This window comes from Phaenicophaeus curvirostris, chromosome Z (genome assembly GCF_032191515.1).
Source record: "Phaenicophaeus curvirostris isolate KB17595 chromosome Z, BPBGC_Pcur_1.0, whole genome shotgun sequence".
Lineage (NCBI taxonomy): Eukaryota > Metazoa > Chordata > Aves > Cuculiformes > Cuculidae > Phaenicophaeus > Phaenicophaeus curvirostris.
This window is the reverse complement of record NC_091431.1, coordinates 76,187,720-76,309,615: the sequence shown is the minus strand read 5'-3', so window position 1 is coordinate 76,309,615 and position 121,896 is coordinate 76,187,720. Positions and strand designations below refer to the sequence as shown.

The following is a 121,896-nucleotide window of genomic DNA, read 5'->3' as shown; positions in this document are numbered from 1 at the left end:
AATCGCAACTACACATTTTGTGAATTATTTATTTCTGAAGAGCCCGCAAGTAGTTTGGGTACCACCTTAGTGAGTACCATTTATTAACAAAAAAAAGTAGCTGACTTTTGGGCTGTTGTGTGGTGGGTGGGTGTGCTGTCAGCACCCAAGGCTGCACAGGTACAAAGGCACAATGCAATGGTACCTGTCCTACTGGAGTGAGTGGTTTTGTGTTCTGATCTTTTCAGTAGATGACATTTAGCAACCTTTTTTCTTTCACATGTAGCTTCAGGAGCTCCAGCAGGACTCCTGGATGCAAAATCTGGGATCCAGCTTACGATCTTGGTGACCGTTGCTCTGCACAGCCGAGGCCACCCCTGAGCCTCACCACTTACGACAGACCTGAAAGGAATGCCCTGGGTTTTGTCACAGCACAGAAGATCTTAACTAACTTCTTTGGGCATGTCTGCCCCAGGGTTTGGCCATCAGCGTGGCCACCAGCCCCGGCATGCGAGTTGTGTGGGCACAGCATGTGTCAGCAGGGGCTCATGGCCCTGCAGCTACTGTGATGCTACAGGATAATGAATTACCTGTAACAAAAGCTTTGGGTGCAAAGAGACTGTGCCAAGCGTTTCCCCTCAGTCAATCTGACGCGGAGCCTGGCTGGCTCTGGATCGTTCACCACTGCACAAGGATGGGGCCGTTTGCATCCCCAGGGCCAGGAGCTGCTGTGCGTCTGTACAGGCAAAGCACTGTGAGGTGTCCCAGCAGAGTCGCTGACTCGGGGAGCGCAAGGCAAAGAGCTGGCTTGCTCCCACCTTCACCGGGGCTGTTGGGAATAACCTCCAGGGCGTTCTGATAGAAGGGAAGCCTGCTTGGAGAGCTGTGCAGGACACTGTGTGGTAGCATGCAGCTCAGGAGAGAGTGGTGCCTGCAGCGCCTGGGACCAGAGCAGGTACTCAGCTGTTTGCATTAACTGCAAGAAAGCCAAAATAGCACAAATTTCAGCATGAGCTGCCCGAGTCCCTCCATGCATTGCTCAAGCTGCCACTCCAGCATTCCATGTTTTCTTAAAAATAATTGCAGCCCCTAAGCCTCAGGAGTTTTTAAGGTTCTGACATCTGGCCCTGGACGCGAACAGAGCCTCCAGCCACACCAGAAACCCTCCTGGCTAAGGCAAGGCAGGACACCAGGTTTGGAGCACACTTCCTGATGGGACCCCATGTCGTGGCCAAAGGCACACGGCATCCTGCGGGACAGTGGCAAAACCTGCATTCACCTCATCCTCTCCCCCTTCCCACAGCTCACCACAGGTTCCCCTGCCTACCTGGGTGCTGTGTGCTTTTGTGTTCCTGCTTGCTGATCACATGGAAAAGGTCAGACTGGAATGGCAGGAACCGTAACAGAAAATGGATCCTAATCCGTGTTCAAACCACAGTGACCTCCATCGTGCGTCCCTTCCTAGCCCAGCACCACTTGCAGAGCCCCACCAGCAGTCAGGCTGCTCTGGACAGGGCACAGCAGCTCCTTGGGACAGGGGAGGGGAGGGGAAGGGCTCCACAGGGCAAAATCTTGTGTGGCCTGAGGCAGCATCTTGCTTCATAAGCATTACATGCGTTCCTGGGAAAGAGCCTCTCCTCAGGTAAGTGTGTGGGGAAAACTGCAGGCCAGGCTGAAGGCCTCAAACCTGCTCCGGTTGTGCTGTAACCAGTCACTGCAGTGGATCCAATGCAAATGGGTCACTTTTAATCCATCACAAAGGAGATGCAACTCCGACATCATAGTTTAGGCATGCAACATGTCATAGGTAACAAAACCGATTAGATAGATAGCAGTGTATATTAAATAAACCTTTGTGATTAAGTAAAAAATCAATCCCAAAACAGCGCTGAGGAGCATGGCTGCAGGCTCAGCTCTGCTTCTCTGGGTTCTTTTGTACATCAGCAGCAGCCAGTTCATAACAGAGTGAGAGAGATTGCACCAGAAGGGTGTGCGGTGAGGAACAACCACATTGCGTGTGATACAACCAGATACGACTCCCCTGGGTTACATAAAGTGCCTTCAGAGTCGGTGCAGTCAGAAACGACCCCCCCGGTTGTTTTGATCATGTCAGCAAACTCATACAAACAGGAGACACGCAGACCTGTTTCGCAGTGCCAGGTTCCAGTCAGCACCTCTGTGGCAGACGGTGGAGAAGGAGGGACAATAAAAGAATCGCTGTACAAAGACAGAGAGGGTTAAGCATCTCTTCCTTACAGGAGTAATGCCAGCCTCCTGAATGCTTTCGTCCTTGGAAATGTTACCAGCAGCGAGGCAGCGGCTTTGCTCAACACGGGTTCTGGCATGCAGGTGGGTTGCCGTGACTGGGACCCAGTCTAGTGTTTGTACAAAACACCACATCCAGTCCGTGCTGTGGGAGCAGAGAAATTGCAGTGTGCATGAGGGAAAGGGCTGCTCTCAATACGCAGCCCCCGTCGAGAAAACTTCCAGCATCGCTTCCTCCTACATTTGTAGCAGGCTTAAAGTGTGCTTTGGAAAAACAACACTGGCATCAAGGCTGGTAGGAATTAAGGAAAATGCTCATTTTTCCAAGTATTTGATATTTAATTGTAATGAAATAAAATCTGAAAGCGTCTAAATCAATTAGAAAGAGAACAGGAGGGGTAACACTCTACCTGTAAATGATTAATCCCATTCCTTGCCATTAGGAATTATGGAAAATATTTATTAAGGGCTTTGCCTACAGAGGCACAACATAAATAGTGAGTCCTGCTGAAATGTGATCCAAGCGCCTGGGCAGCAGCAGGCAACCTGCTGGGATGCGGCGAGAGGCCACCTGCCGCTCGCTCTCCAAACATCTCAGTGCGGGCAACTGTGCCGCCCGAGGGTCTGCTCCGAGAGCCAGCGCTGTGCAGCTGTGCCGCCACAGTCCCTCGGGCCCCAGGCAGTCAGGAAGGTGCAAGTGGAACTTGCTGGAAGGGGAAACAGCGATGGTTTAATCCACTCCTTCAAACCCTTGGGCGTTCTCAACTGCCATGAGGAGCTTCTCTCGCAAATCCTCAAAGGATTCGTACAGAGGTAAGTCCAGGCGGTTAAAGCTGCAATTCAGAGGGGAAGAATCACTTATCCATTGCAAAATACAGATAATTTTAATGACAGAAAGTATTAGATAATTTGGGATACAACTTATTGTCTGACTGGGGGGCGGGCAATCTCTGCAGCATCCTTGGCAAACAGAACTAATCCTGAACCAGCCTCCCACTTCCCAGCCAGCAGGAGGTGTCGGAAAGAACTCAGTGCCTGCTCTCTGGTCAGAGCTCCAAGTGGGGAGCTATTAAAAACCTCTTAGGAAAGGGGAAAAAAACCCAAGCCCAGAACCGCTCCAGTATCTTCAGCTGATTGAAATAATTTCCTCTCTGTCTCACGGCTGCTTTCCTAGGGCTCGGCAAAGAGGTTCTGGAGTAACAGCAGAGTTGCTACATGCTGGGGGAGAATGAGAAGGTGGTCTAGAAAAGCTCCTGTAAAACACAGCAGAAGAGGCCAGGCTGGTTTTGGCTGCATGTAGAGCTCTGTGGTGGTTTGGTTTTCATAAATAAATCTTTTTATTCCACAGAGTGCTGCTCTCTATGGAAAGGTCACTGTTCTGAACTGATGTTCTAAAAAATCAGTTCTCCTATACAGCATGACTTCCATTACCATCAAAGAGCCGTGTTCTTGATACACAACAGAGCCAAAGGCCTGCACTGAACGCCCACAACACTTGCACGTTCTATAGGTTGGGACTAAATCAAGCCAGCTGGATTGTGATTCACATTTCTAGTGAGTCCACCAACTTGCGCCTTTATGGCACTCGGCCTTCTGTGGTGATGTTCTGCTGTCATTCTGTGCCCACTCACCAGGGCGAGGGAAAATAAAATGGTGGGAAACAAGAAAGGGGAAACAATGGTGACAGTAAGAGCTGCCACCATGGGGTACAGGTGGGTGCAGGATCACAGCACCCAAGGAAAGCAGCATTGACACTGTACAAATAGCAGCTGTGCTTCCCCAGCTCGTGGGTATCCTTCATTTCTTAGTGTTCCGGCAGGAAGAAGGAAAATGCAGAGGATCCCTAGGACACAGGGAAGGTGGCAGTGAACAGCACTGGCCTTACGAGGGGAGGGGCTGCTTTCCCTTCCACTGTGCCTGGTAGCTCATGTTACCCTTTCATCAGTCTCCCTCAAACAGGGATAAGCTGTCCTCTCTAAGGCACAGCGTAACAGGCAAGCAGTTACTAGAAGCCCCAAGCAGCAAAGCTGACTTGGAGTACAGCAGTACAGCATTAAAAAGTCTTTATCAGCAAGGCCATGCTGGAAAGAGTTTGTGTTGGAGTTGGTCACCTGCATTTCTCACAGAACACCTACCCCTACCTGCTCCATCCATGCAACCCCTCACAAGCAGCAAAACGAGCAGCGTGTACAGATCGTGGGCAGCAACGGTATGGCCCTGAATTGAGCCTTCAGGATTCTGCATGTTACATTCTGCAGCTGCATGTCAGCATTTGCTAACAGTTCCTTGCCTTTTGGCACACACCTACACACAGGAACACACCTACATGGATGGAGACCTGTTTGTGTGTTCCAGGGTCCTGTTTTACAGGAAGCTCTGTGATCCAGAGCTCAACTATGTCAGAGAGAAGCACAGGCTCTGTTTCCCCTATCTGTGGTAGCACAGCAGCACAGAGATGTGAGAGAACAGTGAGCTTTTATGGCTGACTTACCATGTGTGAGCTCTGGGCAGCTTGTCAGGAGTCCCCCATTGCTCTATTGTAAACAGCTGAGGACCGTTTGAACCTGGGGAAAATAAGAATCATAGAAATATAAATTGCTGGACACGACAGAGACTCCCTAAATGCCATTTGCAGCATTAAATGTTTGCATGAAGCTCAGGCTCAATTTCTCAGTCAGAACAAAACACCCAGTACCAACACCCTTATTGAAAACCACACTGAAGCAAAGAGGAAGGTGGTTGGTTCTGTCCAAGTCCCGCTGCCTCGTTATGTTTATCCAGCTACCTTTGTGTAGCGGATGTACAACTCAAAAGACACGAGCTCAGACATTAACATTGCAAACTTAAAGTGTGTGGTTAAACACGTGCTCTCCTCACACGATACCATTATTCCTGTTGGCAGCTGCAGTTTTTCCTCTGGGCACTAGGAGTGTGTCCACATTGTACCCACAGTGTAAGGAACTTCACTGCTCCTCCCAGAGCCCCCATGTTCTCCAGTGCTTGTGGCATCCAGAAGGAGAATCCTTACTCAGGGCACAGGGTGACTTTCAGTGGTGCCCAGGTTTCCTCCTTCCTGTTCCTAAGCGGGCAGTGCGCCCTGCGGCCAGGCTACCGGAGCGCAACCTGCTGGAAGGGAGCTCACCATAGAGTTCAGCAAATCCGTTCATAGGCACGCGTGATGTCCCGGTGACAAACTGCAGCAGCCGAATCCGCTTCTCGGCGTCCATCAGCAGCACGGCCTGTGGACAGACAGAGACAGCTTTGCACTCCACCGCTGCAGCCCTCATCGTTAAAACCCAAACCAACAACTGAGGGTGGGATCTATTTGTGCGAGACTAACGGACGCAGAACTGTGAAGACGTGACACAGGTCATGTGTCTGGTTTTCTCTTATGAAATAGGAGCACCCTTTTCAGTGGGCCCTGGGCCACAGCTATGAGATTGCTCTGGGGCAGTTGGGAGCCGCAGCTCACCTGGGCTTGGCTTTGGGTAGGAATCTGACCTGCCCGCAGGTGTGGGGTGCAGCAGGCACAGCGCGGCTGTAAAGTGCCCGAGATGGGAGGGGAGAAATGGGTGACAGGGAGTGTTTTACTTCAAAGTCTGCCAGACTTTGGTAAGGCCAAAGGCCCAACATCCTGTACTGGGTCTCTTTCTGGTCATCTCCGCTGTGGCTCCCACACAGACAGGGCTGCCCAAACAAAGGAGGGTTTCATAACCAACTTCGCAGAACAATACTGAACTTTGGGGCAGCTGCGGCACGAGCACGTTACCTTCCAGAACCACTGGATGACAGGGTGGTTTGGGCAGTAGCCGTTCTTGTAGATCGTGTGCTGTCTCCAGTCATTGACATCCACATCGCCGAGGCCGCACATCAGCAACTGCGCGGGGAGGAGACAGTGAGGGTGTTAATGGCAGGTGGTGCCGCGTCACCTGGCCTGCTCCGCCTCTGTGTTCCGAACTTTTAAAACAGCTCAGCAATGCAAACAGAAATGCAAATGGAAACGAGAGCTGAGCTCCTTCAGGAGAGTTTCCTTTGACCAGAGAAACACTGAACACCATGTGTGTGCATTGTGTGGCAGAGGCACAGTTGCATGGGTTCAGCAATCTACTGACGTGCCTTCTGTATGCATGTACTCAGCTATCTCACTGACTCACAGGTTTTTGCATTAATTAGAGAGCAGCCTCACTTATCAATAAAGCATTTTTTTCTGCAGATTCCCTTTCGGTGCATCAGCGCTGAACGCTGAGCCCAGAACACAGCACATCCTTTTACAATGGGCGTCACTGACCTGCTGTGTCTGGATGTTGGTAAAACAATCTCACCTCCAATTCATTTTCATCAAAGATTTTGATCAGATCAATAGGAAGGAGTTCTGTGAATCCCTAAAAGAGAGCAAAGCAAAGTTAGAATTCTCATACCATGTGAAATTAAGTTTTTCTCTCACACGATCTTTAGCTTCTGGGAACCTAAGGTAATGACAGAGGATGGAGAAGGTTCTCAGAAATGCAGTAGAGAGTACGTGGGAGTCCCTAATTTAAAAACATAATCAATGAGTTATTTCAAGCTCCAATAATTTAAACTTGAAAGAGAACAACCTTGTTCTCATCAGGACAAGATTATATGTTCTTACACAAGGTGAAACTGTGAAAAGTAAACATGAACAATCAGAACCTGTGTGACCAGACAGAGCTCCTACCCCCTCCAAACAGACCTCGGGGTGCAAGGGGCCTGCGCCAAAACCAAATCCCTGGGGAAGAAAAGGCAGCTGAAGAGCCTTACCTCCAAAAACGCGTTCATTTGCTTTTGGACTCTGTTTACAAACCTCCACTGGATGACCAGGCTGCAGAGAAACAAAGCCACCTGAGCACACTCATTACAGGAGCACAAACCAAATGTTTATAGAGATTTTAGCACCCCCGGCAGCTTTGGTTTCTCCGTTAGGATGTCAACCCCCTCCCAGTGTACACTGAGGGGTGGAAGCCGAGCAGCTTCATGTTTATGGTTCAACTTCATCTTATGTGGCTGATGGAAACCTCAGAAATGGTCAGTAGCTGTGACCAAGCTACAGCAGGAGCATTTCCACCTTTGCATGCAATACAAACTCTGCCCACACGCTCCCGCATTTGATAGGCCTGACTTAATGTAACACTACCGACCGAGGTGGCATTGTCCTTTCTGTTCCTGTGGGATTAGCTCCAGGCTAAGCACAGCAAAAGGCTGTCTGGAGGTTGGAGTGGCCTACACGAACCTCACCAGGCTTCATTGCTTCCTAACGGAGGCTGTGCTCTGGACTGCACAGCATGTGGTTACTGTCAGCACGTGGCACCAAAACAACTGGACGCTTCTACAGCTCCGAGTAACCTACAGTTCCTAACAAAGCCTACAAAATGCAGGGATGGCTGGAATTGCCTGTAACGGCCTGCCTATAAATAAGCAGGTGAAGAACACCTGCAATACCAAAGGAAAAGGCTTCAGTGAGAACCACCAGCAGAAATGCCTCCTGGGTTCTGGAGCAGGGCTTTGGAAATCCCATCTCTTTCCCTCTGAATCCCGCCCCATCCCTAATTTGCAGGCAAACAGCAATTACCAGGTTTTCTCCCCTCTGGAGAGGCATTAATTGATCATTTTACACTGTGGTGGGTAGGGAAACAGTGGAAGCTGAAAATTAAGTGGGAACTGCCCACTGAGCTTTGGCCGGCTCCAATAGCAACGCGGTTCTGCCATCGCGGCTCTGCCTGTGCATGAGCAGAGCAGGGCAGCGGGCGGTGGCCACGACAGGGAGTGCTCCCTGGGTCGCTTAACTGCGGTGCCCCATGGAGGGACCTTCCCCTGGGCAGGAATTGCAGGAACAGCAAGGGATTACTGAATTCCCTCTGGTTTTGTTCTGGCGCTGGCCAGTGTTACACAACCTGAACTGTCAAAGCAGGCACCAAGCACCAGACACTGCCCATTCCAGAGTTCCCAGGGTGGCTTTCTCCTAACGCTTGAAGAAACAACACTGACCTGTGATTAGCAGCTCTTTAGCTGGTTTAGGTGTTTGCTCTCTTCTCGACAATAAATATTATTTAATAAAAGAAGCAAACTGTCCAATTCTCTATTAGACAGTGACTCTCCACCAGCAACACCAAACTCCATAAGCACCACGGCCACACAAGAACCCATCCTTTGGTTGTTAAGACATAGAGGCAAAAGTAAAATGACATTTCTGACTACACCTGTGCTCTGGTGGGGTCTTTGTTGCTGTTTTTCAAGTGTAACACTAGAACAGCTGCAGCCTAATGGAATCCTGGGGAAAATACTGGAACAATTTTAAATTGCATTGATCACTTCCAGCTGAGAGCACCCAAGCACTGACTCTCAATCCTGACACCAGCCCAGAAGGGATTCTCTGGATGCAAACCTAAATTGGTCTGAAGCCTGGCCCTCACGTTTCCAGACAGCTTCTCTATTCTGCACTGTACTGAGGTGATGGAGGCAAACAGAGTTACGGTGCCTAATACCAATTTTGCATCTGAAGAAAAAAAAAGACCAATGTGAACAATTAAAGAGCTGACGGCAAATATATAAACCACAGATTGAGGGGAAAATCATAAAAGCTTCACACTGCAGCCAAACCTGGTAACAACACCACAAATGGGAGTAACGAGCGAGCACAAAGTTCGTGCTTAAGCATTTACAGAGTGCCTGAGCCTTCGTGGGATGACGACCGCAACGGCAAGTGAATATGAACTCAATAAACCATACAGAGATCCTGTTCTCATTCACTTTTCTGGATCTGATTCAGTGCTCAGGTCTGCACTTGCTCTTGATATGCCATGTCCCCTAGCAGCGCATCAGGAGTAGCTGCACAGCCCAGGGTGGAAGGTCCTCTCTGCTCTGGGGATCTACAAGCAGAACTCAGCCACCAGGGGTGCTCAGGCAAGGGGCAGACATGAAACTGAGCCTAACATAGTAAGGACTGTGTCTGAGAGGTGCCGTCTCTTCTTCGACCACTTGCCATGCAGATCTATCATCCAGAGCCATCCCAGCCCTTCTGGGATGTCCCCAGGGCCTCCCATCATGTGAACCGTTTCCCAGATCAGTGTAACTCACGTAACAGACAAGGTTAAATTCAGTCTTTCTAGGGATTTGGCTATAAACGCATGGCATGAACAGCAAGCTTCTCTTTTGGAATGGTGGCTGATGACTCTGTTGCAGCACAAACTGCGGCAGGGGGTGAGTGCTGGGCTAAGCACAACTGCGCTGTCTTACACTGGGAGTGAATTCCAGAAACGTGTACGTACTCAATATATTCCCGTTTGTTCTCATTTGTCACCATGATTTCGGACCCATTCGGCTTCAGGTCGACTTGATATGTCTGCATTTCAAAAGAAAACACATAAAACAACATGACATCATTGTAGGAGGTACTTCCCACCAAAGCCTCTCTCTCTGAGCAGCAAAATTAGTCTAAGAGCTAATGAGCCATCAACATTCCACACTTGAAGTGGCATCATTGGGAACAAAGTGTGCTGCAATTGCTTCTAAGAATGAATTCTTAATCACGTTCATTAGCAAAGGAGCAAACCCTTCCCCAGCAAACTTTTAGTCCTGACCAGCAGGTTGTTTGGGTAAAGAAATATTTTAGTAAGAGTAGAAAATGCCTTCTAATGTTTCAAAGTGCTTGAAAATAAATTATTACTTAAAATCCAGAGAAAAAAGGCCAAAAAGGTAAAGTAGAACACCAGGTTAGAGGCACAGGTGTGCTAAGGATAGAGTCACTGGAGTGTGAGATTGGAACCCCAAGATTCCTCACAGCTCACAGGAAAGCCCAGCAAGTCCCTGTAATGGATTTATTCTCACGAACAGTGATCCATCGGTAGGAGGCGTCCTTTGAGGACACTTGCAGCTGATGAAACCGGGACTCCCAAGCCGGGACTGTTTTCTCGGATGGATGGTGCAACACCTTTAATTACTCCTTACTGCCAGTGTTTTATAGTTGTCACAGAGACGTCACAAGAGCATCATCTCCTTTGGCATCCCCAGCCCCAGAACTTGGGAGGAGAGGGCTCTGCCTGTTCCATCAGTAACACCCAATGCTCCTGACAGAGCTCACAGCCAGGAGATGCTGCTCCGTATTCAAACACCTTTCAGCAAGAACCAATAAGATGGAACCAGGCATAACATCTACTCACCTGTCCGAAGTTCTCCTCATCTATGCAGAACATGAGATCCAGCTCAGTAGGGTCATTTTCCAGGATCCACTTCAGGGAGTTGTAGTACTCGCTATCCTGCAGCAGAGTGCAATGAAACAGGGTTTGAAAAGGGAACATTACATGTATGGTTTCCCTTCAAACTGAACAAATGAAACCCAGAACTCCAAAGGGACCAAGAAGTCAGAACTCAGTTATTCGCACAGCTACTGCAAAGCCCTGCCAAAAGCCTGTTGCCTGTGAGACAGCGAGAGCTGGGGCAGAGATTAAGCAGGCGAGCCAGCGTTCGTGTCAGCAACTGCAAGGCTGTAAAACTAAACCATCAAAAAACATAAACTGTGTTCATTCTTCTCGTCTTCAGTGCACTTGGACAAGACCGAGGAAAGCTATTGCAGAGCTAGGAGTACAAGGAAAGGGTTTCCCAGTTCCGTGTAATAATACAAAAGCTTGACCCTCCTCGGAAGGACCTGGATACATATCTCATGAACCTGGTTTTAAACTTGTCCTCGAGCTCAAGCCATCTCATCCTCTGAAGAAAATCTCTGTGCCAGGCTAGAGCTGCTGACTTTGCTGCTGGAGGCAGCCTTAGGAACATGCCGGTGGGGAGTGGCCAGGCTCACCACTGCGTCCTGCCCTGCAGGGGGAACCTAGAGGAGTCCTACCAGACACACTGTGCTGTGTAGTGGGGAATGGAGGGAAGCATCAGAAAGGGACAAATGTCAGCTCCAGGTTCTCCAAAGTCCGCAGCAGTGAAAGCTGGACAGCCCACAAAAGGTTAAAAAGACAAACCAAAGTACCATCCAGCTAACTCAGTGGGAACCTGTCTGTATTCAGGTATTGCACAGGCCTGAAAGGTGCTGTGCGTCACTACGGGTACAGCATGGCTAGACCGGGCTCCCATGGATCCAATTCCCCGTTGTCCTTCACAATACAAAAGTAGAGGTTACCAACTTGGAAAACAATTCGTACCAGTTGTGCCAGCCACAAAGCACCTGACTGCAATCAGCACTGAGGGTGTGAAGGCAGAGAAGTGGCAGTTAACAAAACCAAAATGGACCTAAGGGCATAAACTGTGCTGTGTGCATCAAGTGTCTTTTGGAGAAGGCTGTTTGGGAACGCTTTCACCTTCCAACACTGTGGCACCCATGATTCTGGGTCAGAGCTAAGCCCTCGTGCCCTCTCCTGCTCTACAGCATGACGGGACAGCTGTGGGGCTTGGTGGTGGAGCTCCTGTGACAGGGAGAAAGTGGACCCAGGGGAATTAGATTTCTTTCCAAAGTTGTTGCAGCTGGGACCTCGTGATGTCCCCCATGCAGGTTGCTGCAATTGTCAGCTCTCAGAGATTTCCCTGAGGAAAACTACTCAATTGCTAACGCCGCTGCGGCTGAAGTGCTCTCTTACCACAGACTCCATGTCCTTCAGGGTTATCGGCTTCCCCAGCATCATCTTGTAGAACGGTCTGATGAAGAAGCCTAGAAGAGGGAAGAAGGGCAGAACATTACCTCCACTGCTCTGCACTCTTCCCTGACACACAGATGGGACCGCTTGAGGATAAGGAACAGGGACATCTCCTAGAGTGCGAGCAAGGGACAACCCTCCTGCAAGCCATCGTGCTGTAACTCTCGATTATCACAGCGGGTTCTGGTTTTATCTGGGCACAGAAAGCCAAATTTTTCAATTACCAGAATTATGCCATTAATTATCAGATACCATCCAACCCCGTAACATACTGGCAGAGACACAGATGGGAACTGAGCTCCAGGCACTCTTGTCCCATTAAAATTACCATTCTTCTACCAAAGACGACGCTAGAGAAACAGGATGGTGAGCGTCCTCTCTAAAGGGCTGCACGGTTTTTAAATGAAACATCACCAGTCTACAGTGTTTGCTCGCTGATTAGGGGATTTCAAAATTTGGCAGAACTTGTCATTTCTCGTTAAATCATTTTACAGATGCAAACGTGCTGCGCTGACACTCCTGCAGCTGCTCTGACTGCAGGTCTGCGTGGAAACAGCCAATAGAAATGCAGCTGTTTTCCTTTGGGGCCAATGATTATTTAGTAATGATGAGTCTGTAAATTGACCACAACAAGAGGAGCAGAACTGTCTACGAAACACACCTGTTGAGTAAGACACTGTAACTTTTGAATCCCCGTTCACATCAGAAATACAATTTCCAGTAGCTCGGTTCCTGCACTTCCTCTCAGGCCTGGTCCCCAGAATCACTGCCCTCCAAAGCACATCAGTTGCTGGAGCGATTCATCGCACACAGCGCAAACACAGTTTCAGCAGCACAGTGCAACGACTCACCGTCCAACAGCTTCCCGTGATAGACCGCCAGGCCAGCCACCCGCCCAATGAAGGTGAAGTATGACAGATGATCCTCATTACACAGACCTGAGTTAGGATTAATCTGCAGAGTGTAGTTGTCCCTTGTTTGGGAAAAGAAAAAAACGTTTAATAACCAGCCTTTCCAAGACATGGACATTCGGATGGATTAATGAATACTCCACGCTGGAGGCCACCTCCTGTTTGTCCCTGCCAGGGGTAGTGATGTCATTTCTCCCCATGCTCCCACCAGCAGGATCTGACCATCTAGGGTGGGCTGCCCTGATCCAACTGCCTCGCTCTGCCATAATGATCATTTGACAAAGCTAACTACAGCTCCTGCTGGTGGGCAACGGGGTTCCTCCTGCGGCAAGGACAAAAGGCATCACTGAGAACAGTAACATTCTGCCATCAGCTTCAGCGAACAAGACTCCAGGCTAAGAGCTCTCTCCTGCCTTCCACTGCTCTTGATTATTCTTCCAGCCAAATTTCAGGGCTTATAATTGTAGGATTCTCTTTCACTGTGGTTGTGTTTGGTGGCTGAAACATCTGAAGGCCCTGAGGAGGAACCCAGTACAGGCCCTGGACAGAGAACACCTTCTCTGCAGCATCTAACAACCCACAGCCTAGAGAACGCCTGAGACACGCGCAACCCCCAGGATACCAGCAGAGCCACCAGAAGACTGACAGCTTTGAGCCAGGTGACAATGCAGTAAGACTCGTGTGGAGCTGGCTGTCACAATGAGGCATTGGTGTAAATGCAGCAGGTTTAATCTGCAGTACGTCCTTCATCTGTGACTAAAGATGGGGGGTTTAAGTAGATTTTTTTGCTTAGTTCTTCAAATAGCAAGTTAGATTTCTGAACTTGAAACGAAACATTATAGTTGAAGTCTCTGCAGTGATCTCTATCCCGTAAGTGGGACTATTCCCACCCAAGGTTCATCCTGGGCGTGCCGTTCACAGACAGGCATTCTGCCCTGGTCAACGCTGAGGTTGTGTTCCCCTCCAGCAGCTGAACGCGTCTTTCCTGTGACTCGAATGGGAGTGGGGGGGCGGGGATGGGAATTCTCATTGTGGACTCATTTGCTCCCCTGTTTACAGCCCATTCACCACTCCTTAGAGAAAGGAGACAGCTTGATAACTTGGCACTGAGCCACTAAGGCTCCCGCCCACCCTAAAGCCCATCCTTACTGTTGCAAATACACAGTGTGGAATTACAGCACGTTAAACCAAAGTACTTCAGGCAGAGCCTCGTTCTCCCATTACACTTGATTGCTCAAAGGTTTTTAAACTGGACAAAACCAGATCTAAACTTTGGTAAAAGAGTCTTTGACATCCCTCCTTTCCCTAGTGCTGACCTCAAAAATCACAGCTTTGCTGTGTGCAAGTCACCATGGAACATTGTCTGAATAATGGCAATGTTTATGGGATCCCAATGACCATTCAAAAGGTTCTCTGACAAGCATGGAAGAAATTGTAGCAGAGCACAGAGAGATCTGGCTGACAGGAGTGCGTGCTGATGCTCTGTAGAGGATGATCTAAGGGCTTTCTCGTGTCACTTCACCTCTCATACGAAGCTAATGTGCATCCCTTATGAAAAGAAAGATTTCAAAGGACACTTACGTTGCGGAATATTCAAAGAGACCATAATAAGGGTTAAACATCTCCTTGGACAAGAGGAAAAACCACTCTCTGGCCACACCTCCATAGTCCAGTCCTTTTTCTGACTCAAACTCAATCCAGAGCCTGGCTTTTAGCACATCAGGTCTCTTCACAGACATGATTCTTCTGTAGGACTCCTCGAAAATGTTATTTCTGTGGAGCTTCATCTCAAATCGGTTCGGTATGTCAGCCTGTGTGACAGGAGGGTATGTTAGACTCGTTAGCCTCAGTAAATAACTCTTCAGGCAAGTCTCTACCCAGCGGTAACAACTCAAGGACAGATTAGACCCCTGATGGATAAAGTCTCCCCTTGGTATTGTTTTCCAGCGCTCTCTAAGTGCATGGATTGACAGCATGTGCTGACCAGGTAAGTTCCAGAAAGTGGTTCGAGATTTCTTATGGCATTGGACAAAACACTGAAAGCAACAAGAAAAGTGAGAAAAGGATAACTACCGTGCTCTATTTGATAGTGGCATTATCCATGCTCCATTTTAAGGGCATTTTTGCTTAAAGCAGTACCAAATGCACAAGATTTATCAACCACTTTCCTTGCTTTGTCTATGCAGGCCAGATCGGCTTCACAGCGAGAGCACTGCACCACCATGCACGCCCCAGAACCAAATTGCAGAGCTGCAGACCACAGAGAACCGGGTTCCCCATGCTCTCTCTAAACAGGAGGAAGTGAAGGCCTGCTGTGCTTTAGCCCAGGGAGCTAAACTGTGGAGAGACAGCAGAGAACAGCGTTAAGCACTGGTGGAAAGTGACTGTCTGAGCTGATGAACGGGACTGTTGCAGCTGGTCCTGATGGAACGGACTCAAAGCCACTGCTTCAGGAGGTTTGTCTTTTCCTGAAAACCACAGTGCTTATTGTGTGCCATCATCGGCCAAACTCCAGGTGAGAATACAGGGAGCTACCAATGAACAGGCAAAGCCATGGGCTTTTTTTTTGTTTTGGTTCCCACTCAACCCTGTTAGAAGCAGCACAATCAAGAGAAACTGGCAAGCGTGTTATAGCAAGATCCACTGCCGTCTCGTGTCCATGCATGGGACAGCCCAGAGTTTGTCCCAGATACAACATCGCTGAGCCCAGCCCAAAGCAGCGCATTTCTACTCACTGGTTTCTTTAGCTTCTTGCGGAAGTAGTCATACTTCTGTTTGAACTCCCTGGAGTATGGCACGGCCTGTTGGAGAGGGAACCAGACACAAGTTACTTCAGCTGTTTAGCAGTTTGATATTCCAACACCATGTAAACACACAAGAAATCCAAAGCCATGCTATCTCCACTTGTATGCCAAAGGCCATGGGATGGAATCACCATACATGAGGTACAGAAGCCAAAGCGTTCCCATTGCTCCATGTGGAATTTGGGTTAAACGGTAGAAAAACTTCTATCTGGTGCTCCTGTTTAGCAGCACCTTACCCTCAGTTTTTTCTTCTTTAAGGAACAGAAAAGAGCAAACCCCATTTTTAACACAGACAAGAAGATATGGATTGCACTGCTCCATCCATGAGGAAATAACATGCATGCTGTATGATCGCAGATTTAAAAAATTCCCTGTGTTACCCTAGAACAAGGATTTTTACACAGGTCAAAAGATGCAAAATCCAAAGACCCTTGAAAATGAACCCAAGAACAAGCTATGGGGCTCCAGTGAAGCTCTGACATCACCACCAAATGCCGCTTGCCCTCCAGAAGTCTGGGGACACAGCACACACCTACACTGCAGCGCTAGCGAGGCAGGGGAACGGCCATGTCCAGGAAGGAACTTCTCATCCCAGATAAATGAACCTGATTCCTAGTAGTTACCAAACAATCATCAAACCAGATCAAACCTATTTTGTAAATGACTTCTACGAAGGTGTATATTTTCATTAATGTCTTTAATCCAGAACCTGGAAGCAATTAATAATCAAGAAAACTGTTCTTTTGAACCAAGCACCTGTCCCTGTGCAGTATTGTAACTGAATACTCAGTGTGGCTGCCCGTGAGCAGGACCACGTTCTTCACTACCAGCAGCCTAACAGGTTTAAACTGTGCTGCACCACAGACAAAGCCGTGAGGGCACCGGCCCCCATGCAGGAGCACAGGTAGGAGCCAGCCACATGCACTTTTTTTCCCTCTGCTGTTCCTTCAAGGAGAAAGAGCAGACCTAGTAAAGATGGCAGAGCCTGCCCTGAGCTGTGGCCCCGTAATGGCTCCTGCCTCTACCAGCGTGCAGAGTGACGGCACATAACGGAAAACCCACAGCTGTACTTACTGGTCCAGTAATCGCTGGGTTCTGCAGCCGGGGATCTTCCCACTGCGTGATTTTATTATCTGTAAACATCAAAAGAAATTACATCATCACTTCTCTGTGGCCCCACTGTGAATTCCTGTTGTTTTATCTCCCTATGCCTGTTTTCCCTACCATTCCCACACCTCAGGATGCCAGGGTTAGAAGAGGCTGCGTTCCCCAGCCCCCCCAGCCCCCACCACACTGTTTAGTTGAAAATATTCAGAGATGCAGAATGACAACAGAACCCAGTGTGTCCATACTGCTTTATTTCAGCATCTGTAGTAGGAAACCTGTTTGGTTTGAACAGGGTCTCGGACTCGACTCCCATTAGGAACACAGCCCCCATGCCTGTGTGGTAACGGATCCCCAGGCTCTGTCAAGTGACAGGTTAAATTTTCTGTATGAAATCTTTGCAGAGAGCAGCCAAACTGTAAGGCTTCTAAAAGAGTCTGGATTTAAATTTGGAGGGAATTACATCTCTTTGAATAAAAAAGCCCCATGCACTGATCTAATGCCAAGGTGGTAGGACCACTATCAAAATCATGCAATTATGGAGTAAGAGCTCATTCGGCTCTGATCAAAGGTGACTTCGGCAGCCACGTGCCAGAGCCTGGCTCTGCTCATCTGCGGTTTTACAGTGCACTGGGAGGGCGATGCGATTATACAGGACCACAGTGAAACTCCCTGCCTCAGACAACTGCTCCTCATGAGCTCCAGAACACAACAGAATCACAACAGAATGATGATGTTGCAACAAGAAGACAATGCTCCAGAAACCAAACTGGGTGCCACCAGCAACGGCAAGGCTGAAGTCACCATTCCCTATGCTGAAAGGGTAACAATAACACATCTGTGTGTCTGAGTTATGAACTGAATGCTAGGAGAGGAGCCCAGATTTTAGCTTTTGTCATCGCTAGGTTTGGGAATCAACACACTAAGTTTCAAGAAAACTGTTTTTATGGCTCCTATAAGCAAAGAACCAAACCCACTTATAATAAACCACAAGGGCTCTCCACGTCTCTGCAGCTGGAAAAGCCCTGAGCATCCCAGGGGACGGGGATTTGTCAGGGTATGTTCACTGAGTGTGAACTGAAGAGAATCCAAAACGTTCACAAGCACATTTCGAGACATTTGATCTATCGGTTATTTTAACATGAAAATACGTTATTTCTCCTTATGCATGAAGTCTATGTTGTGTTTACCAAAGCTACAGAGGAGGCTGTAAGCCAGACAGCTCCAGAAACCATGAGATCCACAGAGCAGCACCTGCCTTTCTTAGAGCAGCACCCCATGCTTCCTCTGAGGTGTTTCCCTGCTGTTTCCCTCTGGCTCCTCTCCATAAGGCTTCATGTGCTGCAGTGAAGCCAGCAGGGCTCAGAGCCACAAACCCCAGACACCAGAACTGGAAACAACTCCAAGTTTGCCACTTTTTTCTTGCTGCCCTGCACACTTCAGAGTGGACGATGCCCCTGTGTCTAATTCTCTTTTCCGAGTGTTACAAGGACAGGGACATCGCATGATAAATGCTATTCCTGGGCTTACAGGACCCAGCAGTTAGAGGGGGCTGCCCTGAACCCCTCTCCTGCAGCTCAATTCCCTGCCCTTTCCAAAGGGATAACAAATTCATTCCTTGTGCAGCCCGTTTTCTGAACTCTACCACCTCTCTGAAGCCTTCACACAAACCCAACACTCTGCCTTTCCTTACTAATGGGCCTTTGAGAATCCCCTTTCATGGTCCCTCTGGGCCCTTTGCAGGTGTTCCCTGTTTTGTTGAAGCTCAGGACCCTGTGCTGGATGCAGCGTTACACAGCAGCTGTTACCAGTGCTGAGGAGATCAGGATTACGCTCTTGCCAATACATCACGGGAGGAGTTTGCTCATTCAAGTGATGGTATTTTTCAGGCCCTTTTCAACCCAAATTCTGCTAACTATTCCCATTCTGAGTATTACTTGGCAATTTTAAGCATCTTCTCACCTTATACCTGGCTCTCCTACCCTCTTGTTTCCTGCTGAACTAACAAGCACGCTCCCCTCATTCACTGCTCATGCCACTAATGAATACTGAAGGACAGGGGATCCAAGATCAGCTTTGAGAACTCACACAAGAATCCCACCCCACTGACAGCTCTCTGCAATATGGAGGGAAAGCCTTTGTGTTTTCCTTCATGAGGCCTCCCCAGCAGGTAGAATCATAGAATGCTTTGGGTTAGAAGGGACCTTTACTGAATCCAACCGCCCTGTGGGAGCAGGGGCATCTTTAAGCAGATCAGGTTCTCCTATTAAGGCTCCAAGGAAATGCAGAACCATCCACACAGTAGGATGAAGAGAGACTGCTATTTTATTCCTGGATGGTAAATAGCTTTGCTACCTAAGGACCAATTATGGAGAACTAGAGTGTATTTTTGTTGATTGCTGCAGGATTTAGAACTGCTCACAGTTAAAACCTAAAAATATCCTATTTTCAGGCTGCTATGATACAAGCAATACCTGAATTACTTTAACAGTGCTTCGCTTTACCAGTTTATGGAGCACACTTGGTAGCATTAGCACTGCTCCAGAGAGGAGGCTCCTGCATGCGGGCATGAGGCTGTCATACAGTTCCACTCTGGGGTGAGACAAACATTTCAAACCAGGCCGCCAGCACTGGGCAGCTGTGTCCAGCTGCCACTACTCCCAGCATTTATCCTGTATCTGATAATGACACTGACCACATTTGTTGCGTCTTTGCTAATGACTTTAGCAGGAAATGACTGAACTGATGGCTGGTTTTAGCACGGTAACGGTCAACGAGACCTACACATTGTGGGTGAGCGCAGCCAGTTGCACCCACGCTCAATTGCAGCGTGTGTTCTCAAGGTGGCTGTGAAACAAAAGAGTTGGCAGGCTGTCCCCAACCCATCACTGTGGGCAAGTGTCACTGCATGTCTACAGCAATACTGGGAGAACAAACCCTGCTGCTGAAATTGCTTGAACAACCACCGAGTGCCACGTGCTGTGTGCAGCTGTTCCCCAAACACTGCGCACAGCCCTATGGAACAGAACGGCCCCGGCGGGCACCTCCTGTGCTCCCAGAGCCCTATGACTGCAGGGGCGGCACCGCACCCAGAGCAAAGGGTTTGCTGGGAACACGCAGCATCATGGTTAGAAACAGCCTTTTAATAATGACAATGTCATATCTACAACTGCAGATAAGCATTGGAGTTGGTGTTGCTGATACTGAAAACAACACTGTCAGATATGTATACTGGATTTTAATTAAGTTTTGTGCAGCTTAGGTACCCTTGACTAATGGTGTGGTGAGTTATCTATTTCTGAGCAGACTGTGACATCGGTAGAAACATCTCTTTTCAAAGCCCAGGGAATGAACCCAGCCTTTCTGGGCTGCTTCCTTTCCAAACAAAACAACCACTCACACAGCCGTTCTGCGATGCTGTAGTAAGACAGGTCTACATGAAACATCACTTACACTAGAACTCCACTAACAGAACTGAGGATATTAACAGGCTGAGTGCAGGTTGACATGCTGTAAATAGGAAATAAGATCAGAATCAGCGCTGCCACAAGGCCTTCTCAAAGGAGAGGAAAGAACATGCATCATGGTGGCTTCTCCATCACCTGTATGTGGAACTGTGGCTACAGGAGCTCTTCTCATCTTATTTTCTATTCCTAGTGTAGATTTTAATTTATTAAGTGCAAATAAGCCATGGGATTGTCAACAACACCAACAACGAATCTAAAATATCAACGAGAACAAAAGAAACCACAGAGAAGGAATGTTAATGCTTCACAAGTCAGAGAGGGACACAGCTGGATGAGCCAATTAAAAGCAAGCTTCCAGTGAATATACAGTACCGTACGAGGGCACTAAGTCTCTGGTATCAATGTCGCCACATATCAACACCTGGCTTCCTAAATGAAGAGTAAAATTATAAAGCTTTCACTTCGATAGTCATTACCTCCCTCTGCCTATTGCTGCAGTACCCGAGTGCTCACTTACTGTGGTCAATGTAAAACGTCCTGCCGTCCAGGTGGATCCGCTCCTCCCAGCCGGGCTGCAGTCAGGAAAGAGAGAGAGTAAACAGGTTAAAACACAACCACTCACATGCCGCTGGAAGCAGTGCATTATCCACACCCACTGGAATGGCCTGGTAGGTGTCTGCGAGGCAGAAAACACCAAATGACCACAGATGTGTTACAGCAAGGCCCGGAATCCAGGAAGATTCCTAGAACAGGCTGTTGGTATGGTAACTGCATCCAGCACAGCTGATATGTTTGTAAAGCATGGATGTGGAAACTCCTTGCACCAGAGTTTATACCCATCTCCTGCTCCTACGAAACAATCACAGACTGCCCATCCTCAATTTGGTTTGAGAGCTTCTGCTTCTACTGCTGAAATACATGTGGATTATTTACTGTAGAGATGTTCCTGGTGGAACAAGAACACATACCCAATTCCTCAACTCTTCCTTTTACCCATTCTCTTTCCTCATCTGCCAAATTGTTACTGTGCAGAAAGGAGAATAAATGCGCGTCGCTAGTATGTGCAGCGCTGCTCCTTCTGCCTGCATGCTCTACAGGAGCTTCGGCGAGATAAGGATGAGAAACAGTTTCATTGAGTTCTTTTTTGAGAACTTGTTAAGTTCTGTAGTCACTCTCACCTCACTCAAACATGGATTGTTTAACAAGAGTTTAAATTTGTTTCTAGTTATGTATTTCTAGTGACAGATATCAGGCTGTCCTGTTTCACTGCACATTTCACCTCCTGCCATGCACGGAACTGACTGTAAACGGTCCCTTCGTTACTCCGTTGAAGCACCTCCTGATCAAGCAATATCCTCCAAGACTCATCCGTGCCCAATGTTGCTGAAGAACTGCAAACAACAGCTACTTCCACACTATTTTCTTACAAACCATGCTGTGGCTGTGTTGTACCCAGGAAACACAGCCTAGTCAATGTGTTCCCCTGTACATGCTTCTCACGAGCGCACTCAGCAGAAGTGAGGCTATGAGCTGAATTAACACTGCAATACAGAGCTCAGCACCTCAGCAAAAGCGCTGGCTTTCATGGTCTCAGCTCTGCTGTGCAGGGTGCAGGTTTTAAAACCAAAGCAAAGCTCTGTACGTGACAGGGCTGTGCATCCATGTACTTTGGTCACAAGCACGGCAAAACCTCTGATGTTACAATGGCCACTTTCTCTGCAGAATATGGAAACATCATTAAAAAAATCAACACTTATTTAGGTTTCTGAGTGCCAACATGTGCTGGTACATGGAGAGAGCTCGCTCTGACCAGCCTGCTCCGTTCTTCTCTAAGGCAACAGGCAATGAGCCAAAAGCACACAGTCAGAGATAACACCAAGGTTAAGTGTCTTCAAAGCTTGAAGGTTCAGACCTGCAACCACTTCAGAAATATTATGGGCTGGCTGCAAAGAACCTAACTCACGGATCGCAATAAAGCATTTTGGTGCTAAAGAAACATAGCTGGAATATCTTGACGGCAGTGATGACAGCAGCACACGTGCCCACACACAGTACTGGGTCAGGTCACATAAGATAGCATGTATGTGTTAAAACAGATACACGTTGTCGCTTACAGGAAGAGGGCCCAGATCATTGGGGTTCAGAGACGCTTTTGTCCTCAAATGCACTGGGAATTTCAGCCGCGGATCCTCCTGTAACAGAAATATGGAGCTGTCAACCCAGCAGACCAGGTCCAGTTGACAGATAATGCTAAGTCAAACACAGAGTCATCTGGAAAAGAGCCCTCCCTACAATACAGTTACTCTTTTATTCCTTTTTTTGAGAATAAACCAAACCATATCAAATGGAAAGAGCAGCAACATAAGCCATCCCGTCACTAAAAGTCTCAAAAAGGATGGAAATTAGCTCCTTGCATTTTTAATAATGCCCAGGTAATATTACATCAATGTCCAAATAAGGCAAAGTAGGGCAAGTAAAATAGGTTACAGAAGACAAACCCAGACGAACAACGCTGAGTGGAAGATCTGGAAGATTCCCACAGTGGTTTTATGAAAAATTTGGCTTTAGCTAAGGCAAATGCCATAATCAAGTCATACACTCATGGCATTGTCGAGATTGGCAAAGTCATAGAATCATAGAATAACCAGGTTGGAAGAGACCCACCGGATCATCGAGTCCAGCCATCGAGTTTCTATGGCCAGCTTAATCTCAGAATAGCTTTCTAGGACTGGACCCAGCACTGAGCCCTGGGGGACACCACTTGTGACACCACTTGTGACCAGCCTCCAGCTGGAGTCCTCTCAGTTCATCCAGGCCAACTATCAGCTCAACCCCACTGTGCCTGCTAAACCCCGTTCCCAAGTGCCATGACCACATGGCTTTTGGCGGGTTTATAGGCAGGAAAACAGACATGGAAACATCCAAAAGACGGCAACTGATTTAAAAGTGGTTCTCTGGAATTCCTCGTACCCAGGTGGTGGTTTTCGTATTGTGGTCAATGAAGAAGGGCCGGCCGTTGGGCGCTATTCGCATCTCCCAGCCAGGAGGGAGGAAGCTCTGTGCAACTTTGTGCTGTGGTTTGGGCGAGTTGTAAGGAGAGGGCTGAGGAGACTGGGGGTTGGACAGGGTGTCCTTCACTGCTCGGCGCACCGGCGAGTCCTTCATACCCTGGGAGAGAGACAGAGAGAAAGATTTGTCATGTGTCACTCATTATAGCAAAACAAACAATACTTGCCTTCAGGGCAAATAGTTTTTTGTTCCAGATGTCATAAGTACTAGAATTAAACGCTGGCAGTAATTTCCAAGAACTTATTTAGCTAAATTCTGCTCCTTGTAACACGTTGAGCTTTTAGCTATGAAGGAGACAGTCTTTTACCACTTCCCTCTGCAATGATAACACCCACACTACTTGCCTTTGATTTCACTTTTCACTGCAGCTGCCCTGTACGTGTCAGTATTTCGTTTGTTTTCAAGGGAAAAAAATAAAAGCATAGCTCTGTGCTTCCTGGTGCAATAAACCTCACTTCCTGACAGAAGAGCATCCTAATGGTGAGGTGACGTTAGCCTCTTTTCAATGCATTTCTCAACTATCACTTCAGACAAACCAGTTAAATATGGACTTAAAACAAGCTAATTACCCTACATTTACTCACTCATTTTTGAGTAATTTTAGAGGGTGTGGAGGTATTATTCAATGACCATAAAAAGTGAAATAGATCAATGCAATGTATTAAAACAGTTAAGAAGTAGAATATACAGATCCAGAAGGAAAATTGCTTAAGAAAACAGCAATATATAATGGCAAAATCAATAGCAGGGAAAAGCGGCTGTGTTGCGTAACTAGAAAGGAAACAAAATACTAGAAGTACCACAAGGAATTAAAGGTGAGGCGCAAGTGACCTTTCTTGGCAGCACATTTCTCACCTCTAGCGGAGCAGACAAAGTCACTGTGGGGGAACTGAGGCTACGGGGCCGTCTTATCTGGGGCTCGCTTAAGTGGTTGCTGCTGTTCGCTGCTGAACCGACCATGCCATCTTCTGCCAGCTGTGTTGGAAGCAAAGCCAGGTTTAGCAAAGTGTCAGAAATGCCGCTCAACCAGAGCCAGGGCACTTAGAAATTATTGTATTATAAGTTAAATATTAAATATACTTTCTTAAAGATCAAGTTTGTCATTTAATCCCATTAAAATCCCATTTATTAACAGATCAACACAACTTTCAGATCCAATCCTAAGAGCGCACCTTTAATTCATTCATATGTCCATTCCTTCCACTGCCGCAATCAACGTAATCAATACTTTGACACAGATAACAGGAGTAACCAAAAACCCCAGTCATGGCAGTTTTTATGGTTATCCTGAGTTGTCATGACAATGCTCAGGATTTTATTTTAACGTTTCAGAGTTCCAAGGAGCTGCTTCATCTGCAATTCCCCCCACTACAGGAGAAGTATTTGCTGGTTTTACATTACAGCGCTAGAACACATCTCTGCACCTGCATAATGGGCCGCGTCCATGTTGTGGTTCGGTTGTTGTGGTTGACGTAGTAGGTGCGGCCTTTTGCATCCTTCCTCTCCTCCCAGCCCGAGGGCAAGCCCGGCGTGGTGTGCACGTAGGCTACGGACGGCTGCATGATTGAGAAAGGATTCATCATTATTTTATAATGGCTAAAAACCCATTCCATAAGCCTTTTGTTCAAACAAAAGCACCTTGTGAGCTCACAACACAACCAACACAAAGAAAAATGTTTTTTCTGAGTTCATTTCATATTAGCTCCTCTTCATGTCCCTCCCAGTTACCTCACTTTTTCTCCCCAGAGGACTTCTGATTTGCTTTTGCCCAGACTCGGGGTGTCTTGTTCAGGAACATCTACGCTTGCACACCTCAAACTCCAAACTGGTAGATTATGCACAATGACAAAAAGGACCCTGGTGTTTTAATAATTTTTCACTCAAAGGTGTGTGTCTTTCCCTTTATTAATGACCACATGGTTAAGTCAAGATGTCCCAGGCTCTGTTTGTTTTTTTTACCACAGGGTGTCTCGGATCAGCTGCAAGAAACTACAATGGGTTTAAAAACTGCCCTTGTACCATCTTATTACATAAGTGCTGCAGTCTAGGTGAGGTGGCCTGGAGGCACCAGATTCACTCCAAAGTGGAGACCCAACTGCAGAAAGAAAAGATTCTTCTTACTAAATGTTCCACAAGGCAGACACTGTTCTAACAAAAAAACATGGGTAATGGTGCCAAAGGTGATAATTGTCACTAAGGTGGTGATGCCACTACTCAGCACAGTAACGATGTCGTCGTGGAGTGCTGATGTTGTCTTGCAGACTTTCTGCAAGGAAAACACTAAATGTTTAAACTGACTGGGCACTTTTTTTTCTGGGACATAGAGAGGAGAAACCAAAAAACACATTGCAGCACAAACAGCAAAGCTTCTTGATTAACACTAGCCTGGAGATAATCCCTAACACTGCCGCAACTCACCCGGATGCATATGTCAGAAGGGGAGGCTGCCCACGCAGTCTGTTTTTCACCCAAGCACTCATCACTCTACTGGCTCATGAAGCTTTGTTGCTCCCTATGTGGAACTCCTCCACTGCTAAGACACCACTTACTTGTACAAGGGACTGAGACCAAGTGTCCTGTCTGTCAGCAAAGCAAACATGAACATCAGGACGCCCAGGACAGGCAGTTTGCCCAGGTAACCGGTGTAAATACTCGGAACTAGAAAATACAGGAACTTCTGCCACTCACAGGAGACAGAACAAACCACTCAGAGCTCTGCAGGTCAGTGTTTGTTCTCCCATGTAGTAATAACTGCATCAAAGCCTTGTCACGTGCAAGGGGCTTCTCAGTATCTATATCTAGATCTTTGGGTCAATTATTAGCTTAACCAGGTTAAAATATCCATTCATACATCAATTATCAGGAGATTACAATACTAGAGGCTGCTTCACTCTCTCAAAACACCTGCCTTGAGAACAGAGGGATGATTAAATCCAAAGGTCTTCACCACATGAGAGAGTAACAAACAGGGCCTTACCTGCCTGGTTGTACCAATTAGTGCAGTGCTTTAATTCATCATCAATAACATCAATTCCTTGAGAGACAGGCAGTTTCTTAGCACTAAGAAAATGAACCCAAACACCTTCACTTAGCAGCCTGCTTTTATCACAGCTTCCGCTGAACAGGCTTTACATGGCACTTTTCTCATGGATGTGAAATGTGAACTTGATGGTCCTTAAAGAATTCCACGTCAAGCTGCTGACATGTACAACAGCAAGGCAGCGCAGCAGACAGAGGCAACCCTGGCACTTGGACTGCTAAACTCCTGGTGCTCGCTGTACCTCAACAGCACGTTTCCTGCAGCACTGCAAGTTCTTGAGCTGATGTAACGGTTGATGCAAGGTTCAGATCAGGAAGGAATGGTTCCAACATCTAAGCTAGAGAAAGGACTTGTATCCATGTCTGAGATGCTGAAAGCATCTTGCCACCTGAGATGCTGCCCTTGCCTTCCCAACAATCTGCTACTCACAAGGAGATTTATGAACTCTTTCAGACTCTCAGAAAGAGAAGATGTTTTTTACACCTTCCTGAACAAAGCAGGCTGCTGCATTTGAAACACATTTTGAAGGAGGAATGACTGGAAACCGAAGTCTGACACCAGTGACTGCACATGGCAAGGGCAGGAAGGTAAGAAACACAGGAATGCTACGGTATGTCCCTTGCTCTGAAGGTCAAATTACTCCAATGCTCATTTATCCAATTCACCTCGCAGGGGCTAAGAGGTGGTAAGCCCCAAATGGCAAGAATTCCGATTTAGAGTCATGTTTTCCTTCTGCTCTTTCCCAGAAAACACACTATCACGTACTGGATGCACCGCTTCTGCCATTCTGGGGCATCTCGCAGGGAAGATGCACAGCTGTAACAGACATAGGTGAACCTGAGAACACACACCAGAGCTCTGTGCAGAACATCAGGCCTTTTATGTTACTGCATGGGCAGTCTTTGCTTGTTCTGTTAATAACAGGAGTAACTAACTGCTCAGAGACAACTCCAGGTCAGGATGCCAGTATGCATACATCACCAGGCACCAACAGTACGATTTGAGCATCAGTCCCAAGGTTTTATTAAAGGCATGAAATCATTGCTGGAAGAGCTGCCCACAGCAGAGACTTGGCGAGAGGGATGTCTCGGCCTCACATCAGAGCGGATCAGCCAGTGAATGAGGGAAGGACTGGGGTTTTAATTTCATCCACCCTTTGGGTGCCCAAGTTAAACCCCTGCAGGCAGAGACACGTGTGTACACAACGATACACATACTCCCTATTCCTCAGAGCCTGCAGCTGATGCTCTGAACCACCACATGGCTCACGAACACAGGAAGCACTAAGCCATGCTGGAGGCTGCCTGGAGAGCAGCCTCTGCCTTGAGGTCTTCAGCTTCATCCCCACATGAACCACAAAGCAAGCAGTGAAGTTACCCTTTTCTCGTCCTTATCAATGACCGTTTGTATGTTCTGACCACTCCACCAAAAAATACATATACAGCGGAAAACTACTGCCCAGAGACAGACAGTGTGCACTGCACAGCACAACAGGATGTGGTAACTTTCCTCAGACCTCTAAGGGCTTAGCCTTAGAAACTGTGGAAACTGAGGATGCAGTCTTTTTCTATGCTCTACGTTCTTTCTCCAGCAAAGGCATTCACTGTAATTCTTGTTCCTGCTTCGTGTTCTTCAGGGTACCTGCCTGAGTCAGGATATCAGCTCTTTAGAGGACAGCACAGGTAACAGGATAAACTGCGGAACTGCCCAGGCAACCAGAAATGGAAACCGAAGGGGTCAGAAGGTTGATTACCACAGTGCGAGACAGAAACCAGAGGAAAACAGATGAGGAGACTAAGTAATGCCACTGAACCGAGTTATGAGGTGGATTTATTTCCTTCCTGAACAGGCCAGTGCTGGGAATTCAATGCTGGTTTTCCACTCATCCTACCTCACAGAGCTGGCGGACAGTGATAAGAAGACTGCCTTTCCCAAGACTGCTCCAATGCTTTCCAAACCATCGGTGGTCTGAGAACAGTACATAGATGATGTTGAATTTAAACAATTGATAATTAAAGTATCTGACAAGATACCTGGGGAAACTGAGAGGGCTGGCAGTGACTCACAGACTGTCTGGCCCAGTGGTGACTGCTACACAACCTCACGTTTGCTCTGCTCAGGCTCCTGATACTGCTGCAGCAGAGCCAACACAAGGTGTGGGTCATTTGGGGATTTTAAACTGAACCACAGAATCATTTAGCTGTAGTAACACACAATCTTCACTGTGTTATCAGCTTTAACTGGGAGGACACAGGAACCCAAGACAGATGCTCCAATTACGCCACCTGAGCTTCCCCTCCTCTTTACACTCTCATGCAAGCAAACCTGGCAATCAGCAGCTGTTCTCCTTATAATGGTGTTTGCCCTTCCACTTCCTTTCCCTGTGTTGGGTACCACTGTAAAAGCTATTGAACCACAGAGGTATTGAACCACTTGGGAGATGGATCAAGAGCCTTTTACCCAGAACCTGGACGCTGTTCAACAACTGCCTTCAATTAACAGTGGGAAAGGAAAGTATAGTGGTAAAGGACAAAATACCACAAGGACGGAGATGCTGGGACACACAATGCGCTACCTTACGCTTTGCTTAGAAAGATTTCACACTGTGCCTGCACAGAGGGACACCAATGGTCACTGGGGACTTAACAATAAATACATCCTGAGAAGCAAAGTGGTTAACAACCACAGACATTTACCCAAACAAGCATTTCCTCTGTGCTGTCAACACCTCCTTCATTACAGGTACTCAAATAACGAGTTTACTCCTCTGCTGTGACTGGCCAATGTCATATCGGCCGCGCTGAACCTAGGGCAGATGAGACACCTTTACGGTTCCACACAACATTTAGTACATCCATGTACTATGAGCTATCCAAATGCTCAGACTCAGACCCATGGGAGGAAATCAAGTAGCAATGGTGTGGTTAAACATGCTCTTTAACAGCCTACTCAGGCCCCAAAGTTGGCTGGACCAACTGCAAACCATCAGAGACCGCTTCCCACCTCAGTCGTGCACCAAAACAGACAGGGTGGGGCCACTGGTTTCACACAAACCAACAGTAATTAAAGCAATCCATCAGGACACGCCATCCCGGAGTTTAAGTGCTGGTCCCGGCCCAGCGAGGGGGCTATAGGAACTCTGAAAGCAAAGCTGAAGTGACCCAAAACTGTTCCTGCCGACATACTGTGTGTCTGCAAACTGCAGGTGCCTGAAACACAGAGAGAACAGCAGCCTTGGAAGATGATGTGTTGGGATTTGAATGCACAAATCCTTCTGAAGCCCTAAGTCCTCTCCAGATTTGTGTTTCAGAGTACCAATGCAGGTTGAAGACAACGGGCCCATCAGCAACTGCAATATAATAAGGTAAAACATCTATGATACGACTGTACTAATCATGAGTCACTGAAGACTGAATTCAATTATTTGCAGAAAAATAGTAATGTTTTGCTCCAAAAAGTGTAATTGGGACGAGATGCTCTGCCAACAGAGACCTGTGCATCACAGTTCTATACAGCAGGCATCAGCAAGTCAGGCAGGTCTGGCAGAGAAACAAAAACGTGCTATTTGCAGGAACAAACACAAGTCTGTTCCGCTGGGTCTAAGCTTCAAACCCAGTAAATATACGCAGAATATACACAACACCTAAATCGATCTCTGACATTGCCACATACAAACAGGTAACACATTGAGCTCAAATTACAGTTCTTTCCCTGAACCTAATTATCTAGGAGCGTAGATATTCCCAAAAGCTAATTATGACAGTTGCTGTAAAGTCATTTCTATGAAATCACTTGCTCCAGGCTGACATTTATGCAGGTTAAAAAAGAATGGGATGTTTTCAAGGAAGTTGAATACAAATCTAAACTGTTTTCCTGGTATTACACTTCAAAAAGCACCTCCAGAATCTTACTGGGTGGTCAACATAAAATTCAGTCTTGTATTGCTGAGCAGCTGCTAGAACATGGAAAAGGGCATTAGACAAGGCTGTTAGGAGCTGCATTTACATAACAGGTTGCCCAGAGAAGCCATGGCTACCCCATCCCTGGAGGTGTTCAAGGCCAGGTTGGATGGGGCTTGGAACTGGATGGGTTTGAGGTCCCTCCCAGCCCAAACCATTCTGTGATTCTAAATGATAGATCACTGCATCTCCACTTTAGATCTCAAATTAAGACCAGCTCTAAGAATTAAAGCGCATTGGTCTAACAGAGCAAGGGAGGGCAGACGCAAGCTGGAAAAACAGCTACATGTACACTGAACTGTACCAGTACCAGTTTTCAGAGTAAGGTGTTGTATCTTTCAACAGGACCCAAATCCACCCCCTTTTTATGCAGATATAGTGCTTGATAAAGAGTATCATTACCGTTGGCTCCTCACCACCTGTGACAGTTGAAGAACGTGCTCTCCTAGCAGGACTGCTCTGCTGTTAAATGATATTAATGTTACAGGTAAGTACATTTGGTGATGAAGGTCAAAGATCACTCTCACATCTTTAGGAATAAGGAATCATAAACACTTGATTTTATTGGAAGAGAGCAATTAGATGGAAATACTATTTAAGACAATAGGAAACACCCTGAGGCATCACTCACTGATAGCCAAATCAGAGTTCCATACAAAAAACACCAAGTGGACTAATTCCAGGAGCTCTCATATCCAATTCTATATGCTTACTATTGTTAGTAAGAGCAATGAGAACGTTTACAGTAAATGTAATGGATTTTTTTTTTAATCCTATCAAATTTTGCATGTTCTGCCCATGAACACAGGATTTAAAAGCAAAACGGTTCCACTCTGGTCATCAGTGAGTACACAGAAAGAGTCAGATGGGAAGGACAGAACCGGCATTTTCAGTTTCCAGTATGCGTTGGAACAGACCAGTACTGTATTTAGAGAGAAAGGATGTATTTTGCTGCTAGATGATAAACCATCATTAGCTTAGTAAGGATTAAATATGGTTGAGATCAGGTAACGCATCCTTGGTTTAGAGCAAAGCTTTCAGTTCTGCTGACTGGAATATCTGCAACTGAAATGAGTGTTCTACAATGTACAGGGAAAGGCACCGCACCAAACTCAGCCCAACCGAACCAGACAAAGACACCCAGCACCAGCAAGAGATATTAAACAAAGCTTTCAGAGCCAGTTTTGTCTAGCAGAGTGAGAAGGCAGCAAAGGAGCAACTGTACTGGAACCCACACCACTGTTCACCCAGGAGAGAAGGCAAAGAGCCAGGTAAGACTTGAGAAGTCGTTCTTTGAAAGAGATAAATACTGTGGTTATGGTAAATGGCTGCCTAACAACAACAGAAAGAACGAGCAAAGGAGAGACGACAGCTTTAGCCACAAACTAAGTGATATCCTCCACTCACTCAATGTTCCCATAAAAGATACCCAAACAGAGCTATTTGTAGATTCATGTCAAGTATTTCTAATAAAAATAAGGGAAACAATCCCAGAAAAGTGTCATTTTTCAAAAATACTGAATTCCTTTGAAAACAGGAGCAGTTTCATCCAAAAGCATGCTGCGCAATCCCTGTTCCAGCAGTCTCTCCACTGCTTACCACCTCTGCAACCCTCGTACTCGGCTGTAGGACAGAACATGCAGGACATTCTCTCAATCACAAAGGTGTGCAGAGTTACGATGTGAGAGAGAATCTTTTTATAAACCACCTTTTTTATCTTTCCCTGTCCTAAGCAATTTCTTCAGTAAAATGGCAGAAACTGCTGCTTTCCCGTATCTCTCTGATTAAAGAACTACCCCAAGCGCAGCTCTATCGCTTAGAGGGCTGTCCCAAAAAGGCTCCTTTGAACTACAACTGGGTAACACACCAGTCCTTCACACTGCACAGGTTTGTATATCCCAACTGAAGCCAATTCATGGGACACAAACCCAGAGCCGATGGAGTGTCCTGTGGCTGCGACAGCTCCCCAGGCAGATGGTGCTCCTGCCTGCTCCAACCCTGCGGCAAACAACCCTCAGAGGATCGTTTCTCTCCACTGACCGTGCATCTCTGGTTTAGTACCCTCAGGCTCTCTTGATAACTGAAGCCAGTGTGACTCTGCTCTCAGTTGCCAAACGATTTCTCTCTCATGAACGCCCTTCTATCAGCTGCTGACTGTGATGATATGGATTTGGTATCCGTTACTACTGGGGATCACCCACACTGCTTACTGATCTGTACTGGCCAGAACTGCCCGAACAGAAGACATGATGCAGAATGAGATGTGCAGACAAAAGCAAGAAACAGCAGGGAGCTCTGGTTTACCAATGATAGCTGAGACTGTTCTGCAACGGTGTCTGTCACACTGCAGGACCTCAACCTTGAAGAAGGATCTCTTTGCTGGAAAAGACAAAGAAAAGAGAGATGTCCGTAAGTTAAGATGGCTTCAGACATGGGGGTGTATTCAGTAATTTTACTTTCCTCACATGCAACCCAAACCCCTAAAAGTTAATATTTCTCTTTCAGCATCTTCAGTTTCTGCCAAAACACAGCAAGCACAATTTAAAACAGAAACCCTCAGCATTCCATTCTGGACTGTTTCCAATTAACTGAGACAAGGAAAGTACCTGGATCCAGGTTACAATGCTTTACTGACCTAATCTAGGAGAGGAGGAGAGGCCACCCGACGTGGGAAGGCAGGCAGGGCAAAGAACAGTTGTGGGACCAGCGGCAAAGAGAAGATTAACAGGATATACGGATGTAGGCCCGCTGCTGGGGAAATGCCGCTGCATGGGCTTCCAAGTTCAGCCTGCAGCCCGCAGCTCCCGGCCAGCTTCATGGAAAGCCAGTCTAGAGCTGCTGGGTTGGGACAAGCCCGAGGTCCAGTCTTCCTGCAGGCAAAGTCACGAAGCTGATCTCCCAAGGATCCAGAGGAAATGTCACGTGGGCAAACCTGAGCACATGGATTATGGCTTGTGTTCAGCTGGGAGTGCTAAACCTTTCCTGCCTGCCTGGCTCAATCCAAACAAAGCTCTTGGAGGTCTCTACGCTGTGCTTGGCAACCTCCCACACAGGAGCATTTGTTAGTCCAGGGCAAGCACTGCTCACCCACAGCATTGACTGAGGTGCTGGGTCTGGCCCCAAGTGCTCACAGAGTCCTGAGCTGTGGGAAGTGCAGCGCAGACACGATCAGCCTTGACAGATCTGTGGGGCTGAACACTCCTGAGCTGCTCTGTCTCCATGTGCAGGCTTCAGTGTACTCAGACAGGCACCTTCATGGAGTTTCGCTGCCTGCTTTTCCCGTTCCTTTCAGTATCTCAACACCCTTACACAGGGTAACGAACAGTAACAGAAATTCGAAATGCTCTGACAATGTCTCACTCTGCTAGTGTGGGCTGAGTCTAATTGCTATTGCACTGATAAGAATGATGCTATCACTCCATGGCTCACCAAAGAGCTAGCTTGTACAGGAATATAATTATTTAATTATTTTAATGAAGGTAACTTTGCAGCTATACCATTTATTGATTCTTCTTAGTGTAAAAGAAGAGTAGGCCCTGATCTTGATGGGGAAATGACTTGATGTACTCCCTGCTCTCCATGCTGAACCCACAGGTCTCTGCCAGAGCACAGGTGATTCTCCATGCAGATAGTTTGCCAGCAGAGCCGGAACAGGCTGACCCCTAGTAACATTCACATGGTTGTGAGACACCTACTACCTAGGCTCTTTGTACTTTGGATCAATCTGCACCTCATCAAAATCCTATTTAAACAGAAGAAGAGTAAATACAGTGTCTTATCTCTTGAACCTCATGGATGAAATACTGAATACATCACAGCATGTTCTGTTTAACACTTACAATTACTTTTTTATCTAACATAAGACTTCCCTCTGCTTGCACCTCTATTATCTTATCCTTTGTGGCATTGCCAGTCTGACAAACCAATGCTAACACAAATACAGAGAACACTGTTTGGTTTTACCTCAAGTAAAGTCTTACAGCGAGAGACACATTGTTTCCACACTAGCCATTTACAAACTCATGGAGGATTTCACCAAAACTATCTACTGTCAATTCTAATTCCTAGTTGGCCTTGTAACAGTCGCTCCAGTGAACTGTGGGGTTTACAAAATCCTAACGTAAGCAAGCATATGCTTTCACACAAACATGTACAGTCAAAATACTGCATTTAAGAAAAATTATCAGGCAGTAAAATGGGTGATGACTGACAGAGTATTAGCAGCTTCTCCTCGTTCCTTTGGAAATTCTCAGCTCAAACCTCTCTATATCAGGTACCGTGTTTCCCTCAAGCTGTTGCAGCAGCAGAGCCTGCGGTCAAACTCTCACAGAGAAAACATTAAATCCAAACTGAGGAATCCTGCTATCTGTCTGCTCTATGGTTGAAACTATGATGCATTTTTGGAAGCTAATTTTAACTGTCAGCTCAGGTTTTCCAGCAATTCCTACCCATTCACATAAATGATTCAGATGCCAGCCAACAGAAGATTGCAGTAACAGAGGCTCAGACAGAGAGAGCAGCACATCACGTACAATCAAAGAGGTGACTTGTTCCCCATTGGAGTCAGGAGTGACCTGAAGCCTTCTGCTCAGCTCCTCAGACAGCTCTTGAGGACTGGTCCGGGACACGGGAGACGCAGGAGGCGGTGGCAACGACAAGCTCAGGGAATCACCACTTGCACTCGCCTCCTCTGAAATGGTTTCCCAAGGCTGGCAAATGAGAAGAAACTATGTTAAGGGTTTATAGAGACCAACTAAGCCTTCTTCCTCCTTGCCTTTATGTGACAACCTCATCACAGCAAATAGCTCTGATAATCGGCCTTAATCATTAACAAAATAATCCAGCCCCCAGAATACACAAACTTTGCTCAGCATGAAGAAGTCACAGGGGAAAATGGGTTTCATGTTGGCTTCAAAGCAGTCTTCATGTTGCGATGACAATGTTTTACAATTCAACGCCAAAAAAGATGTGCTAAAAAGAGCTCTCAGTACATAAATTCTATTTGAAATTTTGCTCAAAACCTAAGTAATCCTGCACTCTTACTAAAAACCTGCAATAAACAACTGCTAATTTTAATTCAAAATAAAATGCATAACAGAAAGAACTTATTAGCATCTGCAAATCAAATACCAAGGTGACGGAGTGCAACAGCAGTTCCAGCAATCGATCTGTTGCTCTGAATAACATTTAGCGAACTCAAAGTAGCTTTCATGAAGAATTTTGTCTCTGATTCACATTAAATAAAATATTCCTTAAAGCTGAATGGAATTAGAGCTTGGCACAAACTCCCCCTTAGGCCAAGGAATATCTACTCCATCTAATTGGTCTAGTCTAGCTAGAAATTAAACAAACACTTACCTCTTTAATAAGATCTCAAATTCTAACTAAACCCAAGTAAGTCCAGGAAAAAAAAACCAGCTTCTCTTTCCTCTAAATCAATACACTTGAGAAAACCAAGGTACACGGCAGTTCCAGGCAGTACATTTCCCTTATTTTTACAACTTACTCCCCTGTTACTCAAAGTAGAATGTTCGCAGTGTTTCTGTCAATATAACAAACAATGCTTGGAACTGTATTTCTCCCAGGCTTTGCACAATAGTTCATATTGGGCTCCCACAGATGAAGGGGACCTGGAAAGCAGAGCTCTGTTCAGGCTTTTTATTGTGTCACTGGTATTTCCACACCACAGGTAAATGCATTATAGTGCCTGCTGTGCATTCACAAGCTCACTAACGAGAAACACATCAGCTTGAAGTGTAGTTATCTTGTTAAACCCCAGACCCTTACACACCTCAGGAATGTCTCCACTCTCCATAGGTTCCGGTTCCAAATCCTCACTAATGTGCCTCCGAGAACGGAACCGCCTATGGGCTGCTTCTTGGTTTATCTGTCTGATATTGTTGTCGGAATCGGATCCCACATCACTGGAGAGCAGCGAAGCGGAAGCATGGAAGGAGAGAAGAACAAGAAAATGCTGAATTGACACATCTACTTTGTCTGCTGCTTTCAACACATCAGCAACACTGTTGGTTGTAGAATTCATTATTCTTGCACGTGCCAGGCTTCACAACATAGAAGACCATTCAATCCCTCAATCCAAAGTGTCACAAGCCTTGTGCAACACTGGAAATTGGCACTATTTACACATTAGAGTTGGCTGAGCAGATGGAAGCCCCTGCTCACATACACACCCCACTGTTACTCGTCCTCTCCATCCAGAACCATTGCTGAGCCAGAGACTTTACCTCTGCCTCTGTCTTCACGTCAACGTGTTTTCCTTGCTGTGACAGCGAAAGCAAACCAAACAGCTGTGGCATGGATGCCTTTCTGAACCGGCTGCAACGCTAGCTCAGCTCCCACCAGCTGTGATGGAAATGGAAACAACCCAGTTTCCCTGATGGAGACCTGCCTGGCTTGTGGGGCTTCTCCGTGTGCCCAGCTAGAGAGACACCCCTATTACAGCTCTCAAAGGGCCAATGTGGTCAGAAGGCAGTACAGGATCTGAATCTCTCCTACAGACACCTATTGACCCTTACCAATCATAACGATAGCAGCTGATGAGATTGATCGACCAAACACACAGTGCTTAGTGAACAGCTCAAGTAAATAGCTCCAAACATACAGAACAAAACGTAACTGGATTCTAACTATGATAAAGGCACTAGACAAGAACAACCAATAGTGCCTTAAATAAGAACACATTTGCATTATTTAGCTCTGATTATGAATATTAAGAAAGAATAACCGCTACTGTTGTGATGAGTGACACAATGGAGGCCTGAACAGACTCCCCACTGGCACCATCTGTGCACACAGTTAACATTGTCTCTACACTGAAAAAACAATCAGTGTCTCCTCCAAGTAATCAGTTTAACTTCATTAGAACTGAATAGAGTTGACCTTTTTCCCTTAACCTTTTTAACAGTCTCTACAGAAGAAAGCAATTTATTCCTGTTATATTACTTACTGACAAATTCCACATCTGTCTCCCGGTTTTCAAGGGTGTTGTTAGTGCAATGCTTCCCCCTCCCACCCCTCTGGATTCCCTGCACCTTCCCAGGACACCCGTGTGTACGTGATTGGCTGCAGGTGGGGATGGCTCTTTGGTTCTTAGAAAAAAAGCTGTTTTCTTTTTACCTGAACGTACCTGGACTTTGGTTCTCGATTCACTGGCACATTCATGAATAAAGCATCTTTTCAAACATGCAGCTCTGCACCAAACCCATGATTAATCCATCACCAAAACCAATAGCATGCCTTTATAAAACCGTTTCCTAAAATTCTTGCTTAGTGCTTTTTCCAGCCTTGAATTTGTAAACTCAAAATAATTTGCTGGAAAAAAAATCACTTATTGATGCTTTTACACACATCCACAAAGCATGGCAGCATGCTGCCACTTACATCAAACTTGGTCGATGCCACTGGGTTGTCCTGTTGTTATGGTTGACATAGTAAGTACGCCCCAGGTTGTCCACCTTTTCTTCCCACCCAGGAGGCAGTGGTGGAGGTGGCAGCTCCTCCTGACGTTGAGATGCAGCGTCATTGGGATCAATCACATCCCACCCATGCTAAGGGGTGGAGAGAAAAAAAAAATATTGTTTACAAAGCTGGAAAGGAGGTTGTGGTGAGGCAGCTGCTTGAGGAAACGGCCTCAAGTTGCCCCAGAGAGATTTAGATTGCATATTGGGAAAATTTCTACACAAAAAGGGTTGTCAAGCACTGGCAAAGGCTGCCCAGGGCAGCGGTGGAGTCCCCAACCCTGGTGGGGTTCAAACCTTGTGGATGTGGTGCTTAGGAATAGGGTTTAGTGGTGGAGTTGAATTATTGAAATGGCTGCTGGCTGATAAGAGTGCTGAGAAGTCTTTAAATGTGCTGTGCCTGCATGAGCTTTATTCTCTGCAGAGTCAATGCTGCCAAGGAATAAAGGAAATGAGATAACAGCCCTTTTGAAATGACCGCTGAAGAAGAGGCACCCAATACAGGCCCTTATGTTTATAAATTATCAGAAAAAACTTTCTAAATTCTGCCCCTTGGCACTGCTTCTACTTCCTCACAAACTGAGTCAGACAGACTTCAGATTCCATTGTGGCATAGGAAATACTTTGAAATACTTAAAATGGCTGAGAAAACACTGAGTTAATGGAAAAAACAACCAGTGTGTGTGTCGGGGAGAGAATAAGGTGCCACCAGCACGGCTCCCAGGGTTTGCTCTCTCAAGTTACAACTCCCACAATTGTCCTTGGATCTCAGTGCTTCCACAGGCATTAAGCCTTACCTCAGATTCATCCCGTTGATCGTTTTCTTCCTCTTGGCCACCGTTTTTAGGCATGTAAGCCATCTTCAGCCTCAAGAACCCCTTTACACGAGACTTGTGGCTAGAAGACAAGCAGGTACATTCCATTCAACAGCCCTCAAACAGCTGCAAATAACGCGCCTCAAAGTAAGAAATGTTTCACAATACAAAGGTCCCCCTCTTACCTTCTTGGTCTGAGGAGGAAATCCTTAAAAGTGTACGGCCTTTCCATCGTTGGGTCTTCAGTCTATAAAAACATCAAAGAAAATGGCAGGTTAAAGGGTCTGCCCACAGCGCAGAGCCATACAAAGAACGTTCTCATCACAGAGGCAGCAGCAACGCTGGGGAAGACGTTAAATAATGAGGTCAGGGCATGGAGAGGTCCCAGGAGACAGACAGTTGCTGAGGCAGCCCACTAGATGCCACTGCAAACAGCAGAGACAGGCAGAAACAGGCCACCTTCCTCAGGGTAGGCAACACTCATGGGCCAGGAAGAAGAGGTGGGAAAGACCAACCAGGCAACCTCCTTCCACCTTTTTCCAGTCCCCCCACAGCAGTGTCCAAAAAGGCTGCATCCATTCCAAAAAAAAAGGTAACGTTATCAGGCTGACGGATTGTATCTGCTGATCTCCATTTAACTCTAAGTTTCATGGAGCCTTAAACCTCGGAAACTTTCTACGACCTGAGAATCTCAGCTTTCTATCAAACAAGGTGCATCCTTCCTGCCAGTGAGAACATGGATGCTATAGGTACAGAGCCAGGGATTTAGGAATTACGTGGTAAAGAACCCGACAAGATGCACACACGCTGAAACTGCTAACTGTTGGGTACTTTGTTCTATCAGTCATAGGGTTTGGGCTGACAAAACTGGATGCAGAACTGTGCTACACTAAAGTGCAGGCACACTGCTGTACAAGCTCTGGTACGATCAGAGCCCTGGTGTCTCCCATGAACACCACAGCAAGCAGGCAAATTCGGGTGCAGACAGCAACAGCCACGCTAAAGCCAACGCCTTCTTTTGAAGTGAACATTTTCAGTGGCTTTCACCATTCCCCCATTCATGCATTCAAATATAAAAACCCCTCAAGTTCACAGAACAAGGAAGATTCACACCACACTGGTTCAGAACTATCAGAACAGCATCCAATGTCCGTCACCCAAAGCATCCTGTAAGATCAGAAACCACTCAGACCATACGTAAGCCAATAACTGTATAAATATACACATACACGTGCAGACATGTAAAGTGTTCTAGTAATCTCTGTGAGGCAGAAAGCGTGCTTCTTACTTATTTACAAAGAAGATGAAAACCAACTGCAGTGCCTCTCACACTTTGGGGCCCTGGGAGCTTCTAACTTCAGTTCCTTTGGCAGGGATTAATTCCACTTTGAAGCACACAGTAAAGTAAAATACGAATTTAAAAAGCAAAATAAATGCTCTTTTAGCAAATATATTTTCTGTTAAGTGATAAAAAAGAAAGACCCCCACAGCACTACTGCAATCTGACACTGAAGCTGATCTGCCCATGAAACAGAGAGTTCATGTTTGTTTACCTTTGACAATCGTTTTGGCTGTGGCTTTTGCAGTCTGTGGGCCTCTCACAGGAAAAAAAAAATCTATCTATACACGCACAGAGGTTGTAAGTGTAGAAGTTGTATGTATGCACATTAAAAGCTGTAATGTATGTGCTGACAACATCACAGCTTGTGTAATTGTCATCATCACTAATGCCTAATGTCAACATCTAACGAATGCCATTGCACACATGAGCAGCCCAATAGGAGCCCTCCAGGTAAAGTCACTTTCAGTCAGGAATAAATACAATAATTTTACTCAAATCTACTACCAAGGTCAGTAATTTTATAACATTTTAAGGACTTTTGTAACTCCTTAAGCTCCTGCCATGCTGGTTCTGCAGCCTCTCTGGTTCCAGCCTGCAGCTGTTGGCTTTAGGAGGTTTGGAAGTAAGAGTAAAATGTTGGGAATGCTTGCTTGAAAACAATTTAGTTGGACTGCTTAAGGAAATAAATTGTATGGAACACGAGGGTTCTTCACATCTGGTGATGACAAAAAGGAGCCCGCCGAGCTGAAAGCACTGCTTACCGGGAGGTGGCTGAGTGGCACATCCACTTGCCCCAGGAAGTCGTCTCTGGTCTGTGGGATACAAGGAGAAGGCAGAAAAAGGAGAGACGTTACCTCTAAGGCCATCGTTACACCCAACAAGCAAAGCAAAACATCAATCCAGCCACAGCGGAGCAGAAAGAAAGGCTCTTGAGCACATTATTACAGCAGTTACTGGTTCATACACCATTTCCGTTGCACGTAATTTGTTGTGATTGCCTACCTGCTTCAGCAGAGCTTTTCCTGGGGCAGTCCCACATGGTTCCCAAGCCCACAGCGCATACGGAAGGACTGACGGAATTCCCTCTCCTCCGACAGCCTCGGCATCATTCACAACACAAAGTAACTGTCTACCCCTGCCATGAATCCACGTCTGCATGCATTGAAAACCAGAGCGAAATTACTGTTCACCGTGGCGTGGATGTTCACATCAAACTTTGGTGACCGTTTCTTTTCCAGAGATGCCATCTCCCACAAAAGCAGCCACCGCCAAGCAGCTATGGGACCTGGTCTCCATCTAACGACACCTTTATGAGTGGGTATTGGGAGCACGATTCCTAACTCCACCAGATACATCCCATGCCAATTTCACAGCTAGGAAGGTGGACAGGATACAGGGAGCCCTTCAAGTTCAAGGTTCTCTCTGATATGGGCAACGCTCCATGATTCCCGAGGAGGCTCAGGCTGGACTGCAGACAGTGGCCTGATCCCCTGTTCACACCAAATGCTCTAAAGACACAACCTCATACAGTGCCTCAGTGCACTGTCACCAGCCACTTACAAGGGCAGAGAAGAAAAGGGACATGAAATAGCAGAGGTAACAAACTGATCCCACAGCACGGGCACCACCGGCAGGGCCGTGTCCCCCAGCTCACCGAGATTTGAATTCTCATCGTAAAGCCTACTGCATCCATCAGTAACCAGCTGGCTGTCAGAGCAACCCTGTTCTCTGGGTCCTGTTTGCGACACCAGATCTCAGCCCCAGTGATTCCCAAACAACCTGCTGCATATTTATAACTGGCTACGCACAGAATTCCAGGAAGCGCAGGCTGCTGCTCCAAAGCCAAGTTTACATAGCTCTCATAGCGAAGCATTAAGTTTAATATCAAAATCCATATTTTGTATGGCAACACCATCAGAATCCTGTTTCTGCTCTGCTCCAAAGACAGCACCAAGTTCCGGTATCCCCAAAGCAGGAATATATCCTTCTGTGCTGCATCCCCACGGAATGACACAAAGTGAGTATCTGCACCAAGCGGCCTGTGTTTTTTCCATGTTGAAGCGAAAACAGCAAATAAATTTTTCATTACAGATTTTTGGCTATTCATCTTTGTGGCAACCACTGGAAAACCTGGGAGCCTGCTAAGTCCCCTTGGGGTATTTCTCACCAGACACACACACAGGTGACGTACGTACAAGTACTGAGCCTAAGACAGCTGATCTATTCCACAAGAGCACCACCTATTCATCTGATCTTAACACCTCTATGGACTGGGGAAACCGCTGCATCTATGCTGAATAACAGATTTTAACTGGTATTCCTAGATACTCTGCAGCCACAACAGAAAATGGGGCTCTAAGAACTGTGCACGTTCCAGACTGATGGGGAAAGCCTTCACTTCTACAAGTTTTCAGGAGTAAAAAGTAAAGCCAGCCTTAAAAGCAGCCAAACCAACTCAAACTGGTTGTCTGGAGTTCTGAGTGGCGCTGGAAAACCTTACACCATCCCCTCCTTGGCTGTTCCTAGTGTGGCTCTGGCCAACGGCGCCAGTACGGAGGGGCTGTGCAAGGAAGCCCTTCTGCAGCACCGGCCTGTGCACACACTCGTGAGAAAATGGTATGTTTGCTTCCAAAGAGAAGTCAGCGAAAAGACAAACCAGGTTGTTGGGCAAAAAAGAGATGCTCAGAAACCTTTATTCTCATTTTGCATGTGACATCCAAAACTGGCAAGCACTCTTCACCATCTGTGTTAGCGCAGAATCAAAGGAGGACAAAAGCCTACATTTAGAATAATGACATTTGAAAGAAACCACACAGCTCCTGGCTACTGGAGTTGGTAAAGGAGCATCGTCTATAAAATCTCCTACTTATTCAGTTTTACCAACGCTGTAAAATGGCATTCCTTCAGATGCTGTCTTCTCCTCTCAGACAAAAGGTGATCGCGCATGGTGTTTGGCAGAGTCATAAACACACCCTGCCTGTCCAGCAAACCCAAGCTGTCCAGCCACTAAGTTTATTCACACAATAACTTTTGGAAAAGCGGTGCTGATGCAGGAATCCTTTCACTGCTCTTTGCATGCTCAAACACACTGGGTGTTCCAAACACTGAATTCTCTTGAGTGTGAGTGCTACCCATCCCACCAACACTAACATCACAACTAAACTTGGTCACTGTCACTAAACCCCACAGACAGCATGTTACAACGGGAAAAGGAGGCTTAGCCTGTGGAGGAGCATGGAACCCATCCGGCACAACACATTTGTTTTAAGCGATATCCAATGTAAGGAAAATAAAGGGAGATGGTCCTGCTTCAACACTCGCATGAGCCAATTTCTCACTGAAATAGAATCTAATGTTAAACATTTTGGCTAATCTGCTAGTGCAACCCATCACTGAGGATCATTTACCTCGGAAAACACCACCAGAAGCCTAGGAAGCCAGGCAGCTGCTGAAATGGTCAGGAGCAAATTTAACAACCCCACTGCTGGCTAAACCCTGTCCCCAGGTGCCATGGCCACATAGTTTCTGAACCTCTGCAGGGATGGGGACCACCCCTGCCCTGGGCAGCCTGTGCCAGGGCTTCCCCATTCTGACAATGAAGGAATTGTTCCTAATATCCAATCTAAACCTCCCTGGTGCAACTTGAGGCCATTTACCCTCGTCCTATCACTTGTCACTTGGGAGAAGAGACCAGCACCCACCTCCCCATGCTCCAAAAACATTCAAGATTTTTATAAAAGCTAAGGATGTTCCATTAATTCTCTCTAGAAAGCAAAATATTTTAGAAAACACATTTAACATCACAAGCTTCGGTTTTGTTGTGGAATGTATAATTTTTTTTTGGACTTGGCATTTTCTGTGTTTAATCCATCATTACAAACAGCTCAGCTGACAGAGGCTCCTCCATCCATGAATGATGCTAACGACGAGGTACAGCACATCTGGTTCCCAGCACAGGAAGCCCACTTGTGTGCCCTGGTTCCAACTTGCCATCTCCGACAAGAAGACAACGTGCCACAAGTGGACAGAGGGGCCTCACCAATTCCACCAGAGAGAAAAGGCATCACCATCAGGTTGCTGTTCTGCAAACGAGGCAGTAGCACTCCAAAGCCATCACAGCTGGGTGATAGCAGCCCATTTCGTAGAAGCACAGGCAACCCCCATGCCTTGGTCCTTACTTAAATGGACAAGCCGCAGCAGATAAGCAGAACCGATTTAAACTCTAAAACACCTCTCCCGCACTGCCACCGCTTATTTAAACACACTGGAAAATATTGGGCACTGATGCCAAGATCTGGCACATTCCTGAAACATGAGTAACATCAAAAAAAAAAACCCTGGGCAATGTCCAGGACAAGATAGCAGTTAAAGATTGATTCCATTCATTAGGATGAAATGGCTACCTAGTTACTTCCTGGGCAGAATTAAGCATCTGACACACTGGCTGCTATTCCCTTGCTCTAACGTGGGTCGCAGTTAGAAGTGGCTGCATCAGTGAAGGACGAGAACAGTGAATTCCTGCTATTCTTAGTAGGGCTGCATCAGGAATGGCTCAGAAAAGAGGAGAATCCTGTTTTCCTCAGCTGCTGAACAGCCTCAGTGGGGAATAAGTAAGAGAGCAGCCCTGGGAGGAGGAGGGAGTTGATGCCCAAGAGATCCCTACACAGAACAGAATCATTGTGCATAAGTGAACGAATGGAAGTTCAGAACACATTCAACATGTGAGGACACTTATGTCCCTTGTTCCATAAGAAATGAAGGAATTGTTGACAAAAAAAATAAATCTCAGAATCAATATGATAGCTTTTCACGAAAACACAGCGAGGGATGGCAGGAAAGCATGGAAAGTCCATCGGCAATGAACTGTCCATGAGACATGAAAGTCCATCTGCAATGGACTGCCGATCCATAACAGGACATCACTACGTTCCCAAATGTTGTGCCTGAGATGCTTTCACTTGCAAACCAAGGGCTGAAATCACACTAGTGATTAAAATGAACGAGTAAAGCCATAAACTCCCTGAAATTCGGATGGGAATCACCACACAGAAGGACTCATTACTGGAACACTAGGGCCGGGAGGGCGATCCATTCCTGACGGCAGAAACTCATCTGCAATTGCACAATGGAAGACAAAACCATTGCAATCTTACCAGTAAGCATCTACAGCCTTATTCAAGTATTGATTTGAAGTCAGCTTTTGTTTTGTTTCTGTCCTTCTCTACTCCTGGAGGAAACGCTCGTGGCAAGATGCAACATGTTCACCACCAAGAGTCCCGCTGACCAACCACGGCACCATTATGGACACACTTAACCCCTTAGCTGCAGTTTTTACTTTAACCTCAGTTTTCTTGACTGATAAAAGGCGGTTTAAGTGTCTCCTCACCTTCCAGCAGCTGCCAAAGCAAAGGAGCAACAACAGCTGAATGCTGGTGGGGCAGCTTTGGGCAACAATCTGCTCTACAGCACAACAGCAAAGCCTGACCTGGCCAACCTTTATCGATGACCTCAGTCCCTGATACCTGAAGAACAACACCGTAATAGTGAGGCACCAAGGAAGGAGCACAGAACTAAGGAAATCTCCACTCTGTCCAGACCATGAGCTGTGTTTCAGAGAACTCCATCTGAAATCCTTTTTTCCTGACATATGTGAAGTACCTCCAAACGACACAAAGTACAGCGCCAGGGGAAGTTTAGGCTGGACATTAGGAAAAAAATTTTCATGGAAAGGGTCATTGGGCACTGGAACTGGTTGCCCAAGGAGGTGGTTGAGTCACCTTCCCTGGAGGTGTTTAAGGGACGGGTGGACGAGGTGCTGAGGGGCATGGTTTAGTGTTTGATAGGAATGGCTGGACTCTATGATCCCGTGGGTCTTTTCCAACCTGGTGATTCTGTGATTCTTACACCTAACATAGATGACAACTGACTTTAACTCAAGGCATCTACATCTGCCCACTGCAGGGGAATTGGAACTGGATGATCTTTAAGATCCCTTCCAACCCAAACAATACTATGATACTATGATGCGCAAAGCTCACTACGGCACACAGTAGCTGGGAGCTGACCCATCAACCCTGAGACTTGTGTCACAAAACAGGCAACGCAGGTTGGGAGCGACCTTGAGACACTGAGTTCATACTGCAGAGAAACGGTGATAAATCGACACAGCGTGGGACAGGGAGCACTAAACACCTTTTCTTTGGTTGTCATCCCAGCAAAAAGATGCAGCCCAGTTGGATGAAAGTCTACTCAGATGTCCAATGATGGACAAAAGCCTCCAGCAACTGCAATTCTCAGCAAGGTGCTTGAGGGTGGCTGCCGTGAATGCAGGACCTTTGACTCACAACCCTGACCTTCCTCACAGAAGTGCCTATTTTATTTAAACTCACCCCTTGTGTATCAGCAGACAGACACACTATTTCCTTCCGGAATCCTTCCCCACAATGTAGCGCAGCTCACCAAGCTCACAAACCCAGTCACTCACAAACTCTAGCGAAAGGATTCCTACAGTGAACCGTAACTGCAGGTGGCAGCTATTTCAGCACACACAGGACAGCATGCGAGACAGGCTTGGGAAACTCTGCTGTGGAATGCAGTATTAAGACAATTAAAAGGAGGATAATTAGCTGGCAGATTGTTTACTAATACTGTCTTGTGTACCATTTCTTCCTTTCCCCTCTTCACTACTTACTCTACCTTTTTCACTTGCTGACAGAGATGGCCTGCTTTTCCTCTTTCACTCATCAACCGCAGCCCAGCCTTTTATTCGGACTTCCAGACTTCACCACACATCTGTCACAACCAGGTTTTTTTTTATCTGTATGCACTTTCTTGGCAGAAAGCAATTAAGAAAGAGAATACTCAGAATAAGCCAAGTACTGTAAGAGTATGAGAGCTCTGGCGTGCCACAGGATTTATATTCCCTCTAAAGCTATCCCAAAGCTTATAAATGATCCTGGAGAACTGCAGCAACAGAGATTGAAAGGTCTAAGAGCTCAAGGGGCAGAACACACAATTCTTGCTGAAAGATTACCAGTAGGAGAGCAAAATAAGTCACAAATGGACATCACGATCTCTTAAAATGCTAACTTCTGCCTCCTGCTGCTCCTTGAAGGCAGCAGCAGTCTTGTCCGATGTTGTCTTCACCATACACTGAGATCTGATGGGGGAAATTACAGCAAGGTTCAGAGCCTGTTAGAATGCAGCTGCCTTTGAAAAATGCTGACTGTGGCTCCCATAGGAACTGGAGGCATAGACAAAACTAGAAAAATCCAGAACCCATAATTTCTTTCTCCTAAATCAGTCCAAAACGGAACTGCTATTTTAACACAGAGCTCAGAAAATAGAGGGCTCATTGGAGCATCTCTTCCATAAGGCATGATCATGGAATCACAGAATGGTCAGGGTCAGAATGGATCCCAAAGCCCATCCAGTTCCAGCCCCTGCCATGGGCAGGGACACCTCCCATTGGATCAGGTTGCTCCAAGCCCCATCCAACCTGGCCTTGAACACCTCCAGGTTCAGTCCAGCTATGACTTCTCTGGGAAACTTGGGCCAGGGCCTTCCCACTTGCACAAGACTCAAGACAAATCAAGCCTCCCCATTTTCCCATTCAGCACACAGCCTGGCTTCTGCTGTTTCCTACTCCCCTGAACACGCTGTACCCTGGGGCGTAAGCACTACCAGCAGCTCAGGGCAGCCTGAAAGACCAGTAATCCCAGTGCTCCGAAACACACAGTTGCTTGACCACACAACACAACCTACTCAAATGTCCAGAGACAGCTCTGAAAGCCACTGAATGTTTATTTAGCACCTTGTGAACTACTAAGGAAGTCTTTGGCTCTACAGGCAGGCAAACAACAGCAAAGGTTTAGATAAGCTGCAATTCCCACTGTGCGCCTGTCGGTCACGTCCAGCTGCCAGAGCTACAGTTCCTTTGCCTCAAAGCTGCATGCTCCCTTCGGCTGGAGAACCTGAAGGCACATCTTGATAAGCAGGATTCCATAAACATGAAATTTCAGTCAGTCCCAGTGAAAATCTAGGCTCAGCCTCTTGTTGGAGCTCCTGCAGGACTTTGGAAATTAAGTGTGAGCTAATCCATTACCCGGGATGAAAGGGAGCAGAAGTCACATTAAACCTTCTCCAAGTAGGAGGAGTTACGTATTAGGACCCACCAGCAGGTTTATCTGGGCCAGTGACACAGTACTCCAAGTATGTGGCACAGGACAAAGTCATAGATGAAACTTATATAAGAGAACAGTGACATTAAAAAAGCTGTGGAAGTATCAGGAGGCAGAGAAATAAGATGGCAGGAAGGGAATCGGAGAAAGCATGCTGACATTTATACAGACAAGGTTTTCCAAAGGTACCAAGTACGTTCTTTTGGCTGCTTAATCCAAGTAGCAGTTGTGTTTGAGAAGGCACTAGACTTCATAGAATCATGGAATGACTTGGATTAGAAGGGACCTCAAAGCCCATCCAGTTCCACGTCCTGCCATGGGCAGGGACACCTCCCACTGGATCAGGGTGCTCAGAGCCTCATCCAACCTGACTTTGAACTTGGTAATATCTGATGCAACGCTTCTGCATTAATGATTTTCCTACGGTCAAGGAAAACCCCCAAACATGCTATAAGAACGATACATGACAAATTCAGACACAAGAATGCATTACAGCCACTAGCGATCAGAACACTGAGGGGAAATGTGGCCATGTCCTGGCCAAGGAAACAGAGAACCCTGTCATGTTGAGGCCACAAAAAAACCAAGTTAGAGTAACATGAATTTTTTTAAATTAATTATTCAATGCTCATGTAGATCAGTCAATAACATGTACTGCAAGGTCTTCATAGTTGGGAATTATTAATTTCAACTTTAAAACTGTAACTGGCAACATAATGTCCTGGAGTGAAAAATCAAGAGCATGGGGGAAACCCTTGACAACTTTGTTCCATGCTGTGCAGGTTTGTTTAATATCAGCCTCCAATTTATTTTGTTCATATCCTTTAAGTCTGCACAGCAAGAGTATGGTTTTGTATTTAAAATTCAATTGCAACAAAGAGCAGGAAGGCCACAACTCCAGAACTGTTTGCTCCGAAACGCCAATCCCCATGAAATCAGGAATGTAACAGGCGGTGAGGCAGAGCTCCTTCCAGCTCCAAGCTCCCACAAACACACTGGAGAGGCTGCATTTGAAGGGAACACAGCCCAGGAAAACACCCATGGCCCCATGGAGAACAGAGCTGGTGCTTCAGACCAACCATGCCAAGTTCTTCTCTCCCTCTCTCCCCACATCTGTCTTGGCTGGCATCCGACTCAAGAGATCCGACTGTGGCCCCTGCCCAGGCCAGTGCTGCGGTTAACGCCCTGCTCCAAAGACCGAGCCAAGATGCGGCCAGCAGTGTGGGGAGAGGTGAGGCAGCCAAAGCCAAGCCGGCACAGCACAAACCCACCCAGAATACTCCCACTGTCCGCTCTCGTTCCACAGGGAGCAGTGCCTGGGCAGAAGAGCTGTGCTGACCAGCGAGCTTTCCTAAAGGCACCTGGACAATGCCGTGCTTTGAAGGCATAGTGTTCCAGCCAAGGAAAGGAACAGTGTTCCCAAGGGCCCGCCTCCACTCATCCTGACTGAAAGGATTGTCTATTTACTGCTGTGCCTGGAATTGCTGCACAGTGGTTACGGTTTAGGCTTTGTCCTGCACTCTGGCAGGTACACGGAATCACTAAGATTGAAAAAGACCCCATCCAGTCCAATCGCCAGCCCAACCCACCATCCCTATTAAACCACGTGAAACATGCCTACACATGCTGATGGTGAGAATGACCTCCAAGAGCTGGTCTGAGCAATTCCATTTGCCTTGGAAGAGCTGTTACGTGAAGCTGGAGCCTTTGGCACTGCTATGGACACGGACATATGCAAGGACACAGGAGCAGAAGGAAGTTTATGACTGCAGCATTAATCCTACCAAAGCTGATGGCAGAATTCCTAACAACTCCAGACTGGTCAAGGTTTTAGCAACAAGCCTCCAGATAGTCCAAATCAATGCAACCTTGTATCGCTGCCTGAATGTCCAATACACAGTGAGCCGTGCACAAGGGAGCCAGACCTCCAAGGAGATCAGGCACAGACACCTTTGCCAAACCCACGTAATGATTTGTTCACAGTGGCTGGGATCAGCCCTCTACAGGGAGCAATTCCCATCCCTCTTTAGTTCCTAGCTCACTACTTATCTGTGCTTGGCAGGTTTTAACTCAGCCCACAGGAACCAGAAGCCTGCTCCTCTGCTGACAGCGAGTCCACAGCAGCACTGAGTACTCCTGACATCAGAACAGACCTGGTCTGACACCAGAGCAGACACACTCTGACACCAGAATGCATGTTGCAGGACTGGAAGTGAATCGAGCACACAAATAACGTCACAAGTCCTGTAAACCGTATAAATAAAGGAAATCTTACAGAGGTGCTGTGTAGCTTGATTTGTGGGCCTTGCAGAGTGTTTCCTGCAATCCTGCCCCTGAAAATACCAAATGCTGAGACCCCTACGTGAATTCTCGCAGGGCTGGAAGCCCACACCATCGATTGCTGCACTCTCCAGTGCTGGATGTGGTACACACTGTTACAGTACAGCAAGCTGCCTCACCGAGTGTCCTGCGGGCACTTCCTGACAAGTAGAGCTCACCACAGTGATGATAATTCCATGTGCTGCAAGCACTGTGATAAAGCAGCTACAAATACTGAGGTGTCAGCAATACAGCAACACAGACTCACTGTCCAGCACCCGGGAGGGCTCCTGGGGTTGCGCTTGAGCAGATTGAGCTCTCCTTGGCTTCTCAGCAGGAAAGCTTTGCTCCATGTTAATGGAGTTGGAAGCAAATAAATGTCCTGTGGTAACACGATCTGTGAGCAAACCCATGCTGGAGGCAGGTTACAAACAGTGAAACAGTCAGGATATTTGTAATGTAAAGTCATTACAACACCAAGCACTAAACAATAAATATATTACTGCTGAAATGCACACAATTTAAATTACAGGAGAGAATCCTTAGCTTTGATAACAGTGCTTTAAATTTTTTTAGCAATATGAAAATATTTTAATTCATTATGAATTAACATGATCCCTAAAATAACGCTGTTCTTCCCACAACCTGATCTGCTGGAGGTTTATTTACAGGAGAAAGGGGAGAAGTAATTGTAAAGGCAGGAAAACCACTGGGTTGCGAATTACATGAACTGTGGTAACGCTCACTTGAGGTAAAATTCAGGCTGTAACTCTGCCTAGGAGGGTCGTTGAAATGATCTGCACTCCTTGCTGAATACCTTTTTTTATTTTAAAGCTGCTTCCTTTTGATAATTAAACCATTTAAGATGCCACACTCCAGAGTTTCACACTTGTGTGTGTGAACACTAACACTAATGCTGAATAAGGGGACTCCTGTGGCCTTATTTATTATAAACAGTGACTATGTATTATTATTTGCCTTAAAACGCCTCTTTCCATAGCAGGACTAAGACAAGACTTCAACAAGGATCTGGGAAGGCGCCAGGCAGGTCGTAGAAACCCACAGCTGAATTGCCCTTTTGTCAACAATGAAAATATATATAACAAACATATACATTTTTTAAATTGAAATAGATATGAAAATATACATCATGATTTTGATATAACTGAGTTTATAATCCCTTATTCTTTGCTGGCACATATAACACACAGCCCCCAGATGCCAGGCACCAGGTGGTCGTTCTTTCCAACCCCAGCTGCCTACAGGAACACTGCAGCGACCGCAAGTTTACGGTACGCAGCACTATTCTGGATGCTGTCGCACAGCCCACCCCACGGGAAGCAACCGTTCCTTTCAACATTCCCTTCCCACTCCCTGCAGCCCCAGACCCAGGGCTGAGGGCTCAGCACCCATGGACCTGCAAACCAAAAGGTGCTTCAGTAATGCCAGCGCTGGAATTTGCTTTTCCCACACATAAGGCACAGCCTGGCATTTCAGCGGGTTTCTGTCACCAGGGATTTCCAGTAGAGCTAAAGGGAGGTTTCTCCTTTTATTTATTCTCTCTCTGGATCCAGAAGCTGATTGTAGGAGTGCATTTATGTGTAAACAACTGCTGACTTCTGGAGCTGCCGGTGCCCCCCGTGAGATGAACAGACAGAAGCACCAGATTCTGGATGAGTGTGTGCAGTGAGATATTTGACAAACAGATTTAATTTGGACAAAAAGTAAATGGGATCGATTAGGATTTAGAACAGCTTTTTGAAACAGAACAGCCATGAACCAGCCACATCCCTAAATTCTGCATTACCCAACAGCTCTTCCAGAAAGGCACACAGTCACTCAGCACAAAAGCCACCAAGACTCTGTCTTGTTTGTTCTCTGTGATTTCTGGGGCTTGATCTGTCCCAAAGCTGTGCTGCCTGGCACCTTCGGCATTCGGACTACATCAGTATTTCCATCATGAACCGCATGCGCTATAAACCCAGCATTACTGGGATTACCATGCGCTGCAGCTCTGCATACAATGTTTCCAGGCCAGAGCAAATGGTTTATTACTGCTATTGAAAAAGTGCTGTTATTGCCAGCTCCTCTGCTCAGAGTTTTATCCTGGTTTCTTTACAGAGTAACACCAACAGAGACAGCTTGCAGGGAGAAACAGCAAAATGCCTGAAGATGAAGCCTAATAAAATCCAGAATCGCTTCCAAGGGAACCCAAGATAATGGGGAGGGCCAGGGGAAAGCCAGCCCTGCTAAAAAACACCTATGAATTTGTGATTCGATGAGCTGACTTGCACTCCCTGCAACGGCAATTTGTCCTCCCCTCACATGGGAAGCAGAACAAAGGAAAGAACAAACCCAAACCAGCCTACTCCACGATACTGTCCTGCACCCCTGAGGATGCTGTTCCATACCTGGTGACTGCTCCCGAGATTGAAGGTGCAGCATCAGCACAGTTCCACTAGCAGCATCACACATGGGCACCAAAGAGTGACAACACCTGGTTTTACCTTCCTGCACAGGAAATGGCACTACACCTGCACGGATGGATGGACAGATGGATGGAATGTCTCTAAGGCCAGGTGCATGCTCGCTCTGCGTGTCAGATCCCAGTGGAGCAGGATTCCAATACACTTCAGCATCCCATGGAAACCAGAGTGGCAGACAGTTACACACACGTTCCTCAGGAACAGGGTTTATCACATTTCTGACTTGTCATCCTTTGGACCTCTCGGACATTTAGACTTGGCTCAGGAACTGTAAGAGAAGCAATCGCACCTCTTTTCCAACTGAAAAGCATCACTGCTTCCCACACCCACCTAAGCCCTGAGGATCTGTCAGCATAGGGGATGATGTTAAAGACAACCAAAACACGTCTCTCATGCTGCAAGTCACACTGGTACAGATGCTGGCCCCTGTTGCTCTTCTGCCATCCTCCATCACTGCCACACAGCCACAGTTGCTGGACCAGCCGAGGCCTGGCACTGGGCAAGTGAGGCCCACGGCCACTTGTTCCATAAGGACAAGCCAGGACACAGCACAGAATTGCTTGTTATGAATTCCCTTCCAACCCACAGGATCCCACACAGACTGGAAACGTGAAACAATCGAACAAGGAAACAAAATCCTGTGGTAGAAACATGGCTTAAGGACATGGCACATATAAGCATCTACCATCTTCAAAGGACTGCAATGACTGACATTTCCCTTGCTTTCACTTCTTGCAAGGCTCAGCTTAATAACGACTTGGGGTGGGGGGGTGGGTGTTCTTCCGCGACTACACTGCACACAGGGACCTCTCTCCAGTGACAAGAGCAGCAATCCACGATCCCAAGAGTGGCTCCCATGAGCCCACGGTGTACAGCGATATAAAGGCAGCACAGTGACACCAAGGCTGACGCTCACTACTGAGAACACAGTTTGTGCGACTGTCACTGACTAAATACCCAAGCTAAAAAAGCAGGATCTGACACCCCTCAGCTTGCTTTTTTATTATTTAAACGCAATACATTTTTCCAGTGTGTATAACCATACTTCCCTAACCTGATTTTTTTCCAGCCATAAAACCCCATCCCGGGATTTCCTTGCCCTATGCTGGGCACGTCTGGGAGCACACTGTGTCAGGAGCCCCAAACCAAAATCATAATGGTAAACGCCAGTCTCTAAGGCAAGTTCATGGGCATGGTAGGTATGATATAGCATGTGACAATCACACCCCTTTCCTGACAAACAATGGCACAGCTGTATCTGCTTTTCTGCATGGAGGATCTGATGCATATCTGAACAAACGCTCCTATCCATCTGGTATTGATCCACAGCCCAAGTAAGGTACAAAAGTTGTGGCAGGGCTTCGCTAAGGAAGGTCGATGCAAGCAGTGAATTCTCTGAATATACATTTCTAACCCTAGGCAGAGCAGAAATACCTATCTTTTAGATGCTATTTTAGTAACACTGTTGAACACTAGAGACTTGTCATCAGCAGTTCCCCTGAATCCGTCCCCAACCCCACCAACTGCCTTCTCTTCAGCCAAACCCACAAACAAATAATCCCCACTGCAATTACACAAAACCGACCCATAGCTCTCCCAGTGGGATGCAAGAGAGGATGGCTCAAGGTTTTTCACTTCCCTAGCAGCAGCAATTCTCTGAGTGGCTTGCTGTCTGCTCACCGCAAAGTTCCAACCTCGCAGGGATCTATTGCGAAGCCCAGGAGGTCACCGAGGTAAGAAGGTGCTCCCGGCACCCTTCTGATGCTGAAAAGGCATCGCTGAAACACAGACGAAGAGTGAGTGGAACCAAAGAGCCAAGACAGTATTCAGGCCCTCTAGAAATAATAAACTGTCAAAATATGCTGTGCTATGTGTCCATTAATAACACATTAAAATACAGTACTGTACAACTCTGGATAAGGCTAAGCTTTCTCTTCACCAGCACTGCTGCCAGCAGCTCATTACTAGGTGTGTACAAGGACTCTAGCAAATAGTTCTGTCTTTCCTGATCCAATTCCCTGACTACCCCTCATCTGACACAAAGCCCGCACTGATGCCCCTGCAGCCATCACCCCAACAACATGCAGAGGTCTCCCATGAACACATTTCCATTAAAACAATGGAAGTGCTATCCTTCCCCACCAAAACTTGAAGTCAACAGGAGCAGCATGTGGAACAACCTGTGACACGGGGCCGAGGAAGGCAGGGAAGTGGACGTTGCAGCCATCAGGAGTTCCTTTATCCCAGAGTTCCACCTTCTTCAGAACAACTGTTTAACCACTTCCCACTGAGTCCATAGGAAAATATTCCATGGGTCACTCGATCCTGATGCCATTTTCCCACTACGGGAACTCTGCCAAGGATGCTGTCTCAGCTGGAGCTGAGGTGCTTGACCATGGGTTGCCCCACGGCACCAGCCTGAAGGAGGCGCATGTTGCAGGTGCCCACATTTAGGTCTTCTGGGCCCTGTGCAACACAGGATTTTGGCCCTCTGTGCTTGTGTTTGGTTTACTCCAATCCCAGCCAGTCTCTCAGGATTACACTCTCTGCTTTCACAACCATTTTCCTAGCATTATCTCTAAGGAAGGACCACAAAAGCCAAGCTATGAGAAGGACACAGCTACCTTTTCTGTTTGCTAACCAAACAGAATTCAACGCCACTGCCCCAACATCTCATTGGGGTGCTCTGTCTTGACCCCAACAAAGACACTTCTGTCTGGCCCTCCAGCAGTTGTCCAATAGCTGAGATTTCTGAAGCGTTTCCCACAAAACAGCCCAGCACTCACAGGCCACAAGGATGAACAATGAGGTGTTTGTTGTGTGCTGCAGCGATGCACACACAGCAGTGATTGCATTACACAGGCAATACCACAGCAGCCAGAAGAATGTGTAATGAGGCACCCAAACAAAACTGCTCACAACTGGACACGAGCTCAGACTTTACTGAACGTTTTCGAGTGCCTTGTAATAAAACACATCCTGCCTACCCCCACCACTCCTGCCTCGAGCAGAGATATCCGAAAGGTCATAAACACTCGGGAGCAGCAGGACTGCAGACGCCCGCCTGCGTGTTTGCGCACAAGATAAATCAGGCTGTGGCAGCTGCTGCACTCAGCCCCGTGCCCGGACTCTGGGTCAATCAAACGCATCCAAACCTCTCCTGCTGGAGGAGCCCAGAATTTAGTTTTTATACACTAAGCAACTCTAGAACCTGGCCACTTTTCCCCTCAGCTCAAAAAACCAAATACTTCAGGCACCCCCTCACTTGGCATCACAGCTGAGTGTCCCTGGGATGACTACAAACAGGAGAAAACCCCACCATAAAGGTTTAAGTTTCCATAAATTCCTTGGTTTTGCTCTAAGGACACCAGCATACGTGGGTTGAGTGCCACTGGGACAGCCATGCTCCACAGCTGACCACACCCATTTCCCACGGTATGGAGAAGCAGCGCACAGAGGAACAATCTCAGAACTCTGCTCTGGAAACACAGAGGTGCCTCTGTGGTACGTGCTATGGTGAAGAGTAGCAAAATGACTCACAGGGCAGATCCTTTAGGAAAAGGAGAATGGCAGAGCCCCTGACGGCCAGCTCTGCAGGCTGCACTGCTCCGCAACCCTCGGCTGCTTTGGTCCAAGGGCTGACACACTGCAGCTCCTTATATAACACAGTGGGTATCCCTCAGCAGCTGTTATTGGAAAGGAGGGAGGGAGGGTGAACAGGAAAGGGAAAACTAGACATACATTTTCCGTTTCATTTTTAGTATGAAGTTTAGATTCGAGTATGAGAATGCTTAATGTACTGTACTGCCTACACACCAGTCAAACGAAGAAGAAAATCAGTGGAGCTTCGGCGTTCCAAGTTTTCCTGCTGAGATGTTCTGAGGCTGGCAGCAAAGGCACTGTGTTCTGCTCACCAAAATTAGTAGTGCAGAGCAGCCAAAATGAGACCTGTTCTGGCCAGGGACTACCTTTCAATTCTACTTTAAAACAGAAGCTTAGTGTGACTTTGTGATTCCCACTCCCACCCTGAAGCCCAAAAGCAGAGCACACTGGACTACTTGGAGCCTGTTGGCCTTTTCCAGGAAAGCTGCAGTGCCATTGCAGGGCCCTGCTGCAGCTCTGTGTGCTGCGTTCCACCAAAGGACAGCACAGGAGAAGGGGAACACACGAGCAAGTAGGAGTGGAGCCTCTCCCAGTGCTGGGCTTTCACAGCTGGAGGCCAATGCTATATACAGCATTGCCGAGCCATGCAGCGCGAGCGCAGGGTTGGATTGCATGGCAAAGCTATTTCAGCAAATGACTAATCTAAACCCTTGCGTTCACTCCTACTTTGGCCCTTTAAAAGCAGCTCAACCCCATAAACCATCATCCTCCTCCTTGTAACAAAGGAATACCAGACAATAATTTGTCATCTTAAAGCAAAACCGAGGCAGATACAAAAAAGCCGACAGATTACGAAGCTGTGCCAAGGTGTCCATATGGTTGTTGGACTGGGACTTGTACTGCACAAAAACTACGATGTGGTTTCAACTGCCAAAAGGCCAAAGAAAAACAAAAATGTATATTACTTTAAAAAAGATTTTCGTCCTAATTTCTTGGTACCCCCTCTAAGTCGATATCATGATTGGCATTATCATTAGCCCCAGCCACTATCACACTGTAACACGTTTGAAACGGAGTGTACAAGTACAGACATGCATACGTTACACTCAGAGGGTAGCAAAGCATTTTTCAAAGCAGAGGCCATGCAGAACCCTTCCTGCAGTGCGGTCCCCGCCAGTGGAACAAACACCAATGCTTCGTTTGCCATGTGAATGCTGTGCTTTTTAACAATCTTTCCAGCTGACGTAACACAGAGTTAAAGAACCCGTGTGACACCAGGATCTCAAAATACAACACTGGCTGTAACCACAACTGAGAGCACAGCAAGGTTAGGTTAGGAACAGAGTAGTCACGGCTCGCTCTAGAGAAGGCAGAACGTTCTAGTACAGACAAAGGAAGCACTGCCTCCAGCCTTGGAGTCTGTGCAGGGCAACCCCATCTTCCATGTGCACAGCATCGTACTTACCACGGGGCCGGCTGCTGCAGGACCGGGGCTACCAGCACCCTCCGCGCCACCAGCCTGGCTTTGTTCCTCAGGACCCCGGGTGACGAGGATCCTGAAGTGCTGCTGCCTCGTGCCCTGATCTGGTCGGATTTTAAACAGACAGCCCTGCCCTTGAGGAATCCTCTCTACCGAATTGCTTCGAGAGATTTCTGCCCCACTTCTGACATTTCCATGTGGTTCTGAATCCAATCCATCACCTGTGGGGCTGGTTTCTTCTGCCGGCGGCTGGACAGGGTAGGAAGTGCTCCTTTCTAGCCGGATCCGAGGATACCTGACCAGCCGGTCCCCTTTCGTGCCAGTGAAACCAAAGTTGTATTCGCCACCCGTGCCACTTGCCTGTGGCTGATGTAACTGGAGCACAAAGAGCTTCTTCCCTGAATTTGCTGACATATCCGGCACGTGCTGCAAAGACCAGCGCCGGGGCTCAGGAGTGGGAGTGTTATTTGGAGCCTCGGATCCAAAGGGCAGTAGAGTCACCTGCGGTATGTCTGTGCTCGATGCCCGATGCTGGATCCTCACTCCGCTTATGTTTAAACCTGAGGCCGCTTCACTCCCCTCAGCCTCCTGGGCAGGTGACGGAGCATCCTCACTCTGCATGCTAGAAGGAATATTGCAAACCACCCTACGGTTACAGCAAACAGTTCCGTTTATCTGCTGCCCTGACTCTCCCATCAGCCTGGGGGTGGAATTTTCAGGAGTGCCCCCTGGACTGCTCAGAGAAGAAGAATGGTTTTCCACAGGGGGTGCATAGTGCTCCCTGAAGTCAGAGAACTTACAAGGCAGCGTTGCCTCCGGAGATTCCAGGGTTGCGCACTCATCCACGCAGCCGTTCCCAACTTTGCGCTGGAGAGAGATCTGCATGGACGAGCTTCTGGTGGGATGCACATCCATGCTGCTCAGCAGGTGGGGAATAAACATGGATGTACTCCTCTTTAAGGAGCCTACTTCTTGCAAATCCTCACCGCTGCCGTAATCTGCTCCGTGTCGGGCAAAAGCATGAGGACTGCTTCTCCTCGGCAAAGTGTGGAATGCCATGAAAAAGTCATCTTCTCTCTCCCGGTCGAGAATCTCCGATTCTGGGGCTGTGTTGCTTCGCCCAGAGCCAAAATGAAACCGCAGCCGATGGGCCATGTTTTAACAGAGGGAAGGGAGGGAGAGGGAGAACGGCAACAGTTCAAGCACTGCCAGAAGTTAAAAACCAGAGGCATAAACTCCGAGAAAACGCGTCCCATCTGCCAATCCGTTAGCACTGCAGCCCTGCGAGCGACAGATAGCAGAAATAGCCCAAGTGGCAAGCTGCATTCCAGGCATGATTGGGTAGGAGCGCTGGGCGCTCTGACAGCCCATGACATGGGGTAGGACGGCAGGAGTCACGTGGGCCGGCTCCCCCTTGCCATCCATGCTCCAGGGGAGTTTGTTTTCCCTTTTTTTTTTTTTTCTTCCCTTTTAATGCCAGCAAGAGCCTGAAGCAGCACCTTCCCAGCTGCTGCTTTTCCATCAGAGCAGGGCGCCCCAGCGGGAGAGCTGGCGCAGCTGCCTGCGGTGTGGCTGTAAATCTGACCCACGCCAGCCCTGCAGGGTACAGAGCGCAAATATTTCACTGCCACAAATCCACCTCCACTGAGCGTTAAATGCTTCCGTCAGCTCCCCAGGCAAAATTATTGCAGGGTTCACGGTTTGGGGTGCATTACAGCATGGCAGCACGTGAATAAACACAGCCTTGCTCTGCTTTCAATCTTAACTGAGCGCAGACCGTGAGCAAGCAGCAAACTTCTTCCTTTATGAAGTCCCAACTCCCATCCCTGCAAATGCCCTCTAACCCACGCTGCCCTGCGCCATCCCTTTTAGCCATTAAACATTGCACCAAACAAAGCAATGAGACATACAGCAAAGACTCCTCACACAATCAGAGCAGGAGAAATGTGCGGGAAGGCAGGAGACAACGTTTCTTTTTCAGTTTTCCCAGGCAGCGCAGGAGCGGAAACTGGAGACGGGTGCTGCACATCGGTTCGGACCGATTTGTCTTCAGCTCTGCATAGAAACTCTGCCCGCTGCTGGCTGGCCTCCAGCGGGAGCGTTAGCAACACTACCCTGAGCATGGCTGCCAGCAGGGACTACACTTACGTTCTCTGGGAGCCAGAGGGCCTCAAGATTAAGAGCGGGCAGACAGGACCCCACACCATGAGCCACACACCCCATATCAGCTCTGCAATGCAGAAACACAGTGGCCTAGGGATGCTCACATCTGACTGTGCTCATAACAGTGCTCAGTATGAAAGAAACACCGGTTAGAAACACAAGGCTTCCTCTCACTGCACGCACAGTGACTCCCTAGGAGAACTCCAGAGCACAGGCTCTGGCAACAGCTCTGAGAACTTGCAGGTGGAGAGTCGATGCTCCGGCTGGACACTGAAACCCCTATTGGCAAGCAGCCTGTTCTCAAAAGTCAGAACATGACCAATCGCTGCAGGAATGGGAGCTGGAACTGACGCAGCCGCCAGCAGACGGCACAATCCCCTATTGTGTGAAGTGGCCCATGAGCCAGCAAGGAGGAAAACACGAGCGGCTTTGGCCCAGCACTGGTGCTGTTTATCACAGAACGATGGGATGGTTTGGGTTGGAAGGGACTTCAAAGCCCACCCAGTTCCACCCCCTGCCATGGGCAGGAACACCTCGCACTGGATCATGGCGCTCAAAGCCCCACCCAAAGGCACTGAACAAAAAGAGACAGCGTTACGACTTTCGGAAGACAAACCTCCAGAATCTGGCTCACACCCCCTATGCCATCCTTGGGAACAACACCATTGCTGGTTCCACCTACAGCTGCACGGAGACTTTCCTTCCTCAACCACAACTGAGCAAGAAGCAGTTGGATGTTGCAAGGCTTCTCTGGAAGAGACATCACATCACGCCAAACCCACTAATGATGCGCTGGGCATCACAAGTCAGAGGACCAAAAACCTAACAGGGAGTATTATTTTGCCATCCGTTAACCTTCCTGCAGCCACATATATATACACAAGGTGCAGCTCTGGTGACCACAGCCCTAAGGATGCAGAAGGATTAAAAGGTGCAAGAAAAGGATCAGGGCACGAGGCAGTTGCTTCCTTAGTGACTGGAAAGGCTGGAACAATCGGTTGGCAGCAGAGAAGCCTAAGGACAAACATGACGAGGTTTCCACTGTCCAAGCAGGGAGGTAAGGAGAATAGCCAGCAGGGTATGACCTGCATGTGTAACGCTGTTAGTCCCCAAAACAGGCACTTTATTAATCTTCTCCCTGCATTTCCTAGCACAGTGACTGCAACACCGTGCAACAACATGGAGCCCTGCGATGGGTAAAACACAACCAAGACAGGCACTCACCAGTCTGTTCTCATCAAACACTTCAAACAGGAGGCGATGGTTTGTTGGGTTTACCTATGAGAAAATACAAATAGGGTCATGTTAGGTTCATTACCTTAAGGATAACACACATGGGTACCAGGTCACATAAACCCAGGCAAACCAAAAAGGACTTATGTAAATCAATAGTTTGACTTTAAGTGGAGCACAGGAACACGTTGTTTCTGAACCCTACTACAACTGGAAGCATCCAGCAATCAGCATCCAAAGCTCCACTCACTGTGTTCACTGCAAGACAGGGATGCACATGGCTGGGAAGAACCCAGAGGGGACAACCTTGGGGTTCCAGTCAGACACACGGCCCAAAGAAACCTGGAGGGGCCATCCTTGGGGTTCCAGGCAGCCACATGGCTCAGCATTGGAAGGGAACTCAAAGCATACTGGATCAGGTTGCTCAAAGCACCACGCCACCTGGCCTTAAGCGCCTCCAGTGATGGGGCTGCTGGGACTTCTCTGGGGAACCTGTTCTAAACAACACTGTGAGGAATAACAGGAAGCCAGTGAGAATTCAGTACCAAGACAGTTCCTATGGACTCTGTGTTCTTCAAAAAAGTCCAAGTCTATATTTTCCTGGCGGAGTGCATTACACATATCCAAATATTTCAGTAGCTAATGCTGATGTAAGAGATCTGATCTATTACCCAGCAGCAACACCTAGAAAAGCTGTTTGGTACGTGTTTAGAAATAAAAATTCCACTTCAACCTCAAACCCTACGCATTAACAGTCACGTTGGTGGGAAGGATCTACCTGAGACACCCCACAGCCAACTACTAGGCTACAGACACCATTCATGCAATGCCTGTGTTTAGCAGCTTACAAAGATGCCTTGCCTCCAGTAGCTCTAAAAGGTTGGACTGTCAAACCTGCTGAAATTCTACCTGCCTTCTGCTGGGGAAGCCACAGCTGCACTAAAAATAAGTCGTTCTTCCTCTGAAAAATATTTCAGGGCAACTAAATAGCAAAATTGTTATTGCCCTTCTCATTTATAGTATGTTGGGTTTGATAAGCACTATTTGAATCCCTCCTTTAACACTTTCATATAGTTAAGGTTGTTTTTTTTCTGATAAAACTCACTCACTTTTAGTTTTAACTTGGTTTTCATTTTAAGCAAGATCCAGAAAACTTTAAACTAACTATAAAAAAAGCTTACTTTGACCTTTTTGCCAAGGAGCAGAAAGGCCAAGAGTAATCATTTTCTCTGTCTTCCTTCTCTACATTTGTATTTCATTATTTCTTCCCACAATGGCTTAAATTTCACACAGCTCCTGGCAATAACTCTGATTATTTGCCACTGCATTAGCATAGTAAACCCACAGCAAATGTGCTCTGCTAAAAATGCACTTTCAAGTAACAGGAATTTTTTTATTTGCCAGCTGAATCAACCCAAACCATAGCCTAAATGAACCCTTAAACTGTGGAACAGCCCTTCTCTGGGTTAACCCCACACCAGTCTCTGCTGGTCACTGCAGCACAACAGAAGTGGAAGAGCAAATCCATTAGGTCAAGCATTTTGTTATGAAAACATATAAAAAACAAATACAAAATAAGTATCTTCCTAACCCAAGAAAATACCACGTAGGGTGTAGGTATTATTATACATCTTATTTTATTGTATTATAGTATAGTACATATTATATTACTGTACATGTTATAATGCTGATTGCAAGTAAAGAGAAACTTACTCTAAAATAAAATTCTTCATTCCATTTTGGATTCAAAGTCTGTAAAAGAAAGAAACATATTTAATACTAACATTTCTTTTGGGTTACCGTGTTTCAGTCATCACAATGTGCGTGCTAGTGACAATTTTCTAGGGGATGTGGGGGGGAAAGGAGAAAAGACCATGTCACAAGAATATTGCCATTGAATTCTTTAGTGATTCTCTCCGTAGTGAACTGCAGGTGGGAGGATGAGTCGGATGCTCCTGAAATAGCTGCCCATTATAAATAGGATTCTATGAGCAAAAGGTGAATCACCGAGAACCTACAGAAATAAAACCTGAAGACATTTTGTTCTCAAGATGCATTGAAACCCTGACAGATAAAAAGGTATTTTTTAAAACAGCAGGCCAACTTTAGGGCTACAAACCCGCAACAGCTTTGTCCTAGGAGGTAAACAGCAAAAGAGAAAAGCTCAACAGGAAAGGAGATCTCTCTGCACAGGCCCGACGCTCTCCCTGACTGCCCACAGAGGGTTTCATAGAGTCACACAGAATCATCAGGTTGGAAAAGACCTCTTGGATCATCGAGTCCAACCATTCCCATCTGCCACTAAACCATGTCCCTGAGCACCTCGTCAGTCCATCTTTTAAATACCTCCAGGCGTGGTGACTCAACTACCTTCCTGGGCAGCCTGTTCCAGTGCCCGATGACCCTTTGTGAAAAACTGCTCCTCACCAGAGGACCAACTGGCTCCAATCCCCCAAAACCGTGTTAGAGCAAAGCAGGAGAATCTCTGCTGTTGACCTTAACTCCCTGACACAGAGATAACAGAGTCTTTAAACCAAGGACGCAGAGGCTCACCGCACTGCACTTCCCTATGACACAGAAACCAAAGAGTCAGATTGTAGCTCAACACACTCCAGGGTTATCTCATCATCCCAATCACTGCCCAGCCTCTTCCCCTTGGGCTGAGGCTGGATCTCAGCCCACAGACAGGTCCTTAATTACAAAGGGAAGAAGATACTGCCATGAAAGCCCTTCTCTAGCAAATGCAGGGGAAAAAGGAGGACAAAAGAAGTGATGCCACTAAGATTGAACTCTGAACCTGTATAAATGGCTACGCAGGCAGCTAACAGTCGTACCTGCCCAAAACTATCCCCTTCCAGAGAAAGGGAACAGAGCTGGGGAAGGGTCTGGAGCGCAGGGGTTCTTGGAGCGGCTGAGGGACCTCAGGCTGTTTAGTCTGGAAAAGGAGGCTGAGGGGAGACCTCATCACTCTCTACAGCTCCCCAAAAGGAGGTTGTGGGGAGGTGGATGCTGGGCTCTGCCTCCCAAGTGACAAAGGAAATGGCCTCTGGTTGCAACTGGGGAGGTTTTGAATAAATATTAGGAAATATTCCTTCACAGAAGGGGTTGTCAAGCCCTGGCACAGGCTGCTCAGGGCAGCAGTGGAGTCCCAATCCCTTGAGGGGTTTCAAAGCTGTGTGGCTGTAGTGTTTAGGGACAGGGTTCAGGTGTGGAGTTGGCAGTGCTGGGTTTATAGTCAGGCTAAATGATCTTAAAGGTCTTTACCATCAAAATTATTCTGGGATTCTGTAACTAGTCTTATGGCAGAGCAGGATAATATCTCCTGAAAGATAAGACCACTGAAAAGATGGGAAGATGAACAGAATAAAATGAGAGTAGGAACAGGGGTTGGGGGCAGAGAGGAACCTTCAGCTTTTTTGCCTTAAGAAGCACAAGTCTGTTCAGTTAAAAAAAATAAAGCAACAAGAAAATCACAGAATCCAAATGTTGTGTATATATTAAACGCACCCATTAACGACAAGAGAGGTTCCATGTCACTTAACAGATGAAGTGCAGTCTCATACTAAATGTGAGGGCGCTACTGCCAGCCTGTAATGCATTAACTGTGAATGGTGCTTACCTACAAACACCAGTTTCAGGCAATATTTGACGTATGGGGCAGCACAACTGTTGGTCAATGCCCCAACAGAAATCTTTTGCACCCTCATAAGTCAAACAATGAGCAGGTCAAGCCAGAAAGCACAAACACTAGATCAAAGTAGCAAAGGAGAAATCCACTGGGAGACAAAGGTTCCTGAAACAACCTCCTGAATAACCTCAGCAAGGGTGTTCGCACGGAAACAACACAAAAAGGGCTCATCAGCAAACAGAGCTGCTTCCTAAATAGGGCAAGGATCGCACAGATAAGGAGCTGCCAGGAGTCACGCTGTGCTAGATCTTCCAGAGGACATCAAAACCGACATAGCAAATGGTTTCAACCCTATAAATAAAGCAGGAACACAGGAAGCAAGGTTGCTCCTGAGCAATGGAGCTCCATGGGGGAACGAAGTATGTCTTGAACAGCTCTGGGAAGCAATGTTTAACACCACACATTAGGAAAGCAGAACAGCTAAGAGGGGTTGGTGCTGTCACAACTGATGGAGAAGTGAAGTCTGCAGAGCTGAGCACAGCCACAGTGCAGAACTGGGATGGTCTTTATCCAGTCTTGTGAACAAATCCACAGATGGAATCAGAAGCCCAGCAGCAAGAATTTTAACAAAGCATCGTACAAGATCGTAAGACAGCAAACAGCAGATGCAGCCTTTTCTACTGCGGAAGAGGAGGGGAGCATTTCTAGCAGGCCACTCAGAATAGCGCCAAAGAGAACACAAAGAATAATCCCATTTTACAGTCAGAATAACTGCACGTGTGGAGAGAGGTGAATCAAAACAGAGTGCGTCAGCAATTCAGCAGAGCTTGATCACATCAGATGTACCCGAAACATTCCCATGAATTACTTTAGAGTGAGGAAGCAACACGGATCCCATCCCTGTGGCTGTAGCTCAACCCTGCAGGAAGCTTGGCACAGTGGATACCCATCAGGCACAGCACGGAGCACTTGTCATGAAAGGAGAAAACTGCCATTCCTGGTGCCTTCTCCAAGTCACCCACTGAGCCAGGGAAGGCAGAAGCGGGTAGAAGACTGAAAACCAGTGAAGGGTCAGAGGTCATCATGTTAGAAGAAGGATTTGAAGCTGAAAGAAAGCATCAGCAGTGCCTGTGAGAACTGCTCCCGAGTTCTACCCTGCTCAGCATTTTTTGTTCATGATTTTAACTCAAAGTCAAGGCACACTAACAATATTTGGTACGTATGGAATAAAGGGAGATCGCAAGCTGCTGAGGCAGAATAAGGCACCGAGGGCAAAAGTCTTGAGATGCAATGTAACAACTGAAACCAGAAACAACCAGCTGGGACTTTCCCATAGATGAATTCACGTAACCACAATGGAAGCAATGGAGGAAGGCCAGCTATAACTGACAGAAGAAAAGGTGAAGAGAAGCAGATGCAATCCCAGGATACATCATCATCACCCTCCATCTACAGCTGAGTGTGCAAACGTCATCCTTCACCTCCTCCTTCCTAAGAGCCAGGAGTTCATCTCTTCCTTGACACCACCCATCCAATCCTTTCACATCTTTACTGCTTTTTATTATTTATGGTGGTCTCAGCAGCTTGCTTCTCCTCCATTCCCATGGATCTAAAGCTGGTAAAGCCTGCAGTGATGTTACACCCTGACCTCCAATCTCATGCCATCACTGCAGCCTCTCCTGACCCTTTGCTCTACGGCCGTGACATCTCAAATACACAGGAGACAAATACACCATCTCTTTAGCAATCACATTTTTACACCAGCAGCACCCTTCAGATTAGGGCGCTGTTACTGTAATAGGAGCAACCAACATTAACCAGGAAATCTTCTAAAAATCACTTTCACTCTCCAACATCAAAGATGCCCCAGGTCCTGTGGAAGGTTCCACTTCAGCCTTCCATTCTTCCAGGACTTCTCAACAAATGGAGCGATCTGATCCCAGAAGAGCAGTGCTCTATTTTGTGTTTGCAATAACAACATTTTCCTCACCGTTCCATTGTGCAATGATAGTTTCAGCAGAATCAACGTTGATTTTAAATATTGCCATAAAAACAATTTGCTATTTTCCCTTACTTTTCCCACAGGTTATGGCTTTATTCATCCCCGCCATCACTGCCAGAAAATTCAAAACAAATAAATCAACCGATCAATTCTTAGGGCCCTGTAATGACAAGTACTGCCTGGTGGAACGTGTGTTTGCATGCAATGAAATTAAGAAATTAAAGAAAACTTAATGTCGGTTCTAATTAAAACTGAAATTATTTTCCGTGCATTTCTCCCCTTCCTTCCAGCACATCTTCTGACACTGAAGATGCACACGCTTGTTTTCTTATTGTGGTTTAAAAAAGAAGTATATTATTCTGTTGCTATACAGGTACACAACAATTTAAGTAAGCACTGGATTACATTATAGAATTGCTTTCTAGTATTAGCATTTCCAAACTGACGGAATAACAAGAGAGCAGATACATACCTTCTTAATAGTCTTTGTCTGCACCAGAGCGAGTTCTCTGTTTTCATCTGCTACATACAACGAGAGTTTCACGTACGGGTCGCTGCAAGAGAAGATGCCACACTTAATGGGAAGATAAGTTTACAGTAAGATAGAATTTCAGTATAAATCTGTCATTGAATTGGACAACAACAGCAGCTCTAACTGCTCCCAGGGGAAGTGTTTTCACTGGTGACCGTAATAAGGTACTGAAACAGTTAAAATAGATGTTTGAATGTGTGCAGTGAAATACCAACCACAGCGTTAAAGCTAATTTAACTCAGCTCTGGCCCACTGCTACAGACAAGCACCACTTGCTCACGCATGCCAAATACAACACTCACTGCGCCCAACAGCCAGCACCCAGACTGCAAGTAGCCACCTCGCTCCAGCCGCTGGCACTGAGCCCCTGCCCTGCATCCTGGATAACGTGAACGAAGCAGATGCCTGCCTCCGCACCCCTTTCCATTTGGAACAGCACACTGACCCTGCTCACTTTGCATTCCCTTCTCATTACTAGCTTGCTGAAGATGACACCCTCTCACAAAGGTTTGCAGAAATGCCTCAGCCTCCATTCAAATCAAATGTCAAGATCAACGAATCAGAGGGAACATCACATTTGCAGCTGCGGGGTAGAATAACCGGTACCTCCAGCTCCACGGAGCGTTAAGGGGAACCACCATGATAGGTCTTTTCTATCGGAGTTTGCGTGCACTCAGGGCAAGCCTTGCCTACTGTGCCAGGACCAGACAAGCAGAGACAGATCTGCCCTGAGATCTTCCTCTTTGCAGGAGGAAAAGGAAGTAGAGCTATTCCATGGACCACACAGTGCTCTATGTCAGTGATACAAAACATGCAACTAAAAGAGGCCACTGTTTTCACCCAAAATCCAGTTGTGTAGCACTGCCGCCATGCTGTAGGTTTCTGCTTCCGCATCCGCATACTTCCTGTTCCTTTCTGCAGGAGATAGTAGCTACTAGGAAGAGGTGTTCTGGAAAGCTCCATGACACCACTATGGGACGGCAGTCTGCTGGGTCCTTCTCAGCACCAGCAGCCGTGTACTGCACCCACTGGGAGGGCTAAACACGACAGGACTCCCTGGGTCTTAAGAAGGGAATTAACAGGATTGCTGGAGAGAGACTTCACCAGGGCCTGCAGTGACAAGGGGTGAAAACATTTTTAAACTCAAGGCAGGTGGGTTTAGGTTGGACATCAAGAGCGAATGTTTTCCTGTGAAGGTAGCGAGGCAATGGCCCAGGCTGCCCAGAGAAGTTGTGGCTGCCCCATCACCAGAGGTGTTGAAGGCCAGGTTGGATGAAGCCTGGAGCAACCTGAACCAGTGGAAGGTGTCCCTGCCCATGGCAGGGTGTTGGAACTGGATGGGCTTTGAAGTCCCTTCCAACCCAAACCACCCTTCTATGTTGAAAGGGCCCAACCAGGAGAAAACCACCCTGCAGAAACAGCAACTTCGTACAGATTGAATGCCAGAAAGTGGAACTGGAGCAGAGCCTGTGCCTGAAGAGAGGAACAGGGCGGTAGAGTAATACCAGGACACCGAACGGCTCCGCAGCTTCTCTTTCAGGACAGTAGCACAACCAACAGGATTCCAGGCTAAGGCTTCCTGAAGGAAGGACAGACAGCAGACACTCAGACCACCAACCAGTTCACCCAAATTCAGACACTCCCAAACACCTTTCTCTGACGCTTTTTAAACTCAAAACACAATTTTGTGACAGCATCGCTACAGAACAAGCAGTAGCTGAGTATTCGTCATAACAGATGCTTAATTGACTTGGAAAATGAAACAGTAAGGTGAAAATGAAGTCAGAGTAAACAAGACCTCATGCCGGACTAATCAGTGCATCAGCAGATGCACATCAACACATTCACTTAAACTGCAATTAAATCCACCATTAAGCATGGAGGCTTAAAAGGAAACAAAGTATCATTGTGATTAAAAGAAGTGCTGATACTGCTTTGAACTGCTTAATGGACTGTGCTGCCTGACAGATACTGGCAAAACAGACAATTCCACGCAGTAAAAGAAACCAGAGACTTGGTGAGGCCCCCAGTTTGGGGCAGAATCAGTCATAGCCGTTCTGACACAGGGCGACAGGGAAGCAAGAAGCATGTATGGAGAAAGGGGATACAAAGGCACAATTAATCACAGAACCACTGTGATTCACTCAGGTTGGAAAAGCCCTCTAAAGCTCATCCAGTCCAACCCCACTGTGCCTGCTAAACCCTGTCCCCAGGTTCCATGGCCACATGGCTTCTGAACTCCTGCAGGGATAGGGACTCCCCCAGTGCTCTGGGCAGCCTCTGCCAGGTCTTCACCACTCTTCCAGTGAAGGACATTCCAGAGCTGAGAAAAAGATCTCTTAACCCCAATAGTGCTCCACATGACAAAGGTCACACGCCTGCAAACTTCACATTCCGAAATCGCTGCCTTGTTTCAAAGGAAACAAGTCTCGCGCAAGCCGATCATTTTGCTTCTGCAAGAAAAGCAGTCGTGTTCCCCTTGTATTGTCCCCTTCCCACCTCTGTCCCACATACATGGAAGGAGCACATCCACAACTCAGCAATTCTGTCTAGGGAAACACCAATACCCTCAGACATGAGGGCAGAGGCCTTTTCTTGCATTGATGGCCAAATCCAGCTCTTTCCATGCTCTTGAGGGGAGCTCTATCTCCTTATCGGACAACTTCATCCAGCACCCTCTCCCACCCACTTGGTCCCACCAAGCCCACCACTCTCTCTTCTGTGCTCAGTGCCAGGGGGCACCATAAAGTCCTTCTTGGCCCCTCAGGCACGTACCCTCCGCTATTCTCGAGCAACATTAAATGAATGTTTGAACATTCCCCAAAACTACTAACCCCAGATTTATGTCAGATACGTTTGCAGACCTCAGGTCATCTACTTCTTGTGGAAGCAGGAAGACTGGGGACTCTGGGTCTGTCCCATTCAGAGAGAAGGGGGCTGAGGGGAGACCTCGTCAACCCCTGCAGCTTCCTGAGAAGGGGACGTGGAGAGAGAGGTAGTGAGCTCTTCTCCCTGGGATCCAGGGTCAGGATGCCTAGAAATGGCTCAAAGCTGGGCCGGCGAGGCTCCGATGAGACATGAAGAAGCATTTCTGTACTGAGAGGGTGGTCAAACCCTGGAAGAAGCTTCCTGGAGAGGCAGGCGGTGCCCCAGGCCTGTCAAGGTTTGAGAGGTGCTTGGGCACTGCCCTTAACAACATTGTTTAACTTTTGGTCAGCCCTGAAGTGGTCTGGCAGCTGGACCAGAAGGTCCCTGTAGCTCCCTTCCAACTGAATTAGTCTATGCTATTCCATAGCAGTGACTCCTTCATGTCCAGTTCTAACAATCCATATGCAGAAGACTGATCTGTTAGTTTTGAATTTGAAGCCTTGGAAAAAGGTTTATTCTCAATACTTGGCAGAGAGAAGGGAGGGACCACCCCCCTCCCTGCCTGCAGCCTGGAGCTGGCCTCTCTCAGCTCCACAGCGGACACATACTGCAGCCCTGGTGTTCCCCAGCCACACTGGACCCTCACTGGAGCAGACTGGGACAGACTGAATTCCAGTGTCTTAACTTAACCTCCATTCAACTGGAAGGAAAGAGAACAAGCAGAGGCGTTTGAAATTCCCATGGTCTTACTCTCCTGCACTGAAACCGGGGGAACACTGTATTGTTTGCCAGTGCTCATCCCCTCCTTACCTGGAAGGCCAGCAGCACACCAGCCAGCACAGTCCAGGCATGACAGACTGAATATGGGAGAAGTAAAAGGTACAGGGAAAGAGACATCAGCTCAGGTAAATCTGCCAGAACTCACTTCCCAGATTTAATCTCCCAGGCCACAGGGAGGCAGAGTGCCAAGGCAGTACTGGCCAGAGGCTCAGGAGCTTTTCTTCCAACCCGCTCTTCTAAACTAAAAGGGCTCCTCGCTTCTAAACCTTTGCCAAGTAGAATGCTGCAATGCGAAGGACCATGCACACTGCTAGGTAGCAGCATCCAGAGCAGCCCCGTGCTACAGAACAGGGTCGAGCTCTGCCCACTGCAGCCGAACACCTTGTGGGAGCGCACTCGGCTAAGCTTGCAGGCTACCATCCACAGGCACTATCACAGATGCACTCTTACAGGCAACTCACATACGCTGTCCTCAAACCTACTCATCAAAACGAGTCTCAGAAAATCATGGGAGCCCTGTGAACAGAGGTCACTGTCAGGGCCGAAGCTGATCACCCCTGGCAAGAGGAAGCTCCTTGGACTTGAAAATGATTTGCAGAGTCATACAAACATATTAACAGACAGCTCTGTGTACACATGCACTCAGCAGAGCTTAAGAAGTCCATACCCCATAAAATGCAAGATCATAGAATCACCAGGTTGGAAAAGACCCCTTGGATCATCGAGTCCAACCATTCCTATCTGCCACTAAACCATGTCCCTGAGCACCTCGTCTACCTGTCTTTTAAACACCTCCAGGGATGGTGACTCAACCACCTTCCCTGGGCAGCTTGTTCCAGTGCGCGATGACCCTCTGAAAAATTTCTTTCTGATATCTAGTCTGAACCTCCCCTGGCATAGCTTAAGGCCATTCCCCCTTGTTCTGTCCCCTGTCACTTGGGAAAAGAGGCCAGCACCCTCCTCTCTACAACATCCTCTCAGGTAGTTGTAGAGAGCAATAAGGTCACCACTCAGCCTCCTCTTATCAAGGCTAAGATGAGTACTTCTAAAAGAGAAACAAGATCCTGCCTGCACTGTCACAAAAGTCTCATGTGCTGTGGCTAAAGCAAGGCCCAGAGTGACTAACCATACTAGAATAAAGGAACCAAAGAAAGAAACCTTACCTTCCCCTTCCTGGAAAAGTCAAACTTGCAGTCCATCGTGTCTAAGCATCCCAAATCTCACCTCTCCACCCAAAATCCCAGCGCCCTTTCACAGCCCTCACGTTTTCCTGTAGGTTTTTATTTCCCAAAGCAAAGCTAACACCTCCTCTGGCACCACAAGCAATGTAGCAAGGCTCGGTTCAGGAGCTGCTGAGGATAATGACTCATGGCACAGGCAGCTGCAAAGCAGCACCCGTGGCTCAAAGAGGGCGTCAAAAATTAGATATCAAACTCCACCTCCAGCATCTCCACCTTCCCAGGCTGTGTCCTAGTGAGGAGTGACAAAACCAGATTCCTCCTGCAGTTTTCCTCTGTTAAAAAACTCCCAGAGCATGACAAAAAGCTCAGTTTGCTAAATGTGTCTCCAAATAAATATATAAGGAACATGGTATTCTTTCATTTTCCTTGAAGCCACCTCTTGTGAGCATCTTCAAGGACCTAACGGAGCACTTCTGCTAGAAGCTGGCTCACCTCACCACATGCTCCTGTCCCTGTCCCCACGTTTGCCCCTCTTCTGTCAACGCTCTGCATCTCACACATGGGGAAAGGGCCCTGTGATAAGCCTGCCTGCCTTTCACCCCAGACTGCCACAAACCCAGGCAAGGTCCTTCATCTAGCCTGCTGCAAAGCCTCAGGAGTGCTTGTGCAGGTTGGTAGGAGGCGAGACAAGCAGCTAAGGACAAGGACAGTGGGATTGTCCCTGCCACACGACAAGCCAGGCTGGGGAGGCTCTCGGACAGAACAGCAGTGGTCTTACCCTCCTGTCTCAAAGAGTCCCCACTACTCCCACCGCTTTTGTGTCAGCCAGGACAAAGTGAGCCAACTCACAGCAGGAAGGGACAACTCTCTATGGGAAGCCATCAGAGTAAGGCTTAGGGTTAGACTTGTCCCGGGGAGAGTTGTTCCCACAGATACAGTTATCCCCGACTCTTCCACAGGCCCAAAGATGAACGTCAGCTACTGTTGCTGGGTTTCCTGCTTGGCAAAGGGAAGAGTGGTACGAGCACGACTCCAGTAACACAGATTTCACAGGTGTGAAGTGCCATCTCCCCTAGAAAAGCCCAGCTCAACTCCAAGCCGCTCACCATAACCCCAACTACAGGTGACACAAGCTCCGACATCCTCGGCTGCTGCAGGTGGGTGCAGGAATCCCAGCACAGGAGCAGAATGGGATTGGACAATAGTAAAAGGCAGAAAGCAAAGGAAGCATATAATTAATCCATGGAATTCACTGTGGTTAGGGAATTATCCAGGTTCAAAAGGGAAAACCTTGGTCATGTGCATAAGAAGAGCAATCTGCTAATTACATTAAACACTTTGGAATCCTCCCGCCTGAAGCCTGATGTTAATCTTAGGTTACTGAGGTAAAGCTGAACCCAACAAGCAGCACCTTATTTTCTTGCTCATATTGGACGAGTTAGCTGGTAGAGCTTGCTGCAAAGGCCAGACCTTCAACATCCACAGGTTGAAAAACCCTGAATTAAGACTTAAAAGGAAAATGTAACTCAGGACAGCCGGCTAAGTAGGAGGTTTCTCAGTGCCAAACAAGGAGCTGGCTATCTTTCATATAAATATATGCACTAGGAAAGAAAATCACACCCTAGCCAGCAGAGAGGAGGGTTATTTTTCCAGTAACTTCATCCTCTTCCCACATGAAGTCTTTATCAAGAGCAACCAGGTTTCATGGAGACTCCTCTTTTTCAGCAACAAACAGAGAGGCCTAACAGCCTCTCTTCCACAGATATCTACCTTAACAATATTGTAATTCTTAGGGATGATAAAGTCACATGAAACAGGCAAATAAAGACCTCCTCACCTTTTATCAATAGATAAATATACTTAGCAGATCCCAAATAACTCTAAATTTAGTGTTCCAAGCTGTCTCAGTCAAAGCCTTGAAAACTGTCTCTCTGAAACGGTTCAGATGAGACCTTGGACAAAAATGTTTTCCTATGAGGGTGGGGAGGCCCTGACCCAGATTGCCCAGAGAAGTGGTAGCTGCCCCATCCCTGGAGGTGTTCAGGGCCAGGTTGGATGGGGCTCTGAGCACCCTGATCTGGTGGGAGGTGTCCCTGCCATGGGCAGGGTGGAACTGGAAGGACTTTGAAGTCCCTTCCAACCCAAACCGTCCCATGATTCTATGATCATGTCAAGTGCAACTGTAAATGCCCTACAAAAGCAGTCACTGTATTTCACACTGTTACCCTCAGCATTAACAAAATAAACCAAGATGTGTCAGCTGCTAAAAGCACATGTAGCACTAAAACCAACAATGCCACCCTGTTTCTAACAACTAAAGACTGGCTCTTTAGCTATTTCTGAATAAACCCCACATGCCAAATGCCCAGAAATCAGTGTAGATTTCTAACCAGAAAAGCATAGTTTAGCATTACCAGCCTGAAAGAGTGAGCTCTTACAGTCATCAGCCACAGAAAGTCTATATAGAATCAAGTCAAGTGCAAGGCCCAGGCAAAAGAAACTGGAATGCCATGCAGTGACTCCCACCCTACCTCGCTTCACCTCTGTCCTTAGGCTGATCCACAACTCTCCCCTCCATCCTCCTCCCAGTAGATGCACCAAACTGATTTTCGGGTAAGAAAAACAATTGTTTTCATTCCAGAGCGTGGTTCTGTGTGTAGGACAGTCACCATGAAAAGATGAAGAGTGCTGAACTGATGATCAGATTGGACACACCAGTCCTCGGTGTCCAACGAAACACACATTAAATCCTACAAGAGCAAGGCTGAAGCTGAACGATTAGCAGGGGAAATAGGGTAAAATACTCATAACAATCCATGGAGACAAACTACTGGTAAGTTAGGGATGATCGAGTGTAGGACGACAAACAGTGGGACAAATGATAGAAGAACGCAGCTAAGAATGAAGAACTGATTATTTACTTTGCACTACACGTAACATCTTTTAAACCTTGACTTTCAACAGCCACAGAGGACAGAGGTGGAGATGCAAACTAAAAACTCAGAAAGTAATGAATGACATTTCTCTTATGTTTAAACTTTAAGGAAAGAAGGAGCAGGGAAAGCTTCTTGGTACTTATCCCAGATACAGAAGACAGCAAGTCCATACAAGAGCACTGCCATGGAGAGACCTGAGGCATGGGCCTTTACAACAAGAACAAGAGTAACTGACATAACCATCATTTCAGAGGTTAAGAAAAGGCATGGCTGTCATCAAATACCACCTTAGAACTGGTTACCCAAAAGTCATGGCTGACCCATCCCTGGAGGTGTTTAAAGCCAGGCTGGATGGGGCTTGGAGCAACCTGATCCAGTAGGAGGTATCCCTGCCCACGGCAGGGGGTTGGAACTGGATGGACTTTAAGTTCCCTCCCAACCCAAATCATTCCATGACCCTATGATTCTATAATACCCATTCCCCATGGGTGCATTAGAAGGCATTTAAAGGATGAACTAAGTGAAATCTTGAGCACAGCAGGCACCTTTACTAACAGAAACATCACCGTTACTAACAGAAACGCACTTAACAGCAACATTATGTATGCCAGAACAGGAGGAAAAAACAAATGGAGCCAAGAAAATTCTTCCTTATTTTAGAGATGATCGAAAATCTGCCATGAGTCATCACCTAAGATAAAGCCCTTAGTTACAGAGACAGTTCTTTGTCATGAGCATGTGTTTATTAAGCTGGATTTAAGAAAAGCTTGTGTGCGCAGGGTTGGTGGGTGCCTGCCAAAGCTCTGCAGCTACAGCTGTAAGGAGAAGGCAGCTGCTTTCAAATAAGGCAAGGGAGGCTGCAGACATGAATTACCGCAGAGAACAGCTCCAGGGACTCTGATCAGAAACCGCTGAGAGAGGGAGCTCAGCTTTGTTCTGGTGTGCTGCTTTGCAATGAGGTTCTGATGCGATTCACCATCACGCCTCCCATCTTATCACATTGCTCCTTCTGGCAAAGGAGGTACCAGGGAAGAAATAAGTGCAGGATGAGCGATTCCCCCATGAGACAGTTTCACACCAGTCTACACTCAGGATATAAACCTCCTCCAGTGCTAAAATTAAGAAGTGATCTTTTAAAATGGTTCATTTTCCAATTCTGGTCATATTGGTCAACACAACCTCTCAAACGCAGGACTCCTGAACAAGCCCCACGCTCCATTTTATATCTGCTCCCTGTAGGTACTTACAAAATCCGTATAAATTTATGAAACTTTCACACGCAACCCGGCACATTACAAGTCACACAGTTTGCAGTGTCAATAACAGGAACTGGGGAGAGAAATGAGTGACCAAGCAGCATTCTAATTGCACCCACACAAGGCACACGTGAACATCAAAAACATGAGGTAGAAGGAGGACGAACACCTGTTGCTCTGAGCCCACCAGAATGCAAACAAACTGATGGTCAATGCAGAAATCCCTCTAACTGCTCAGACAGCATGTGACGAACAGCCCTGGGGTCCTGGTGGCCAGTGATGCCACATCCAGAGCACTATGTCCAGTTCCAGGCTCCTTGGTGTGAGAGGGACATGGGAAGAATGGAGAGAGTCCAGCAAAGCCCCCCAGGGATGACTGAGGGACAGTCATGCCACGACAGAGAGAAATCTGGGACTGTTCATCAGAAGAGGAAGCTTTGGGGGACCTCAGCCATAGAACCTGGGGGCATGAAGATGAGGGAGCCAGACTCTCCTCCATAGTGCCCAGTGGCAGGAAGAGAAAAGGCAATGGCACGAACTGGAACACATGAAATCCCATCTCAACACAAGAAATCTGTTTCACTGTGAGGGTCTGCAACTAGACTGAACAGAAGGGTTTAGCAGCCTCTGGCATCAGAGAGCTCAGTTCTACCCCTTGGAGCTGAGAACCCCCTCACAGCACTGCTAGAAACTGCAGTTTTCAGAGAAATTAGCCTTTTTTCTGGGACCCTATCCAATGGCAAAGCCATTAAATATGTGATTACTCCGTACCATCAAATTGGAATCGGATCCTGAAAACCGACCTCGGTCTTGGGTTTCTATTAGGGAAAACAAACCTGTAAATTAATCAAAAACTTTAAAACTGCAAGAAAATTCTCACAATGCAGATATGCTGGAAGCCAAGCATTAAATCTGTGCTCATTCCTATCATACAAGCACAGATCAAAGATATTATATGTTACTAGAATAACATTTATATCTACTGATTATTTGTAAACAATAGTGCAGTAGTTTAATGGCATCACAGGCTTAAAAAAAAAGTTACATCTAATTGCATTATATTCTTTATTGATCTATTTCTGCATCAATTTATTCCCATTCATTTTCAATTAAAATAGAATACTAATGTATTCACAAGCTAATAGCACTAGAGCAGCACTTCCCTCTCTCTGCTCCAAAGCTAGTTACAAAGAAGCCCAAAACCTGCAATGCTCTACAGACTGTTTAGAAGAGCAAGGAAAAAGAACAGAAGAGCCAAACCTTGGTCACCCACCCACAGTCTTTCACTTGTGCCACCTGGCTGAAGATTTAGCCCTATGTTTCCTGATAGGTGCTAATGAACTATCTTCCAATTAACCTTTTGTTGGTGAAACACTTCAAAAGCATTATTATATTGACTGCTCCAAACAAGAATCCCAGCATCTGGGTTTTCCATAGTCCAGAAAAGAGCAACCTGACAGTACAGCTGCTTCGTAGAGAAGTAACCAACATCAGACCCAGATACCTTTCCTTTAGTCAGGGCAGGGAAAAGCAAAAAGGAGACGGGGGGGGTTTCCCTGTCATTTTGCTTGCATGCTCCCTGTGGTTCTAAGCCTACTAAAAAAGGGAACCACAAGTCAAGCCTGCCACCCTGTCCCAAACTCACCCGGTGCTGCTCCCACAGCAAGGCCCTTGGAATACAGACCGACTGACTGCTTCTTGGCAACACGTCCAAAGCAAAGCTGAACGTGTCCCTCGCTGTCCTCCTCCCCAGCAGGGGAACAGTATTTATGGAGTAGCAGGGCATGGGACAGGCACCAAGCAGGCTTTAAAGCACGACAAGGTGGCAGCCATGCAGTCACACCAGCAATAGCTGCACAGGTCCACCAACACTCAGAAACAGAGTATGGTTACTTGGGCTAACGGAGTCCGGGCACACACATTTCTGCAGGACAGTGCGTTGTGGTCCCAGCAGTGAGTACAGTCCTGCCAGCCTCCCGGAGCAGTGACGCTGCTCCTCAGCAGGACTCTGGCCTTGGTGGAAAGGGAAGCAACCTTCCTGACCTGTTTACCAGCACACTCTACTCTCAACACCCCAATGTCCCACCACAAGAAGAGGGTAAGCCAAGGACTGGCTTGGGCACCTCAGCACCACAGGATCCAGCCCAGAAGTCTTCCAAGCAGGAGTGGTTTCAACATCCTGGTTACCTTTGCACCAAAAAATTCAATCTAGAGGGCTAATCCACAATTTATCAGGTCCTAAAACATGGACAGAGGCAGCAAGGTTGATTCTTTTCCTTCTCTTGGGTAGCATCAGCAGGCATGAAACAATAAATTGAATAGCCACTATATTCAAGCCCCTTGAGATATTATTTTAAAAACTATTTTAAAAGTGGAGCTCACAAGTTGGTGCCGGCTGAGGTTCATTCATATCCTGCTCTTCATGCCCATAAAGAGTAACTGGGACACACGAAACCTGCCAGATAAACTCCTCTTGACTGAAATCTATGCTCTGCAAATATCAAACCTACATCAGGATTTCCATTGGCAGAAGCAAGGAGGGAAACAACCCAGTTCTTCAGTTCACTTACAAAGACAATTCCATGTAGAATCCATTTTCTTTCAATGCCCATCAGAAGCACTTACAGCAACAGAAACTACTAAGTTCCCTCACAAGATGCTTTAGGATTTCCTTCTCATCAGGCAATCATTTCTGTCTTCCTTTCACACAGCCCCAGAGCAGCATATGACTATGAGACAAGGGGTTTTTTAAAAATGAAATGCTTGCCCTCACATCATGTCTTTGATAAAAATTGAATTTACTATGCCTTAAAACCAGGATTTTTTTCCTTTCTGAAAGGAAACACCGAATTGTGATAGATTATTCAGAATTTAGAGGACTGAAGTTTCATCAGGACTTAGTGAAAAGCTGGCAGAGCTGTAAAGCATGTTCAGCTCCTCTGGGTGACCTCCAGAAGTTTAAGAGGCATCAACACAAGCACTAACACTCATTAAACAAGGATTGCAAACAGCGTAAGAACCACTTGAGATCTAAAGGGACAGAGATCCTTCAACGTATACACACAATCCCAGGCTTGAAAATTTGGGACAGAAATACTGCACTCACAAAGGAGAAACTCCACCACAGAAAGCTTCCCTGGACTCGATGGATCACTGTACAAGCATCTCACCTGCAGACGTCGAATGAGCTGCTGGGCTCCTGGAATAAAACATGCCCTGTGGCACGATCTTTCCAAAACTACAGGAGGAAAACAGCGTTACAGGCTCACCCTGCTGAACAACGTGTGTGTTCCTTTATCAGAAGGGAGAACATAATTATGCTGGGACTGCCAATTAGTTCAGACGAAGAAGGAATAAATCTACACTGCATTCTGGGACACTGTTGGACGCAGGCAACCCCTTGTCGCTGAGGGGTGGACGTCAGGCAGGTCAGAAGGAAAAATCACAACACAATGAGAAGGAGCTGCTGATCATCTCAATCCATTTTGCTCAGTGATTTCACACGAGCGGTAGAAGAGGAAGAAAAGAAAGTTCTGCCTCAGATACCCCAGACGAGGAGGTTTCCCTGGAAGGTGCTGTCCCGGCGCCCCTTTTCCAACGGGGAGACCAGAGAACCGGCGGGTGGGAGCGGCTGACGCTGCAGCCCACGCGCGTGTCCTAGACAGGAGCGGTTCTTAAGAGAATTACCTGAGGGAAGCAGCTTTTCGCCAGGACGGGCTCAGCGGTCGCAACGAGCCCCTCGACGCGCCCTGAGGAGCGCGGACCCCGCCGGGGAGCCCTGGCGCCCCCTGCCGGCCCCCGCGAGGCAGCGCGAGGCGGAGGGCGCGAGGGCGGGCGGGGCGCGCGGCTCCAGCGCGAGGCGGAGAGCGGGAAGGGCGCGAGGCGGAGAGCGGGAAGGGCGCGAGGCGGAGAGCGGGAAGGGCGCGAGGCGGAGAGCGGGAAGGGCGCGAGGCGGAGAGCGGGAAGGGCGCGAGGCGGAGAGCGGGAAGGGCGCGAGGGGCCTTGAACGCTCCAGGGACGGGGCAGCCACCACTGCTCTGGGCAACGTGGGCCAGGGCCTCCCCACCCTCCTAGGAGAACATTTCTCCCCCGGATCTCATCTTAATCTCTCCTCTCTCTGGTGGTGCAGCTACCACCAGGTTCTCTCCATTTATTAACAGAGGACGCACCATAACACACATTGGACTAGAAATAGGGACAATGGGCTTAAATGAACAGCATGAAAGCTGGCATCTGCTCCCCGTGCCATCTGCAAGGTGTATTCCCAATCACACGTGCTTTCTCTTCCCACTGCCAGTAACAGTACCTAGGAATTACAGAATTCAACCTTACTCCGAGCAGCCTTGCTCTCCACGCTCGTGCATGGTACAACCTGACATCCCACCAGAGGCCTGGCACCTGCGCGACCCAGCACCCACACCGCTTCTGCTACCTCACTGATCCCCAACACAGAAACCAGAGCAGATAAGGCTGCAGGCTGGTCAGAGAGGAGTAGGTACGAGGAATAAAAGCAGAGGCAACTCATAATAAGCTGTCACATCCATAGAAGGGCAGCTTCCTGCTAACAGGCAGCATCCATAACTTCAGCTGCCCAACCTCCCAACAGCCACAACTTCCCCTGACTTTATGAAGGCAGAGCAAGCACTGAGGATTCCCACCGGGCACATCGTGACAGCGCACACCACCCTCACTCTCCAGCCAAACAGAGACCTTGAACCAGAACATCCACACATGACAGAAGATGCCTGGCAAACAGACTGAGTTGTGAGAGAAGCGGTTCTACTTAGATTTTAGCAAGAGGTACTCAGGTGAGGAAACTCCCAGGTTGTCCAGGCAGCCGCTGTGTTTGCGTGCAGTGACTTGTGCAGTGCAGCCTCAGCCATGACATGCTCAGAGCATCATTTCTAATGCCTAAAGAAAATAATACAGTAACTATAACTGTTTGGCATCTTGCGTCACTAAGATTAATTGCAATGGAATCTGCATTACTCCATTACATCTAAGAATATGAAGACCGTCTGAACTCATTAAGACAGACTTAAGAGGCTGAGAAAGAATCATGAGGGAATAAATGTAAAGCAGTAACGTATGAATTCTCACACAGTCTCTGTTGGGTGGTAACTGTGTGTGCACCCGGCACCAGCAAGGTTGTTGGGCTCTTTCAGAGTCAAGCACGCAAATCCACAAAATGCCCCTTTGCAACACCTATTACTCATCAGGATATAGCAAAGATTTGTCATGTTACATGGCAGAACATAAACCAGGCTATAACAACCCCTTATATCTAATGCCAACCAGCCACCTAACTCCCACCTCAACTACAAGGATGTGGATGAAACCCATCTCAGCTGACCATTACCTCGGGTTGCTCAGAGCTACCATTTCATTCCATGTTCTAACAGACTCAGTGCAGTGGCAACCATAATTCTATACTTTTTCAGTTCTCATACCTCATTACTTACTATTGAATCATTTCACACGCAAAACTACTTCATAAAAGCAAAACTGAAAGCATTGTTGTTATTGTCTTCAGGAGCAACACTAGTTTCTCCAGCATCCCCAGAGACTTCCCTTGGATTTAATTGGGCAAGAAACAGCTTTTAGATGCTGCAAGCCGGGCTTTATAATGAAGAAGTTGATTAAAACCAGTAAGGAAAACCCACTGAGACGCAAGCACAGTGTGTGCCTGCAGCTCCCCCTTCCCAGTCAGACATAGCTCCCTATCCCATCCTGAGGTCAGCCCTGCGTGACCACCACACCGAGGCACATCGGCAGCTGGGGCCATGACTCTACACGTTGACTGTGGTCAAACGGCTTTGGATTACCCCGTACTAAATGTATGACTATCCAAACTATTTAGTGGCCACTTAAATACATCAAGGAAACCAAATTTCTGTGATGGCATGAATAGGCCAAATTCACTGAGATGTAGAAGTAGCAAAGTCAGCATACAAATATGGTAGTTTGGCAGTTCCAGGGGCAGTACTCGCAACAGAAACCTTGTTTTCTCTGGGCCCCAGTCCTACTTCTCTCGAATTTGCTCCTCTCTCTGATTTTGGCCTTGCAGCACCTCAGCACTCTCACAGGCAGTAGAGGTGATGCTGCAAGTGAGCAGCAGCACTCCCACGGCGTGGCCCATGACACCACCACCTTGGAGCACCTCGGCCAGCACTATGGGCCCAGCTGTGGCTACACAGAAGCTGCTGCTGTTGCTTACAGTCAGCAACAAAAGCTGCTCTTCAAAACAGTCAGTTTGAGGAAAGAGAAGAAAAGCTTTGTCTCATTATATCCTGCCCAGCGCTACAGAAGGAATGTTTGAAGCAGAGTTCACAACAAATATAAAAGTTGATTAAACTTCTAATTGCTGTTTTCATGTAGTTTAAAACTGGATACACAATCATAGAATCATTAAAAGCCCTTACAGCTCATCCAGTCCCACTGTCAGCCCAACCCCACCGTATCCACTAAACCCTGTCCCCAGGTGCCATGGCCACAAGTTTTTTGAGCCCCTCCAGGGATGGAGGCTCCAGCATACACAAGCTATGAAGAAGCAATGAACATTTGTAAGCAGCACTAAAATACAGGAAAAACCACAGGGAGGCTCATTTATACATTAAGAAACGTGTCATTGCAGTAACAGCTAAATCAGATCCTGCTAATTCCAAATGGATAAAAACCTACTAACCGCAGTAAAGAACCTGCTCACACTTAGGCCTGTGACAGCAAGAGTGTCAAATTGGAACTAATCTTTGGGAAAATAAGTTAATGCTCTCTGGTTGGTTGTGGCTTCAGAACCAGCCTCCACGCCAGTTTTCCTTGGTTTGGTTCTTAAAGTCACTGCCCTGCAAGCCCAGACTTGGAGAAAAGCTGCTCCTACAGCCACGACTGATTCTTCCAAAACAAAGACCTGAGACCATATTGAGTGACTGTATCTGTATTTTTCCACTAGGCCAGTTAAACCCAGTCTTCCTCTTTGACAATTACTATTCTGGCCAAAGAGCAGCACAAACCCTGGTCTGTTTGCCTCATCTTTGGATACAGGGATGAACAGGGAAGCAATTGCATGAAGACTGCCTTATGCACTCCAAAATCTCTTTTCCCTCTCAAGTTCCCTGTTTAAAACTCGAGGTGGTTCAGGGCTCAACAGGAGTTAAAACCTGGCCTTGCCACAGCTTTAAGCCAGCACAGTTCACCAAACTATTTTTTAAATCAGTGCTTTCTGCCAGCCATTGGCTGACCAGGAGAGAAGGCTTTCATTGCCTTCCTCTCTAAAAGGAGGACTCCATAACCCTTAGCGGTCCCTTCCAGCTTGAGATGTGCTACGATTCTAAGGCATCATCCTTAGGGAGTGCAACAGCGGCACCTGGATGCGTCTGAGACCAAGACAAATCACAGACTGGCTACTGACACTGGAGAGACTGGCACTGACAGCCAGGAGGAAAGCAGAGCATCCTCAACAGCAGACAGAGGATTCTGCTGGCGTTTGGTCCTTCCTGCGCGATGTGGGGCACATGGGGAGATGGCTGGGAGTCATTTCAAGTCTTGCCAAATTTGCCAGAGCTGGAGCTGTTCTTGACGCTCACAGAGCTACAGCAGGCTGAGAACTCAGGAACAGCTTCCTGTAGTGGGAAGAGCCCCGGCGATGGCTTTCCTGCCACCACACAGCCCATCATTTGCATCGGTTGTGATCAAGAAACAGGATCTCTCATCACATTTATGAACAATCAGTTCGAAAGCATCCTCGCTCTGGTGAGTTTAAAAGCATAAACCAGCCAATGCGGGATACCTACCTGGCTCCGAAAATGTCTTTTTTCGCCAGGTCAATGCCAGAAACCACCTTCACTCTGAGGATGCGAGACTCTTCCTGCCAACAAAAGAGAAAACAGGTTTAATGTTTATTCTGTCACTCATTTTGAGGATCAACAGCTTGCAAGAATGGATGACCTCTCAACCTTTGGGTAGCAGGAGTCTTTCCTAGGCAGGATTCTGAAGGGAAAAACTTCTCGGAAGGAGTGACACTATCTGCTAAGGAACAGCCTGAATCCAAAATGAGGAGAGCCTGACTACAGTCAGAGCTGTTAAAGAGTTAAATACGGGGAGAATAAGATAAGAGAACAGTGATAAAGTGACAGTAACAATAATAGTGAAAAAAATGAAGAGAATTTGCTGTGCAGGGCCATTTCAAAGCCTAAATGGTCTGTCCCCCACAGAAATCCATTCTGCTTCAGCTCTAAAGCTGTGTCTTCAAACACACGGGTAAATGTACGTAACATTTTTGTCTGATAGTGCTCATCCCTCTTGGTATGGCATCCTCAAAATCCCACTGGTTAAACCTCTCTCACGACCTTGGTACCTACAGCCCTCAAATCCAATGCATTTTATTAGGACACCAACCTGATGTTCACTTCATCACTTCAGTACTTGACACTCATGAGGAACACTAGTATAAATGGCATTTTCCCTTTATTTTTTTGACCAGTTTATTTTTGCTACACGGAGGCCACCAAAGTGAAACCTGGACAGGATCCCACTGAGCAGGTTCTGCAGTCACCTGTGTTGGTGATTCCTTCTCCTCCTCCGATTAGGCTCCCAGAGCTGCAAGAGGTGGGATCCAGTTACAGTAATCAGAGACTCCCTTCCTCACAGCCTGTTCGGAAAACAACACCCCTTTCCCACAGGTTTGCCCTGGCATAACCACACTGCACTCGCTCTGTTTACTTCAGGCAGCTTGAAGCGAGACACAGAGTTGTTGGTTGTATTGGAGATTTCAGAGATTATCAGGAACCCTGTTCCCCTCCAGTCTAATCCCAACCCTTCAGAAGGAGTCAGATCTGTTAGATCACTTCCAAGAACCAGAAGCCTCGTTGAACCCAACTCACAGGGTTCATCCCTACACTGTAGCATTTGTGGGAAGAGAAGCTCCAGGATTCCACATGTTCACTTTTCCAACCTGTGAGCATTTGCACCATGCGCCTGGTCTTCTAAAGAGGCTCCAACAGACAAAAGACTGCACAACGTGACCAAGAAAGTTCCTTCATTCAAAGAAGATAGCACAGGATGGCCAGCAGGTCGAGGGAGGGGATTCTGCCCCTCTATTCCTCTCTTGTGAGACCTCATCTGGAGTACTGTGTCCAGTTCTGGAATCCTCAATGTAAGAAGGATGTGGAGCTGTTGGAACGGGTCCAGAGGAGGCTACAAGGATGATGCGAGGGCTGGAGCACCGCCCACACAAGGACAGGCTTAGAGAGTTGGGGTTGTTCAGCCCGGAGAAGAGAAGGCCCCAAGGAGATCTTATAGCAACCTTCTAGTATCTGAAGGGGCTACCAGAAAGCTGGGGAGGGTCTTTACAAAGGCTTGTGGTGACAGGAGGAGAGGGAACGGGTATAAACTGGAGAAGGGCAGATTTTGACTAGACCTTAGGACGTATTTCTTCACCATGAGAGTGGTGAGACATTGGAAGAGGTTGCCCAGGGAAGTTGTGGATGCCCCATGGCCAGGGTGGATGGGGCTATGGGTAATCTGATCTAGTGGGATGTCCCTGCCCATGGCAGGGGGTTGGAACTGGATGATCTTTGAGGTCCCTTCCAACCCTAACTATTCTATGATTCTATGACATCTACCTCTGCGACGTTTGTGTTCCACTGAATCCCGCTCATTTGTAAAGCACATCTCCTGAGCTTCTTTTTGACAGGCAGTTTGAAAAGCAGCTCAGCTCACCCCACAGAGGAATTTCTCAATCACTTTAAAGCCTTGCCCGTACTGTATGCGGCCTGGAAGTGTCTCTTGAAAATGCCCAGCGCTACCACTCCCTTGTCCACTCAGAGCAGCAGCTGAGCAACCAGCAGCTCCTGCACTCTCCTCTGCTGCACCACCACCAGCTCTGGCATCGCAACTGCATTCCTCCACTGACTGTTTTTTCGTTACAACATAGAACACATCTCAGAATTTAAACCTATCATGTTGAGTGTACTTTGATTAATACATGCGGCAGCGCTGCTGCTGGAAATCCAGTCAGAACGGGGCTGCTGGCTGGCTGCGAGCGGCTCAGAAGTGAAACATGAACACTGGTGAAGCCTCCCTTCCCAAAGTTCTTCATGCCTGCACCCTTCTTTCTCACCCTGCCCCACTAACTGCAGCCTGGTTAGGAATTAACATGGTGTGCCTCCACTAACCACCCTCATTCCTGCCACAGCTCCCAGTCATTAACATGAGGTTTGGGTATTGCTGCCTCCCTAGAAAATGTCAGAGGTCACAAAGGTTTCTCCTTCGCTGAAGGATCACCTGTAAACTGATCATGTTTTCTGATCTGTAATTTGGTGCTGTTTTAGACGACAGAGCTGGTTTAGGTGGAACCAAGCTAAGAAACAAGCAAACCAAGCAGCAAAGCCCAGACCTCACTGAAAGCAAGCAGAGCCCAACTCAGAATACAGCCAGGAGAATCCAGACAGGCTTATGAACTCAGGAGACCTCAGTACGTACCTTTCTGGGCAGGATTCATATTTTTTAAATTCACTTTTAAACGAACAGAACCTTTGCCTTCTCTAGGTACTCTAAAAAGCAAAGTAATTTCTGATGCCTATTAAAGCATCCATGTGAAGAAAATATATTCAAAAGTCCCCCTGCCCTCATCTTAATGAAACATCCTAGAGCTGGGAGCTCATGGAAGAGTTATGGAAACAACACGGGAAGAAGGCAAGCAGAATGCAGTGCCCCGAGCCGTGCGCTTCTTCCCCACTAGCGAGGACATAAGAGCACCACTCAGTGTCGCCCTTCAAGGAATAATCCAGGAGAGGCAGCTGAGCCCACACCATCTGAAGCAAAGCAGACCTGCCATAAAAACCAACCGGAACACGTTCTGCAATACACATCCCTATGTGCTAAATGCCATAAGGAGAAACGCACAGCACTCCACAGCCCTGTGCAAGGAAAGTGGCAGACGTCTGCTTCCTACAGGACAGAAGACCCCGTGGCACACTGAGAGTACACGTTCGGAGAGGAGCGCTCAGATAACGATCGATGTGGGTATAAAATTAGAAGCTTGGCTTATTTAAATTAACAGGCAACTGTGAACGGCACCACAGTGGGATCAATGCACACCAATTTTGGAACAGAGGCCACTCAGACCTGAGCAGATTAAGCATTTAATGTGTTCTGCCCAGCCACCAAAAGCTACATAAAACCATCCATAAGGCAAATCCCACAGTATTTCCTATTTTCTAAGCCGCACACAACCCCAACAGCCTCTGTCACACAGCATCAGGGACACGGAAGAGGCAGTCGCCTGATCACCAGGCACGCGCCCCAATCTCACGCCATGCTCTGCACCAACAGCCAAACTTACCAAGTAACACCCAGCCGCTGCAGTGCCAGGCCCCACGCTGGCCCCGGAGTTTGTCACAGCCACGAAGCCAGGTACTGCTGCGCTTCGGAGGGGCTGGCAGCACCAGCCCAAGACGGAAGTCTTGCTGACAGAGGCGATAAACGTCCCTCACCACAGCAACCAGGTGAAAGGACGCAGATATAGGGTTTCACCTGCAGAGAGCTGTGCAGGAACCAGTGGGAACACCGGCCTGGGGCAGGGCTGGGTTTTTTCTTCTCTCTGTGCAGAGAACATTTTGATTTCCAACCAAGATAGGCGCCAATGAGGTAAATTTCCACTGAGTGGTTAGAGAGAAACCAGACCCCACTGGAAAGTTACCTGTGCAGAGACTCTGCGAATCCAGTTTCGCCCACTAAGCACCGCCTCTCTGTTTTTAGTATACCTGAAAGTTTGCAAAACACAATCTAAAAGAAAAGGCAACAGATCTTTAACTCATTGTTTTGGTTGCAAACCACATGAGAATGGAAAAGACAACAAATCTTTAACCCAGCGTTTCTACAGTTGGAATTTTTTTTGTCATGAGAAATGAAAATAGCCACAGAGGGCCTGGTGTGCTGGGCATGAAACCATACAGGCATCCCAAGCGTGAAAATCATGCTATCCCGTTAGCACGAAAATCAACTCAGATTTGCAGCTCCCAAACAAAACAGAGTATTTCAAGGCCAGATTGGATCAGGCTTTGAGCACCCTGATCCAGTGGGAGGTTTCCCTGCCCACAGCAAGGGGTGGAACTGGATGGGCTTTAAGGTGCCTTCCCACACAAACCATTCCATGATTCTGCGATTCTATCTGTCCTCTATTCTATTACTCAAAAAAAGAAGCGGAAGTGTTTTTGACAGCCTAAAAAGGCTACTCTTGAATCTTTTAGCAACCGAAAACACAGCAGACAAGTTAGACTGCAGAAGAGTCATGCAGATTCTTACTTCAATTTGTAGGCAGATTAAACCAACCCATGCTGTGGCGAGTGAAAAAAAAAATCATAGAACAGTTTGGGTTGGAAGGGACCTTAAAGCTCATCCAGTTCCAAATCCTGCCACAGGCAGGGACATCTCCCACTGGAGCAGGGGACTCCAAGCCCCATCCAATTCGGCCTTTAACACCTCCAGGGATGGGGCAGCCACCACTTCTTGGGCAACCTGGGACAGGGCCTCCCCACCTTCACAGGCACAGGAAAACAATTCTCCACAAGGTCTCGTCTCAATCTCCCCTCTTTCAGCTTAAAACCGCTCCCCCTTGCCCTACGCCTGCACTCCCTGATCAAGAGCCCCTCCCCAGCTTCCCTGGAGCCCCTTCCTGTACTGGAAGCTGCTCTAAGGTGTTCCTGCAGCCTTCTCCAGGCTGAACGACCCTAACTCCCTCAACCTGTCCTCCTACAGGAGGTGCTCCAGACCTCGGATTATTTTCATGGCCCCCTGGACTCGAGAAAATGTGCTTCAGGAAGCTACCAGTACCTCACAGTACCTCACCTGGACTATTGCCAAGCGAGACTGCGCAACACCAAACTGTGTGGGTGACCCAAGAGCAGGGACCGAAGCAGGATGACCCAGCCATGACAAACTGAGCAAGCCAAGGAACGCTCACCTCCAGAACAGACGCTTGGGAAGTGACAGCCACCAGCTCGTTCAAGTTGTTCCTGCATCCAAAGCAGTGAGGTGAGACCAAGCACTCACCTCATCCCTGCCAGAAGGCTTCTGCCCAAACTGCAGTGACCTGATGCCACAGCCCCAGACAGGCTCCACTCCCATGTGAAAACCTCTGTGTATATAAATTCAACAAAACCCCACAAAAGCAACTGCAGTTTGCAAGAAGTGCCATGTGCCAAGCATAGCCAACATACTTCACAGTGCTGCCCTCGGTGTCTCCAACAGCACAGGCAGTCAGAGTGGGAAGAAGTTGGTTTTCTTTCTGAAGACACAGAGAGAAGAGACACATCCAAAGCGAACAGCTCAACCTCTGGGGACAGCAGGGTGGTTCTCTGACGGCCACAGGAACAGCACAGGGTAAGTCACAGAGTAACTCTTGTGATATCTTAACGATCTTGGTATTTGTCAGTGGCAATTTTGCCAACAGTGTTTGATAAAATCTAAGTTCTGCAATGAAAACACAACCGGGCACCTAGGGCACCAACCACACTCCTCTGCCAAGGAAAACAAACTCAGAGTATAGGTCACCAGGCTAAATCCACCCACTTCCCCGTCCGGAGCATGGAAATGAAAACCTCATTTCAGGTGGCTTCACCACCAGCAACCTGGACACCCAGCTGAGCTCTTCCTCCCATACCAAGGCCCAGGCTCAGGCTGAATCCAATTGTGCTTGTTCTTCCCTGCAGAATTCCGAGCCCTCGCTGCATGATGCAACATTTTAAAAAATCCTATTTTTTGCCCAAGGCAAATCTCAAAACTGGAGCAATTAAGCCTAGGAGCTTTTGCAGGAAGTGACGCTACGAAGTTTGGTTCAGAATGTTCCCTGATGGCTACACAGAGCTGGTTGATTCAGAGTGCTCAGAGCACATCTGCAGGCTGAGGTGAGGATGTCCCATCCCACACAGCACAGCAGCAAAACCTGACGCAAACCCAAGACCTGAGGAAACCCGGGCTCTGCTGCCAAGCTAAACCTGCCTGCTTGTCTCCAGGTGACGATGGCCCACATGAAGAAGGCCCATCAACTCTTCTTAGATGTGTGCGTCCATCAGCTCCCTGTGCTGGTGCGGGAAGCTTTGGGAGCACGCTCTTTCTGCGGGTGAGGCTGCAGAGCTGGCAGACAGGATGAGGGATTTCAGCTCCTGGTCATATGAAAACAAGTTTCTCGGACTACACTTAAAAGGCTTCAATTATCCTACAATGCACCAAGATCTGCTTATTTGTGTGTACCATCCTATCACACCAGAACCATCATGTCAACAGACTAAGCAAACACCCGTAAGCATTAAGAGAGCTGCAGAGTTCAGAGAACTGTGAAAATCCTCATCTTGTACCATGGCAGGGGGGGTGGAATTGTGTGGGCTTTAAGGTCCCTTCCAACCCAACCCATTCCATGATTCCATACAACAGAAAAATATTACATTTTTTTACAATAATTATTCAAGTCCTACTTCTATGACTTCAGACCTCTTAGAAGAGGCACCACACTCATGCTTTCCCTGGCTAGACTGGCACAGTCACACTGGGGAAACACCAGGTAAAATTCCAGAGAGGCACAGAGCAAGTCACACTCGAAGTCAAACACACACACATATGAAAATCTGCTCACAAAGTACTTTTCCCACATGTTTAAAAAACAACAACTGTTCAAGTGTTGCAGGTGGATAGCGATCTATTTTTACAAAATCTCATTGATCTCCATGCAGCCAGAGGTACTGAAGCAAATCAGGTCACCTGTGGTCTTCAGAAACACCTAAGAGAATGCAAAAGAACTTTAAATGAAGGGAGTTGCCACACTGCACAAGGCTTTATTCTCATTTAATGTTCAGACCTATTTATATCACTCGCTAAAGGAGTTCATCCCACTGCCACGTTGTTTTCTGCATGCTGAATCCAACCGTCTCACGCAGGCTGAGCACACCCTTCTAAACCCAGCTGGGCCAGTGAAGTCCTTATCCAGCCACCTCCTTACTGGGTTTTAATGAGGACAGAGGTGACCACCTCCCACTCTGGCCGACAGCAGAGATCAGGACAACTGACACAAGTCAGGGTGGTACCATCAGATGGCTTCAAGCTCACAGGTGTTCAGACCAGTGGGGGGGAGGACAGATAAGCTCTGTCAAAGGGTCTGAGGCTCCACACTGGTTTCCCTTCACTTAGGCTCAGACCTGGTGGTTACCCAGGTTTGCGTCTTCTTGGCTTTTCCATCTCGAGACCTACTCCTGTCATTCTTCACAAACGGTGACCCTTCAGGAGCGTGCAACAGCAACACGCCTGCCATGAGAGCGCATATCTGAATCATCTGGATACACCATAAACTCATGGAATGGGAAGTCCTCCTGAAGGAAACTTCAACCTGCTTTTCTCTGGCGAAGCCAAAAACAGTGTTTAAACTTTGGCAGCAGCAAAGAAACAAGAAAAGCATTTGGTCCCTCTTGCTGTCAAAAACAGGAACCGAGCTGGGACTGGGAATTACTGGTGCATCTGCAGAAGGCTGTGACCTTAAAGAGACTCTCCTACACTGACACAGGAAAAGAGATCAGCACCGAGCTCATCTGTACCCAAACTAAATGATGCGCTGCAAGTTTGAACAGAAAATTCATCAAGGGAAATCTGACAGTGCTTTCTCCTACCCTTAGAGAAATGTGGCCGAAGCATTAAACCCTCAGGCTCTTATTTGAAAAAATATCTACCTTTCTAGCATGCAAAAATAATATAAACTACTGTAAAGGAACAACGTTTCCCTGGGTAGGATGAGAGAGGTAGGAAAACATTAAGCTGAGGTTTTATTTGTAGGCAATGTCATGTGCACGGCTCCACAGAGATCAATGTTGTGCTGTGGGACAAAGGGCAAATTCTATCTGTCCGCAGCCAAGAGCTGTTCTGAAGGAGGACAGCTCTTCCTACGGCCAGGAACACCCACCCTGTGATGTCTGCATCAGCCTTCACAAACATTGCTGCCATTATAACCAGGAAAAAACCCTCTTACTGTGATTCTTCTGGAATTGGCTACGGGAGATTGGAATGAGTGTCTTGGGATGTACCACAACAATAGAACTCCCAGCGCATCTTCAGGCGAGCCAGTGTTCAGAACCCTCTGGACGCCGGGCAGAGCCGGGGCACGTGCAGAGCAGCACCACACAATCACAAGCCATCGGGTCTGAAGGTTAACTACAAGTAGTTACTAATTCAATTAGCTACTCACTACTTCAATCCCTTTTTTTTGTTTCCTGTTTCCAGGCTCAGACAGGCAGACATCCATCCTTCCGCCATTTGATGGCAGGTGGTAAGTCTTTAGGTCACACTGCCCGTGCCTATACCTGCAGGCCGAGCTCTGCCGCCTGCCCCACAGTCCCAGCACAGCCTTGGCTCTAGCAATAGCTCACTCCCAAAGAGTGTCCAAGTATGGTGCAGGAGGCAGCACAGGACAGGGACTATGCCCTGACACGGTCCATGCGTGGCCAGCACGCTCGGACAGCAGAGATCTCAGAGACATGCACACAGACCTTTCCATGCACATGGGCCCCAAGATAACAGCACAGCCTTGAATTTACTGGGATACACACAGGGAATGAGTGCAGCTCACACCACAGATGTACACAATAACCAGCTCTAAGAGATGGGAGCTTTCTCTGCATATAGGAATACATCATTACAGAAACAAAAATGCATGGAATTACATTATTTTTGCACATGGGAATCATTTGCCATCAACAAAATTTAATTTATTTTTGGAATTTGACAACACTGAAGACTTGTGCACTTTGTTTGCAAGACAAATATGCCAACAACAAAACAAGAGTACAGAAACAGGAGTGGTATTTTACTGTTCAAGAGAAGATGAGCAATGTGCTTATGAGATGTGTTACCATTTTGTTAGACACCTACAGGTGCGTTAGGGGTTGGTTTTTAGGGTTCGGGGCCTGTTATGTCGTTGTTTTTTCTCTTCACATTCACTGGGTCTGAAGATCATAACCCTCTATTTCACCAGCTCACAAGAAAAGGCTCATAGACAGCTTTTCACAGTGGAAGAGCAGCAAAAATTCAAATTCAGCAGCAAAATCAGTCTGATTAATAATACTCTGAAATACCTGCAGGAGAAGGACCAGAATCTGAGCTGCATCTACAGTTCCAAACCCATCCCATGTGCATCCTGACCAGCAATTAACACCACCAACCTAACTGAAGAGGCCCTGTCTGAGCTGCACATGAGGTATCATGCTGGCTCTGGCATCACACACATGCTCATGCCACTCAACTGCTGGACGCGGCAGAGTTTAGAGTGGCAGACAGACGTGCTGCATATCAGCTGGTGAGAAGCAGAAAGGGATTACAGCTTTCCTTCCAACCACGGCATGAAGGCATTCCCTCAAACACACACACGAGTAATAACCAGTGCTGGAACTCCCAACATCTCACGAAGAGTGGGACTAATGGTCAGATTAATAAATTTTAAGAGCCTCTGCAATGGCCAACTGCTCACTTGGGAAGATGCAGCACATGGTTTAGTAGGCACAGTAGGGTTGTGCTGACAGTTGGATAGGATGAGGGCTTTACCAACTTCGATGATTCCATGACTCTATGAAGTTAAGAACAGGCTATGTTTTATCTAAGCAGAAAAAGCCAACAAGCATCATAAAGCCCATTCATCTCACATTCTCAATTTGTGCTTCATTCCTGTCACTTCACATGCTTGAAATGCAACTTTGAAGCTTCTCCGATTTCACACAATAGCTTGAAAGTGAGCCTTGGGTAACGATTTTTTACTTTCCCAGCAGGGAGGGCGGGGGATTCTGCCCCTCTGCTCAGTTGAGACCCCACATGGAGTCCTGCATCGAGTTCCGGAGGCCTCAGCACAGAAAGGACATGGAGCTGTTGGAGTGAGTCCAAAAGAGGCCACGGAGATGATGCGAGGGATGGAGCACCTCCTGTATGAGCACAGCCTGGATAATCCTTAAGTCCCTTCCCAACCAAACCACTCAATGACTGTATAATGATTCTATGATTTGTTTAAAGCAATTACCACAAAAATTCTGTTTTCTTCATTTAAACGCTGAGGACATTGACAGCTGTGATTAAAGAAACACAGTCGGTGTTGGTTACCATCATGCCATTGACCGCTATTCACCCTTCCTTAGCGAAGAGCCTAGGAAGCAGGTACAGAAAACCAAAAGTCCTGGCATCTACAGCTCAATGCACAGAAAACTGAAACTCACAGTTCTGGTGCTGGTCAACAGCTTCAGTCTTTGCACTGACTTTCAAAGTTATGCAAATCTAAACACCCACAGAGCTCTTTATCATTTTCGATCATGCACACACAATGTCCAACAGCAGATCCTGCACCAAGGGGAGGGCTCAGTTGTACTTCACTCCAGCAGCCCCATTAGTTGCCAACTGACCCCACAAGCACATTGATGTAACCACCATCTACATTCTTGTTAGATATTTAACGATTTGAGACCATAAACAGTCAGCTTTATCACAGTTGCACTGCTTAATGACCAAATGTGCATTCAATAAACATGTAACCCAGCAATAAACAGAGATTGGAGCCTTATTTCCAGCCTGGGGTAACTCCAATAAACAGCACACACCCATGGACCAACGCAGCCCCTATTGCTCACACCCAGAGAGCGACCTGCAGAGCAGGGAAGGACTGGACATGGAATTTCTTACATAGGCTGTGCCTGAAAAACTTCCACTGACTGACAGGAGGGAGGCTCTAAGTACCTTTGAAAGGAGAGGTTCTTATTGCAGCCCTTCGGCCTCCAAACACTCTGGCACCAGGCACATTTCAGGAATTTTAACAGGTACCAGTCCTTTGAGGTCCTGCTGCTCTGGAGAGCCAGCACTGCTTCAGCAGAGGGCAAGGCCCATTTTCTCTGGGTCCAATGGAATGCATAATTTAAAATTCTCATCTTCAAAAGTTTTTTGTGGAGATGCACAAGCAAAATGCTGCAGAGATGGATGAGCCTGACTCATATCATGCACAGCTGGCATCAAGTGAAGGGAGAAACTTCTTGAATACTGAACAAAATTTGGAAAATAGCAAAATGTAAAGACAGTTTCAAGCTTATCTCTATAAAATAATTTGATTTTTCTTTTCTGTTAAAACTACAGATCAAGTGTGACTGTATCATCAATAATTACACCTTCCAATCATAGTGTATCAGTCTTGCATTATGGCACTTACTGTAACTCATCACAGCGCATTCTGCAGTGGTAACTTTAAGCACAGCAAGAGAACAGAGCTGCAGCAGATTCCTGCTTAAGTACGTGTTGGGTATAATGCAGTGTATTCCTATTCATCCTGGTTAGAGTTATGCAGGAAAGGCAAGTAAAGAAGTCAAAAAAAGCAATTTTAGACAGATTAGTGAAAATGGAGCTGGGAAAGGGTCTGGAGTGCAAGGGTTCTCAGAGCAGCTAAGGGACCTGGGGCTGTTTAGTCTGGGCAAGAGGAGGCTGAAGGGAGACCTCACTGCTCCCTGCAGCTCCTGGAAATGAGGTTGTGCGGAGGTGGCTGCTGAGCTCTGCTTCCCAAAGCATGGGACCAGAGAAAATGGCCTCAGGTTGCACCAGGGGAGGTTTAGATTGGATATTAGGAACTATTCCTTCACAGAAAGGGTTATCAAGTCCTGGCAGAGGCTGCCCAAGGCAGTGGTGGAGTCCCCATCCCTGGAGGGGTTCAAACCTTGTAGCTCCAGGCATTCCTACAGGTCCCCTTCACCAACTGAATCCGGCAGCAACTGCAGCGGAGGGTCTGCAGCACAGCCCGCAGCATCCGATACCCACAGAGGTTACAACAGACTGCTTCAGGACCATACACACTAGTGACTCCCAATTCCTCACCAATACAGGCACACAGAGAGGAAAGGGGGCTGGGACAGACATTCCCACTCTCTGCAAGGCCTGTTGGAGCACCAGGAGCTGCTGTGCGGTGACTCAGCGAGCTGCAGATCACAGATCAGCTTCCCCTTGTCCCCATGAGGGACAAGCACCTGACAGACAGCAGCGATACAGGCCTAGCTCGGTGGTGATGCCAGCCGGTGACAGTCCCACGTTGTGCCTCGGTTTCCCCAGTGAGAGGCACACAGCTCATGAGCCTGCTGGGGCCAACACTGAAAAAGAGTGGCAGAGCCAGAGGCCGAAGGCAGAGCCCAGACCTCCAGAGACACCGACAGCGTGGTTGGTGTCTGCAGGGAATCCAGCCTGCACATCCCACCTATTTGTAGCTGCTACTTTTAACTAATAGCTAAACCGCAGCAGACTCCACCTCAGAGCAGAACTCGGGAATGTCAGTTTTCAAACACTCCATCTGCTGACCCAATTTGTTTTCTTGCATGAATCATCCTATCGTCCAACCAGAAAAGGAATTGGGTCTTTCAGCTCTCAACCAAAGTTAATAATTCATGTCTCCAGTCTTCCGTGTTGAGGAAACTCTCTCAACCACATTAACATTCCAAACAACGTCAGCTCCTCTCCTCACACAGTACCTCTCTTCCATCAAGGCCAACCCATCCCCAGGCTCTGTTCCCCAAGGACTTCTAGGAACCGCTTCCAGGACAGCCTCTGCCCAGGTCAGGGAAGGAAAGCCAGTGCCTGAGCCAAGCCAGTGGAGACAGGATCCATTCCCACCATAATAGTTCAGTGCTCAGGCATTTATATTCCAGTTGTATTCTTGCTGTTTCCAACTCTTCTGCACTCTGTGTTCCACCTTGTTCTCCTTGCTTTCTTTCCCACTCACTTTCCAAACCCAGCAGCCTTTGACAGTGATGTGACATGCTTTGTTCCCAAAGAGTGGCCGTCACTTACACGCAGGCTCTCGGGTGAGCGAGCTCTCACAGCTCAACACTACAGTGCGTCTTCATCAGAGAGGGGGAAAACTGTGCTGGCTGTGACTCAGGCTTAGCTGAGCAGGTTTGGGAAGGGAAGCAGTGAACACACACAGACCCTCTGGGCTGGAAGGACAGCAATTCCTGCAATGGAAGCCAGCTGTTTCCTTCCCCCTGCACCCACGGACATACAGGGATATATTATTAACTTCTGTCCACATCTCTGGATGTTCAAGTATTGTGAAAACAGCAATAATTAAAAAAAAAAAATCCAATTAACAAGAACCACAACCAAGGCAGGAGACTAAATTTATTTCCTACGCACACATGCAATTTAGACACTTTCAGGAGGAAAAAAAGAAGTAACTGCCTTTTGTTTAATTTAAGGACATATGCTAACCACTCAAAATCACCAAAGGTACACCGAGTTAATATAGAGCCAAAACACTCCATCACGGCGAGAGCATCACTACCAGATCAATGACGCTGGGTAAAAACCACATCGCTTCAGCCTGGAGGAGAAGTACTTGTCAGACAGATAACAAAGGCTTTACCATGGGGTTCTAAATTAAATTATCCAAGTGCAGCGCATGCCAGCATTCACTGGTCCGTACACTCCTCAGCAAGGGGTAGCACGTTTAGAGCCAGGTACCAGGACCCACCGGCAGCTCTGTTTAAACACAGAAACGATGTTCATATCCAAGGCTTTTTTTTTTTCTTTTTTCCTTTAATGGAATCTGCTCATCTTTTTCACATCGGAAAGAGAGACCCACATGAAAAAAAATACAGTGATACAAAGAACTTTTCTGTTTGTTTACACAGTAATTCCTGCACACATAGCAAGGGTGGGATGCCTGGGGGAGGTTAGGTTTGAGAGGTTTAGTTTGGTTTGGTTTTTTAGTTAATTGCTCAGAGGGAACTCGTGCATAATTTCTGAGACCCCATAAATGAAGGGATTGTTGCTGGCCCATGCTCAGAGGTCAGCTCAGCCACTTGTCCCCTAAACAGCACTAGATGAGATGGAGAAACGCTCATTAAAATCTTCAACACTCATTATAGAACAAAGGATGGACTTTGTGTTCTGCCAGGCACTCGGGATGTGAACCACAGCTCGACAAAAGCCACATTCAAAACCACTGTGTGGCAGAAGATCTGTACTAAGGTCAGACATTCATTCTGCCAGAGCAGGACCTCGGCCCAAGAAGCGCAGATGTGTGTTCTTGCAAGAACCTGAAAGAGATGGGAGCAGAGGGCACGGCAATTCAGAATTCCCTGAGTCACAAGGCAGCTGAACAGCTTCTGCTCCATCCACAGCGGAGGCTGCCCCATCCCTGGAAGTGTTCAAGGCCAGATTGCACAGGGCTTGGAGAAGCCTGATCCAGTGGGAGGTGCCCCTGCCCATGGCAGGGGGTTGGAACTGGACCGGCTTTGAGGTCCCTCCCTCATACTTCCTAGTACTGTGGCACTCACAGCAATTCCTTCACTACAACTGGTTGCAGTCCTCAAACTATGCAACCCATATAAAGGTTTCAAGACTCAAGGTTTCAGCTTGGTTTCCTCAGCCAGAACAACCTCAGCCACTTGCAATCCCAAACACAAGCCATCTTCGTAACCATTAATATCTTGGCTCATCGGTTTAGATGCAGCAGTGTCAGACTAACCCTGACCTTGTCCCGGAGCATAGGACCTTTCTCCCAGAGCTCACCAGCCAGATGGCACGGGGAGCTGAGCCAGAGCTGGTGGCAAAGGGCATGCTGCTCATACCACGAAGCCCTTTCCTGTTAGAGGGCTCAGGCAGAAACATCAAGAATCAAGGAGGGGAGATTTTTTCCAAGACAACAAACAAATGTGATAGTCAATGGTGTACAGCAACAGAAACTCTCAGGAGAACACAAATTTAAAATCCATATACAGCTTCAGACAGAATCACGGAATCATTTAGATTGGGAAAGACCTTTAAAATCACTGAGTCCAACCAGGAACCCAACAGTGCCTGCACCACCACTAAACCCTGTCCCTCAGGGTCACATCTCCATTTTATGTGACTTTATTTGGCCTGTACCAAACTTGATATCACAGCTGTTCATATCGAACAAAGCAAAATCCCCCCAGAGGATGAGGTAAGAGCTCCAGAAAACACTGGTCAGGAACTTTTGACACCAAGCCAAGTGCTAAATCAGTCAGTAGGGAGCATCAGGCAAAGCTGACGAGCACCAGCAGTGCCACAAGGCACACCACATAAACCCATCCCTCCATCTCTTCTCTCCCCCCACCACGCTTACTCAAATCTAACTAAAAGCAGCTGTAAGTTCCGGCCCAAAGGAATGGGCAGCAACAAACCCACGGCCTTAGATTAAACCTGGAGCTATCGGTACAGAAGGGAATGTGGCTGTAGCACATTCAGAGATGCCACCACGAAGGACTGTGAAGACAGTACCAAGTCAAAGCCCATTTACAAAGCCTTCTGGGCTCAGCTCTCCTGCAGGCGCCACAGGGAACATTACTGAATGCTGTGTGCTCACTCAAAATGCCCTCTCTCTGCCTGCAAGATTTCCAACAACACGTACAGCTCACAGCAACCGCCGAAGTTCAGCCAAGGAAATATCTGAACATCATGTCAAACGTTTGGCTTTTTCACAAAACCCCCACAAACATGAGGAAATTCAGCTGAGGCTGTGTTTTGCAGGCAGTATTTCAAAAGACAAATGAACTTTGAACGCTGAAAGAAGAGAAGAGGCAGTGTTTTACCCTGTGTGTTCAGTCACGAGGGAGCTCCATGGATGGATTGGCTAACGCAACACAGAGAGATGGGTGACAACACAGCTTGGGCTTGCTCAGCCTGGAGACGAGAAGAGTCTGGGGAGACCTTGAGCAGCTTCGAGTATACAAAGGGGCTCCAGGGAAGCTGGGGAGGGGCTCTTGATCTGGGAGTGCAGGGATAGGGCAAGGGGAAACAGTTTTAAGCTGAAATAGGGGAGATTGAGATGAGATCTTGGGAAGAAATGTTTTCCTGTGAGGCTGGGGAGGCCCTGGCCCAGGTTACTCAGAATAGTTGTGGCTGCCTCATCCCTGGAAGTGTTCCAGGCCAGGCTGGACAGGGCTTGGAGCACCCTGATCTCGTGGGATCACAGAATCACTAGGTTGGAAAAGACCCACTGGATCATCAAGTCCAACCGTTCCCATCAATCACTAAACCCTCCTAAGGCAGTTGCCCAGTGCAGGTCACTACTGGCATCCATGCCTCTGTTTGACTGGAAGACTCTTGCTTGTTCAAAGAGAACAAGCTTCGGAGTCAGAACAGCGAGTACATTTCAGTCTAAGGACTGACTGACATTAATGGGCAGCTTAACAGTGGAGAAGGGCTCCAGCCTTTCCCGAGAAGCACAATGGATACCACCTTTAAACAAGAAGACAAAGAGCACGGATTGCAACTGGAGACCAGACACGAAGTCCCAATGTCAAGCACTGCACCTGCCCTTAGCAGCACAGACACACTCCCTCTTCCCGCCTTGTTTGTAACTCCGTATTGAACACCAGGCCCCAGTGACACGGAGCAGAGAAGTGCAGCTGGTTACTCTCACAGGTAATAGGAATGTGATACCTGTCGGGAAGAAAAACAGGCAATGTCTCGAACTGAGGAAGGCTGCTGCTAGGCAAACACAAGACCTGCACAAACGCCCTAGCAACTAAAAAACAGGGAGACCAGGTGAAAGCTGTGGACAGCTGGTTCCACACAGAGGTCCGGGACTTTCAGGAGTACCACACTTACAGGGAATAGAACAACAACTCGCACGTGTTCCTTGTGGTTGATTCTTCCCCACACGACCAGTCCTCACCAAGGCAGCCAGGGCCACTGTTGGAGAAGGGCGCTGCAGGGCAAGAAGGAGCTCCCTAGCCAGCGACCTCTGCTGGCCCCATGCCACCCAGAGGCACAGGGCGAAGGCCCCAGCCCTGGGATAGCCCCAGGAACTGGAGAAGGCACTATGGAGAGCAAAGCCAGCCCCAGAACACATCCAGAGACCATCTGGCCTCTTGACAGGAGCTCCCTCGGGTCAGACTCAGCAGCAGTGGTGTAACAGCCCCGATGCCAACCAGCCCCAGCACACAACTCCATGCCGGCAGAGTGCAGCCGCAGTACTGCCTCACCTCCCTGATAAACATCAGGATGCCGAGCCTTACACACACTGAAACCAACCACTGCTAAAGCCAGGTTTCCACAGCAACACCAGCCATGACACACAGTGCATTCCTGCGTTATCAAACTATCGGCATGGGTGTTCCAGCCTGCAGAGTTCCACCGCTCTGAGATCCCTAATTCCATTTTCCAAATGCTGCAGACCTGGTGTTTGCAGGACAGAGCCCACGGTGCCAAACCCAAGGGTGGGCATGGTGCCTAAGGACGTCCCTCATGCACTGGAGCTTGCAGCCCCCACCTCAGTACTGCCCTCCGAGCTCCCTCTCACCCAGGGTTGGGCACAGGTCAGTGGTTTTGCCTCTTATGCAAGTCTTAGGAATCTGAAACAGCAACTCGGGCCCTCGCAGGGCATGGACGTGTCAGGGCACGCCACGCACTGCGGCTGGGCCAGCAGCACAGAACACACTCACACGGTTATGGTACCTGCACTGAGTGATGTTTCATTTAGATTTTGCTAAATCAATCCAAGTGTCAGAAGTGTTTCTTTAATAACAAACCAAAACACAGGACTCAAGTGCTGTAAAATACACACCAGTTCCAACATCAATTTTAGAAAATATTCTAAAGAAAAAGGTGACATAGGTAGGCACATGGTATCAGAACATCTCCACAAGACCCGAAAACACCTCAGTTACAACATTCGCCATTGTAACTCTGAGAATTTGAGGCTGTTCATTAGCTGTTAGGAAGGACCCATGGCTCTGACAGCTTCCAGAAGGGGCTCTTCCCAGGATCCTGCACACTGGTACCTGGTGGCAAGTGACCTCACCTTGTAATCCGCACCCAGCTGGGAACCACTTCCCAACTGTCTAGCTCCCACTGGATTTTTAACCTACAACAGAAACTGCTATGACAAAACCAAACCCTGACTGCATAGCCTCACTCCGTGTGACCACAGACACCACTGCAGGACGTCCCCAGAAGACAGTGATCCATCCTCATCTCCAGACAGACCCAGCAAGACCGGTACGCACAGGAGAAGGAGGTCTGCTTGGTCCTCTCTACACCCACCTCTCCCTTCCCAGGGGTCAGGAAAAGCACAGCCACCACCCTGGTGGGGGCAGCCAGGCTTTGAACTGAATTAGGTACAAAAGGAATTGCATCCTCAAATCAGGAGAGAAAACATGAGCTTAGATTTTACTTAGAAATGTTTTCCTGTGAGGGTGGGGAGGCCCTGGCCCAGGTTGCCCAGAGGAGTTGAAGCTGCAGCATCCCTGGAGGTGTTCCAGGTCGGGCTGAATGGGGCATAGAGCAATCTGATCCAATGCGTGGTGTTCCTGCCAGTGGTAAGGGGGTGGAACTGGATGGATTTAAGGTCCCTTCCAACTCAAACTGTTCTATGACTACTGATAAGTTAACACCTGGTTATAGTCACAAGCAGAGAGAGGCTTGTAAGGAAGGAGAAAAGCCCATGGTTCATCAGGCCACCGATACCCTAGGGATACGTAGTTCTCAATGGGAATGCTCTTGGACTCGTCCCTGATGACCCTCTTACCAACCGCTACTGTTTGAAGAGGACTGGTACCAGAACTGTGGGCATGAGCTAGCATGAGGACCAGCCCAGGAGATGACAGCACAGCAGGAGACAGTCCGCCTGCTGAGTAGGAGGAGGTTGAGAGGCAGGGAGGTGCCAGTGGAGAAGACAGAAACAAAGACTCATCCTCCTTACTGTGCTAACAATCCACTGCTAAGTGAGTGCCAGTACATCACCATGAAGGACATGATCAGGACACAGGCGTGTCACAAGATGGAGACCAACCCACCTTATTGGGGAAGAGGAAATCGCAACGCTCCCTTGTGTAGGGAACAGGAAGAGGAAGTGCCTGCTCAGACCAAGGCTGCAGGAGCAGGCATTATCCATCCAGAATCCAGCTGAACCGGTGCAGGAATTTGCAGTGTTGTGTTTATTGTTGCCTACCTGACCTCCATGAGTGAGCTATTCTTCTATAGAGCCCGGAAACGAGGAATAAAATATTAAGTGATAAGACCTGACCAGATGGAACCAAAACAAAGCACAGAGCAAGGGAAAAAATAGAAGTCCTTTTGACACCCTTCCCATCACACACCTCCGCCCCTTATCCAGGACAACCTCAGGACTGCATAGTGGGCAAATTTAACCCACAGGAATGGCACAAAGCCAACCTGTCCTAAACCAGAAACGATTTCCAATACTCTGTGGCTGAACTGTATCCATTCACTTTGCTACCAGCAGGATGCCAGCACAATGAGCAGGGTGGGATCACAGCTGAAGCCAAGGAAGGGATGAGGGGAAGGGAAGGCAAAGCCACCCAGCCTCCCCACTTCAGTTGTACGAGGTGTTCATTTTGCTCAGCTACAGAGTAAATCACATCTTGAGAGCAACCATTTTGTGACAGCTAGTGAACTCTCCTAAGAAGGAGAAAGAGGTGACTGTTGAGCTGGCAACTTGAAATCCCAGAAGTTTCCACAGGTTTATAAAAGCAATTCCACCTCCCCAATGCCTAGAGGGTTCCTGCCTGGTTTAAATGTATTTGCAGCTACTAAAACGGTACAATTCCCTACTCCGTACAACATAACGGACAGTGCTGACATCCTCCTTAAAAACACGTACACAATGCTTCATTTCTGTCGCTCCAATAAGAAAAACTATGAACACTTGGAAAGCCACCCCAAAATCTCTAGACGCTAAGAACTTGGAGTGTTTTAAGGTTTTCCTTGTGCTAGGGGTGGCACTTGGTAGAGCTGCCCGTGCAGATCTGCAGTCGGCACAGCAGAGATTCTCCCCCACTATGGTACACACGGCAGGCACTCAGCTTCTCTGCTCACCACGCCCTGCCCTCCTCAGCCAGCATTCCAGGGACAGTGGGGAAGGTTACCATCACTTAGGTGTCCACCTGTGGAGCCACTTATGTGTTAGCTTCAGCACTGACTGCATTTCAAACAGTGCCCAGGAGGAGAGCCCAATGACACAAAGACTTCTGTCCACACTCTGTGCGTCCCTCTCACCACAACTCCAGAAACCTTCCTCCTCCCCACTCACTTTTGCTAGCAAATCCAGCCCTTTCATGTTTCCAAAAAGTTCCAGGTAAGCTGTTTGTAGATAGACTTACCACAGATTCCACTGGGGTCAGGATCCCAACCAAAGCTTGGGATTTGTGGGATGCAAACAGCTGACTCAATAGTTCATGGCCACCAAACAGCCCTGGCCTCCCTTCACATGCCCACTGCCCCAGCAGCTCCTCCATATCCTTCTGCCCCTCACGACTAGTAGGCAGCTTCTGCAACTCAACAGCCCAAAGAGATTGGCAGCTGCCTGCAATCAGCAATCAGCAGCTCAGGGAAGGTTCCAGAAGCCAAAGCAGCACCTCCCTTCCAGCAGCACAAATCCACTGGATGAGTATCAGCTGCACAAGGAGCCATCACCAGGCACCTGCAGCCCCTCAACACAGGGGCACAGCCCCTGATGCTCAGCCACCTAGCAGGTCAGGACTCACAGGTGGTGAGGAGATGAGCACCTCCTGGAGCTCCACAGCCCACCGAGCCTCCCGAGCTGCACCAGGAAACCAGGGCGATGGCGGAGGCACAGTGGGCAATCCACTGGATCTTACCAAAGCCTTGAATCCAGATTTCAGTTCCTTTTAGTACCCTGGGCGAAAACCTCTTACAGAAGCAGCCAGTCCAGCTTTATTTCCAGATACCTAGGCTACCTCCATCACTGACAGCCACCGCCTGGTCTCCTCCTTTCCCCCACAATGCCTGACACCTCCCTTCTGCACCAGAGCCTGTGAAGACTGCGTCCTTCTGCACTAGGCACAGAGCTACGATACTGGGCCACAAGGATGATCCGAGGGCTGGAGCACCTCCCATACGAAGACAGGCAGAGAGAGACAGTGCAAGAAGAGAAGGCTCAGGGGTCACCTTATAGAACCCTTCCAGTACTGAAAGGGTCTCCAGGAAAGCTGGGGAGGGGCCCTTGATCAAGGAGTGCAGGGATAGGACAAACAGGAGCGGTTTTAAGCTGAAAGAAGGGAGGACTGAGATGAGATCTTGGGAAGGAATGTCTTCGTGTGAGGTTGGGTGAGGCACTGGCACAGGCTGCCCAGGAAAGTGGTGGCTGCCCCATCCCTGGAGGTGTTAAAGGCCAGGCTGAATGGGGCTTTGAGCCCCCTGCTCCAGTGGGAGATGTCCCTGACCATGGCAGGGGGGTTGGAACTGGATGGACTTTGAGGTACCTTCCAACCCAAACCATTCTACAATTTTTCAAAGATCTCCTGCAAGGCCACATGTGGAAACCTCGCAAGAAGCACCACACACATCTCCAAGCACTGTGGTTTTCTGAGCAGCTGACCAACAACAGCAGCTTTCCAGCAATCCCAATCAAAAGCTGCCGAGCTAACCCAGCTCTGCTTGGCAGACGGCAGAGCAGCAGCACCCAGGGAAACCACCTGCTCACCTTGTTACAGAGCAGACCTAGGCCCACCATTCACGTCCGAGGTCAAGCCAAGAACAGCCTGCCGCTTCCATGGCCTCAGGGACAGACACTGCCATGCTGTTACTGAGCCAGACGATCTGCTGGCCTTTCCCAATGGAAGTTCCAGAGATCTGTGTTACTTAAGGGAGTGTACATACAGATATGGAGAACCAAAGGAGATCAAAAGGCATCCTTTGACTCATAGGTGTAGGAACACCAGTCAAAAGTACAGCTGGACAAGCAAATGGCTCCCCATACTGATTAAAAGCAAGCTCTGAGGAGAAAATGATGTAGGCAAACACCTGCAACATCCAAACAGTGTCACCTCCTGGGTTCTGGGGCCTTTGGGCTCAGGAACCTCTCAAGAGGCAGAACCAGAATGCAAAACCAAGACAACAAGGCATCTGTTTATAACAGAAAGGCACTCTTTCATTTTCATTTGGGGTTTTTCAGTTACTGTGATTTCTTTTCGTACACTGCAGAGTCAGGACCCAATGACTGCAAGACGACAGTTTCCATGACGCGCTGCCCAGAACATCTTCTCACTACCTGGGGGCAAAACTTATAAAACCAGCCAAGAATTTTTTGAAAAAAATAAATAGTCATTGACTAAGTTTGTTCAAACAGACAACAAGGTCAGGCCTCTGCTGTCATTTAGCAGAAGTGAATCATGGAATCATTAAAGTTGGAAAAGCCCTCTGGGCTCACCCAGTCCAACTGCCAACCCAACCCCACAGTGCCTGCTAAATCATGTCCCCAAGTGAAGCAAGACTCCACACAGACACTCCAACAGCTCAAGAGGCCTGGCGGATGCTCAGCGAGAAAAATCACTTACTGGGAATGTGAAGCAACATCTCTGTTGTGATCCCTCAATTATTAAAAAGTTAAATACTGTGGTTGATTTATTTCAGGAGCCAATGACACCTTACGCAAGTTACTCCCTGGCACAAGGGAGACCTGATACCCTCTCTTCTCTGAGAAGCGCAGTAAATCGATAGAGGAGGACTGCAAACAAGCACAAAACCAAAACAATTACTTCGGCTGTCCCCCCTCCAACCCAAAACCTCTCCTCCTCAAAACCTTCTCTCTTGCTATTAAGTTTATCTTTCAGATCGCTTTATTCCTTGAAGACCAAATGCTTCTTTATCTGCCACAGACCTCAAACGCAACACAACTGGCCCCCTGGGCACAGGGGAGTGGAAGAGTAAAGCACCACCGGAGCAGTGATGACCACCTTACAGGCACACAGATACCAACCAAAGATTTCAGTGCTCAACAACTCACATCTGGTCACACCAGGAAGAGGCTGGAAGCCGAGTTTTCCCTACCACGCCAGTTACCAAACAGACAGCCGATGAGAAATTCATTCCGGGATGCCATCTACTGAGTTACTTATTGCTCCCATCTCTCCCAAACCCTGCCATGGACACTGTGTGATCACCTACATGAAGAGCCTTAAAAAGAAGATGACTTCGAACTACTTTCAATTACAGACACACACAGCAAAGCACGGATTACATGAACAGACTTCCACCTTCAAGCCAGAATTAATCCAGACTAGGAACTGCCAAAGATGAGAGGACAGCATCACTGCATACTGTTCCGAAGAATTCTGCTCTTCTCCAGCAGAGAGACTACATTAAAACCAGAAAACCTGTCTTGCGTTGGCATGACTCCAATAGATAAAGCAACATGAATCCAGGCAGTTAGGCACAAAAAAGTTTCACTGCAAAGCATGGCTCATTCACAGATCCATGGAATCAGGAAGGTTGGAAAAGCCTTCTAAACTCCTCCAGTCCAACCATCAGCCCAACTCCCTCCTGCTGACTATGCCCCCAAGCGCCACGGCCACACATATATAACGTCATAGTCACTCCTCAGATCCTGCAGCGTTGTCAGAGTTCCAGATCTCCATTTTAATTACAGGCAAGGTTCGAAATTCCCAGAAATCAGTATTCTGAAGTATCTACACCCTGTCAGCACACGGGAGTTCAGGTGAAAAGAAGAGAGGGCAGAAAAAGTGAATAATTACAAATATCCATGTTAAGTTTGCTGCCCAGCCAAGACCTCACCTGCAAGACAGACATTTTATACTTCAAGAATCCAGTCTATGGATTTGTTTTGTTGAGGTGTCGGGTTCTTTTAGTGGGGTTTCTAAAACTATTTTAACTGCAGTGAGCTTCCAGGCCTGTGCAACTCAACCATATCTCCAGTTTAAACTGAATTACTTATTAACTGCTGCTTTGCCGAAAGCAATTCTTTTTCAAGGTTTTGTTTTTCTTCCTCCTTTATGGGAGGGGAGAAGAAAAGACAGGGAGCAGGGGAAGGGAGCACTCTAGCATTAGGACCTTCGCAATGAAAGAGCCTCACAGAGTGGCAGTGGGTTAAACACTTCTGAGGGTGACAGTGCTGCTGCAGCCATAAGGCGAAATGCCTGGCAGGTTTCAATAATGAAATGGCAGTAGCTGAGCAGGGCAGCAGTAAAACCACATTCCTTTCTCCCAGGGAGAAGTTGCCCAACTGGCCGCTGCCTTTTCACAAAACGGTAATAAGAGTGTTTACAAGGTTCCACACCATTTCTCTCTCAAAGCGGGCAGAGCTGGCCGCTACTTCTCCTGGTCTTATTCACCGCAATTAAACCCAACATTGGAGAGGAAGGAGCTCTGAAAGCAAAAGATGGAAAAGTTCATGAGCATTAGTGAGATTTTCTCTGTTCACTGACACCAGAACTGACAAAGCCGTAATAAACCAACCCACTCCTGCAGGTTGTACCGCATCCATGATGTTTTATTGACTGGAGCTGTCAGGTAATCCACCCCTCACCACTACCAGAAGGCCTCGAGGTTTCCAGCCCAGTTTCTATGCCACAGAGTTTAATAAAGCAAGAGGTCTTGGCCCCATCTAATCCCCTGGGACTAAGAGAATGCCTGTTCAGCCTGCTCCGGTTGAAAGCAGTGAGCTGCCAAGCAGCAGCATCTCCATTCAATCCTGCAGCATGAACACAGCCACCACATGGAGCCCCCCAGCAGATGCCTTGTTTCGGCCTCATCCAGCATCACTCACAAGTGTGAGATGAACAAAGAGAACAGCACGAGTCCCACAGCCTCTGATGGGGCCTCAGGATCCCACAGCACCGTGGAGATCGTCCATCATGCATAACAAGCAGTATTTTGTTTAGAAGGATAAATCTTCTAACCCTTCAAACCTCTCCTTGACTGAAGGCACAGCTCCAACCTGGAAGCTGCAGCAGCACACTCTTCCTTCCCACAGCATCCCGAGGTAGGGATGTTATTCCCTCCTAAAAGGTAAGCTCATTTGGCACTCCTATCACACCTGGATATGCTTTCAAAGAAGAGCATAAAGCCCCTTTTGGAGGCTGATGAACCATAACTCCTGAGGAACCTATGTTCCGAGGCTGAGAAGGTGGCTGTGGCAGTGGAATGAACTGGCTCAGGAGCTGTGGGGCTCCTGGTCCACGTTTATGTCCCAGGAAAATGGGATCTCTGCTAAAAGAGCTGATGATCTGCAGTTCCTATTTACCATCACACAGTGCCCTCCAATGGCCAGCCCATAACAGGGAGCCTGAAAACACAAAACCCAACAGGACGTCACCGTCCCTTCCCAGCAGTTTGGAAGCAACAGAAGCAACAGCTGAGCCACCTGCAGCCCTGCCTTTCATGGGATGTAAACCCACCTTTGTGCCTCACAAGAGAGACAGAGCTCTCACTGAACGAGGGCACAGGGAGAACTAAAGTTTCCTCATTCCCTCAAACCCACAGTTTAACACAAATCATCTACAGCTCCCTGTAAGGAGGTTGTGGTGAGGTGGTGCTTGGACTCTTCTCCCAAGGAAGCAGCGACAGGATGAGAGGAAATGGCATCAAGTTGCACCAGCGGAGGTTCAGATTGGACATTAGGAACAATTCTTCCATTGACAGACCGGTGAAGCCCTGGCAGAGGCTGCCCAGAGCAGTGGGGGAGTCGCCATCTGCGGAGGGGTTCAAAAACTACACAGCCGTGGCACTTGAGGACAGGGTTTTGCAGGAACGATGGGGTTGGGCTGACAGTTGGACTGGATGAGCTGAAAGGGCTTTTCTAACCTCAATGGTTCCATGACTCTATGATTAAATGTCTTTACATTAATTTTACATTAAAACCAAAACTTACTTAGTACTAGTATTAGTGGCCCCAATATGCTGGCAACTCAAATAAAAGCAGGTTTAAAATGCAAGCTTTCATAAAAATCTATTGAACTGCTGAGAACCACAGCCTCTTCATTTTGTACAAGTAGCCACACAAGCCCTTTCACTTATGAAAGGCTTCCTTAGCAGGACTTCCTCATTATCACTAAGTTTTACGCACTGCCCCTGGGAAGGCAATGCACTTTGACTCTATAAAACCCATTCAGATATTGTTTCTCCATTTAAAAAGTCAATAAAAAGTGACTATTTCATATTGCCCATCGCTGAGATATCGCATGGTATCTGTGGCCAAGGGAGGCCCTGCTCGGATGCCAACCAGAGTTGTGCTTTTACGTAACCAGGGGATTCAGCGCAGAAACAAACTGTGTTCACTTTTAAAGAGCCTGTGCTCACAACGCAGCTCACAAGTACTCAGGAGCTCCAGGTAGTTTCTACATAAAAGTCTCATCAGCAGCGGACTGAGCCAGAGGTGGCAGATGCACCTGGAGGTCGAAGATGCACCCAGAGGCAGGCTGGCCCCTGGTGCTGCTCTGCCCGCTTTCCCTCACAGCCAAGCCCAGGCAGAATTTGACAAGGAACCAGACTGCCCACCAGCTGCTCCTCCAGCACACCAACCGCAGCACTGCCACGGTCACACAGCTGGCACTCCTCTGGTGCCACAGCTCCCTGCACCAGGAATAAATTCACGAGGGGACCTGGCTTCTCCTGCAGCGCACCAAGAGACAGTTTTACCACCAGGCAACAAATCAGGAAACACTGCCTTAGTTAACTACAAACAACTAGAGCACAGACGCCTCCCCAACAGTTCACCATCACATTTGCTTTGAAAACTGATGGTTGGCTTCAAATGGCAAGTGGAGAAATGCGATGGCAAACTCTGCTACGTCACTGCTTTGTCATTCAGTCAAGGAGGGGAGGACAAACCAGAGCCCCAGTCAGCAATAAATCAATTTAACGGGGAAGTGGGGTGATACCATGTTCCTTTGGAAGCCTTCACAGCCCGATCTCACGGACAGCATCAACTCAGGTGAGCTTCACTAGCGCAACATTCAAGTACAGGGAACCATATACTCCCAGAGGAGATCATTCCAGATCAAAAAATCCATCAGGAACATGTAAACCAAAAAGCCAACTCCCATACACCCCAGTTTGAACAGAAACATTCAGTTTATCCAAAACATCATAGCTATATTCCCCACCACCTCCTGGTCAAGCTGTACTTCACCCTGACATCACCACAGCAGATCTGGTTTCTATTCCTTACCCTGGTGTTCAGCTGAGCCTGTGCTGTACAGGGATCCATCCCATCTGCAGGTACCATTTCCATCACACAGGAAAATTGGATTTGCTTGTATTTACCAAAAGAGCAAACCAGTACAAGTGGAGTGTGAGAGGCTCTTCAGGTCCTGAATCCTTCAGGATTCATTCCCACAAACAAGCTTCGCCCAGCACACAACAGCTAGGAGGAAAACAAAAGGCTAAGCTGCAGTAACTCTATCCAGAGCTATTTATTTTAAGGCACAGGCAATTATCTCGCATGCACCAAGATATTTTCATGAACATGAGTTCCTTTTTGACAATTCCTAATGCCTGACAAAATGTCACCGCAGTGGGAAGCCGGTCATTTCAGTTTATTCAGTCACCGCTCACAGAGGCTGAACAGAACTTGAAAGAAAAAGAATGCTGGAATTGAAGAGCACAGTTCCACACACCAACCTCTTTTTTGCCTATGCTTTAAAATATAGAAGGATACTTTTTCTTCCAAGGTCTCTCTCTGAAGACATGTGATTTATTCAACCAAATGAATACAAGAAGCTTCAAGTCTTCCTTCCACCCAAGCACATGAAGAAAGGGAAGGGTAAAGGTGGAAACTGGAGCCACATTCAACTCCATGACTCTTAACTGAAACGAATGAGAGCTGCACTGCACCAAAGGAGATATCATCTCCTTTCTTCTCCAAGGAAAAATAAATAATGACTAAAATGTAATTTAAACTTATGAGATTACTGCAGTCATCTCGAGAAACCACTAATCCCAGTGCATTTGATGGTTCAGGAGGTCCCTGAACAAAAGAATGCTGGAAGATGGGGGAACGCTTTGTATCAGGTTTGTTCCTGGTCTCTCCACTCCCGAGGCCAGCACTGGAGACCCATCACTGTCAGCAGCAGGAACATTCAATAACAGCTGGCTCACACACCTTCACACAGCTTCAGTTGGGAGGAAAGGTGCCCTACATAGGAGCAAAGCCATTTTAAGCTACTAAGACGTATGAGTTTTTAAATACACTGGTGTCCAAAGGTTGCACGAAAGCACTCAGGCTTTCATCAGTGAGAAAGCCCCAGGAAGTGACTTTGATTTACAGCTGATTTTAACTAATACATTAAACCAGTTTTTTTTTACAGCTCATATTTACAGAGAGGCTGATTTATGGAAGCAACATCTGAGGAGTAGCGCAGCCGGTAAGTGGCTACGCACAATGCAGTTGGCTTCTTCTCTGTGACTCAGTGCATCCCTGCACTACCCAGTGTTTCGGCACCTATCAGAGTGCTGGAACAGAATCCCAACAGATGTCCAGAGCTAAGATACCTGCTGGGAATTACAGCCAGTTACAGAGATTAATGCAGACACAAACCCTGCCACATTTAAGCACGTGCCTCATTTCAGACATGAAGCAGGCCTGCTGGCACTTACATCTAAGCCTGTGCTCAAATATGCTTAAGAGATATTGCTGTTTTCATGGAAAGCTATTACAAGTCCAACTACCTTTAAACAACAGCTTTTTCTAATCAGCACACGTGCAAGTACAGGCAGTCCTATATGAGACCTATCTAACGCCGTGCATAAGAACACAAGGAACACAACAGAAAGCTAAACTACTTAAAACTGAGGGAGCAGCAAAGAAAAATTAACAGCCTGCATGTGCCCAAATAGCTGATCTGGCCTCTTCAGACCAGCAAGGAGATTCTGCTTTGCAGAACACAGCCAAGTCAAGCCCAAGTCAATGCTAGTGGGAAGGCATCTTCCAGCATGCAGCGAAACTGTAAACACCCCAGCCTTTCTCAGCTGCTCTTTGGATTCACCTTTAGTGCAGCTCACTTAACAGCCACTCTCTCTCAGGAGATTCTCTTCCTTCCATGCCCTCCTTGGCCCACACGTTTACCAGATTCAGCAACAGTGAAGGCCGTTGGTGTACTTAGACGCCAGCCCACCCAGCTGCGTAATACTGCCTGTGTTCTCCTCTGTGCCCTTCCCCACCCTGTCACTTTTCCCTTGTAGCCTCCTGTCTTATTTTCAGACAATCACCAACCTGTTCTGCCAAGCTGTCTGCTCAGGGCAGTGGTGGAGTCCCCTTCCCAGGAGGGTTTTAAAAGCCATGTGGATGTGGTGCTGAGGGACATGGTTTAGCAATGGAGTTGGCAATGTTGGGTTTACAGTTGGACTCGACAGTCATAAAGGTCTTCTCACCTAGACCACGACAGCCAGGACAGGTCGCTGGCACCGCTGTGGATGTGAGCGCCACTGCAGCAATCATCCTTCCCTCAAGATCCTCGCCACCACATAATCTTCCCATACAGAACCACCACCCTCCCAGTGTTTCGGGGGGCCTCTGCTGGACCCACACACTTTGCTGGCCCAGCCATTCCCTCCTCCAGCCCTCTGGGAGCAGGCAAGATCACTCCAGACAGCTCAGCAGTGGCACATGTTACCCGAAGGGCTGGGCGACAGAGAAGCGTTCCTGGAGATGGGAGTGGCCAGAGTGAGCTGCTTGGGGTCTCCTGCAACCTCGGCTGCTGTCAGCTCCCTTCATCCTCACACAAAGGCTCAGGAAACCAACCCAAGGAAAAAAGGATCCTCCCCGGATTCTGTGCTCGCTGCCTCAGGCTCTTGCAAGGTGCTCTTCTCTCACCTACCTTCACAGACAGCATTTTAAATCATACAGTGCTCACTGCTTTATAACCCAACACAGGCAGAAAACTGCTTACTGCAAGGGTGTGAAGGCCCTGATCCAGGTTGCCCAGAGCAGTGGACAGGGCTTGGAGCAACCTGATCCAGTGGGAGGTGTCCCTGCCTATGCTGTGGCAACGGGCTGGAACTGGATGGGCTCTGAGGTCCCTTCTAACCCGAACCACTCCACGATTCTACGACTTATCCCCTCCTTGATAAACGCACCCGCTCCAGGCAAAGAACCTGCGTTCCCAGTGGAATGAAGCGGTACCGCCGTCCCGAGTGGTGCCACTCGGATGGAATAGGACAGGGAATCGCCTGGCAGCGCCCACAGCCGGATTTTCCGCGCCGGTTTGTTCTGTACAAGAAAGCCTGACGGACAGTCCCTCGCGTTTAGTCCCATAAACGCGATGTAAGCGCGTTATAACTATCATTATCATTATTCACGCCTGTAAAATTCCACCCGGGAAGCAAGGCGCCCGCGGCCGCTATCCCGCCGTCCCGCAGCGGAGCGCGGCCCCTCCTGGCGGCAGCGCCCACGGGCCGGGGGCGGCCGTGCCTCCCGGGGATCGCGCCCCGCCCGCCGCTTTGTTCGCCTGGGAAGAGGGGAACCTACCGGGGCCGCCGCCCGCCCCGGCCCTCGCCCTCCGCCCGGGGCCGCCGCACCCACCTCCTCCTCGGAGAGCCCGTACACCGGCTCCGCCGCCGCCATGGGGCCGGGGCCGCCGGGGCCGGGGAGCCGCCGCCTCCTGCTGCCGGTGCCGCCGCCGCTGCCCCGCAGGAAGGGCCGGGGGCGGCACCGCCCTCCCCTCCGCTCCCCTCCCCGCGCGGGGCGGCCCGAGGGCGGGCGGGGCGCGGGGCTTCGCTGCCGCCCGGGGCCGCCGCGAGGGGCGAGCGGGGAGCGGCACAAAGCGGGGGCGGTGGCTCCCCCAGCACCACCCCCACCCCGCCCCGCCCGCCCCTCGCGGCGGCAGCGCGCGCCCCCCCGCGGGCGGGAGCGGCAACGCCGCACGGAGAGGGGCGAGCCCCCAGCACCTCGGCCCCTCAGTCCCTCGGCCCCCTCAATCCCTCAGCCCCTCGGGCCCTCAGTCCCCTCAACCATAGAATCATAGAATCACAGAATAACCAGGTTGGAAGGGACCCACCGGATCATCGAGTCCAACCATTCCTACCAAACACTAAACCATGTCCCTCAGCACCTCGTCCACCTGTCCTTTAAACCTCTCCAGGGAAGGGGACTCAACCACCTCCCTGGGCAGCCTCTGCCAGTGCCCAATGACCCTTTCTGTGAAAAATTTTTTCCTAATGTCCAGCCTAAATCTCCCCTGGCGGAACTTGAGGCCATTCGCTCTCGTCCTGTCCCCTGTCACTTGGGAGAAGAGCCCAGCACCCTCCTCTCTACAACCTCCTTTCAGGTAGTTGTAGAGAGCAATGAGGTGTCCCCTCAGCCTCCTCTTCTCAAGGCTAAACAACCCCAGCTCTGTCAGCCGTCCCTCAGTCCCTCGGCCCCTCAGTCCCCTCAATCCCTCAGTCCCCTCAATCCCTCGGCCCCTCATGCCCCTCAGTCCCTCAGCCCCTCGGCCCCTCAGTCTCTCAGTCCCCTCAATCCCTCGGCCCCTCAGTCCCTCAATTCCTCAGCCCCTCTTTCTCTCATCCCCTTAGTCCCCTCGCTCCCTCGGTCCCCTCGATCAGTGCCAAGTTCCCACCCAAACCATTCCATGATACTATGGAAAGGTGCCCTCTGGAACAGCATTTGGCCCGTTTCTGCTGTGTGCCATTGCATTGTAGGGACACAGCACCGCTTTGTCATTGCTTCACTATGTGGTGTTTAAGGAAACAAAATATTCTGGGCTTTGTGAGCAAGGTCACTTCTGGGCAAAATCAGGTCACACTTTGTTTCAATTCTGTGATTCCATGATTCTGATCTAAATTGCTTCCTTATTTGATTTCTTCTTCCTGAACCAATGCTGATCCCCTCCCCAACCGTGTCTCACCCTCCGCTCACCTCTCATCCTTTATCTCGCTGTTATCCATGGCAATATGATTGCTCTCATCATGGCTAACAAGCTGTACTTCACGTGAAGGCTGTTCTTGGATCCATTTATACTTTTACACAGCAACAATTGATTTCTACTACATTTATGCATCAATAAATCCAAGTGGAGCCCATGACAGAGGAACAGTCTGCCACCACATCATCCCTGACACGTCCAAATGAGGGATGCCACTCACTGAAAACTATCCCTGGAGCAGCTTCCAGCTGCCTACCTGACAGACATCCAACCCCTGGGTGTTGAGATACCACCTTACACCTGTTTTCTGCTCCACGGAGCTGAGGGGAAAGGGAAATTGGAGATCCCCTTTTCTGGAGAGATTCAACAAGCAGTCCATAAGCCAGAAAGTTTTTGTTCCAGACTTTAGGAAAGCTCTTCCTGGGGAAGGAAGGATTTGACCTCTGCCCGGACAACAGTGCACAAGGGCTGAAAAGGCAAGCTGTTAAAGTACAGCTACAAAGGCCTTAGCCTTTGCACTCACATGAGTACACGCCATAAACTCCATAAATAACCAGCTCCTTGAGGCAGGGTCTTCCCCAGCACCATGCTTAGAAGCCACCTCTGTTTTCCCTGCCTCGGAGGACCCATCAAGGCACCCCCTTGCCTACCTGGGCCCAAAGGAGCACACCAAGAGAAATGCAGATTTATTATTCTTTCTCCCAAGCTCAGCTCTTTCTCAAATCTGGACCTAGCTTTTTTTCCCATGCTTTTCAATCACCTACCTGGATGCCTCAACAGAGGCAACTCCATCACCTCTCATCTCCTGGGTGCCACAGAAAGTCAGGATTCTCCTGATCATTCTCTCCCCGAGGGTCATTCTCTTCCGTTTCAGCATGACTTCAGTAGTCCTTAAAATATTGTGTTTCAGTTCCCTGAACTCGTCTCAGCAATTTGCAGGCCTCTGCCTCCACATATCAGCAGCCGAGACCATTGGCTGGAACCAAGCTCTATCACGATCCTGGCATGGACCATTTGGAACGTTTATTGTTCTGAAGTAAGGGATGAAAAGGGAAGAGCTGCAACTGTAACTGGACTGCGATCCAATTACTAGTGATAGGTGGGAATCTCTGAATCCAGATCCAATCTGCAGTGCAGTCTTCCAGAAGAGTGAGCTGCAGAGGTGTGTGCCGCACCAGGCCGCCTCTGGGCTGCTGAAACCATGGCAATGGTTGTACTTCCAGTTACAGCATCACACTGCTGGGTTTGTGACATCGGATAGCATTCCCAACAGGTTCTCCCAAGGGAAAACCTGTGGTACGTGAGCTGAATGAGAGCATCTCTGATGACAGAGCAGAAAATTCCTACCGCTAGCACATCAACCGTATTGGATTGTAAAGCTTTAGCTTCAAATCCATGATGGAGATTACCTATATATTTGCTTGTGAACCTTACATGCATAATTCCTCTTTGAAATTGCAATTAGACTAACAGAGGACCCCGGAGAGCTGGAATTCATTAGAGAATGCTGACATCCAAACCCTCTAGGTGCCACTCAGATGATTTATAGCCAGCTTCTTTATGTAACAAAGGCCCACGAATAATTTACAGATTTCCAAGAAAAAATAGATCCCATATATATTATGGATGACCACTCTCAGTTCAGGACTGAGCTCCACACAGCTGGGTAAGACAAGATGCAGTAGGGACCAATGGGGAGGTGCTCCTGTACCAGGACAGGCATCTTCCCTGGGACAGCAGCGTGAGAGGTGATTCCTTTGAGCCTTCAGCAGCAGCCACAACCAAACACGCTGTTCTGAATCCATCTGGTGATTAGCTCAAGGCTGGGGCTGCAAGGCAATATCCCTGCTAATTCCTTTAACCAGCAGACGCTACGCTATCCATATAAATGCCTAATCCTCTTCTAAATCCCTACCCACTTCCTCAGTGATCTCCTCCAGCAGCAGCGTATCCTGGACTGGCTATACTGATTAATTAACATGTCAGCCCTTTAACGTGTGCATGTGCTCGCCGCCCGTCCTTTAATCACGTTAAACAGCTGAACAATGCCCATGTCTGCTTCTCTCTGGAAAAGGGAAAATACTTTATCCGCTTTCCTGCAAGGACCCACAGCCCATTAGCTTTTCATTCCCTCCTACAGCAAATAAAACCCATACAAATACCTGAGCATGCGCCCTTATTTCACCTCCAGTTGGTCTCTTGGGGGGAAAGCAGGGCAGGAAAACACAGGGGGCTACTTCTGCTAAGATGTTGTTTTCCTAGGTTGAGAGGAAACAGCATCAAGTTGCGCCAGGGGAGGTTTAGATTGGATATTAGGAAAAATCCCTTCACAGAAAAGTGGTGAAGCACTGGAAAAGGCTGCCCAGGACAGTGGTGGAGTCACCATCCTTGGAGGGGTTAAAATATGTAGGCGTGGCACTTAGTGACCAGGTTTAGCAGGCACGGTGGGGTTGTGCTGACAGTTGGACTGGATACGCTTGTAGGTCTTTTCCAACCTTAATGATTCCATGTTTCTATTCATGATTCTATGATCACGAGAGTCCCAACGACAGTACTGTAATAGTCTAAGATGCAATAAAGAAATGAAATGTTGGTCTGAAGTGACACAACAGGGTTTCCAAAAAGAAAGAAGAGCAGGAGATGCTTTGTGAAGATCTCTGTGCTGGGTAAACACATGGAAGTTGTTCCAGGCTGTTCAAACATGAACATTGGAACTAGATGGGCTTTAAGGTCCCATTCCATGACTCCATGAACTGGTTCCAATTCAAAACCACATTGCCCCATGGAGTGCAAGAGCGCTGCTGAGCACAAGGCTCCAAGCCAATTCTCTGCTTTGTGTCCAAGTACCACCTGGCTGGGCAGCTTCAGCACTGCAACTGGATGGTGACCCTCAAGTCCAAAGCCACAGACAAAGTGAATTCACATCTGTCTTCAAAACACATCTCCTCTAGCAGGTACCAAACTGCAGGGACAGGAGAAGGAAATTCTTCGAAGAGGCGTAAGTGCTCCTGACGATCCAGGCTGGCCACAATGCATGCTCCTTTGTATGAAAACCAGATAGGCAGCAGGATGAGACACTGTCCTAATTCCTACATCACTGATTTTTAGCCCAGGTATAATTCAGGGAAAACATCAGTCGGGAATCTAACTTTTTGCTTTTGTTATTGTCAATGTGTCTTCTTCTCCCTTAGTATTGCAGTGTGACTATCCTCCAATTACAACAGGGATTTTATTTCTGCCAACTGATAGAGCACATTTCACAAAGAAACATGTTTTTTGGGGAGTGATCCAAACTATCAGCTTCTGCACTGAATGAGGAGTCTGCTGCTGGATGACAGGGAGGGTCCTCAGAGCAGACAAAAAAATAAACAGCATTTTATGATTTAGCAAGCACTAATGTATAGCATGGGAAAATTAAAGCAGCAATAAGCTGTGAACAGACCCCTCGCAGCCTCCAGGAAAGCTGGGGAGGCGCTCTTGATCAGGGAGTGGTGGGACAGGATGAGGGGAATGGTTTTCAGCTGAAAGAGGGGAGATTGAGATGAGATCTTAGGAAGAAATGTTTTCCTGCGAGGGTGGGGAGGCCCTGGCCCAGATTGCCCAGAGAAGCCATGGCTGCTCCATCCCTGGAGGTGTCCAAGGCCAGGCTGGATGGGGCTTGGAGCCCCCTGCTCCAGTGAAAGGTGTCCCTGCCCATGTCAGGGGTTGGAACTGGGTGGGCTTTAAGGTCCTTTCAAACTTGAACCATCCCATGATTCCGTGATTTTCCCTTCCTAGGTCACTTTTCATTCTTTCCCACAATGACTCGATTGGTATCACAGTCTAAGTGCAATGAGCTCCTCCCATGTGAGAATGCTTATAGACCCATCGTGCTCCAAGTAAATTATGCTCATTTACAATTATTACAAATACAATAATTACAATTAAAAATAACTTTTTTTTTACCTTTTACATTTCTTCTTAATGGGAAAACATTAATGGGAGGCTCATGGCCTATCCAGTGATTTTCAAATTTAATGAAGAAAGCAGGTTTCACTCTTCAGTCACTTCAGCTCCACATTTTATAGCTGTTTGCTTCTACAGCTCCATTTTTATGGCCGCAGGGATGGGATCCATCTGACCTAATCCCTCCAGGATCCTTTTGTCCCCACCAGAGAGAGAAAAGTGAACTTTTGAATTGCAATTCCTCTCCTCACACTGAGACAGGCATCTGAAAGAAGGCAAATGCCTGTTTCCATGAAGGGCAGATTGGCTGTAAGGAAGCCCAGCCAGGAGTGGGAGTGTTGTTCATGGCACCCTCCATTTACCTAATTCCTACAACTTTTAATAACTATCTGCAGTTATTTAAGAACATGTTTCCCTCCAACGTGCTGAAATCCGAGAATGGAGGATGGAGGTTTGTAACTTCCCTTCTCAACAAGTGGAACTACAATCCCTCTGGTACCTGAACAACCCTTCATGCAGAGGAAAGCAGAGGCACAGAGCTACCCCCTTCCTGCTGCCAGTGCCTGCCGGCCAACATTCATCCCCTGGCAGTGGGATCATGTCGCATTAGCAGGCACCGCAGCAATGCACTTCCCACAAAACCCTTCCCGCAGGATGAAGCGGTTGCCAAAGCAGCCTGGTACAGCTCAGCCAAATGCTGATGTGCTTTGCCAAAATGAAATGAGTTTGAGTGTGTGTGGAAGAGAAAGCACTTGATGTGTTCCTCTGCTACATCGGGGCCCCCAAGATTAATTCCAATAGTTTTCTACATGAACTCGGAAACATTTCACAAACTGCCCTGCACTGCATGCTAAAAGCAGTTAAACCAGCACATTTCCCATTAGTAATTTGTTCAGGCTCACTGTAATGAACAGTGAAAGAACTAAAGGGATGTTCCAAGCTCTGCCCATTGTCTTGTGCTGCCAATGTGCCTAGAAAATGTGCATTAGAATCATAGAATCATGGAATCACTAAGGCTGGAAAAGCCCTCTAAGCTCCTCCAGTCCAGCCATCAGCCCAACCCCACTGAGCCTACTAAACCCTGTCCCTAGGTGCCACGGCCGCAGTTTGAACAGGATGGGGACTCCACCACTGCCCTGGGCAGCCTCTGCCAGGGATTCAACACTCTTTCCGTGAAGGAATTTTTCCTAATATTCAGTCTGAACCTTCCCTGGCACAACCTGAAGACATTTCCTCTCATCATGTCACCTGTCACTTGGGAGAAGAGAATAGCACCCACCTCACCACAACCTCTCTTCAGGTAGTTAGCACCTCAGTAAATCCTGACGTCAACATAAGTGTCACATGAAAAATACGGCTTTCGTTTTTCACTTTCAAGAGAGCTCATCCTGAAGCCATTCTCTGCAGAATTAACCCAAGTGGGAAAGCGGAGTTCATTTCCTCTGGCTTGTGCTTCCAGACTGTTGGCAAGTTATGGACACTGCAGCGTGAAAACACAGCAGGGCAATAACAACAAGCACAGGGAAGTTTGTTTGTGCATTTCTTGGTGGCTCTGCTCCTTTTGTCGCTGTCATGGGGCAGCTCCTCTCCAGACAGAGCCACTGTGCTCAGCCCAGCCACAGCCCCACCCATGTGATACCCGCCTGAGCCTCAGCCCAACCTTCCCTTCCTAGAATTTCCAGAAAAACACATGGAAGGAAAACCAATCATTGTGGCTTGGATTTGCGCACAATTTGTTTTTGTGTACAGCGCACACTGGGCCGTC

General features: G+C 47.8%; 1 protein-coding gene across 10 annotated transcripts; it reads right to left on the bottom strand.

Moving 5' to 3' along the window:
• Nucleotides 1-2,683: 2,683 nt before the first annotated feature.
• On the bottom strand, nucleotides 2,684-115,005 carry NEDD4L (NEDD4 like E3 ubiquitin protein ligase). 10 transcript variants are annotated; one of them, XM_069880783.1, is made up of 32 exons: nucleotides 114,845-115,005; nucleotides 84,321-84,394; nucleotides 67,450-67,531; nucleotides 63,061-63,099; nucleotides 61,339-61,392; nucleotides 40,645-40,695; nucleotides 38,727-38,788; nucleotides 38,524-38,623; nucleotides 37,650-37,816; nucleotides 36,040-36,172; nucleotides 34,781-34,957; nucleotides 32,553-32,627; nucleotides 30,651-30,710; nucleotides 24,674-24,805; nucleotides 24,105-24,224; nucleotides 23,151-23,348; nucleotides 22,295-22,372; nucleotides 20,698-20,752; nucleotides 20,553-20,609; nucleotides 16,684-16,742; nucleotides 15,541-15,606; nucleotides 14,387-14,616; nucleotides 12,746-12,867; nucleotides 11,838-11,908; nucleotides 10,419-10,514; nucleotides 9,528-9,601; nucleotides 7,024-7,084; nucleotides 6,567-6,626; nucleotides 6,014-6,121; nucleotides 5,387-5,483; nucleotides 4,736-4,808; nucleotides 2,684-3,077 (listed from the first exon to the last, which is right to left on the bottom strand). In XM_069880783.1, exons 1-32 carry the CDS (start codon nucleotides 114,884-114,886, stop codon nucleotides 2,975-2,977), a joined length of 2,976 nt encoding a protein of 991 aa, XP_069736884.1. In that variant the 5' UTR covers nucleotides 114,887-115,005; the 3' UTR covers nucleotides 2,684-2,974. The 10 variants fall into 10 exon arrangements, with proteins under 10 accessions (XP_069736884.1, XP_069736889.1, XP_069736885.1 ...); XM_069880788.1 differs by lacking the exon at nucleotides 114,845-115,005 and adding an exon at nucleotides 87,872-87,944; XM_069880784.1 differs by lacking the exon at nucleotides 20,553-20,609 and having other exon boundaries at nucleotides 114,845-115,000.
• Between the last annotated feature and the right edge of the window lie 6,891 nt (nucleotides 115,006-121,896).

Bases quoted from the DNA above. Each gene is read 5' to 3' on its own strand.
- NEDD4L (XM_069880779.1), bottom strand. From the start codon at position 59,106: ATGGCCCATCGGCTGCGGTTTCATTTTGGCTCTGGGCGAAGCAACACA. The intron at 32,628-34,780 runs GTACGTGATGTG...TGTCTTTTCCAG, and splicing joins AACAAGTCACCTCTTTGATT to CAAAGAGATCCTTCTTCAAG. The intron at 22,373-23,150 runs GTACGAGGAATT...TTTCTGTTACAG, and splicing joins ATACGAAAACCACCACCTGG to GAGGATCCGCGGCTGAAATT.